General features: G+C 40.6%; 4 protein-coding genes across 5 annotated transcripts; 1 reads left to right on the top strand and 3 right to left on the bottom strand.

Annotated features, from left to right (window-relative positions):
* Positions 1-7,403: 7,403 nt before the first annotated feature.
* Positions 7,404-22,262, bottom strand: txndc15 (thioredoxin domain containing 15). The gene is made up of 7 exons (XM_034177948.1): positions 22,094-22,262; positions 15,674-15,981; positions 13,455-13,601; positions 12,572-12,735; positions 10,837-10,967; positions 8,185-8,473; positions 7,404-7,414 (listed from the first exon to the last, which is right to left on the bottom strand). The coding sequence occupies exons 1-6, from the start codon at positions 22,188-22,190 to the stop codon at positions 8,277-8,279; spliced, it is 1,044 nt and encodes a 347-aa protein (XP_034033839.1). The 5' UTR covers positions 22,191-22,262; the 3' UTR covers positions 7,404-7,414; positions 8,185-8,276.
* Positions 22,263-38,824: 16,562 nt separating this feature from the next.
* LOC117517039 (tripartite motif-containing protein 16-like) lies at positions 38,825-41,734 on the top strand. Its single transcript, XM_034177952.1, has one exon. It carries the CDS (start codon positions 38,842-38,844, stop codon positions 40,573-40,575), a length of 1,734 nt encoding a protein of 577 aa, XP_034033843.1. The 5' UTR covers positions 38,825-38,841; the 3' UTR covers positions 40,576-41,734.
* Positions 41,735-52,177: 10,443 nt separating this feature from the next.
* On the bottom strand, positions 52,178-63,739 carry c9h5orf24 (chromosome 9 C5orf24 homolog). Its single transcript, XM_034177953.1, has 2 exons — positions 63,466-63,739; positions 52,178-53,449 (listed from the first exon to the last, which is right to left on the bottom strand). The coding sequence occupies exon 2, from the start codon at positions 53,441-53,443 to the stop codon at positions 52,820-52,822; it is 624 nt and encodes a 207-aa protein (XP_034033844.1). The 5' UTR covers positions 53,444-53,449; positions 63,466-63,739; the 3' UTR covers positions 52,178-52,819.
* Positions 63,740-64,892: 1,153 nt separating this feature from the next.
* On the bottom strand, positions 64,893-111,728 carry ddx46 (DEAD (Asp-Glu-Ala-Asp) box polypeptide 46). Of its 2 annotated transcripts, none has more exons than XM_034177951.1 (23): positions 111,676-111,728; positions 107,831-107,995; positions 106,346-106,468; positions 106,094-106,181; positions 105,473-105,641; positions 100,831-101,030; positions 95,580-95,690; positions 95,099-95,264; positions 94,499-94,619; positions 93,843-94,018; positions 93,613-93,734; positions 85,783-85,861; positions 81,141-81,223; positions 80,159-80,323; positions 77,923-78,085; positions 77,253-77,446; positions 69,710-69,847; positions 69,311-69,460; positions 68,945-69,172; positions 68,052-68,270; positions 67,557-67,701; positions 65,482-65,555; positions 64,893-65,286 (listed from the first exon to the last, which is right to left on the bottom strand). In XM_034177951.1, exons 1-23 carry the CDS (start codon positions 111,690-111,692, stop codon positions 65,239-65,241), a joined length of 3,144 nt encoding a protein of 1,047 aa, XP_034033842.1. In that variant the 5' UTR covers positions 111,693-111,728; the 3' UTR covers positions 64,893-65,238. The 2 variants fall into 2 exon arrangements, with proteins under 2 accessions (XP_034033842.1, XP_034033841.1); XM_034177950.1 differs by having other exon boundaries at positions 100,831-101,066.
* Between the last annotated feature and the right edge of the window lie 332 nt (positions 111,729-112,060).

The raw sequence follows: 112,060 nt of genomic DNA on the forward strand, positions 1-112,060 counted from the left end.
TGTTGCAAAAGATGTTGGTTGTTCACAGTCAGCTGTGTCTAAACTCTGGACCAAATACAAACAACATGGGAAGGTTGTTAAAGGCAAACATACTGGTAGACCAAGGAAGACATCAAAGCGTCAAGACAGAAAACTTAAAGCAATATGTCTCAAAAATCAAAAAATGTACAACAAAACAAATGAGGAACGAATGGGAGGAAACTGGAGTCAACGTCTGTGACCCAACTGTAAGAAACCGCCTAAAGGAAATGGGATTTACATACAGAAAAGCTAAACGAAAGGCATCATTAACACCTAAACAGAAAAAAACAAGGTTACAATGGGCTAAGGAAAAGCAATTGTGGACTGTGGATGACTGGATGAAAGTCATATTCAGTGATGAATCTCGAATCTGCATTGGGAAAAGTGATGCTGGAACTTCTGTTTGGTGCCTTTCCAATGAGATTTATAAAGATGACTGCCTGAAGAGAACATGTAAATTTCCACAGTCATTGATGATATGGGGCTGCATGTCAGGTAAAGGCACTGGGGAGATGGCTGTCATTACATCATCAATAAATGCACAAGTTTATGTTGATATTTTGGACAATTGAAAGGATGTTTGAGGATGATGAAATCATTTTTCAAGATGATAATGCATCTTGCCATAGAGCAAAAACTGCAAAAACATTCCTTGCAAAAAGACACATAGGGTCAATGTCAATGAGCAGATCTGATTTGATGCAGGTGTTAGTTTTGGGGATGATTCCATATTTTTTTTCCTCAGAATTGAGTGATTCCATATTTTTTTCCTCTGCTTGGTCTAAAAAAGTAACCGTTACTGACTGCCACAATCTTTTTTTTCTTGATTTCTTATAGTGTTTCTTAAAGCCAGAAAGTTGCCATTTGAAATGACTTTAGTTTTGTGTCATGTCTGTGATCTGCTTTTTTTCTACAAAATTAAACAACTGAATGAACATCCTCTGAGGCCGGTGATTCCATAATTTTTGCCAGGGGTTGTAGAGGTGATTAGATGTTGGAGTACTTTAGTCAAAGGTCAAGATCAAGGAAAACATGGTCCAAAAAAATAAGGTTTTTAAAATATATACAACCAAGAAGCCTAGATGGCTCAAACTTGGTGGGCATGTCATTTTGTTGTATATCGCAATAACCAAGATAGTGTACCGGCCAATCCTGAAAAAGGGCTTATTTAAGGAGTAACCCCTCCCCACCATAGAACAAAGTACAACTACGTTTTTCTTGAAGATATATATGTGTAATGATGGAAATGGATGGTTGTGTGATTTGAATTTGGTGTCAAGGGCATTCTACAAGCAGATTTTTATGATGAACCCCCCCGACCGACAGAGGCGATTTAGCGCCCTTTTCTCATTTTTATTTTTACAAACTGGCAAGGCTTGTGTGAGTTAAAAATGATCCAGAAGTATGTATTTTAGGTTTCTATGACTAATTCATGCAATCCTGGCCTTCTAACAGAATTTGACTGATTGGAAATGAAGTAAAAGAAAAAATGTGTGACCTTTTCTTCAAAAAACCCCAATCCTTTTAACCTTTTATTGTTAAATCATTGTTGTGGGTGAAACATAATGAAATAAAATTATTTATGTATCTAGAGTGTCTGAAAGAAAAACAGAAAAAGAAAACATGAAAATAGTGTGTGCAGTCTTAACTTTAAGCATCCTCTGTGTTAAAAATCTAAAGAGAATTAAAATGACATTACTGCATGGCTCTGTTACGTAACTCATGCTCCAGCTGAGTTACTCAAGTTCTGGAACAATGAGCTTCTGTACTGCCAGCAATCTTCAATGATGATGGTACAATGCAAAAAAGGAACACGTTAGACCTGGCAAAGAAACTAGAGTCAGTCTGTGCTGAAGTTCCTGTCCTACCAAAGGTTTCCAACCAAGATGTCAGAACTGGTTATGTCATTGATGGAATGGCCCTGATGCAGGCACTGAATGAATCATTCTTCAAGACATTTGATGATCTGTCACAAGAAGTTCTAAAGAAGATCTTGAAATTGCTTGAGAAGGAAGACCTGGGAATGGATGTTGTTACAGTTGTCTTTGACAGGTATGACAAAGACGACTCCTAAGTAGATGGAGCATCAACGCAGGGGCGCTGGAGAGTCATCAAATTACTGGTGTCCGCGAGGTTTCAAACTACCGACTCTTCCTGAAGGAATCAGCAAATAAGGCTACCCTTCCTGCTTTTGTGTGTGAGTCAATTGTTCCCAGCGCAACAACTCATCTGAAACAGAACAAAGCCATCATACATACTTGGATTTGCCAATGGTGAGACTCATGTCTATCACGAAGTCTGAGGTGACAATAGTACCACATCTGTTTTCAACACAAGAGGAAGCAGATACAAGAATTATCCTACATGCCACTGACCCAGCAAGAAATCACAACAGTCACTGTGCACTGTGATGATGATACAGATGTCCTGGTGCTTCTGCTATATTACTTTGGTAGAGGTCTTCTGGCTGATGAAGTCTACATGCATGGTGGCCACTCTGGGAAGATTGTCACTTGAGAAAGATACATCCTACTTCACACAATCGCTGGAGAGCTTGATAGCAGAGTAGTTGCATATGGCTAATTTTGACTGTTCATCAGCTGTCTGAGTTTGGTGCATCATCCTCACTGAGCGTAGCACTGAATACTGCCCAACGGCTTGTGCTGTTGCTGTATGTTCGACAGAACAAAGACTGCAGCACACTTGATGAAATAAAGTATTCACTGGCTTCAACAACTGACAAAGCAGCAGCCTTACTGCCACCAACAGAAGATGCATTCAAGCAGCATGTCCTCAGGGCACTGTACCAGGCCACAATCTGGCTCCAAAGACATGTAGCTAAGCCAGACTTGGCAGATCCTGTAGGCCATGGATGGACCAGAGGAGAGAATGGGGCACTGGAGCACAAACTCCATGAAAAAGACTGTGGTCCAACTGAAGTCAGAGACATCACTCATCTCTACTGCAATGATAAAGACTGAAAGGTGGTGCAGAAATGCACCTGTCTGGCAGCTGGTCTACCCTGCATAGAGTCATGTGCTTGCTAAGACTGTGCAAATGGATCAACTGTACAGAATGTTGATTCTGGTGAACTCAGCGACACTGATTAATAACAACACGAGCGTACACCATTGTAGAAAAAAAACGCATTGGAACATGAATGGGCCTTTTTCAACTTGGGCATGAGTTACATAACAGAGCCATGCACTGACTTTGTTCTTGTTTAATTCTAGATACATAAATAACTTTATTTCAATAGTACAGAGTAGGCCTATGCTTCACCCACAACAATTTTACAATAAAAGGTTAAAAGGATTGGGGTTTTTGAAGAAAAGGTCACACATTTTCTCTTTTATTTCATTTACAATCAATGAAATGGAACTGTTAGAAGGCCAGGATTCCATAAATTAGTCATAAAAACCTGTAATACATACTTCAGGATCATTTTTAACTCGCACAAGCCTTGCATGTGTGTAAAAAATAAAAATGAGACAAGGGCACTAAATCGCTTCTGTTGGCCGGGGGGGGGGGGGGGGGGGGGGGGGGGGCAATCACAGAAATCTGCTTGTAGAATACCCATGCCACCAAATTCAAATCACACAACCATTCATTTCCATCATCACACATACATATCTTTAAGAAAAAAGTGGTTGAATCAATTTTGGAGGGAATATTACTTGGATCAATAGCTAGAAGTGATTTGATTTTAGAGTAGTTTGATCAAAGCTCAAGGAAAATATGATCTGAACAATTAAGTAGTCTAGATGATTTATAACATATGTTTAGATTGGGGTGTAGTGTAGACAGATGTCTAAACTCAGGGTTAAGCAAAACATGGTCCAAAAAAGAAAATAAGTTTTTTTTTTTTAAATGTCTCACCAAGCAAGGAGCCTAGATGGATCAAACTTGGTGGGCATGTTACTTGCATATATATCTAGAGGTGACTGAATTTTGGAGTAGTTCAGTCAAAGTTCAAAGAAAACATGGTCCAAAAAACACTTTTGTCTATCTCAACAACCAAGAATCCTAGCTAGATGATCTACAGTATATATTTAGCTTATGGAGTAGTTCAGTGAAAGGGCAAAGTCAAGAAAAATATGGTCCAAAAAACAAAACACTTTTTCCTTCCTTTCTTTAATGTTAACAATCACAAAGCCTAGATGGCTCAAACGTGGTGGGAATATTACTTGGATAGATTTCTAAAGGTTATTAGATTTTGAAGTAGCTTGTTCAAAGGTCAAATTCAAGGAAAACACAGTCTGAAAAACACTTTTTTGTTGTTTTATCACTCAACACCCAAGAACCCTAGATGAATAAGGGGTATATTGATCATAAAAATATTTGTAATTGATTTGTATGTATAACTTTAAACTGAAGTCACCCATAAGTCATACAGCCTAATGAAGCGCGTGCGCACACACACGCACTCATACAGTATATATTGACTTGTACAATTATACTGTTTCAGGTGCACAGAATATCAGCCCTCTGATGCCTTTCAATTTTTTTTTTTTGGGCTGCCCCCATTTGCTCAGTGCCACCAAAGTGAATCCAGTAGATATTTGCATTGGGATTTGACATAAGTTTTATAATGGATGCTCTTCCTAAAGTGACTCCAGTAGTACATAGAAAAACACTGCCATCACTAACTAGCAGTACAGACACACACACACACAAAAAAAACCTTTCATTAAAAACATCTGAGCATTTGTAGATCCTGATCCTTCCTGATCATGATCTATACATGACTGTTAGCAGCCCTGCATTCATATGTTTTAAGCCTTGTGGCTGTATGGCTGACATCTGTGTGTACAGTGCATCCAGAAAGTATTCACAGCACTGCATTTTTTTTTCCATATCCTTTTATCTTACAGCCTTATTCCAAAATTGATGAAATTTATTTTTTCCTCAAAATTCTACAAATACCACATAAAGACAATGTGGAAAAAGCTTTTTTGTTCTTTTTGCTAATGTATTTAAAAAGCTAAGAAATCACATGTACATAAGTATTCACAGCCTTTGTTGAGAAGAACAAAACTGAGCTCAGGTGTATCCTGTTTCCACTCATCATCCTTGAGATGTTCCTACAGCTTAATTGGAGTCCACCTGGTGTAAAGTCAGTTGATTGGACATGATTTAGAAAGACACACACCTGTCTACATATAAGGTCCCACAGTTGGCAGTGCATGTCAGAGCACAAACCAAGCATGAAGTCAAAGGAATCATCTGTACACCTCAGACATGATTGTCTCGAGGCACAAATCTGGGGAAGGGTACAGAAACATTTCTGCTGCTTTGAAGGTCCCAATGAGCCCAGTGGCCTCCATCATCTCTAAATGGAAGAAGCTCAAGATATCAAAGGAGTGGCTTCAGGACAACTCTGTGAATGTCCTTGAGTGGCCCAGCCAGAGCCCAGACCTGAAACCAACTGAACATCTCTAGAGATCCAAAAACGGCTGTGCACCGATGCTCCCCACCCAACCTGATGGAGCGTGAGAGGTGCTGCAATGAGGAATGGACAAAACTGCCCAAAGATAGGAGTGCCAAGCTTGCGGCATCAAAACACAAAAACAAAATGTTTTTTGTGTTTTGAGTACAACCCCAATTCCAATGAAGTTGGGACATTGTGTGAAATATAAATAAAAACAGAATACAATGATTTGCAAATCCTCTTCGACCTGTATTCAATTGAATACTCGTACACCACAAAGACAAGATATTTAATGTTCAAACTGATACTTTTTTGTTTTTGTGCAAATATTTGCTCATTTTGAAATGGATGCCTGCAACACATTTCAAAAAAGCTGGGTCAGGGGCAACAAGACTGGAAAGTTATGAATGCTCAAAGAACACCTGTTTGGAACATTCCACAGGTGAACAGATTAACTGAAAACAGGTGAGTGTCATGATTGGGTATAAAATGAGCCTCCCCAAAAGGCTCAGCCGTTCACAAGCAAAGATGGGGCGAGGATCACCACTTTGTAAACAACTGCATGAAAAAATAGTCCAACAGTTTAAGAACAATGTTTCTCAACGTTCAATTGCAAGGAATTTATGGATTCCATCATCTACAGTCTATAATATAATCAGAAGATTCAGAGAATCTGGAGAACTTTCTACACATAAGCGGCAAGGCCGAAAACCAACACTGAATGCCCGTGACCTTCGATCCCTCAGGCGGCACTGCATTAAAAACTGACATCATTGTGTAAAGGATCTTACCGCGTGGGCTCAGGAACACTTCAGAAAACCATTGTCAGTTAACACAGTTTGTTGCTACAAGTGCAAGTTAAAACTACCATGTAAAGCAAAAGCCATACATCAACAACATCCAGAAACGCTGCTGCCTTCTCTGGGCCCACGCTCATTTGAAATGGACAGACTCAAAGTGGAAAAGTGTGCTGTGGTCTGATGAGTCCACATTTCATATTGCTTTTGGAAATCATGGCCATCATGTCCTCCAGACAAAAGAGGAAAAAGACCATCCAGATTGTTACCAGCACAAAGTTCAAAAGCCAGTATCTGTGATGGTATGGGGGTGTGTTAGTGCCAATGGCATGGGCAACTTACACATCTGTGATGGCACCATCAATGCTGAAAGGTACATCCAGGTTTTGGAGCAACACATGCTGCCATCCAAACAACATCTTTTTTCAAGGACGTCCCTGCTTATTTCAGCAAGACAATGCTGGTACTAGACTGGCCTGCCTGCAGTCCAGACCTGTCACCCATTGAAGATGTGTTGCATTATGAAGCGCAAAATATGACAACGGAGATCCCGGACTGTTGAACAACTGAGTCGTACATCAAGCAAGAATGGGAAAGAATTCCACCTGCAAATCTTCAACAATTAGTGTCCTCAGTTCCGAAACACTTATTGAGTGTTGTTAGAAGGAAAGGTGATGTAACACAGTGGTAAACATACCACTGCCCATTTGAAACATGTTGCAGGCATTCATTCCTCTTTTTATTTACATTTTACACAACAGCCCAATTTCACTGGAATTGGGGTTGTAGAATTTTGGAATAAGGCTGCAAAATAAATTGTGGGAAAAGTGAAGTGCTATGAATACTTTCTGGATGCACTGCATGTTCAATGCACGCATGTAACCTCTTCTGATAGTTAAAGAAAAAGTCTCTACAAAATTAAGCATATAGTGTGCTTGTTTCCGGTGCGGAAGGTTCCTAGTTCAAGCCCCACCCCTGCTCATTCTCCATAGACATCTGGCGTAAATCATGTGCCAATTCAACATGCAAATCCACCTCATATTTGCTGTGGCGACCCCGAGTGTAAAAACAAGGGAGAAGCCGAAGGAACTTACTGTACTTACTGGACTCAGCCATCAGAAGTGTATATGGTGAAAATATTGATCTTGTAGAAACATTCATTTATCTCTGCAATGCCATTTTGCCTGACAATGAAGGTCCAGGTTTCAGGGTTCTGGTGCTGCCTGTTTTACTGCATGGTTGGGAGATTTGGGATACTAAGCAGTGACTTGATGCAACAACTGGATGTCTTTGGTACCAGGTCTCTTTGGTGCATTCTTGGGTAGCATTGGAATGACTTCATATCAAATTAGCAAATTACTACGGACTAAGATGAGGAATATTACTTGCATTGTGCAGGAGCTTCAGCTTCATCATTTTGGACATGTGGTTCATTCCAGTTCATGGAAAAGGCGATGGGGAGACACACATTTCACCTGGCTAAGATGTTTAGACAGTTACTTTTGAGAGGTGAGGATGGAACAACTCTCTGCCTGGGTGGTTGCTATCCAGGAAACAAAGCATTTCTGTGGTGTCATGATACAATGAAATGAGACACCAGCGCTTGCTCCCAGACTGGACTCGACTTGAAGGGGGGGGTTGGGATCAGCTGATTGATGGATGTTGCCAATGCTAAATATTACCTCTTCACTTAATTTTTTGTATTTATGCCATATATTTACTATTATTTGAATATGTTTTTGTTGTTAAATCATGAAACTTTTTGTCGGTGGAGTCTTTCGAAGTAACTCTTCATTCGACAAAGTTACTGCAGTACTACCCAATGATTCTCCAGAAATGTCATCCTCAATCCACAGATACGCTCTTTAAAAAGAAACTAAAATAATAAGTATTTAATCTGTGTCTGCTGATAGGACAGACCTATGAACCCCTCACTTATTTATTTTGCTCATCCACAATGTTGTACAGAATTAATGTTCATGAATGAAATAATTATCTACATCCAGTGAGTTTCAGTCCGACTGCTTTCAGTCCTGATGCTCGTGCTCTTGTCCCGGTATGAGCCAGCGGATGCTGTCTGTCCTCAGGATGGCATAAAAAGTGAAAGTCACGATGAAGAGGACAGAGAACACCAGCAGCCAGTCGATGCCTTTAATTGGCACACTGAGCAGGGGGCCCAGGTGGTCTGCGTGCGTCACGTTCCTGTCGGTGCCGGCTTCAAACCCTGGAGTACACAGTTTACAAAAAAATGAGTCTCACTGAAACGAAACCTTTCAGCATCCATGGGCACATTTAAATGGTGTTACGGCATAAAAAAAAATGAATGTCCTCTGATGCTGATTATGTGAGTTAATGTGCATACATAGTAACATACTGTTTGTATTTCTTCATACACTCAACAAAAATATAAATGCAACACTTTTGGTTTTACACCCATTTTGTATGAGATGAACTCAAAGATTTAGAACTTTTTCCACATACACAATATCACCATTTCCCTCAAATATTGTTCACAAACCAGTCTAAATCTGTGACAGTGAGCACTTCTCCTTTGATGAGATAATCCATCCACCTCACAGGTGTGCCATACCAAGATGCTGATTAGACACCATGATTAGTGCACAGGTGTGCCTTAGACTGTCCACAATAAAAGGCCACTCTGAAAGGTGCAGTTTTGTTTTATTGGGGGGGGGGATACCAGTCAGTATCTGGTGTGACCACCATTTGCCTCATGCAGTGCAACACATCTCCTTCACATAGAGTTCATCAGGTTGTCAATTGTGGCCTGTGGAATGTTGGTCGACTCCTCTTCAATGGCTGTGCAAAGTTGCTGGATATTGGCAGGAACTGGTACACGCTGTCGTATACGCCGGTCCAGAGCATCCCAAACATGCTCAATGGGTGACATGTCCGGTGAGTATGCCGGCCATGCAAGAACTGGGACATTTTCAGCTTCCAAGTGCTCACTATCACAGATTTAGACTGGTTTGTGAACCATATTTGAGGGAAATGGTGATATTGTGTATATGGAAAAAGTTTTAGATCTTTGAGTTCATCTCATACAAAATGGGAGAAAAAACAAAAGTGTTGCGTTTATATTTTTGTTGAGTGTAATTCATCTAAATAAAGTCCAGTGTCTTGGGAATGTTCATGTATCCATCCCCTGACTTGTCCAAAGAAAACTGGATGTAAAAGTGATGGTTTACATGTGCTATATACTAAATGGGGCACTGACTTATTCACACCATCATTTTGGCTTTTAGATTTTTATTTCTTTTAATTCATGAAGTAGAGATTACTTTTCACTGTGAGTTTAAAGGGCATAATTTTAGAAATTTTAAAATACAAAGCCTGAATTTTTTGATGACCTAAAAAATTTGTAATGTAAAAGATCAAGGGAGCAAACACTTTTTCACACCACTATAATCAAGGTGTCCCATGTCTTCCATAAGTAAAAAAAATCTGTTTTTTTTTTTTCAGGGTGAAGTTTAGTTAATCTACATGTTACCTATAACCTAAGTGTGGTATCCAGTGCTTCCAAGAAACAGACGGCATGAGGAGCTACCTGACCCTGAACCATACACTTAATGAACTGCACACGATTCTAAAAATGTATCTAACATGTTCACCACCTGGGGGCAATCATGTCACACAAAAGTAGAAATCATCATCTACTAAAGTATATGATTTCAGTGGTTTTATTAAATTATTCTCAACTAGTGTGCATAATCAAGTGGTTCCACATATTCCAGATAAAATAAACGTTCTGATGCCCCTTTGTGGACTGTGATGGTCAATATGAAGGTTTTTCACAGACATACATACGTAGATGAATACATACAGCTGCCTTTTACATGCAAGATAAAGTCCTCGCTTTAGACAAGTCAGGGGATGGATACATGAACATTTCCAAGTTACTGAATATGTCTCCACTGCATTTACATCAATCATTACGAACTATAACAGCTTGGTACTCTATAATACTCATAAATCTGCCTGGACTAGGCAGTTCTCAAAAACGTGAGTGACCGTGCAAGATGCAGACCAGTGAAGGAAGCTAGCAAGACAACCAGACAAATTTGAAGGAGTTACAAGCTTCAAGGGCTGTGATTGGAATAACTGAGCATAGTGCAGCTTTTATATTTTGCACCACCAGTCACAGCTTGGAGTTAAACAGAGAAGGATTTTTTTTTTTTAATTATGTGAAATTTCAGATAGTTTGCTAGAACGTAATCAAAGACTCAAACCTAGAATTCATCGCTTTCGTTTAAGGGGCATGTACTCTTGACTGCTCTTTTATTTTTATTTACCGGTACTTATTTTACATAATAAATTGATTGAATCGTTAGTAATTTTCTTTTTCTGAGAAAAGTTTTGCTTGTGGAATAAAATATTCCATGAATACATATTCCAGTGAGCTTTCATATTTACATGAATGTACAGTATTTATGCATGAATGAGTTTAGATTCAGCTGAATGTTTAATAATTGACTGTCTCAAATCTGGACTGTCTGAATTAATTTTGAATTGATTTTCAGCCGTATGAACCAGCAATAAATGCAAAAATGGTTTCCACTCAGTCTTTACCTGTCTGATTGGCAATGAAGGCTGTGAGCGTCTCCAGCGTTCGATCAGTGTGGTTAAAGCGAGCCACTGGTTTGGCTCCCTGGAACAACAGAATATTTGGCACGGCCACTGTTCCAAACCTTGTGGAAAGGCTGGTAAAAGAAAGACAGACTTCTCAAATACAATAATTTGAGACTTATTTGTTTTTGATTATTGTAAATCACCTATGTTCAGGTTTTGGTTTGTTGGACAGAGAAAACAACTAATGTGAATCTACCACAGTGATTTTCTTTAAATGACAATCAATCAAGAGAACACACAATAGAACAAAGAAAATAATTGTCAGTTGCAGCTGTACTTACAGATACAGTTGTGCATGTGTGTGTTATAATTAGGGATGGGTATCGATAAGATTTTATCAATACCATTATCGAGTCCGCTTATCGATCCAATTCCTTAGCGATTCCCTTATCGATACCTCTTGTGAATTTTTTGTGTACTAAAGTAGGCTTTACAGGTTTTCTATGTCAGTGGGTTAAAGAGCTTTTTCTTATTGTGCACCTGATCTGTGGAACAGTCTTCTTGCAACCGCGAGACAGTCAAAGTCCGTGGACATTTTTAAGTCAAGACTTAAAAACCTATTTTTATTGTCTTTCTTATGAATAGTTTTTATTTTTATTTTTTGTCTGTCTTATTCTTTTACTTCTGTTTTTAATTATGTATTTGATTTTTTTTTATTATTTATTTAAATTTTTTATGTTGAACTCTTCTGTGTGAGGCACCTTGAGATGGATTTTGTTGTGATTTGACACTTTATAAGCTGATTAAATTGAAACTGAACAACACTTTATTGAGTCTTAAAATAAATAAATATGAAACTGGTCACTGGATCCTTAAACTCTGGACATAATAAACTCTACATGGTGGATCTTTGATCTCTGAACATAAACAGAAATAAATAAAATCTGTAGTTTTTGTCAAAAGCATTTCCTTTCAGACATTATTGGCATGAAAGTCTTTCCATACATCTGAGCTGAGCTCTTACAGCTATGCTGCACATCAGGATGAAATTCATGAAGAGTGCAGGACGTCTCATTTTGGGAGGAAAAAACACTTTAGTCAATTGTAGTTTATTGTCTGTATTACAACGTTTGGAAAGAGGTGTCATTTTATTTAAAGCGGCGATTCACTTTGACGTTAGTAATTCCCACCGGACTGTAACTTGACTCGGCAGAGAGCGGTGCAGCATTTGGAGCTGTGCAAAATGAACGGAGGACAATTCTCGTTTCTTGACTGTAACAAGACAAGAGGCCCCGTTAGTGACTTTAAGACACACAAAAGTGACTCACGATATTTTAATGGCTTTGAGAGGGGTTAAGAAGCGGATTTGCCGCTTCTGAAGAGCAGCGAATCAAAGAACCAACAAGCCAGTGGATCAAAGCATTGCTTCATTGGCTCAAGCTTCAAAGTGGAGTCGCGCTGCAGAAACGGCTGATTACAGACACGCTACAGGGTCTGTAATCAATGTAGAGAAATTATCATTTTTCCCGACAAATGCCCTCAAAAACAACGGCCGCTCTGAAGGACCGATAAGGGAATCGTTAAGCACAAAGGCTATTGATGTCGGTGGATCAAATCATTTCTTCACGATACTTGAAAATAACCGGTTCTCGACACCCAACCCTAGTTATAATTCCTTTAATTTGGATTGTGCTTCACTGATCAGAAATTGATAACAGAAAACTTGATCATTCACCTGCTGTGCTGAGAGGCATCAAGTGCCAAGAAGTGCATGCTGGGAAAGACACGTGGCAGGGCATTGAAGTGAGGAGCCAAGCTAGATGAGAACTGGCACCAGGCAGTGAAGAAGAGAACCACAGAGCACTCTGTGCTATTGGCATTCAGGAAATCCATCAAGTCCTGAGAAAATGATGGACAAGGACTCAATACACAGATGCACGTCTACTTATTAAAAGAGATCATCTGCTGTTAAATTTCTAATCTGATATAGAAAAAGAGGACTGCACTTCACTTTGACAATGACACTATTCACTACCAACCCAAATAAAAAAAAAAGATGCTTGGTACCATACAGACTCCATATCTCTGAGGAATAAGGCCATCATAAATACCCCCAAAAATTAAAAAAAAATTCTAAACAGGCCCTAACATTGGCACAAGCAATTAGTATGCTTGCCTCCCAGAGTGAGGTTCCAAAGTTCCAGGCCACCCATGCTCTATTTTTCTTGCATATCTGGCGTTGCATCAGTCAGGGCCAAGTTTAAAAAAAAAAAAAAAAAAAACTTGACCCAAATCAATATAAATCAATGTACATCTGGCAATTGTAGCTACAATTTTTTGTAGCATACATTTTTGCAAGTCAAGTATGTACCATATATTACAAACTATCAGGAGGCAGACAGCACAGCACTAAGGAAGCATGTACCATTACCAGTACAATTATTTTTGACTAAAATCTGCCCTTTCCTGCGCAAATACATGCACGGAAAGTAGAGACAGTCACTATGTTCATGAACGTACTCTGCATGCACATGGACTATTGATCTGACTTCCATTTGTGATACTCCAGGATTACGTGTTTCAGAAACATTCCTGTGATGGCTCCAGTTTAGTTGTACCTGTGAAGCATCAAGGACCTGCACAGTGAAGTTCTCCATTCCTGTGATGTTCCTCTTATCACAGGTGACCTTGTACGTCTTAGTAGCCTCTGTGGTGTTTTGCTCCTCAGCTGCTGTGACATCCAAATTCACCATTTCCAGAATAACCTCAAATGAAACATCCAAAGCACAGATTAAATTATATGTATTTTATTACTACTTGGCCATTTCTCTTTGAAAAGGCTTACTTCAGCAGTGAAAGACAGTCATCCGGGCTAAGAGAGAGAGTGTTCCAGGTGCACACAAACACGCTACTGCGTAATGAATAATCCCACAGCACTGGAGCAGTTACTCCAGAAGTAAGACCCATGGTCTCGTGTGATTTTGTCATTTTCAAAGATGAGGTACTACATGTCTTACCCCCTTTGGGAAATAGCGGCAGATTATCAGAAGTGCCAGATCTGAAGTGCCAGTCCCATTACCAATCCCCCCAAAAAAGGATTATGTGTAGGCTGGAGGACAACCTCCAGTCTGCAGATGCAATTCAAATCAATTCAATTTATTAGTACTATGCCAAATCACAACACAAGTCGGCCCAAAGCTCTTAACGAGAGTAGCTTGAACCTAACCCCGAGCAAGCAGATTGGCAAAACAGTGGTAAGGAAAAAACTTTCCCAGGCATTTTGGATTTCTGGAAGAAACCTCAAGCAGGACAGACTTAGTGGGGTGACCATCTACTTTGGCCAGATGTCCAATAACTAAATAAATAAGCTGTGTTTTGTTTTTTAATAGTCTAGGAGGTCCTGCCACCTATACTCTGATGTGACTTACTATATCCAAAAATGATGTGTCCATTAATAATAGTAATTATAATGACTACTTGTACAGGGCTTTGCCAGTGATCAAAGCACTAAAGCCCAATAAGTGCCAATAATAAAACACACTACAAAAACACACAAAAATCCCAAATTAAAGAGTTGATAACACAGAAACAAGGTGTAACTTATATTCTAATGCTACTTACCGTATTTTTCAGACTATGAGTCGCACTTTTTTTTACATGTTTTGGCCGGGGGTGCGACCTATACTCCAGAGCGACTTATAAATGAAAAATATACCGGTAGATTCTCAATTAATTTACCGCAATAAAACAATTTTACATGACAGAGTCGCTCTATGTTTTTAAATGGCCACCGGAAATGGAAATGCAATGCATCATGGGCACTGTAGTATGGCGGCCGCCCTATAGGTCATGCTGGTCACAATAACCAATCAGAGAACAGAACACTGGACGCGTATTCCTCACCTCACCCAGACCAACCTGACACAGACAATGATTGTGAAACAGCGTGTGAAGCAGACGAACACGGTGCTTGCTGTTATTCCGGGAGGGCTAACAAAACAGCTTCAACCCTTGGATATCATTGTGAGCAGAGTGTTTAAGTTGACGCTGAGAGGTGCATGGGAGCACTGGGTGAGCAACGGCGGAGGATTAGCATTTGCACTTGGAAGAAGCTGGCGCTGACACCACGGGGTGGCACCATTTCTTCCTTTTGCCATCATAATATTATCATCTGAACTTTTCATGTTAACTTAACATACCTGTATGTCCATGCGACTCATAGTCCAGTGCGACTTATGGTTTATTTTTTCTTTATAATGGATATAGTGGCTGGTGCGACTTATACTCCGGTGCATCTTATAGTCCAGAAAATACGGTACATATGTTTTTTTCCTCTTCAAGAGGCATTTTCTGGATAGGTGCAACTTGTACTCTGGAAAATACAATATAGTAATATAGAGACCAGAGACAACCTGATGGCTCAAAAAGCATCCAAACAGTGAAAACTAGAGTCCAGCAGACGGAATACAAGGCGAGTCAGTATACCAGCAGATTCTCAATAAATTATCCCCAAATTGCCTAACACACTCCGGACTGACAATGCAGTACAGTCATAGTAGGAACAGTCTCTCATAGTCCCAGAGTCTTCCAGTTACAGAATAACACAACACCCAGAATAAACACACATAAAGTACAGTACAACATAGCAGAATTTAAAAGAAACAAATATCACATTACATAACAATCAAAGAAAAAAGTCTGATCTGGATTTGTAGAATTAAAGTTCATAATGACTGAACTCAAACAAAAAAATTAACATGATCCATTATTTTTATTTTATTTTTTTAAAGAATAACTGCTGTTCACATCTTGTTGTTATAGTATATCAAGTGAGTACCTGCTGTGATGTATCCTTGTCCTCTAATGATGTGCTTTCAGCAGCTGAAGAAGGTAAACCACACTGGGCGGCATTTTCATCGCAAGGTGGGGAGAAGCCCGACTGGTAGTCTCTCACATTTTTAGGGAAGAGGGCCTCGATGTCAGATGGGTGAATGGGGGCTTCACTACCCATCACTGCATCTGCAATCTCAGCTGTCTTGAACTGCCTCTTTGGCACAGAGTCTATGTCTTCTGATTCCACAAACTTTGGGACATTCTGCAAGTCAGCTTCTGCATCCTCCTTGATATCCAAGAAGTCGTTATTCTCTGTACAAGCAAGACATGTTAAGTTAAATCAACATGGACAAATGACTTTGAAAATATACATAAATTTAGGATTGATGAAGAGCACTCTTGTTTTCTTCTCAGGGGTTCACTTTTGTTTCTCGTGAAGTTTGCTAAATGGCCCAAAACATGTAATTGTAGTAAGTAGGGGTGGAACTATATCTTGGTCCTTGTATCGAATCATGTTTTGGTTTTCTTAAATGAGTACAGTGATACCAGAAGTCAACTACCTCATGAAAAAAATAATGTTCTCTTGTAGAAAAATCATAAATGGTTTAGAAAATCTCAAAATACCAGACAGAAAGCATCAAGGATTACAATTTATACTTCATAATAATTTGTATGTTTACAGTTAACCATTCACCACAGATTCCATTCTACATAATTAGTGTGACGAGTAACATAATAATGTATCATGTTACATAATGAACTGTGATAGGCATATCCTTATGAAAGCTGCAACAATTAATTGATTATTGACTATTAAATTAATCAACAACTCTTAATTAATTAATTAATTAATTAATTAATTAATTAATCAACAAATCAACCAATCAATCAGTCGTTTAGAGTCTTTTAATATTCAAGTTATTTTATTTCAGCTTCTTAAACGTGACTATATTCTGGTTTATTTTATGAGTTGCTTTACTCCTATCTGACAGTAAATAGTGGAATGGATAAAGTATGCTAGAATCATGCAAACTGTGATAAAAGCACCAAAATTTGCATGAGTGTTCCCAAGGGTGTATTTATCAATTCTGATTGATTAGCCACATGAAATTCCATCATGGTGGCCATTTTTCAAGATGGTAGCCAAAGCCACAGCTTGGGAGCTTGTTTTGTGTGATGTTGGCCATTCAAGACAAAATAGTGTACACAACAACAACCTAACAAACCTGTTCTTGTTAGGAGAGATGGCATCCATCCCACTTTGGATGGAGCAGCTCTCATTTCTAGAAATCTGGCCAATTTTCTTAAATCCTCCAAACCGTGACTATCCAGGGTTGGGACGAGGAAGCAGAGTTGTAGTCTTACACACCTCTCTGCAGCTTCTCTCCCCCTGCCATCCCCTCATTACCTTCATTACCCCATCCCCGTAGAGACGGTGCCTGCTCCCAGACCACCAATAACCAGTAAAAATCTATTTAAGCATAAAAATTCAAAAAGAAAAAATAATATAGCACCTTCAACTGCACCACAGACTAAAACAGTTAAATGTGGTCTATTAAACATTAGGTCTCTCTCTTCTAAGTCCCTGTTAGTAAATGATATATAATTGATCAACATATTGATTTATTCTGCCTTACAGAAACCTGGTTACAGCAGGATGAATATGTTAGTTTAAATGATCAACACCCCCGAGTCACACTAACTGCCAGAATGCTCGTAGCACGGGGCCGAGGAGGAGGATTAGCAGCAATCTTCCATTCCAGCTTATTAATTAATCAAAAACCCAGACAGAGCTTTAATTCATTTGAAAGCTTGTCTCTTAGTCTTGTCCATCCAAATTGGAAGTCCCAAAAACCAGTTTTATTTGTTATTATCTATCGTCCACCTGGTCGTTACTGTGAGTTTCTCTGTGAATTTTCAGACCTTTTGTCTGACTTAGTGCTTAGCTCAGATAAGATAATTATAGTGGGTGATTTTAACATCCACACAGATGCTGAGAATGACAGCCTCAACACTGCATTTAATCCATTATTAGACTCAATTGGCTTTGCTCAAAATGTAAATGAGTCCACCCACCACTTTAATCATCTTAGATCTTGTTCTGACTTATGGTATGGAAATTGAAGACTTAACAGTATTCCCTGAAAACTCCCTTCTGTCTGATCATTTCTTAATAACATTTACATTTACTCTGATGGACTAACCATTTACCCTTTATGTTCTCCAATGCCATATACCAACACGGCAGAGTAGCTACCTAAACTCTGTAAGTGAGATAGAGTATCTCGTCAATAGTTTTACATCCTCATTGAAGACAACTTTGGATGCTGTAGCTCCTCTGAAAAAGAGAGCTTTAAATCAGAAGTGCCTGACTCTGTGGTATAACTCACAAACTCGCAGCTTAAAGCAGATAACCCGTAAGTTGGAGAGGAAATGGCGTCTCACTAATTTAGAAGATCTTCACTTGGCCTGGAAAAAGAGTCTGTTGCTCTATAAAAAAGCCCTCCGTAAAGCTAGGACATCTTACTACTCATCACTAATTGAAGAAAATAAGAACCCCAGGTTTATTTTCAGCACTGTAGTCAGGCTGACAAAGAGTCAGAGCTCTATTGAGCCGAGTATTCCTTTAACTTTAACTAGTAATGACTTCATGACTTTCTTTGCTAATAAAATTTTAACTGTTAGAGAAAAAAATTACTCATAACCATCCCAAAGATGTATCGTTATCTTTGGCTGCTTTCAGTGATGCCGGTATTTGGTTAGACTCTTTCTCTCCGATTGTTCTGTCTGAGTTATTTTCATTAGTTACTTCCTCCAAACCATCAACATGTCTATTAGACCTCATTCCTACCAGGCTGCTCAAGGAAGCCCTACCATTAATTAATGCTTCGATCTTAAATATGATCAATCTATCTTTATTAGTTGGCTATGTACCACAGGCTTTTAAGGTGGCAGTAATTAAACCATTACTTAAAAAGCCATCACTTGACCCAGCTATCTTAGCTAATTATAGGCCAATCTCCAACCTTCCTTTTCTCTCAAAAATTCTTGAAAGGGTAGTTGTAAAACAGCTAACTGATCATCTGCAGAGGAATGGTCTGTTTGAAGAGTTTCAGTCAGGTTTTAGAATTCATCATAGCACAGAAACAGCATTAGTGAAGGTTACAAATGATCTTCTTATGGCCTCAGACAGTGGACTCATCTCTGTGCTTGTTCTGTCAGACCTCAGTGCTGCTTTTGATACTGTTGACCATAAAATTTTATTACAGAGATTAAAGCATGCCATAGGTATTAAAGGCACTGCGCTGCAGTGGTTTGAATCATATTTATCTAATAGATTACAATTTGTTCATGTAAATGGGGAATCTTCTTCACAGACTAAGGTTAATTATGTAGTTCCACAAGGTTCTGTGCTAGGACCAATTTTATTCACTTTATACACGTTTCCCTTAGGCAGTATTATTAGACGGCATTGCTTAAATTTTCATTGTTATGCAGATGATACCCAGCTTTATCTATCCATGAAGCCAGAGGACACACACCAATTAGCTAAACTGCAGGATTGTCTTACAGACATAAAGACATGGATGACCTCTAATTTCCTGCTTTTAAACTCCGATAAAACTGAAGTTATTGTACTTGTATTGTACAAATCTTAGAAACATGGTGTCTAACCAGATCCTTACTCTGGATGGCATTACCCTGACCTCTAGTAATACTGTGGGAAATCTTGGAGTCATTTTTGATCAGGATATGTCATTCAATGCGCATATTAAACAAATATGTAGGACTGCTTTTTTGCATTTGCACAATATCTCTAAAATTAGAAAGGTCTTTTCTCAGGGTGATGCTGAAAAACCAATTCATGCATTTATTTCCTCTAGGCTGGACTATTGTAATTCATTATTATTAGGTTGTCCTAAAAGTTCCCTGAAAAGCCTTCAGTTAATTCAAAATGCTGCAGCTAGAGTGCTAACAGGGACTAGAAGGAGAGAGCATATCTCACCCATATTGGCCTCTCTTCATTGGCTTCCTGTTAATTCTAGAATAGAATTTAAAATTATTCTTCTTACTTATAAGGTTTTGAATAATCAGGTCCCATCTTATCTTAGGGACCTCATAGTACCATATCACCCCAATAGAGCGCTTCGCTCTCAGACTGCAGGCTTACATGTAGTTCCTAGGGTTTGTAAGAGTAGAATGGGAGGCAGAGCCTTCAGCGTTCAGGCTCCTCTCCTGTGGAACCAGCTCCCAATTCAGATCAGGGAGACAGACACCCTCTCTACTTTTAAGATTAGGCTTAAAACTTTCCTTTTTGCTAAAGCTTATAGTTAGGGCTGGATCAGGTGACCCTGAACCATCCCTTAGTTATGCTGCTATAGACTTAGCCTGCTGGGGGGTTCCCATGATGCACTGAGTGTTTCTTTCTCTTTTTGCTCTGTATGCACCACTCTGCATTTAATCATTAGTGATTGATCTCTGCTCCCCTCCACAGCATGTCTTTTTCCTGGTTCTCTCCCTCAGCCCCAACCAGTCCCAGCAGAAGACTGCCCCTCCCTGAGCCTGGTTCTGCTGGAGGTTTCTTCCTGTTAAAAGGGAGTTTTTCCTTCCCACTGTTGCCAAGTGCTTGCTCACAGGGGGTTGTTTTGACCGTTGGGGTTTTTATGTAATTATTGTATGGCCTACAATATAAGGCGCCTTGGGGCAACTGTTTGTTGTGATTTGGCGCTATATAAATAAAACTGATTTGATTTGACATAAAGTACTAACATGCTTGTAAAAGTTGAATATTCAATCCTGTGTTTCTTTCCAATTATCCACAGTAAATGTTTGTCATCTTTTACTTCAATTTGTGTATTTTGTAGTGTATCTTTGTCTTATTTTACCCTTTTTTTGTTGGGTTGAATGTTTTTTTTTTAAGGCATGCATGGGGTATAGATGTAAATGTAGTACATCTGTTTCATCAGCAATCAGCCATATTATTCTAATGGACTTCAAGCACTGGTTCTTAACACTCTCCCAACTCTCACCTATGGCTGCAAGATGTCACAAGTATGGCAATAGCCACACCACCTCCAAACCATGTTGGCTCATGGGCAAAAGTAGGTGAGGGTAGTACACATTCTAGGTGTGTGATGAAATGGATCCTATTTTTGGGGAGGTGATGATCTAGTGGTTAAGCGTTGGGCTTGAGATCAGAGGATCCTCGGTTCAAATCCCAACCTGACCGGAAAACCACTAAGGGCCCTTGGGCAAGGTGCTTAATCCCCTAGTTGCTCCCGGTGTGTGGTGAGTACTTTGTATGGCAGCACCCTCACATCGGGGTGAATGTGAGGCATCATTTGTAAAGCACTTTGAGCGTCTGATGCAGATGGAAAAACACTAAATGCAGTCCATTTACCATTATTTTTAGAGATTTAACTGCACCAAAATGAAGCATAAAATAACACATTCCTGACCTGATAAATACTAATCAGAAAAAGAGTGATTGTTGGTTGATTTGCAAAGTATGACATTAAGAATAAATAAGCCTATTTTGGTAAGGTTGCTACCGGGGGAACCCCATAATATGCCATGTCATTTTGGTTACCATCTTGAAAAAAAGGCCCCCATCTTAGAATTTTGAGCGGCTAATCCATCAGATTTGCATAGTATGCCATAAACATCAATTGTGCCAAATTTGATGCATTTTAATCAAGGTTCGCATGATTTTTCTGTTATCTGCTGCAACTAAAACTGAACATCTGCAGGCTTTGGACAAAATAAGACATTTGAATGTGTCATCTTGGGCTCTGGAAGACAGTGATCAACATTTTTCACCTTTTTTTGACATATGATGGACATAAGAAGGAATGGACTAATTAAAAAATAATATCAATAATCAAATATTCACGAGCTGCAGTCCTTAGCTGATTCCACCTTGAGTAGAAAGTGTTCCATTAAAAAAGGATGTCCCATACTGGTGACCAAGCCTGTGCCTATTAAAAACACACCAAAACTGGTGACATGACAACATACAACAGCTGCCAAATTAAACTTTTCTGCCAGGTTTTCTCACAGGCTGAACTGGATCTGTGCAATTTATCATTAGCGCTGTCTCTTCCCATCAAAAAAAAAAAAAAAATCTAAATTCACATATTGCCACTTACTAGTATTTTCACGTTTATTTATTTATTTTATTATTATTCATTTATTTTTATTTTGGTTAACTGGTTGTTTTGTTTTTAAATTAGCTTTTAGCGGTGTACACTACAGCTAGTTAATCTGGAAGGAATGATAAGTTACATTATTATAAACTTATATGTGCCAATTCGTCTAAGCAGGAAAAACTTTAATACCGCATCTGAAGAAAAAAAAAATAACCCGCTTGCTGACATGACTGTTGTTGTTGTGTCGAGCTAGCACCGTTAAGCTAACATCTTACCTTGTGCTGTTACTGCCGAAAACCTCAAAACATCACAAAAACACAGGATAAATAATACCAAAATTAAAAGATTGAGACTGCACAAAAATCTCGCCATCTCTTTTTATGCGTCTTTAACATTTGCTACATGGTGACTGCAGAGATAGTTTCCCTTCTTCTCTTAGTTAACTAATTATTGCAACGGACGTTACGGGCATACCGCCACCTACTGTACTGGAGTGTGTGCAAGATTCTTCCTATCTGTGACAGACTAGCGTCCTGTCCAGGTTGGACCCCACCTCACGCCCTATGACTGCTGGAATAAGCTCCAAAAATATGGATGGTTTGTGTCAAATTAAAATATTCCATTTGATGTATTAAATTTTATAGTTTGAAGTATTTGCAGCCATTCACAACTTCCCTGAAACTCATTTTAAATACAATCACAGCTTTTTTTTTTCTTTTTTTTTTAAGCACACAAATATTTTCACATGGGCTCTTTGTGGGGTTTTTTGTTTTGTTTTTGATTGGTCTTTACAGCCAGATGTTGTTTGTTATAGTGTCTGGAGCTGAGCTCCATGCAGGGCCCTATCTTCCACCCTGTGCAAAGTACAACAAAACATTATCATGCCCAGCACCCTTTCAGTGTAGACAGCGATCACAAATGTGCACATTTCTGTGCCCACACAGAATCATCGCAAGTGCTAAACTTGAGCTGCACCTGAGATGCACATCTCATGCAGCATAATGGTGAATTAAATAAAAAACGGAGACGGCCTGCAGGCATCAAGCAAACACAACATGAACTGTGTGAATGAAAACAAAGCGCAGTTGGAAAACAGCTGGTTTTAAGGATTATCATTATAGACTGCTATCCTGCTGGAACAAGGTGGTGAAGTAAAATTTAAATTTCTGTCATTATTATGTACAGAAACTTGGGTCCAGTACAACTGTGTTCCGAGCATGCATCTTGGAGAGATAATACCAGAACAATAGCTCAAGCATGTTCAGTATTTCTGCAGTGTGGTCCAAGCTGTATTTCCAGTGTTGCATTATAATTACTTTGTGCTGTGTTACACTCACAGAAATATTTAACCCTAACTTTTAAGATTTATCTAATTTTATTACATGACAAATTCCCATTTACTTTTTTTTAGATAATTTTAATACAAACCTACCAAATAAACCTTACATGAATGATGCATATTCATTACTGTAATAAATCATATTAATTTGAAATGCATAATCCTCAGCTTTATGTATTTAGTATTAATAAAATATAATTACTCTAAATCAATAATAATGACAGTATTTATTTAAAATACATGAAGTATATTGTTTGAATTGCATAATAATTATGTTACCTATCCCATTTATCTTGTATAGGTAACATAATTATTATGCAATATCTATAATATATATATTAACCTGTCTGAGTTTGGAGTTTGCTCGAAAGTGCATAAAAAGAACTTCTGCAAAGATTTAGGAAAATTGCTTGATTTTTAGAGGTCCAACCAGATGTGAAATTTGGAGAAAAATGCCAATTTCTGGTATTTTTAAATTCACAACTGGTTTATAAGGCTGACTTAAACATGTGAGAAATTGTTTTGAGAGCATGAGAAATTCCTGTTTGCGTGTCAGCTCTGCTTAACTTTTTGTTCCCTGTGTCTTCTGTGATTCAGCGACCACCATGCCATCGGTGCAGCAACCCACCACTCCAAAATGAACTCTATAGGTGTTACGCTATAGTTCTAGTGGTTAAGCGCTGGGTTTGAGACCAGGGGATCCTTGGTTCAAATCCCAGCCTGACTGCACTGAAAAAAAAAAAATGATACTTTGCATCAACTTAAAAAAAAAAATTGATGTAATTTGTTACAGCTAATTTTTTTTAGTTTCTCACAATGTATATTTATGATTTTGTAAAGTGACTCCAGTAGATTTAAACTGGAAACCACAACTTTCCATTAGACCAATGTAAATAAGTACTTTAAATGAAAAACACTGATGTTTCACTTTATTCAGTGTGGAACATCACTAAGGGTCCTGAATTACAGTGTTATCTTTATTGGGACTATTTTGGGTTTTGTTTTATGATGTCCTTCCTACGTTGTCTTTTATTACTGAGGTCTTTGTGTAATTGCATTTTGCATTTTGATGCGTCCGTCTCGGCCAGCTTGCACTCAGTCGAGACAGACGCATTTTCTCTTCTCTCCCTCCCTCCTTATCTTTCCTGCTTCTGTGGTGTGTTGTCTGTGAGGCTCCAGTTTTTGCTCTTCTGAAAAGTGACAAAAATGGATTTGTTAAAGTGGTCTCTGAACGCAATTGACACTATTTTTCTACAAGACATTCAGGGGCGGAGGACCCGACCTGTCCTGCTGGGACGCATGTGATGGGCTACATGATGGACTCGCGGAGGAGATGGCAGGTCATGTGCCTTTACACGCTGTCTGTGGAGGACGTCGAAGATGTGTATCTATTTGGCTTGGGAGTGACCAGCTTTCTGCTGTGTGGCGCGGGCATAGTGCTGGTTTACTGGAAAATTAAAAAAGTGGAGGCCGTTTTGATTGGGCCGTCCAGATTGCCCCACTTGATTGATTCGATTGGAAGGACAGTGACTGCTCAGTCGGCGGGTGTTAACCGCACGTTGGAAACCATCTCTGGGAGGATTGCAGCGCTGGAAAACCGCCTTGACCATCAGTAAATGACCATATTTCCTTTCTACATTCAGATGCATTGAGAGCCACTTTGTTCTCAGAACTGTGGAATCTTTCAGGCGTCTACTAATCAGACATTCATTTGGCTTCCCCAAGACAGCTGCACTTCAAGGCCGCTGCGATAAAAAACTTCCAAGAAGATTAAACACAAGCCTCGCTTCCCTGGTTTCCCCCTCCCTCAGCTTCTCCAGCTCTGACGTTGACTGTGAACAGTGGACTGCTCAGAGAACCCCCCTCCCTTCCAGGATTCAGTCATGGCCATTGTTTAGCGCCAAAAAGGGCTGCTACCGGAGTGTTCTGATAAACTGGACTTTCAAATCTCGGCTGTTGTCCTGTGTTCTTGTTTGTCTGTGTGTTTACTGTTCTCTGTGCTGATAAGAGTTTTTTCATCATTGTTGTGGCTTCTCGAAGGCAGCGACCTTGAGGTTTTTTTTCTCTTCCTTACCTTGTGTGTGCTTTTTTACATGTGTTTATGTACCAGGCCGGCTTATGTCTGTTACGTGTGTTGTTTGTCTTTGGGTCGGTCATGGTTTGCTCAGCCCTGCTGTGACCTAAAGCAGGGATGTTCATCTAGAGCTGGTCCCCGGGTGCCTTATGGGGACTTCTGCTCCTAACTGGCAATTAGGATGGGTTAAATGCAGTAGACACAATTCATTGTGCAGGGAACATGTTCCTTTGTGCATATGACAATAAAATTCTTTTGAATCCTTGAATCCTTGAATTATTGCTCCCTGTGGCATTAACAGGTCAGTTTTTGTTAATAAATGTCCCTTTACCTTGTCAGTGTTTCTGTGTGTGTGTCGCTCTGTGAAGGGGTCCATTGCCTTAGTGTCTCTGATCCGAGATGAGATATATTTTTGGAGAACATTTGAACATTTCAAAGTCTTCATCCTTTAATGGTTAAATGTTCTTGTTTTTGTTTGTTTGTTTTAACTGGCACAAATTTATGCACATGAAATTGAAGTTACGTTATAAAGAAAACACAGGTGTCGTCTAATAACTAAAAGCAGTCACGGTTAACACAGCCTATCAGTTCAGGAAAAAACTTGTTTATGGAGTGCTACTGGGATCTATCCTGTAAACCCAAATAGATTCTCATTTGAATGGTGTGAAAGTGGAAGTGGGATGTACTGGTTCCTTCAGAACCTGATTAAATTCAGTTTCTATTTACATTAATTCACACATTTGAAAACGTGAATGAATGAAATTTGTTACCCAGGTCAGAACAAATAGCATTAAAAAAATAAAAATATACCCTATAATAAATTTAAATACATTATAAGTTATGTAGGCAGCACAGTGGTTTAGTGGGTAGCACTGTTGCCTCACAGCAAGAAGGGCATGGGTTTGAGTCCCACCTGGGGCCTTCCTGTGTGGAGTTTTCATGTTCTCCCCGTGTTTGCGTAGGTTCTCTCTGGGTGCCCCAGCTTCCTTCCACATCCAAAGACATGCATGTTAGATTAATTGAAAACTTTAAATTGACCATAGGTGTGTGCGGGTGTGCATGTGTTTGTCTGTCTATATGTGGCCTTGCGACAGACTGGCATCCTGTCCAGGGTGTACCCTAACCCTAACTCACACCCCATGACTGCTGAAATAGGCTCCAGCCCCTCTGTAACCCTTAAATGGAGTAAGCAGGTATAGAAAATGGATAGATAAGTTATATATTTAAATATCAAATAGATGATGCAGATGTAGTGGCACAAGTAAAACAGTACAAGTGCAAAGGACAGCCTAAGCCAGAAAGTTCATAAACTGCACTGCCTCCTGCCACCACACATCAGTAAAGAGAGGTCAGAACATCAGGGCTGAAGGCCGGCCTGGTTCAGCCGCCTCAAAAAGTACAGACGTTGGTAGGCCTTCTTTATAATGGCGGCTGTATTAGTGGCCCATGTGAGGTCTCGAAAATGTGCAGGCCCAGGTTATTTGAAGGTGGACACCATCTCCAGAGCTGCTCCTCCAATGAAGGGGGTGGTGGCCTCTTCGTCTGTAATCCTCAATGATCTCATTAATTTGATCTCACAAGCCACATTCTGCACGTGTTACAACAGCGTGGCTTCATAGTAAAAGAGTGCGGGTACTAGACTGGCCTGCCTGCAGTCCAGACCTGTCGCCCATTGAAAATGTGTGGTGCATTATGAAGTGCAAAATAGGACAAAGGAAACCCCGGACTGTTGAACAACTGAAGTCGTACATCAAGCAAGAATGGGAAAGAAATCCACCTACAAAGCTTCAACAATTAGTGTCCTCAGTTCCCAAATGCTTATTGAGTATTGTTAGAAGGAAAGGTGATGTAACACAGTGGTAAACATACCACTGTCCCAGCTTTTTTGAAATGTGTTGCAGGCATCCATTTCAAAATGAGCAAATATTTGCACAAAAACAATAAAGTTTATCAGTTTGAACATTAAGTATCTTGTAAAAAAGAAGGATAACTGGTGCAACACAGGAATGAGTGCCATAAAATTTAATAAGGAGCTGATAGTAAAAAATGTTCAACAGGACTAACGTTTCGATGTGAGAGTCACATCTTCCTCAGAGTCCTGCACAAACAGAGATGGTACAGCTTAAATACTGATAGGAAGCAGGTGCTTTCAAAAGGGCATGACCATCCATCAGACACAACCCTCACTCAATTAGTAATCAATTCATGATTAGAAACAAACTGTCCCAAAACACACAAGACTAAAACCAGACTAAAAAACAATTACTGGAGAAAACAAGTAAATTTTAGATCTTCATTCAAACCAAAAGGTTCCAAAGTGCCTAAAGTATAAATCCAAAATGCTTCTCTACATAACAGTTTTTTGATAATATCACCACCTCTGGGTGGGGCTATGATTCTCTCAATCCCCCAAAATTTTAAGGATGCTGGAGAGCCATGACCAGCTTGTTTATAGTGCCTTGCCATTGCATAAGTTAAATTCTGAGTACGGATTGCCGTTTTATGTTCAGCTATCCGTAATTTAAGTTGACGTTTTGTTTGGCCAATGTATGCCAAGCCACAAGGGCATTTTAAAATATATACTACATGAGTAGTATTACAATTGATAAATGAATCAAATCAAATCAATTTTATTTATATAGCGCCAAATCACAACAAACAGTTGCCCCAAGGCACTTTATATTGTAAGGCAAAGCCATACAATAATTACGGAAAAACTCCAATGGTCAAAACGAACCCCTGTGAGCAAGCACTTGGCGACAGTGGGAAGGAAAAACTCCCTTTTAACAGGAAGAAACCTCCAGCAGAACCAGGCTCAGGGAGGGGCAGTCTTCTGCTGGGACTGGTTGGGGCTGAGGGAGAGAACCAGGAAAAAGACATGCTGTGGAAGAGAGCAGAGATCAATCACTAATGATTAAATGCAGAGTGGTGCATACAGAGCAAAAAGAGAAGTAAACACTCAGTGCATCATGGGAACCCCCCAGCAGGCTAAGTCTATAGCAGCATAACTAAGGGATGGTTCAGGGTCACCTGATCCAGCCCTAACTATAAGCTTTAGCAAAAAGGAAAGTTTTAAGCCTAATCTTAAAAGTAGAGAGGGTGTCTGTCTCCCTGATCCGAATTGGGAGCTGGTTCCAGAGGAGAGGAGCCTGAAAGCTGAAGGCTCTGCCTCCCATTCTACTCTTACAAACCCTAGGAACTACAAATAAGCCTGCAGTCTGAGAGCGAAGCGCTCTATTGGGGTGATATGGTACTATGAGGTCCCTAAGATAAGATGGGACCTGATTATTCAAAACCTTATAAGTAAGAAGAAGAATTTTAAATTCTATTCTAGAATTAACAGGAAGCCAATGAAGAGAGGCCAATATGGGTGAGATATGCTCTCCCCTTCTAGTCCCTGTCAGTACTCTAGCTGCAGCATTTTGAATTAACTGAAGGCTTTTCAGGGAACTTTTAGGACAACCTGATAATAATGAATTACAATAGTCCAGCCTAGAGGAAATAAATGCATGAATTAGTTTTTCAGCATCACTCTGAGACAAGACCTTTCTAATTTTAGAGATATTGCACAAATGCAAAAAAGCAGTCCTACATATTTGTTTAATATGCGCATTGAATGACATATCCTGATCAAAAATGACTCCAAGATTTCTCACAGTATTACTAGAGGTCAGGGTAATGCCATCCAGAGTAAGGATCTGGTTAGACACCATGTTTCTAAGATTTGTGGGGCCAAGTACAACAACTTCGGTTTTATCTGAGTTTAAAAGCAGGAAATTAGAGGTCATCCATGTCTTTATGTCTGTAAGACAATCCTGCAGTTTAGCTAATTGGTGTGTGTCCTCTGGCTTCATGGATAGATAAAGCTGGGTATCATCTGCGTAACAATGAAAATTTAAGCAATGCTGTCTAATAATACTGCCTAAGGGATGCATGTATAAAGTGAATAAAATTGGTCCTAGCACAGAACCTTGTGGAACTCCATAATTAACCTTAGACTGTGAAGAAGATTCCCCATTTACATGAACAAATTGTAATCTATTAGATAAATATGATTCAAACCACTGCAGCGCAGTGCCTTTAATACCTATGGCATGCTCTAATCTCTGTAATAAAATTTTATGATCAACAGTATCAAAAGCAGCACTGAGGTCTAACAGAACAAGCACAGAGAAGAGTCCACTGTCTGAGGCCATAAGAAGATCATTTGTAACCTTCACTAATGCTGTTTCTGTACTATGATGAATTCTAAAACCTGACTGAAACTCTTCAAATAGACCATTCCTCTGCAGATGATCAGTTAGCTGTTTTACAACTACCCTTTCAAGAATTTTTGAGAGAAAAGGAAGGTTGGAGATTGGCCTATAATTAGCTAAGATAGCTGGGTCAAGTGATGGCTTTTTAAGTAATGGTTTAATGCCACCTTAAAAGCCTGTGGTACATAGCCAACTAATAAAGACAGATTGATCATATTTAAGATTGAAGCATTAATTAATGGTAGGGCTTCCTTGAGCAGCCTGGTAGGAATGGGGTCTAATTGACATGTTGATCGTTTGGAGGAAGTAACTAACGAAAATAACTCAGACAGAACAATCGGAGAGAAAGAGTCTAACCAAATACCGGCATCACTGAAAGCAGCCAAAGAGAACAATATGTCTTTGGGATGGTTATGAGTAATTTTTTCTCTAATAGTAAAAATTTTATTAGCAAAGAAAGTCATGAAGTCATTACTAGTTAAAGTTAAAGGAATACTCGGCTCAATAGAGCCCTGACTCTGTCAGCCTGGCTTCTGAAAGACTTCTACTGTAATGAAACTTATTCCCCACTGCTGGGTAGTCCATCAGAGTAAATGTAAATGTTATTAAGAAATGATCAGACAGAAGGTGGTTTTCAGGGAATACTGTTAAGTCTTCAATTTCCATACCATAAGTCAGAACAAGATCTAAGGTATGATTAAAGTGGTGGGTGGGCTCATTTACATTTTGAGCAAAGCCAATCGAGTCTTACAATAGATTAAATGCAGTGTTGAGGCTGTCATTCTCAGCATCTGTGTGGATGTTAAAATCGCCCACTATAATTATCTTATCTGAGCTAAGCACTAATTCAGACAAAAGGTCCGAAAATTCACAGAGAAACTCACAGTAACGACCAGGTGGACGATAGATAACAACAAATAAAATTGGTTTTTGGGACTTCCAATTTGGATGGACAAGACTAAGAGTCAAGCTTTCAAATGAATTAAAGCTCTGTCTGGGTTTTTGATTAATTAATAAGCTGGAGTGGAAGATTGCTGCTAATCCTCCACCTCGGCCCGTGCTATAAGCATTCTGACAGTTAGTGTGACTTCGGGGTGTTGACTCATTTAAACTAACATATTCATCCTGCTGTAACCAGGTTTCTGTAAGGCAGAATAAATCAATATGTTGATCAATTATTATATCATTTACTAACAGGGACTTAGAAGAGAGAGATCTAATGTTTAATAGACCACATTTAACTGTTTTAGTCTGTGGTGCAGTTGAAGGTGCTATATTATTTTTTCTTTTTGAATTTTTATGCTTAAATAGATTTTTGCTGGTTATTGGTGGTCTGGGAGCACGCACCGTCTCTACAGGGATGGGGTAATGAGGGGATGGCAGGGGGAGAGAAGCTGCAGAGAGGTGTGTAAGACTACAACTCTGCTTCCTGGTCCCAACCCTGGTTAGTCACGGTTTGGAGGATTTAAGAAAATTGTCCAGATTTCTAGAAATGAGAGCTGCTCCATCCAAAGTGGGATGGATGCCGTCTCTCCTAACAAGACCAGGTTTTCCCCAGAAGCTTTGCCAATTATCTATGAAGCCCACCTCATTTTTTGGACACCACTCAGACAGCCAGCAATTCAAGGAGAACATGCGGCTAAACATGTCACTCCCGGTCCGATTGGGGAGGGGCCCAGAGAAAACTACAGAGTCCGACATTGTTTTTGCAAAGTTACACACCGATTCAATGTTAATTTTAGTGACCTCCGATTGGCGTAACCGGGTGTCATTACTGCCGACGTGAATTACATTCTTACCAAATTTACGCTTAGCCTTAGCCAGCAGTTTCAAATTTCCTTCAATGTCGCCTGCTCTGGCCCCCGGAAGACAATTGACTATGGTTGCTGGTGTCGCTAACTTCACATTTCTCAAAACAGAGTCGCCAATAACCAGAGCTTGTTCCTCAGCGGGTGTGTCGCCGAGTGGGGAAAAACGGTTAGAAATGTGAACGGGTTGGCGGTGTACACAGGGCTTCTGTTTAGGACTACGCTTCCTCCTCACAGTCACCCAGTTGGCCTGCTTTCCCGGCTGCTCAGGATCTGCCGGAGGGGAACTAACGGCGGCTAAGCTACCTTGGTCCACACCGACTACAGGGGCCTGGCTAGCTGTAGAATTTTCCACGGTGCGGAGCCGAGTCTCCAATTCGCCCAGCCTGGCCTCCAAAGCTACGAATAAGCTACACTTATTACAAGTACCATTACTGCTAAAGGAGGCCGAGGAATAACTAAACATTTCACACCCAGAGCAGAAAAGTGCGGGAGAGACAGGAGAAGCCGCCATGCTAAACCGGCTAAGAGCTAGGGCAGCGGGGGTTCTCTTCAACTTCCCCCTCGAGCCCCACCGCGTCTTACTCCTCGATGAGAGGCGTCAGTTCATCAGAAGAATCTCTTTTGCTCGCCGTAGAAAGGCGTGTCCCTGTGCGTCTGAAGGAGGAGTGGGCGTTTATTCACAAAAAAACTTCCTCTTTTTACCATGCCAGTCATAAACTGATCCATCCACATAATCTTTAGTGTCCCGTTCATACTTCCTTATCTTATATGCCTGTAGGTCTTTTACAAAGGACGACAAGGAAATGGAGGATTTCTCTATCACCTCAGCAAATACATCAGCATTGACCTTGCTCCTCATTTCTTCTTCCACCCGCAGCACATCCATTCTCAGTTTCTCTTGTTCAGATTTAGTCTTCTCAATTATCAAAAGCATCAAGTCAAGGGAGCATTTATTTAAAATTTGCTCCCATTTCAACATGAAGAGTTCATCATTCAACCCAAATGACAGAGTTTTATTGATGCGCAAACCACGCGGAATGCGCTTAACTCTCCAATATTCAGACAAAGTTATAGAATGCCACAAAAATCTGGATTCAGACTTCTTCAGATCTTCTAATTCTTTAGACAAGGACAGTATATTGGACTCTGAAGATTTAAATGTATCCTTAAATAAGGAGTGAGGCCAAACAATTTCAGCACCTTGCTCATCAGTAAAAGACAAAGTTTGTGAACGTGCAGTAGTACTTGCATTAATCAGTTGCGTCTGATGTCAAGATTTCAAGCTTTGAACTGATTAATTTTTTTTTTACCAGTTTCAGGGAGCTATCACAAGATAATTCCACAAGGCTGTCTTGCTCTTTGGATGTAAGTCCAGCGATGGTGTCCGGGTTGTGGGTGACAAACGGGTTCTGAATCCAGTTGTGCTGCTTGTCGAGTGCTGGAACGTGGCGGCGCATCTGACTTCCCCAGGCCCGCAGATGTGCGCTGACAGCAACTGACACAGCGTTGGGGATCTCCTGCTCCTCCGTGCACAATAAGTCACACAAACTCTCGAATGATTCGTAGTTGTTTTGTGTCACTCTTCGGTCCCATAACTCAAACTTTCTTATCGTGGCTTCAATCTTATTCTGGACTTGAAACACATTCACTGCTTTTCCCTGGAGCAAGAGGTTAAGCCCATTTCAATAGCCAAAAATAGCCAAATATGCCAATGAAGAAAGCCACTCAAAGTCACAGAATCGATCTGCTAGCTCAAACTTTGTGTCCACAAAAAACACTCTCACTTCGTCACGCAATTCATAAAGCCGTGTGAGCACTTTTCCTCGTGAAAGCCAGCGGACTTCAGTGTGAAGGAGAAGTTGCCGGTGTTCGCTTCTCATCTCCGTGCACAGGATCCCAAACAGGCGGGACTCCAAGGGGCGGCTTTTGATAAAATTGACTGTCTTTATAGCTTCATCCAAAACTTGTTTTAGGTTTGCCGGCATAGTCGTGGCCAGTGCCTCGCGGTAAGCAGCAGAGCCACATCCTTAATGCGTTTCATAACTCCAGACAGTTTTCCCACCATGGCCCTCACTCCGTCTGTGCTCAGTCCAACACATTTCCCCTGTTCTATGTCGTTTGCAGTCATAAATTCATTCATTGTTTGAAATATGGCCTCCGCTGTAGTGTTTGATTGTAAAGGCTTGCAAAAAAGAAAATTGTGTATTTTTCCACTGTATACGTATCAAACAAACGCAAGCAAATTTGCCAAGGCTGCAATATCAGTGGATTCATCAATTTGAAGACCAAAGAAACGACTTGCTCTGATTCTGGTCACAAGTTGTTTTAACACATCATCAGCAATGTTGTCAATGTGTCGTTTTACTGTATTGTCCGAGAGCGAAATTACATTGTTTTTTTGCAGCTTTTTCACCAATCATCACATTGACCATTTCTTTAGCAGCCGGTAAAATAAGATCCTCTTCAGTTGTATGTGGTTTTCCTGTCTGTGCGATTAACTTCGATACCTTGAAAGATGCCTCCACAGCTCTGGTATATTCACCTCCCATCACACACGTTGTTTCAATTGATTTTTTTCGAATGGTATATTCCCATAATTTATTTCCAAAGGACTCCTTGGACTTGGGCGAATATTGTCCATGTTTGGTTTCCAGATGGCGTTGAAGTTTACAGGGCTTCAGGGCTTCGTTAGCTAGAACTTCTGCACAGATGACACAGACGGGTCGAGGGTTGTCAACTGGTCCCACGCTGGTAAAACCCAGAGACAGGTACTCACTTGAGTACCTTCTTCATTTCCTTGACGTGTGCTCCTCTTGATTTTCATGATCTTGACTTAAATCAACAGGAGACTTGTTTTTGCTGACCAGCCAACAATCCATGACAGCTATTTGGTTTTGTTTAGTCTCTAACTCACTTCTAACAGCCAGCTGACAGCTCTCGCTGCCTGGAACAATGAGATTTATACACCAGAATGAGCTGAAATGAGACTTCTGTGTTTTTCCTTTTCAAGAGGATTTTTGTGTGTGTGTGTGTGGTGACTTTATTATTTTGTTAACTTTGTTTATTTTTCCATGCATATTTACAGAGTTTCAAAAGTGACTGGTTTATTGTCTGAAGACTGTTTGTTAATTTGACTGTAATTCAAGAGGCAAATACTGGAAAAAGAAAAAAAAATCTTAAAAGAAATAATTGGAGGAATTATTCATTATAAAGCTATATGCAAGTCTTTGTTTTATATTTGCTTTCCAGGACTTGCTGAAAGTCACATCTGTCATAGTATCACATGATTTGTTGTAAAATGAACAATGATGAAAAACTGTCAAGACGTCATCTCACCTGCATCTGTGGTAATGTTGAACAAACTCTCACGTCTCTTACTTCGTTCACACGGTTTAGAATGTCACGTGACACTTACTGTACGTCATGTGACTTGTAATAGCTGAAAAAGTTTTTCCATTCCAATTTTTCTAAAACCCTTTTTTTTTTTTTAATTGCCTCCAAAAAACAGTTTTTGTGATATTTGAGAGGTTTTCCCTTTTCTAATAGATGTGTTTCCATGAAGCGGATTTTCAGTTTGGAGGTTGATGTAAACCCGCCTGTGGGTTGCCGCGGAGCCGCGTCACTTCCGGAGAAGTGGCCAATCCGAAGGCGGGGCTCCACGACTGGCCGCCCCATGAAAACAGGCATGGGCTGCATTGATTGTCTATTGAAATCAGCTGGTTTTGTAAATCACTTCTAACAGCCAGCTGATAGCGCTCGCTGCCTGGAACGATGAGATTTATACACCAAGATGAGCTGAAATGAACCACTCTACATTGAATTGACTTTACGCTGCAAACACATCCAGTTGGGGTGAGTTGGGCTTCGGCTGGGCTCAGAGTGGGCTTTTTTTTGTTGGACCCCACTTGGGCAGTAGATGGGCTCAACTACAGCTGGAGCCCACATATTGCCCGCACTCCTAAAAATTGATTATGTCAGAAATGGATGCTATGTTATATTTTATTAGCCACTAGGCCAGGTACACTTTTTGCACAAATTAGCTAAGATAACAATATTTAACTTAACTGAAACCAGAAAGGAAATTTGAAAAGAGGAGAGCTTTATTAATACAAAAAACTTCATCAACTTCAACAAATACTTTTTAAAAAGGCAGGTTAGTAACAATTAAATGAGGAAAAAAATGTTTTGGGGTTACCTTACAAAAAGTTTCAGCATGCTCTGATCTGCAACAAAATTACTGTTTTATAAGAAATTTCATTGATAGGGTAAAACAGCCTACAGATGTAAATTTCAATGTGTTCCACTCAGTGTATCAGCATAAACGTTATGTTCTTTTTGCATGTTTCTAGATACAGGAAATGCAAAAACTGTTGCAATTTGTTTTTTGGTATACCCACAAAGAGAGATGGGCTGTAAATGGGTGATTTTTTTTTTTAACCTTTATTGACCTTTATTGGTATTAGAAGCTACTTGACTTATTTATGCATATTATTTTGTTACTATGGTAGGCTGTTAGGGTTTGGAGCTTATGTCTTGAGTTGGATTTCACATGCGAGAAGCACGATGGCGCTTGTCCACAGTCGAACCCTGTGTAACCACCAGAAGAGTTACTATGCACAACGTTTAAAAAAAAAAAAAGCTGCAAATGTCCAATTCTCCCATTTATGCCGATTAAATTTTAATGTTTGCATTTGTTGTATTAATACATGACTTTCAACAGACAAGTTTGATAACTGTTTCCTTACCAAATGCTCAACATTAAGCAGTGTGCATTCCACACAGGGCACACAAGAAAGCTCCACTCCCATCACAGAGCAGAAGTCTACCAACTTGTTTGAGTGGCTGATTAACAATCAACACGTGCAAGCATCGTCTGGACAAAAGGAAGGTAAGAATCTGCCTCTATGTATAATAAAGAGGGGATATTTTTTTTTCTCTGCATGATGTTAACCAAAGTCTCATTTATTGAGTCAGTATCAATTTTGGGCTTAATTTAAGTGGTCGACTGAAAGGTTTTGTTATGTACTTGGTAGCAAGGCAGTTGAACAGGCATAGTTAGCAAGCTGTTAAAAACTGCAAATGTCTTTGTCCCGTTTATGCCAATGATATTTTAATGTTTACGCTTGTTGCATTTGCAGTTAAAGCAAACATTGAAAATACGTGAATGCCAGCAAAGTTTTATCAGCTAGTGTTTCTATCATTAATGTTCTTACTTCTACAGGGCTGAAGCGCTCTGTATGCCATTTTCCTAATTCTCGCAGTTGGCGTGATGTCACAAGTGATGTAATTTCTAGGCGCCATCTTTGTTTGGGGGAACGTGAACACATCCGCAAAGTTCGTTGTTTCTCTACTTCCACGATTTTTTTATGTATCCGTACGAAGAGAATTTACCACCTGAGGCAGGGAATCAATACAGAAAGAAGCTGGAGCTGGCAGGAATCCGTAAATACCGTATGATTATTGCAGGCGACTGGTTAGACAATCCTAAACAATGGCCAGAGATGGATTACAAAGACATCTACATATACTTCATCAAGAGTCCTCGTGAGTATTCTTTTATATAAAAGAATATATTAATAACTGTATCAGTTAAGCCCCGGTCACACGGTACTAACAATGGACACTGAAGCCAAAACAAGAAATCTGGACTTGCGTTGACTTTCGGAGACATTGTTTAACCATTATCCAGCTTTGTTTCTGTAGCTGCCGCTTTATCAGAATTTTCAAACTGAGAAATGTAAACGGATCCTGACGACAGCCTCAATTCATAAATATTAACACAAAGTACTTACGAGATGAAATGGGCAGGACACGGATAGCAGAACCAGACTTGGGACTCCATCGTTTCTTTGATACTCCATCTGTGTTTACAGCGGCCCTGTTGATTGCGAGACATTTCTCATGCCCACATTTCTCAGATGGTATAGAACTGCTATTCGGGATAACTCTTCATTGGCTGTACAACCTGGAACATTTAGGAATTTTCGTGCTGCTTTCAATGTTACTGAAGCTGCTTAATTCCCCAAACCAAGATGGCGGCTCGCTTCTGTCTAGGAAGTTACCGGATGTCCAACTGCAAGAATGTGCTTTCTGTTGCCTTCCCTCCAGTTTTCTAGTACAGTACTGCTGTATCGTTGTTTGGAAGAGAATGGACTTAAATCTACCTCAATCCACAGCAGAACAACTTTGTGACGGCATGCTTGGTTGGGCTCTGTGCCATGGAGTGGCACAGAGAGGAGGAGGAGGAGACAGAGCCAAATGTGTGGCTCCACGCAGCTCTCGTCTCACGCATTTTCCCACGTATCAGGCACATGCAGCAGGTTCAGCACCTGCAGGAGCGTGCTGAGGAGCATTGGAACGAAACTTTTAGCTGATTTGGCGTCACTGTTGTTCAGCATACTGCAGCAATGAAACTGAATGCGGAGCAGCAGGGTTTAATTGTGCGCACGTCCGAGAAGAAAGCTGTCACGTTCTATTAAGGATCACCACTAATCAAGATGGATCAACATGCTCAGTTGCGACCTTCACAAAAGGAGGGTGGTGCGTGATGTTCGTGGAAGATTTTTTTTTTTTTGACAGCCAAAAACATGCTCCACAAATATCACGCACCAACATGCATGATTAAGAAACTTATTCAGATGTGTTGATGTCAGGAATGTGCCAAGAATGACGCAAATATGACATTCGTAACATGTCCTGACTACGCAGCATTGGAATGTCACGTGACACTTACTGTACATCGTGACTTGTAATAGCGGAAAAAGTTTTTCCATTCCAATTTTTCTAAACTTTTTTTATTGCCTTTAAAGAGTTTGTGATATTTGAGAGGTTTTTCTTTGTTTTCTAATACATGTTTCCATGAAGCAGATTTTCAGTTTGGAGGCTGATGTAAACCCGCCTGTGGGTTGCCGCGGAGCCGTGACACTTCCGACGAAGTGGCCAATCCGAAGGCAAGAATTTGTACCTCTGCAGCTGGCCGCATTGATTGCCGATTGAAATCAGCTGACTTTGTTTCATCTCTAACTTGCTTCTAACAGCTAGCTGACAGCTGTCACTGCCTGGAATGACAAGATTTATACACCAAGCTGAGGTGAAATGAACCACTGTACATTAAATTGACTTTAGTGACAAGTCTGACCCCTTTTGAAATGTGACCAAATTACATGTATTTGTTTTGTGCTCAGCTACATTTTCATCAGCCAGCAATGACCACCAGAGGGTGCTTGGTGTAAAGTCTGTGCAACCTGTAGACATAATAAAACCGTTCTGTACTGCAGACAGGTTACATATATTAGAATTTCAGCTAAATTAGAGATGCTATGTGGAACACAAAAAGGACTAATTCTGATTTTATTCCTGAGCTGAAAGTTATTCAAGTTGCAGCAGGTGAACTTTCATCTCCAAGTTGAAATGAGTGTTCTTGTCCTCTCTGACAGACTCCTCCCCCTTTCACTGATCTAACAGGTTAAACTTTGGCGGAAACCACATGTGCTGGAACTGAGGTCCAAAAGCTGATAAGGAAATGGGAGGAGCTTCATCTTAGATGACATCAGCACTTTCCAAACCGAAAGTGTCTCTTTCAGACATTAGCTGTCGAGAAGAAATGGCGCAGCAAAGTGTTCAGCTGGACCAGGAAAAACTGTGCTGTTCCATCTGTCTGGATGTTCTGAACAATCCGGTGACTATTCCCTGTGGACACAACTACTGCATGAGCTGCATCACAGACTGCTGGGATGAAGACGGTCAGAAAAAAAGGCCCAGCTGCCCTCAGTGCAGGCAGATCTTCACGCCGAGGCCTGTTCTGGTGAAAAACTGTGTGTTAGCCGAGTTAGTGGAGGAACTAAAGACTGCAGGACTCCAAGCTCCTCCAGCTGATCGTTGCTGTGCCGGACCTGGAGATGTGGCCTGTGATTTCTGCACTGGGAGAAAGCTGAAAGCTCTCATGTCCTGCCTGACATGTCAGGCCTCTTACTGTGAGCGCCACCTACAGCCTCACTATGACAAAGCTCCTTTAAAGAAGCACAAGCTCATCAAAGCAACTTTACAGCTTCAGGAGAACATCTGCAGTCGCCATGATGAGGTAATGAAGATTTTCTGCCGCACTGATGGGCAGTGTGTCTGTTACCTCTGCTCCATGGATGAACACAAAGGCCACGACATGGTCTCAGCTGCAGGAGAAAGAGCTGACAGACAGACAGAGCTCGTGGCCAGTCTGCAAGGTGTCCATCAGAGAATCCAGGACAGAGAGAAAGACGTGAAGGTGCTGGAGCAGGAGGTGGAGGCAATCAGGCGCTCTGCTGATGAAGCTGTGGAGGACACTGAGAGGATCTTCGCTGAGCTGATCCATGCTGCTCAGGAACGACGCTGCGAGCTGAAGCAGCAGATCAGATCCCAGCAGGAATGTGAAGAGAGTCGGGTTGAGGAGCTTCAGGAGAAGCTGCAGCAGGAGCTCACTGAGCTGAGGAGGAAATCCATCGAGCTGGACCAGCTCACACACACAGAAGATCACGTCCATTTTCTCAAAAATTACTGCTCTCTGTTGGCTCTGAGGGACTCCACAGTCTCAGTGGACGTTCATGTTCATCCTCTGAAGTACTTTGAGGGCGTGATGGAGGCTGTGTCAGAAGCAGGAAATAAAGTGCTGCGTGTTCTGAGTGAGGAGGGGACAAAGATTTCATCCAGACTGTCTGATGTGGCTGTTTTACTGTCACCAAAAGAGCTGGAGACCAGAGATGAGTTCATGAAATATTCACATCAACTCACACTGGATCCAAACACAGCAAACAGACGGTTACGTTTGTCTGATGGAAACAGAAAAGCAACATTACTGAGAGCAGATCAGTCATATCCTCATCACCCAGAAAGATTCACTGGGTTGTGGGAGGTCCTGAGTAAAGAGGGTCTGACTGGACGTAGTTACTGGGAGGTGGCGTGGAGTGGGACAGCTGTTATAACGGTCACATATAAGAATATTGAGAGAACAGGGGGGAGGAATCAAAGTGGATTTGGATTCAATAACCAGTCTTGGTCATTACAGTGTGACAACAGCGGCTACTCATTCAGACACAACGAAGTGAAAACTTCTCTCTCAGGTCCTCTGTCCCACAGAGTAGGAGTGTATCTGGACCACACAGCAGGGACTCTGTCCTTCTACAGCGTCTCTGAAACCATGACCCTCCTCCACAGAGTCCAGGCCACGTTCACACAGCCCCTTTATCTGGGATTTTGGTTTCAATTTCCTTTAAATAGCTCCGCTGAGTTGTGTGAACTCAAATAAACAGCAGTTAGGAAAGTACATTTTTTTTTATTGATTCACTTTTTATTATTATTGAGGGATTTGATACTTTTTCAGACATGTTTAAATCATTATCATTTTATTTAGTAAACATGTTCATGAGTCATTCCACTTCAGTTCATTAAATATAAGAGAAATTCTCCTGACCATCTCAGAAAAAAAATGTATTTCTTCATAATTACTCATTTTTCAAGGGGCTGTTTAAAAACTTAGATGTAAAGAACTTGACATATTTTCGGCTAAACATTGGGAACTATGAGTGAATGTGAATGCTCAGCTGTTGTAGCTCAAGTTTAACATGGAATTTTGAGAGCTTGAATTTCCCCAAAAATTTGCCTGTGACCCCAGGACCACTTTTAAAGTCCAAGACATAATCTAGCCGGAGAATATTATCTGGGGTCAGATGAATCATTTCAGAGATATTAAAGCTCAAATGAAAACGATTTACACCCAAAAATGAAATAAAAGTAAATTCTGCTGTATTTGCATAAGATTGACCCCAACTGTATCATTTATCAGTTTTCAGAAAGCTTAACTTTAGACCATATAAAATTGTGGCTTGAAAGTTAAAAAAAAAATGAAAATGTACATTTATGAATGTGGTTTGTGGAAAAAATATTTGAAATTGATGGCATAAATGGCATGTAAATAACTCTTGGTGGATATATTCAACCAAGTTCTGGATCACTGGATTTTTTTTTTTTTTTTTTTTTTTTTCCCCCCCCACCACATCATTCTCTGTAGACCTCACACTGTATGAAAATCCCAGTAGATCAGCAGTTTCTGAAATGACTGCCACAAACAAAAGCATGGAAACTATCTTTATTCCACACTGTGATCGTTGGTTTGAACTTCAGCAGATCCTCTTTAACATGTCCACATACAGAAATTGAGTTTTTCTTGCTTGATTTGTCTCTTGATATTTGCTTTAATGAGTTGATCAGGCATACCTAATGAAGTGGCCAGTATGTGTACATTAGCAATGATTTTGTATGTGAATTCAGTTTAAATACACTTAACCTGTGAATTACTTTGACTTTTAGCTGTAGATTTTTAAAAAAGTAACATAGAAATTCAGAATGTATTTCAGATTTATTACACAACTTTCAAACATTCCACAACAAACATGCAGGAATAAAATGGGAATTACACAAAAAGCTTTACAGTATTTTACTGGACTTCACATCTCCTCAGATGTATGTGTAGTTATTAAAAAATACAGATGTGTTAATTGAAATGTGGAAGAGAACCAAAGGTAAATGAGTCTTGTCTTATTCCTGATTCGTTTGCAACATTTTTCTCCCTTTCTTGACATTTGAAGCAAGACGTCATTTCTGTCACTGTTAAATGATCATTATTATTTACAGACTGTGTTCTACACACCTGTGTACTAACTGTAGATGTGGTAGGAATGTATTTTCTACCTCAACATTGCTGGCTGAAGTCCATGTTGTGGAACAGAATAGAAGCATTATTATTAATCCACCTGTGCTTTGTCTGCTGGGACAAGAACAACTTTCTTCAGAGAAATGAACCAAAACACATGCATGAATGTTTGAGTGCAATGGTACAAGAAGTCCTGAAGCATGTTTCAGCTTCTTTCTTGTTTAGAAGCCTGCGATTTCCAGAGTACAAGTCGTTTGTTTTTATTGGGTTGGGAAGTCTTGTGACTTTTCCCTGCTGCAACTTGGAGTGAAAAATCATGCATTCATTAATAATTCTAATAACTATTCATGTCCGGCTTTCTCAGGAATCAAAGCATTAAACAAACAATAATAAAATAAATGCAAATAATATAAATTACATTACAACAGTGCATAAAAAATGAAGAGGTGATAATATATTTTTTTAAAAAGTGCGACTTATATTCCGGTGCAACGTCTAAGTTTTTTTTTTTTTTTTTTTTTTGTCTCCAAGAGGAATTTGTTGACAGGTGCAACTTGCACTCTGGAAAATACGGTAGGACACTTAGTAACTTGTGAAGACTCACACTTCTGAGACTTCTTATTGCAGACAGTCGATAAAAGAGTGTAGAAACTGGCTGTATTGTGTATTACAAGAGTTCAATGCAGCAAACCAAGTCAGTCTAAGTGCCAGGCTGGCAAAGTGGCCAATCCAACCCAGTCTCACTGTAGTTGGAGGAACTGGGTTAGAAAAGTACATTAATCTATGGGTTCGTGACGGGGGTATGAAAATGGGGTGCTTTTCATGAGGGGGGCACAAATTCAATTCATGAGGGGCGCAACAAAATGTGGGGTGAAGGGGGGGGTCATGGTAAAGGGTAGGGGGTTATGCTATGGTTACAGTTAGAGTTAGGAGAATGGGAAGATTATAAATAGCAAAACAAAAAACAGGTGTCACAAAAAAAAAAGAGAGACCGGACTGGGCCAATCACAGTGCTGCAAGAACAAGGAAAAATTAATAATTGTTTGCAAAATGCGATGAAACAGACTAAAGAGGGAGAACATCACACCAGTGCACACTTTGTGGGATGAGTGGAAAGAGCGGAATAAAGTCACACTAATGTGCACGTGCAGTTGGGCACACAGTCAGATAAAACAGTTTTTCCGGAAACCAACAGGAAGCATCTTCAGATCTGGAATTTAGTCGTGATAATACATGCAAGTTGAGAGGCAAGTCAGTGTACATGGTGCCACCTGGTGCCCTTTAACGCTGCAACTTTACAGCCTCGTGACACTGACATCCAAACATCTTCAACACAAACAGTCAAAGGATGCACAACGTCCGGGCACCCCAACAACCACAACCTCAACAAGCAGCTGTAACGGTATATACATAACTACACAAGAGCTACAAAACACAAGAACAAAATTATTTCACAAATGTTTTTTTTTAAATATCTACTGCTGAGAACAACGATAAATGGCATTTTACAATGTATTTTAGAAATGGTCATTTTAAGTGTTTTTCTAACAAAATCTAAAATGTACTCCTGTAATGTCTGAGCACACATGAAAGGATTTGTACAATTTCTTAAAAAACAAAACAAAACACAATACTACATTTAACTGGAGTGCTTTTTCAGTCATATTTTAAACCGTGTGTGTTCTTATAATACTGGTGTTCATCAAATACAAGCGCAGACGTCCGACACCCGGCAGTTGTGAAATGTGCTCTTTGCTAAAGGAGGACTCAGAAAATGATCTGATGTGAAAGTTCACGAACCGGTGTAAACACTAAAAATCCTTCAGCAAAACAAGAGATAGAAAAGAACAAACTGGGAAAAGTAACCACAGTACAGGATATGCAATAAAATAATTACTGCACCAGACTCTACTTTCTAAAATTTTGTGATTCTGCTTTCAATACTTGTGCACATTGAGATTTCACATAAAAGACAATTTGGTGAAAACTGAATTCATGTTTGGTGGGGAGGGGATGGAAGGTTCCGTTTCTGCACAAACTTACAGTATTTTCCAAAAACACGTACTGATCAATCACAACCAGACTTCACGATACAGATCCCTGATCCATACCTCCACCGAGAAGGTTGTGCTTCATTATAATCTGTCGCCTGGATTTGTCACTCAGCAGATTTATGTAAAAACTACGAGGCCGATGTTCATTCAAATTGATGGAGGGATGGAGCATCAACAAATTTGAAAAAAACAAACAAAAACAATCCAGAGCAGGTTACAGTTACAGAATCCCCACTGCCCACTTTCTGAAATACGGCTATTTTTATGATTATTTTCCATTTTCATAATTTTCTCAATTAACATTACATGGCTGTTTGTGAAAAAGGTTCTGGCAAATACATAGTGAAAATACACTCACTGGCCACTTTATTAGGTACACCTGTTCAATTGCTTGTTAACACAAACAGTTAATCAGCCAAACACATGACAGCAACTCACTGCATTTAGGCATCTCTACGTGGTGAAGAAAACTTGAAGTTCAAACCGAGCATCAGAATGGGGAAGAAAAGGGATTTAAGTGACTTTGAATGTTGTTGGTGCCAGACGGGCTGGTCTGAGTATTTCAGAAACTGGTGATCTACTGGGATTTTCACGCACAACCATCTCTAGAGTTTACAGAGAATGGTCCAAAAAAGAGAAGAAATCCAGTGTGGACAAAATGCCTTGTTGATGTCCGAGGAGAATGGGCAGACTGGTTGAATGGGCGACTGTGTGATGCCAACACGTCAATGGGTGATTCTTTAACTACGGGCACTATTGGCCTTGTAAATGTAATTTCCACCACACCATTGCCTTACAATATAAAGCGCCTTGGGGCAACTGTTTGTTGTGATTTGGTGCTATATACATGTGCTCTGATGTCACTGTTTATCTCCATAGAAACTACCCAAACAGTTTTTCATACAAACTATTTAAAGGGACATTACAGTGTTGTGGAAATTACAGCAATAGTGTGGGACAACTACATTTTGTTTAAAAAAATCACAACAGTTGTATGACATTGAATACCCCAATTATGTTTTGATTATTTTACTGATATTTTATTCAGAGATGTTTTAAAACATTAGAAAAAACGTTTCTTTACCATTCATTTTTATCATTGAAGATCAAAAGTCTGGGTGTGGGACAAGCACAAAACGGCAATATTTGCATATGATGATGCTGAAAAAAGGTGAAAAAGTCATCATAGACTACGAGAACAAATTTCTTAACACACATTCATTGTAAAGATAACTATAAAAGTGTGAAATTTCCCCTTTTTTCTGTTTTTCATACAATATGATCAAAGGACATAAGTGCCCGTAGTCTAAGAATCACCCCAATATGGACCAACATCCCTGAGGAATGTTTCCAACACCTTGTTGAATCAATGCCACAAAGAATGAAGGCAATGCTGAAGGCAATGCTGAAGGCAAAGGGGGGGGGGGGGGTGTCTAACCCAGTACTAGCAAGGTGTATCTAATAAAGTGGGCAGTGAATGGAGCTATGAATATGTAGAATTTAGTTCAGAGTGTTTCCACAGCATTTGGATCCAGTGGAACAAAATACGTTTTCATGTCATGAAAACAGTTGTTTGTCCTTCAGTTTTTCTCCTCCATCAGATACATCAGGTTTTTTTGGGCAGATACGCTTTCTAGCACAGCCAACCATCCCTTTAAGTAAGAAATATACTCACATACCAAGCAAGTCCCGCGGCTGCTCACATTGGGCAGTAACCACAAAAAGAAACTTTTAAAAGTATATGATGAAGCTTTTCATGATGGAAAGATTATTTTAAAAAATGACAAGAATTAAAGCTGGAGTACACATAGAGATTTATGTGTGGTGATCAACTTCAAGTCAGAATGTGGAAGTTCTGATTTCCAAACAGGAAAATTCAGAAGCTACTTTCCATTTACTGACAGCCTTTAATCATCTTGCAATATCACATGGGAATGGAAGACTGTATCACCATCATAAATTATATTTTAATTCACATATTCTCCTGTAACAACTGCTCCATTTTTTCCCAATCTATTCTCACACAAGGACACTTTCTTTCCCAAATACCAGGAAAAAGTGGATTTCTGTCATGTTTGAGGTTTCTACATAAAGATTTCCAGTCACCCTGGGACTACTTCTTGACTATCTGCCTTGAGAATTAATGATTCAGTTTTAATTAGATGGACACACAGGTAGCATGAGCAGGAATCAAACCAAAGTATACATATTGTTAGTCAAATTCCTTGTCGCACTGAGCTATCTACTCAAGTGTCACCCAGAAAAACAAACGTTTATGCCAAAGTGGTCAGCATAAAAACCTATTCACAGAATTAGTTAGGAACTGCATAAAAATTACGATTGTGTCCGTAGATTATTTGAATAATAGAACATTTGTTAAGAAAATGCACCACTTTCATGCTAAAAAACACCACTATAATTGGGAACATACCCCGTACCTTATTGATAGTGTGGTCATAAACAGTGAACTTTACTGAGGTAAGAGAAGCCTGCATTTCTTCCTGGATGAGTCTTCACTCTGTTCTTTAAGTACTTTTGGAATTACAAGCACATTATCTCTGATTGTTATTGCTGTTCTGTAAAGTCCCAGAGTATGAGAAAAAGTTTTGTAATCTTTCCCAAAATGATATATTTAAATCACCTCCTCCACCTCTTTTACAGTTTCTTTTGATGTTGGCATAGTGTGCACTGGGTAAGACATTTCAGGCCACAAAACACGGCTGAAGCAGTTTTATATAACGGTTGAGTGGATCCTTGTCATTTGATTGATGGCTTGCATGTCACGTGACATAGATTATTCATACAATTTGCTTATGTTTCATTGACCATTCAATAGTTATTTTTTACTGTGCAATTTTAGTGCTATATGAAATGTGCTATTGCATGCTCCAACCAGTGCGAGCGCTCACACTACCGGGGCAGTATTTAGCTAAACATAGCAGAGTTTGTTTTGCAGTCGGAGGATGATTTGAAGGAGCTAATTGAAGCTGATAATTCTTCTAACACACACAAAAACCACAAATCCACCATGCTGTAAGGCGTCTGGTGGCATGAAGAGCTGTTAGCATGAAGATGAAAAGCTGGTCAAATTTAAGATGCGATTTTTCACAGGAGTGAGGAAAGCAGATGGCAGTGTGTACACATCAAGTGGACGGCATCACGGACGACTGAGAACAATTTTGGACTCCTATTTAAAGTTTGTGTTGGACTGTTAAGCACCAGTGACACACACCAAAATGTAAGTCCCTTTTCTGTTTGTTTATAAATTAATATCAAATGACAAGGATATATTTTCACCATCATATAATACAAATAATGAACGTTTTTCCATTGTTTCAATGGAACAAATATTTAATTCGATGAAAGATGGTACGTACCATTCAATGTTTGCTCAAGTTTCTGTTGTACGTTAAATATTGTTCAGTTTCTCAATAAGTGAATGAGAGGCATTTTATTTACCCTAGGGACTGTCCCTAGGGTGAATAAAATGCCTGCGGGTCACAGAGCTTTCTCTTATCATGCCCATTCTGTGGAATGATCTCCCTGCATCAATAAAACAGTCAGATTCTGTAGAGACTTTCAAGTCCAGACTTAAGACGTACTTCTTTTCCCTTTTGTATGGTTAGCATACTGGCATATTATGTTACTATGCTTTTTACTCTTTTAATTCATTTTATTAGGAAATGGAGCATGCCACAGCCTCAGCTTTATCTAAATTCTGGGTCTTTCAGTGAAGCTTAGGACTAGTGGCCGGCGATCACCTCAGTATTTCTTTTGTTTCTCTTGTTGCTTAATGCTGAGAAATTATACTGTATTTGTAGTTTTTCTGATGCCTGATTGTTTTTTTCTTTTCTCTCTGTCTGAGGTGCAGCTCCATCCAGAGATGGGTGTGGTGTCTGTTCTGGAAACCCTCCTGTCCTGTGGACCGGCAACATTTCCTGTATATTCGTTTTTTGAATCGTTTTGTAATTTGTGTCTGTAGCATAGCCCAAGCAGAGGGTCACCCTTTTGAGTCTTGTCTGCTTGAGCTTTCTTCCTCAGAGGGAGTTTTTCCTTCCAACTGTCGCATGTGTGCTTTCTGTGGGGGTTGGTAAGGTTAAACCGTGCTTGTGTGAAGCACCTTGGGGCAACTTTGTTGTGATTTGGTGCTATATAAATGAAAATAAATTGAAAATTTAAAATCGTTGTAAAGCACTTTGAGCTTCTGTTTCAGATGGAAAACCAATACATTAAATGCATTCAATTTGCCATGACCATAAAAATACAGTTGTATGCAAAAGTTTAGGCACCCCTGATAATTTTCATGATTTTCCTTTATAAATCATTGGTTGTCTGGATCAGAAATTTCAGTTAAATATATATATAATGCAGTTTCTAGTTTTTACAGAAAGTGTGCAATAATTATTTAAACAAAATTAGGCAGGTGTATAAATTTGGGCATTTTACTCATTTGACTACATTTAGCTCTAATTATTGGAACACGAAATTGGTTTGGTAAGCTCATGGACCCTTGACCTCCTTACACAGGTGAATCCACTCATGAGAAAGGGTATGGCCATTTGCAAATGTTTCCCCTCTATGCATCTCTTCTAATGAGTGGTAACATGGGAGCCTCTAAACAACTCTCAAATTACCTGAAAAAGATTATTCAACATCATGATTCAGGGGAAGGATACAACAAGCTATCTCAGAGATTTCCGGTGTCAGTTTCGACTGTGAGGAAACACAGTGAGGAAATACCAGCAGGCACAGTATTAGTTAAGGCCCAAAGTGGCAGGCCAAGAAAAAGCTCAGATAAGCAGAAGCAAAGGATGGTGAGAACAGTCATAGTCGACCTACCACAAGCTTGCTGCAGATAGTGTCTCTGTGCATCATTCAACTATACAGCGCACTTTGCACAAGGAGATGCTGTAATGCAGAGGAAGCCTTTTCTGCATACACACCACAAACTGAGTCTCTTGAGGTATGCTAAAGCACATTTGGGCAAGCCAGCTTCATTTTGGAATAAGGTGCTGTGGACTGATGAAACTTAAATTGAGTTATTTGGACATAACAAGGGGCAGTATGCATGGCTGAAAAAGAACACAGCATTCCAAGAAAAACACTTGCTACCTATAGTAAAATTTGGAGGTGGTTCCATCGTGCTGTGGGGCTATGTAGCCAGTGCAGGTACTGGGAATCTTGTTAAAGTTGAGGGTCACATGGATTCCAGTCAATATCAGCAAATTCTTGAGAACAATGTTCATGAATCAGTGACAAAGTTGAAGTTGCGCTGGGGCTGGATCTTTCAACAAGACAATGACCCTAAACACTGCTCAAAATCTACTAAGGCATTCATGCAGAGGAACAAGTACAACATTCTGGAATGGCCATCTCAGTCCCCAGACCTGAATATTATTGAAAATCTGTGGTGTAATTTTAAGCTGGCTATCCATGCTCACAAACCAACAAACCTGAGATGTTTTGTAAAGAAGAATACCCTCAACCAGAATCCAGACTCTCACTGGAAGCTATACGAAGTGTTTAGAGGCTGTTATTTCTGCAAAAGGAGGATCTACTAAATATTGATTTTTTTTTTCTGTTTATGAACCTGCCTAATTTTGTTTAAAGAATTATTGCACACTTTCTGTAAATCATATAAACTTCATTTCACTTCTAAAATATCAGTGTGTTTGTCTGCTATATGATATACAACACCTGGCAAAAATTATGGAATCACCGGCCTCGGAGAATGTTCATTCAGTTGCTTAATTTTGTAGAAAAAAAACAGATCACAGACATGACACAAAACTAAAGTCATTTCAAATGGCAACTTTCTGGCTTTAAGAAACACTATAAGAAATCAGGAAAAAAAAATTGTGGCAGTCAGTACGGTTACTTTTTAGACCAAGCAGAGGGAAAAAAATATGGACTCACTCAATTCTGAGGAAAAAATTATGGAATCACCCTGTAAATTTTCATCCCCAAAACTAACACCTGCATCAAATCAGATCTGCTCTTTAGTCTGCATCTAAAAAGGAGTGATCACACCTTGGAGAGCTGTTGCACCAAGTGGACTGACATGAATCATGGCTCCAACACGAGAGATGTCAATTGAAACAAAGGAGAGGATTATCAAACTCTTAAAAGAGGGTAAATCATCATGCAATGTTGCAAAAGATGTTGGTTGTTCACAGTCAGCTGTGTCTAAACTCTGGACCAATACAAACAACATGGGAAGGTTGTTAAAGGCAAACATACTGGTAGACCAAGGAAGACATCAAAGTGTCAAGACAGAAAACTTAAAGCAATATGTCTCAAAAATCGAAAATGCACAACAAATGAGGAACGAATGGGAGGAAACTGGAGTCAACGTTTGTGACCGAACTGTAAGAAACCGCCTAAAGGAAATGGGATTTACATACAGAAAAGCTAAATGAAAGCCATCATTAACACCTAAACAGAAAAAAACAAGGTTACAATGGGCTAAGGAAAAGCAATCGTGGACTGTGGATGACTGGATGAAAGTCATATTCAGTGATGAATCTTGAATCTGCATTGGGCAAGGTGATGATGCTGGAACTTTTGTTTGGTGCCATTCCAATGAGATTTATAAAGATGACTGCCTGAAGAGAACATGTAAATTTCCACAGTCATTGATGATATGGGGCTGCATGTCAGGAGGCACTGGGGAGATGGCTGTCATTACATCATCAACAAATGCACAAGTTTACGTTGATATTTTGGACACTTTTCTTATCCCATCAATTGAAAGGATGTTTGGGGATGATGAAATCATTTTTCAAGATGATAATGCATCTTGCCATAGAGCAAAAACTGTGAAAACATTCCTTGCAAAAAGACACATAGGGTCAATGTCATGGCCTGCAAATAGTCCGGATCTTAATCCAATTGAAATTCTTTGGAAGTTGAAGAAAATGGTCCATGACAAGGCTCCAACCTGCAAAGCTGATCTGGCAACAGCAATCAGAGAAAGTTGGAGCCAGATTGATGAAGAGTACTGTTTGTCACTCATTAAGTCCATGCCTCAGAGACTGCAAGCTGTTATAAAAGCCAGAGGTGCAACAAAATACTAGTGATGTGTTGGAGCGTTGTTTTTCATGATTCCATAATTTTTTCCTCAGAATTGAGTTAGTCCATATTTTTTTTCCCTCTGCTTGGTCTAAAAAAGTAACTGTTACTGACTGCCACAATTTTTTTCCCTGATTTCTTATAGTGTTTCTTAAAGCCAGAAAGTTGCCCTTTGAAATGACTTTAGTTTTGTGTCATGTCTGTGATCTGCTTTTTTTCTACAAAATAAAACAACTGAATGAACATCCTCCGAGGCCGGTGATTCCATAATTTTTGCCAGGGGTTGTATTTAACTGAAACTGCTGATCCAAACAACCAGTGATTTATAAAGGAAAATCATGGAAATCATCAGGTGTGCCCAAACTTTTACATACCACTGTATCAACCAATGGGAGGATGTGTTTACTACGAGATTTGCTTTGGACTCGCACATCATTTTGAGGTTGGACTTCTCAAGATTTCTCATTATACTGCCTACATGGTTTCACAGAATGAATCCAAAACATAATGGCAAAAGACTAATATGTGAAGAAAAGTTTACGTGGGAATGCCATACCTCTGCTGTTGCTGTGTAGATTACAGCAAGAGTAAATGAAGGTATACTGGGAGGTGAGAACTGTGAACTTTGTGTGATATCTGTCTCAACATGCTTGACTGTGGTTAACAATAACAGCAGCAACGAACATGTACTAGTTAAATACGAACACGAACAGAAGTCATCCCAGTTGACAAAAGTCACGACAACCAAACAAGGTTTACATTAGCCTATTTTTAGCAGGACATGAGAACACAACTAAGGAGGAGGCAAACAAATGTTTAGCTAGTATGTGCATTATTTTTCCATCTTAGTTAAAACATTGGTTCAGGCTTAACTTCATAAATTCTAATTTTTAACATTTACAGCTGTTTTGATGACATCTACATGCAAACAAGCAATTTGGGGCAATTTTCTGTCAACAGGTGGCCAGCGCTAACCATTAGCATCAAATAGTGTTAGCAAAGCTGCATATGCTAACAAGCGTTCACATTCTGTAAAACAGCCTAACAATACACAAATACTCCATTTCGACTTAATCTCTGGCTGAAACAGTAGTTCATTCCAAACCCTGACATCCAGTCATTTATGGAAAACTTTCACTATGTTCACTTATTACATTTGTGGGCATTATTTGAAGTTGTGGGAAATGTTGGAGTGGACTTATGGCATGTAGAATTTGTATGTTTTCAAAGTGAAAGACCATTATTCCTATAAAACTCGTTGCTTCTCTCTGCAGAGACAATGGTGTTTCCTTCACAGATTTTTTTTTACACTTCATTGTGATTATTTAAAAAGAGAAAACATGAATAATATATACATACAATCAAACATTTGCTAAATGGTGTTAAAATGCTACATATTTAGCACAGTAAAAATTTTAATTATTAACTATGACAACGGTTCAGTGAGTTAAAACCTTGTGTAAAAAAACAAACACCTTGTATTATTTTCTCCAAGAAAACAGTTGAAGCAACATAGTGAGAAACGCTTCGAAGACTTTAGCGATTACATCAGGCAGCAGACACACATATGATACCAACACAAACAATACAAAAATCAATGTCTCGGCCTTGCAACAAATCGGTAAAGACTACAGTTACACCCAGTATTTAGTAGGAATCCTGTGGGCATGTGTCTTTTAATCCACCGATGGAAGAGTAGAAAGAGAGTGCAGCCTTTACTCAGTAGCTGTTTTGTCTTTGCACGAGGGTTCACACAGGAGCTCTTTGTGTGGCAGTGGATAAGGGAACGCCGCTCCACTACAGGTGCTACCATAACCCAGTTTCTTGAGGCGAGAGAAGCCCTTGATGCTGCCTGGAGGCCGTCCAGGGCTGACTTTGTACCCCGCCGCTCTGGTAGTACCCAATGGCCTTCCCGGGCTGGTCTTGAAGCCAGCGGCTCTGGTGGTGCCGAGAGGCCGTCCGGTGCTGGTTCTGTACCCGGCTAGCTTGGTGGTTCCCAGAGGTCTACCACGTCTACCGCTCTTCCCAACGCTTTTGTTCTTCTTTTTGGATCCATCCGGTGGCTGATCTGCGGTTTTAAGGCCTGGTAGCTTTTCAGGTGTGCGGTGGCTACCTCCAAGAATGTCCTGTCTCTGGCACACCATGGATTTATGGCTCTGGGTGGGCAAAGCCATTGGAGCCAGTGTCATCTGAAGAGACGTTGGTGGGGGAGGTGGGTAAAACTTGCTTGCTTGGGTGGTGCACAGGTCAAAGTGTGCGGTGGTGTGGTGGCCGTCCTCTGCGAGGCATGATGGCCTGCTATTAATGCAGAAGTCACTGGTTGACACCTGGCGCATCATCTTCAGCTGGTGGTCAGAAACAAGTAGTTAGTGTGTTGTAGAATGGATAACTATACTACAGACATAACAAATGCTGCACACTGGATCTGTTGAAATACAAGTGCGGCAAATTTCAATTTCAAACTGAGTGTTGGATCAGTTTTTTTTCCTCTCCCTACTGGGTCAATGTTTCTGATGACCAGGTACTTTATTTTCTTTTCCTTCATGTCTTCCTTTATTCTACACAGCAGGTAGCTGAGTGGATAAAGAGCCAACCTACCAATATTTAGACCTGGATTTGAATCCCACCAGTGCTGCCTGTGTACTTGGACACTTAATGTACACGGTACCAGTCTTGGCTGGGAAGTAACTTGTAATGGACTGGTGTCACATCTAGGGAGTAGTCATGGACTCTCATCTGCTTCATGCCACAGAAAACGGAGATAAGCACAGGCCTGATGGACTTACTAATTCCTTTATCCTGTCAATCCACTTCAGCCATCCCACATTGTTTTTCGCTGCATTTCCATTCTCTTGTACAACCCCTGGCAAAAATTATGGAATCACCGGCCTCGGAGGATGTTTATTCAGCAGATCACAGACATGACACAAAACTAAAGTCATTTCAAATGGCAACTTTCTGGCTTTAAGAAACACTATAAGAAATCAGGAAAAAAAATTGTGGCAGTCAGTAATGGTTACTTTTTTAGACCAAGCAGAGGGAAAAAATATGGAATCACTCAATTCTGAGGAAAAAATTATGGAATCATGAAAAACAAAAGAATGCTCCAACACATCACTAGTATTTTGTTGCACCACCTCTGGCTTTTATAACAGCTTGCAGTCTCTGAGGCATGGACTTAATGAGTGACAAACAGTACTCTTCATCAATCTGGCTCCAACTTTCACTGATTGCTGTTGCCAGATCGGCTTTGCAGGTTGGAGCCTTGTCATGGACCATTTTCTTCAACTTCCATCATAGATTTTCAATTGGATTAAGATCCGACTATTGCAGGCCTGACATTGACCCTATGTGTCTTTTATGCAAGGATGTTTTCACAGTTTTTGCTCTATGGCAAGATGCATTATCATCTTGAAAAATGATTCATCATCCCAAACATCCTTTCAATTGATGGGATAAGAAAAGTGTCCAAAATATCACGTAACTTGTGCATTTATTGATGATGTAATGACAGCCATCTCCCCAGTGCCTTTACCTGACATGCAGTCCCATATCATCAATGACTGTGGAAATTTACATATTCTCTTCAGGCAGTCATCTTTATAAATGTCATTGGAATGGCACCAAACAAAAGTTCCAGCATCATCACCTTGCCCAATGCAGATTCGACATTCATCACTGAATATGACTTTCATCCAGTCATCCACAGTCCACGATTGCTTTTCCTTAAACCCATTGTAACCTTGTTTTTTTTTCTGTTTAGGTGTTAATGATGGCTTTCATTTAGCTTTTCTGTATGTAAATCCCATTTCCTTTAGGCGTTTTCTTACAGTTCGGTCACAAACGTTGACTCCAGTTTCCTCCCATTCGTTCCTCAGTTGTGTGCATTTTCGATTTTTGAGACATATTGCTTTAAGTTTTCTGTCTTGACGCTTTGATGTCTTCCTTGGTCTACCAGTATGTTTGCCTTTAACAACCTTCCCATGTTGTTTGTATTTGGTCCAGAGTTTAGACACAGCTGACTGTGAACAACCAACATCTTTTGCAACATTGCGTGATGATTTACCCTCTTTTAAGAGTTTGATAATCCTCTCCTTTGTTTCAATTGACATCTCTCATGTTGGAGCCATGATTCATGTCAGTCCACTTGGTGCAACAGCTCTCCAAGGTGTGATCACTCCTTTTTAGATGCAGACTAACGAGCAGATCTGATATGATGCAGGTGTTAGTTTTGGGGATGAAAATTTACAGGGTGATTCCATAATTTATTCATCAGAATTGAGTGAGTCCATATTTTTTTTCCCTCTGTTTGGTCTAAAAAAGTAACCGTTACTGACTGCCACATTTTTTTTTCTTGATTTCTTATAGTGTTTCTTAAAGCCAGAAAGTTGCCATTTGAAATAACTTTAGTTTTGTGTCATGTCTGTGATCTGCTTTTTTTCTACAAAATTAAACAACTGAATGAACTTCCTCCAAGGCTGGTGATAATTATTGCCAGGGGTTGTACATCACATTCAAACCACCTCAGTCTATTTCCTTGTTCTATTTTCCTTGTTCTTTTTCTGTGCTCTCATTTTTTAATTCCGTGCATCTTCGTAACGCAACACATTTCTTCCCAGTCCAACTTCTTCACCTGCACTCCCCTCAATACCCACGTATGAGGAGGTGTATTTTCAATCCTCTGAATCCACCGTTATTCACATTCCGGATTGGGTCAAGGAGCGCGCACTGCACTTATACATTACATGCACATAGTGTCTGTAACTCTACAGATAGATGCATTAGAACTACCTCAGTCCTCACCCCTCATATACACTCACTGGTCACTTTATTAGGTACACCTTGATAGCACCGGGTTGGACCCCCTTTTGCCTATAGAACTGCCTTAATTCTTCATGGCATAGATTCAACAAGGTGTTGGAAACATTCCTCAGAGACGTTGGTCCATATTGAGATGATAGCATCACGCAGTCGGCCATTCAACCAATAATTTGCATCATTTATTAATGAAACTGGAGCAAACTTTAACTTTTCACCCCTGTACAAACTGAAATTCACCTTCGTCACCATTTTTGCTGTTTTTACCCCATAACTCCAGAACATTCCATCATAGATAGTCCAAACTATACACTTTTGGAATTGTTATGATCAGACAAATAATGTGATATAGTTTTCAACGTGATTGGAGCATTTATAAATTGACCTCTGTGTAATTCTTCATTGACCCCTAACTGGCTACAGCTATCATCCTAGGATGGCTATCATACATTTTTGTGTAGGCCATGGTACATTGAGGCTGGATTCTAAGTGTCGTTTAGTCACCTTCAGTGGTACCGTTTAGGTCAAAATTGATAACTGGCGCATGGACTAAGCATTTTCTGAAATACTCAGACCAGCCCATTTGGCACCAATAACCATACAACATTCACAGTCCCTTAAATCCCCTTTCTTCCTCATTCCGACACTTAGTTAGAACATCAGCAAGTTGTCCACCACTTCTAGATGCCTAAATGCATTGAGTTGTTGCCATGTGATTGGCTAATTAACCATTTGTGTTAGCAATCAATCAATCAATTTTTTTTATAGAGCGCCAAATCACAACAAACAGTTGCCCCAAGGCACTTTATATTGTAAGGCAAGGCCATACAATAATTATGTAAAACCCCAACGGTCAAAACGACCCCCTGTGAGCAAGCACTTGGCTACAGTGGGAAGGAAAAACTCCCTTTTAACAGGAAGAAACCTCCAGCAGAACCAGGCTCAGGGAGGGGCAGTCTTCTGCTGGGACTGGTTGGGGCTGAGGGAGAGAACCAGGAAAAAGACATGCTGTGGAGGGGAGCAGAGATCGATCACTAATGATTAAATGCAGAGTGGTGCATACAGAGCAAAAAGAGAAAGAAACAGTGCATCATGGGAACCCCCCAGCAGTCTATGTCTATAGCAGCATAACTAAGGGATGGTTCAGGGTCACCTGATCCAGCCCTAACTATAAGCTTTAGCAAACAGGAAAGTTTTAAGTCTAATCTTAAAAGTAGAGAGGGTGTCTGTCTCCCTGATCTGAATTGGGAGCTGGTTCCACAGGAGAGGAGCCTGAAAGCTGAAGGCTCTGCCTCCCATTCTACTCTTACAAACCCTAGGAACTACAAGTAAGCCTGCAGTCTGAGAGCGAAGCACTCTATTGGGGTGATATGGTACTACGAGGTCCCTAAGATAAGATGGGACCTGATTATTCAAAACCTTATAAGTAAGAAGAAGAATTTTAAATTCTATTCTAGAATTAACAGGAAGCCAATGAAGAGAGGCCAATATGGGTGAGATATGCTCTCCCCTTCTAGTCCCTGTCAGTACTCTAGCTGCAGCATTTTGAATTAACTGAAGGCTTTTCAGGGAACTTTTAGGACAACCTGATAATAATGAATTACAATAGTCCAGCCTAGAGGAAATAAATGCATGAATTAGTTTTTCAGCATCACTCTGAGACAAGACCTTTCTGATTTTAGAGATATTGCGTAAATGCAAAAAAGCAGTCCTACATATTTGTTCAATATGCGCTTTGAATGACATATCCTGATCAAAAATGACTCCAAGATTTCTCACAGTATTACTAGAGGTCAGGGTAATGCCATCCAGAGTAAGGATCTGGTTAGACACCATGTTTCTAAGATTTGTGGGGCCAAGTACAATAACTTCAGTTTTATCTGAGTTTAAAAGCAGGAAATTAGAGGTCATCCATGTCTTTATGTCTGTAAGACAATCCTGCAGTTTAGCTAATTGGTGTGTGTCCTCTGGCTTCATGGATAGATAAAGCTGGGTATCATCTGCGTAACAATGAAAATTTAAGCAATACCGTCTAATAATACTGCCTAAGGGAAGCATGTATAAAGTGAATAAAATTGGTCCTAGCACAGAACCTTGTGGAACTCCATAATTAACTTTAGTCTGTGAAGAAGATTCCCCATTTACATGAACAAATTGTAATCTATTAGACAAATATGATTCAAACCACCGCAGCGCAGTGCCTTTAATACCTATGGCATGCTCTAATCTCTGTAATAAAATTTTATGGTCAACAGTATCAAAAGCAGCACTGAGGTCTAACAGAACAAGCACAGAGATGAGTCCACTGTCCGAGGCCATAAGAAGATCATTTGTAACCTTCACTAATGCTGTTTCTGTACTATGATGAATTCTAAAACCTGACAAACTCTTCAAATAGACCATTCCTCTGCAGATGATCAGTTAGCTGTTTTACAACTACCCTTTCAAGAATTTTTGAGAGAAAAGGAAGGTTGGAGATTGGCCTATAATTAGCTAAGATAGCTGGGTCAAGTGATGGCTTTTTAAGTAATGGTTTAATTACTGCCACCTTAAAAGCCTGTGGTACATAGCCAACTAACAAAGATAGATTGATCATATTTAAGATCGAAGCATTAAATAATGGTAGGGCTTCCTTGAGCAGCCTGGTAGGAATGGGGTCTAATAAACATGTTGATGGTTTGGATGAAGTAACTAATGAAAATAACTCAGACAGAACAATCGGAGAGAAAGAGTCTAACCAAATACCGGCATCACTGAAAGCAGCCAAAGATAACGATATGTCTTTGGGATGGTTATGAGTAATTTTTTCTCTAATAGTTAAAATTTTGTTAGCAAAGAAAGTCATGAAGTCATTACTAGTTAAAGTTAATGGAATACTCAGCTCAACAGAGCTCTGACTCTTTGTCAGCCTGGCTACAGTGCTGAAAAGAAACCTGGGGTTGTTCTTATTTTCTTCAATTAGTGATGAGTAGAAAGATGTCCTAGCTTTACGGAGGGCTTTTTTATAGAGCAACAGACTCTTTTTCCAGGCTAAGTGAAGATCTTCTAAATTAGTGAGACGCCATTTCCTCTCCAACTTACGGGTTATCTGCTTTAAGCTACGAGTTTGTGAGTTATACCACGGAGTCAGACACTTCTGATTTAAAGCTCTCTTTTTCAGAGGAGCTACAGCATCCAAAGTTGTCTTCAATGAGGATGTAAAACTATTGACGAGATACTCTATCTCACTTACAGAGTTTAGGTAGCTACTCTGCACTGTGTTGGTATATGGCATTAGAGAACATAAAGGAATCATATCCTTAAACCTAGTTACAGCGCTTTCTGAAAGACTTCTAGTGTAATGAAACTTATTCCCCACTGCTGGGTAGTCCATCAGAGTAAATGTAAATGTTATTAAGAAATGATCAGACAGAAGGGAGTTTTCAGGGAATACTGTTAAGTCTTCTATTTCCATACCATAAGTCAGAACAAGATCTAAGATATGATTAAAGTGGTGGGTGGACTCATTTACTTTTTGAGCAAAGCCAATAGAGTCTAATAATAGATTAAATGCAGTGTTGAGGCTGTCATTCTCAGCATCTGTGTGGATGTTAAAATCGCCCACTATAATTATCTTATCTGAGCTAAGCACTAAGTCAGACAAAAGGTCTGAAAATTCACAGAGAAACTCACAGTAACGACCAGGTGGACGATAGATAATAACAAATAAAATTGTTTTTTGGGACTTCCAATTTGGATGGACAAGACTAAGAGTCAAGCTTTCAAATGAATTAAAGCTCTGTCTGGGTTTTTGATTAATTAATAAGATGGAATGGAAGATTGCTGCTAATCCTCCGCCCCGGCCCGTGCTACGAGCATTCTGACAGTTAGTGTGACTCGGGGGTGTTGACTCATTTAAACTAACATATTCATCCTGCTGTAACCAGGTTTCTGTTAGGCAGAATAAATCAATATGTTGATCAATTATTATATCATTTACCAACAGGGACTTAGAAGAGAGAGACCTAATGTTTAATAGACCACATTTAACTGTTTTAGTCTGTGGTGCAGTTGAAGGTGCTATATTATTTTTTCTTTTTGAATTTTATGCTTAAATAGATTTTTGCTGGTTATTGGTAGTCTGGGAGCAGGCACCGTCTCTACGGGGATGGGGTAATGAGGGGATGGCAGGGGGAGAGAAGCTGCAGAGAGGTGTGTAAGACTACAACTCTGCTTCCTGGTCCCAACCCTGGATAGTCACGGTTTGGAGGATTTAAGAAAATTGGCCAGATTTCTAGAAATGAGAGCTGCTCCATCCAAAGTGGGATGGATGCCGTCTCTCCTAACAAGACCAGGTTTTCCCCAGAAGCTTTGCCAATTATCTATGAAGCCCACCTCATTTTTTGGACACCACTCAGACAGACAGCAATTCAAGGAGAACATGCGGCTAAACATGTCACTCCCGGTCCGATTGGGGAGGGGCCCAGAGAAAACTACAGAGTCCGACATTGTTTTTGCAAAGTTACACACCGATTTAATGTTAATTTTAGTGACCTCCGATTGGCGTAACCGGGTGTCATTACTGCCGACGTGAATTACAATCTTACCAAATTTACGCTTAGCCTTAGCCAGCAGTTTCAAATTTCCTTCAATGTCGCCTGCTCTGGCCCAATTGACAATTGACTATGGTTGCTGGTGTCGCTAACTTCACATTTCTCAAAACAGAGTCGCCAATAACCAGAGTTTGATCCTCGGCGGGTGTGTCGTCGAGTGGGGAAAAACGGTTAGAGATGTGAACAGGTTGGCGGCGTACACGGGGCTTCTGTTTAGGGCTACGCTTCCTCCTCACAGTCACCCAGTCAGCCTGCTTTCCCGGCTGCTCGGGATCTGCCAGGGGGTAACTAACGGCGGCTAAGCTAACTTGGTCCGCACCGACTACAGGGGCCTGGCTAGCTGTAGAATTTTCCACGGTGCGGAGCCGTGTCTCCAATTCGCCCAGCCTGGCCTCCAAAGCTACGAATAAGCTACACTTATTACAAGTACCGTTACTGCTAAAGGAGGCCGAGGAATAACTAAACATTTCACACCCAGAGCAGAAAAGTGCGGGAGAGACAGGAGAAGCCGCCATGCTAAATCGGCTAAGAGCTAGTAGCTACGCTAAGCTAGCGGATTCCTAAAAACACGCAAAGTGAATAATGTGTAAATAATTTAGAGGTGATTCAGCAGGAGTGCTTTAGTTAAGGCACGTAAAGATTACACTGGGAAACAAATCGTAATCTAGATAACTAGATCAATCTAACTGCGCAGATTAAACAGCTAACAGATACAGAAAAACACCGCTGTGCTCCGGAACAGGAAGTGATACAATACCACAGTGAGAGCCAACCACCAGTAGAGGCCAAGCAGGTGTACCTAATAAAATGGCTGATGAGGGTAGTTTCAGGATGGGTAAAGTTGTAATCCCATTACCAGATTAGATGACAGAGTTCTTCAGACCTGGGAACACCTGCAGACCAGTGTGCATGTTTCATGTCACGCTCACAATGTCACAACTTGGGGTTCAGTGTCTTGCTTAACGGCATTTCCGACACAACCTGCAGTTTGATTCCGTTGCCCGTCAGTGGGTAGCCAATATTAATGTTCTTGGGAGTCCTTGAAATTGATTTGCATTCTCAAAGGCTTCTTCAAACATCTTATATATTCTCAGAGGACTAATGAGGTGGACACAAAGACACATCTTCTTTCATAGTCTTAATATCCCAGCACACTCATTTACTGCAAATCTATCAGTGTTTGGATGTTGCAGCTGATACCACAGTTAGTCAGCGGAGATACATGTTTACCAGAATCCAAAGGGTGTCAAAGTGTGAAATAAGGGGTTACCCCCCTTTTTAATAGGGCCATACACAGATGCAAAAGGAGAAAGCAGGTTTAACTGACAACCACTGCAGTGGTACCAATGAGCTGTGATCACAACAGTGCTGTCAAATCAGGTCACAGAAAGAAAGCCTGGGTATGTAGATCTCATCACGTTGTACAGCCCCTCTGGAATGCTTTTCTGATGCACATTCTGAAATACTGGATTGATTGTGATCAAGACCATTTGCCCATAAAGGTTACATTTCTATTTTCAGTGTTTACCCTACAGTATTATAGGCCTGGCAAACTGCCAGGCCAGAAATACTTTATTTAGGTATAAGACGAACAAAAATTACCACCAAATATCCATTAATTTGCATGTCACATCAATCATTTCAGCATACTGAACGCTTTGATTCTGGTATTCTCTCACACAAACAATCTTCTGTGGTTTAAATTATTTATAGTTATTTGACACTGCACTAACAAGTTCATTATTTTCTGATCTTTCCGGCAGTCATCTGACAGCCACGCAAAGTTTAAAACACCCGCTGCTGTTAGACATCAGGAACCCCCCCATAACAAACTACATTTATACCGGCTATACTAAAATATGAAATGGAGCGAAATGAAGCCTGATAATCGCTGTAAAATGTAACGAAATGGAGCAGACTCACCCAGACTAACTCCAAATATGATTCAATTAAGTACTTTTATTTAAAAAAAAAAATACAAAACTGGGACTGATAACAAAATGGAGCAGACTGACCCATTGGCTGAAGTTTAATCTCTTGAACACCACATGGCGTATCTGCCCCTAGTACAGAGCGCATCTCACAAAAAAAAAAAAAAAGCCAAACAATTAAATAAGTACTTATTTGGAGTCAGTCTGCTCCATTTCGGGTTTTTTTTTTTTTTAACCCCTATTTTGTGATGATCAGTCACCATTTTATATTTTAGTATGTCCCCATTTATACAGGTGAAAATATGCCAAATATAGATTTCATGGTGGCCATCTTGGATTTAGCGCTCTGGTGGAGTTAGCCAAAACCTTTGAGAGCTATACAGGGCTTATTTTCTTTATCATTCAATCATCTGAAAACCACCTTCAAATCTCGCTCAGGAAACAATGGTCAATAGGAAGGGCCTCTTTTATTTTTGGTGGATTTTGTCATTTCTGACATACAGTGCCCTCTGGTGGCTGATATATTTCTAGTCTGCAGGAGCTGGGCTTTGGTAAACCTGAGTATATTTTTAGGTGCAGCTTGGGGAAAAAAAACAGCAGCTGTGTCTGGGAACTGAAGTTACTTTTCTCCCTCCCAGCAAAACACGTTTAAACTTATAGCGAAGCTTATGACACGACCAATCCATGAGATGTGAAATGTTGCTGTTTTGCACTTAAAGGCCACCTTACTGTCTCCTGCAGAGAACACAGGCTACAAAGATGAGGAGTGCGGTCACTGCGCGTAGTCGTTCATTCACAAATTAATTATTAATTAGTTAAATAAACAGCCTGTGGGTTTTTTTCTTTAAGCTCAGACGACAAAAAGCCAGTCTGTGTTGGGGGAGGGGGTTCGTTTTCGTTTTGATCTGAATAACGGTAAATCAGGAATAAGGGCCTCACCTACAGGCACCTTTACGGCTGTGTGTGTGTAAAATATGAAACGAGTGTGCGTGCAGGACGTTGGCACGACGGTTACTGTACCTCAATTGTTCGCAGATCCCCGAGCAGAAAGGGTTAAGGAGAAAAACCAGCTTTCATCCCTGAAAGCGCCACTCGATCCATTCTCCAAAACATTTGTTTAAAAACACCAAACGACATCAAAACATCGACATGCTGAATATTTTCTGTGTGAAGGTCGAACAAAACGCTCGGCGCACAAACGGCTTTTATTTGCAGACTCCAGAGGTTTGGATGAGAATCGCAGCCATTTTCCATTAAAAATTAATAAGACAGGAGCGCAGTCTGCGCATGCGCACACGTTCTCCTCCCAAAGCAGACTGTTTACACACAATCCCACTTTTTTTTATATATATATATATTTTTTTAAAACACGTCCTAAAATAAACAGCAAGAAAGCTGCTCCAACTCTGACGCCATCAGACAAACGGAACCACGTATTTAAGTCCATGAGCCTGAAACCAATTTTGACCAAATCGGTACAATTTAAAGGGGACAATCCAGCCCCTGACCTACGCAATGTATGGTGGCCATCACAGGGTGGCGGCTCCAGCCAGGGGCCAACATTTACAAATGCTGCAGTCATATTTAAAAGTACACCACATTGTTTGTTTGACAAAGATTCTGAAAAGGGTATAGTCTGGACTATCTGTAAATAAATGTTCCAGAGTTATGGGTAAAAAACTGCAAAAATGGTGACAATATCTATTTGTTTATACAGGGGCCAAAAGTTAAATTGCTTCAATTTTATTAAAAAAGTGATGCAAATTACTGGTTGTGCAGATAGGGTTATTAAATGGAATCGTTTTGACTGAGTTGAATGTTTGGTCTCCAAAGAAAAGGTCAAACAAGGTGGACACTCATTGGATTCTGACATACGACATGTGACCCCATAACGTGATAAAAGCATGACAGGTTAGTAGTACAAATGCCAATTATTCCTTTTTAAACAAACCCCAATTAGTGCAACCAATAATTTGCATCACTTGTCAAAATTGAAGCAACTTTAATTTTGACCCCATACAAACTGAAACTGCCCTTTGTAAACCATTTTTTGCCGTTTCCATAACGCCGTAGCATTCAGTCACATAGTCCAACTATACCTTTACTGAATCTTTATGATTAGACAAATAATGTGGCATATATTTCAATATGACTGGAGTATTTTTACATTTTGACCCTGTTCGGCTATAGCTACCACCCTAGGATGGCAGTCTCTCCTGACTACCAGGAAGATAGTCAGGAGGATATACCTGGTAGTCAGGAGGTTGCATTTTTGTGTAGGTCATGGTATACTGAGATTTAGTCTACTTAACCGGTACCAACAATTTGCTTGGTGCATGGACTAACAGAAAATGATAAATATATGAATCAAAGACAACTACAGAATTTAAAGGCTCATATTTTTGGTCTTTTAATGATTCTACTAAAAAACAGTTGGCAATTTTTCCCCACTTAGCAATACAATAGTTTATTGCAAAGAAAAAGTAAAAACATCTTGTGACTTCTATATAAAGACAGTATGCAGATTTTTAAAGACCTGCCAAAAACTGCCTTATTTGTTATTAATAAAGAAAACCAGTTGGTACACTGTGGAAATAAGTAACGGCACAGACATCTGGGCATTGTATGTACAAAATCATTGTAGCACTTGAAATTAAATGAGGGAAATTTAAAAAATAATAATCCACTCACTAACTCAGGTAAATTAAAGGAAAATGTATGGACAAACATTCTTCAGACATTTTAATAAAACTGCAGAAAGGAGTGGAGAGTGCTGACTGCGTTTCGCTTCCTCTACAACACTTTGTAGCGACCTTTGCTCGTCGGTTGGTAGGAATTTTGCTGCAATAATGAAACAAAGAACAAAAAAATATATAGTGAGCAACACCTGACATTGTTATTTACACTACATCAGCTTCACAAGCTTCAGACTGTGTGCTGTTAATTAACAGCAAACACGTGCCAAAATAACAGGCTTCTACGTATTTAACACTGACATCAGAGTGACACATAGCACTAGCGCTTACTGACACTCACCAATCTGATGAGCTCTTCTTTGATAAGCCGAGTAATCTCTGTTTTAGCCTTCTGCACAGCAAGTTCATTTGCACCTAGAAAAAGCAAGTATCAGGGATTAAAGCAAAAATAAAGTAAGGTAAAACAAGGTGGAGACAGCTACAAAAAAAAAAAAAGCAAATTATTCTGCTGCTGAATAAGATTCAATTTCACTCTAACTATTGCTACTCTTTTCTAATGGTGCATCATAATATAGAGAGACTTTAACCTACACATTAATACTTCAGGATAAACACATCTTAAATTAACAGCTCTTCTACAGCTTTTACTTCATTCAATACCAATTAAAATCTCAGGCCTGTAGCCCAGGATCTGAATGGGGGGGGGGGGGGGGGGGGGTAGTCAAGATGCAGATCATGACTGGACTTGGTGGGGGGGGGGGGGGGGGGGGGGTGATGATAATAATAACAACAACAATACCGCAGCACGTTTTCCCCGTGTGTGACGTGCCCAATTAATGCACATTCAATACCTCGCTCTGGGATTTGTGCATCACTGTTACTGACCTTGTCACAAAGGTTCATTAAAATCGGTTGTATTATCATGATCATGATCAAATGTGCATTTTTTTTTTCATAAAAATGTTTCATATTTTTCCCTTTTGTGGACTGACTGAAAATCTGTTCCAAATCAGACAACTTGCTCAGCAAGTTCTGCTAAAACAGACTGGGGTAATTTTTCCAGATGCAGATGAAACTGTTTGAAAATCGACTCGGGGGGGGGGGGGGGGGGGGGGGGCATAATAATAATAATAATAATAATATGAGCACAGCGGCGCGAAGCTCACGCTATGGTACTTGTAGATGAAGGCACAAAAATTCAGCCCCCGTGGAGAAAAAGCCACAAACCAGACAACACTGTCGTAAAAAGCCATAAAAATCCACAATGTTTTGTTTGGGCAGGGGCGGTGGCCAAGTGGTTAATGGGTGATTCTTAGACTACGGGCACTTATTATGTCCTTTGATCATATTGTATGAAAAACAGAAAAAAGGGGAAATTTCACACTTTTATAGTCATCTTTACAATGAAAGTGTGTTAAGAAATTTGTTCTAGTAGTCTATGATGACTTTTTCACCTTTTTTCAGCATCATTATATGCAAATATTGCCGTTTTGTGCTTGTCCCACACCCAGACTTTTGCTCTTCAATGATAAAAGTGAATGGTAAAGAAACGTTTTTTGTAATGTTTTAAAATATCTCTGAATAAAATATCAGTAAAATAATCAAATCATAATTGGGGTATTCAATGTCATACAACTGTTGTGATTTTTTTAAACAAAATGTAGTTGTCTCACACTATTGCCGTAATTTCCACCACAACACTGTAATGTCCCTTTAAACAGTTTGTATGAAAGATTGTTTGGGTAGTTCCTATGGAGATAAACAGTGACATCATATATATCATGTATCATGTATATGTATATACATCATGTATATAGCGCCAAATCACAAACAGTTGCCCCAAGGCGCTTTATATTGTAAGGCAATGGTGTGGTGGAAATTACATTTACAAGGCCAATAGTGCCCGTAGTTAAAGAATCACCCTAATGCGCTTGGTTTCACTGCAGAAGGTTCCGGGTTCAAATCCCACCCCTACCACATTTCTCCATGTAATGTGGAGTTGCGTCAGGAAGGGCATCCGGCGTAAAACTTGTGCCAATTCAACATGCAGATCCACCTTGGATTTGCTGTGGCGACCCCGAGTGCAAACAAGGGAGCAGCCGCAGGGACTTACTATTACTGTTTTGTTTAAGAATGTTGCTCGCTGTTGCGGCACTTTGTGTGAAATCATAGTCCTATCGTATATCATATTGATATGACAATATTGCCATATGATGATCTGGCCAAATTGAAGGCAAAAAAAGAAATGCTTAAAAAGGCTGAAAGGTTTTAGCCATGCTCATGCTCCACTGAAGCATTTACTCAAAAAAAAGTCTGAAGGACCTAAATGACATGGTGAGATGCTGAAGAACTTCACGCATCATGTCCGCGACATGTACATATTAATAATAATAATCATATTTTCTTCAAGCATACTTTCTATAGCAAGGTAGATCTTGCGTTCTCCTTCCTTGGGCTCTTTTCCAGGAGGGAAGTAAGTTCCTCTGATGGTGATTGCGGCTTCAGAATATTCACCGATCCTCTGCAGAGCTTCCTTGGATGTCACCTTCCACCTGGCCGTCTGCAGGAAAGCAGCACATTACAGGTATATTTTTTCCCCAGTTACAATAAAGTTAGTATGCAAAACAGCAGGACAACAACTTCTCTGAAATAAAAACAAACAGCTGTGAAAATGTACAACCTATTTAAGGGCTGCGAGTATTTTTGTGCAAAATCAACCTACATGATAGACCAAAAAGTAAAGGCTTATTACTCTTTTATATATGATAAAAGATCCATTTACCGAATCATTTCAAGAAAATGAGCTGGCTTCAAATTTAGAAAATTTTAAGCTCAGGATAAAAGTTAATGTAGGAATATATTAAAACATTTGTTAAAAAACAAAAAAAAGCTTTGCTGCGTGTTGCTGACTTGAGGGAAGTCGTTGATTTCCAGCTCCTCTTCATATCTTTTGACGGTTTCTGCCTGTTCCGCCGCTTGCCGCTCCTCCTCCAGTTTCTCCACGGGCGTGTAGTTTAGTTTGGCGTTAATCTTCTCTGCCAGCTGCTCTGCGATGGTTTTGGCTGACACAGATGGTGTCATGATGGTGCCGCCACGCAGAATGGCGTTGGTGGCCTGTTGCATCACATCCTGTCCATGAACACAAAGCAAATTTGACTCTATGGGCTTCATATGCGCACACATCTCAGGTGCAGAAACAAAAAAGCCAAACAAATTTCTAATGCGCAGGGACGTCCCACATATTGAAAAAGTTATCTTCATTTTGTTTGTTTCTCCTCACTCCGGTCAGCAAGTCGCTGCTTCTCTCCCTCTCTCCTGCTCTCAGGAGGCGGGGTCAGCCTGCTCTGTGTGTGAGCATAGATGTGGAAGAGGGGCTTAGAGTGGATGCCAAACAACAGCGAACCAGCCTGCATCACTCCATCCAGAAAGTTTGGGAGAATAAATGGAACTGGTTAACTTACTTTTTACTTTCAAACTAGGAACCTAAAATCCAAAGTGTACTGAGCCACATTTATGTTGAATCACCATCCCAACCAAGGCTGACCTCTATCAAATTCCACTGAAAGCCATTTTTGTCCTCCTGAGACATCATGCTGAATAACGAACAGATAACAAAACACAGCCTCCTCAACTGAGATCATGATACCAAAACCATCTTAGGACTATCTAAAGGGCAACCATTGACCACAGATAACATGGCTGAAGACCAGGTGTTTGTTCTTTTTATATTTTTCCTGTATGTCAAACAACATCAACACGAAGAAACAGTCTTTGTACTGCCTCGAGCCATCATCTGAACATACCTGTGCCTCAGCACCCAGGTTCTTCTGTGCATTGATCTTGAGTGCCAGCCTCTTGGCCATCTCCAGTTTTTGGATGTTGCCGGCGGAGGTGGGGCCGAGGCCTGGCAACCCTCCGGAGGAGGCGGCTGTTGTGGAAACTGCACCTGTGAGACCACCAGCTGCTCCGGCGGCAGAGAGATCCTTCACTCTCTTCTTGGAGTTGAACATACTCTCAATTTGCTCCTCAATCTACATATGCAGCAAGAAGATTACAGGTACAGATTATCTGAATGTACACTTAAAATAGCTTTCATTATCCCAGCAAGTATTTGTAGTATTTATCACTATGTGTTCCTGACTTTTAAGTATTATAATAATGTTACTCACATCCAGTGCTCCGTCCTCGTCATCAGAGTCCTGCAGTCCCAGAGCAGCTTTCTGCAGCTTCTTTCTCTCATTGGCCAAAGCATGTTCCGTCTCATCAAACTTGAATCCTTTTCCTGAGAAGCCGCTGCTACTCTTGATAGTCTTACCCTCCTGTAAAAAAAGAAAAGAGGGGAAAATAAATTGAAATGGTCAACACAGAAACAGTCTATACATCTACCTCCAAGCCAGATGGCTCAATGTTTGTTTTCTCCTAAACATACACTGCACAGCTGATTGGTCAAATCAGAAACATGTCTCATACTCGTCAAATAAGACAGCACAATTTGAGCCAATTAGAAAGTTTCGTTGAATAATATCAAGTGTGAATCCAGTTTGGGATTCCCCTCTGGATCTGCTTACCGCTTTCTGTTGGTCTCTGAAGGAGCCCCAAAGCTGCTCCAGGTCAGGGGGAACCGGAGAGCCAGACAGCTCCAGGGCCTTGATGATATCTCCAGCATAGCGAACCTGCTCCTCTGTGATGAAGGTGTAGGCGTAGCCCTAAGAGAAGGATCAACATGGCAGCAACAGCACACACATCAAGACTTGCACTCATTTTTAAAATGAGAAGTGCCAACATTTCTATTCATCTGAGCCTGACCTTTGACCCAAGAATATTAGCTAAACCTTTAGAGGACAATTACTGTCCATTAAAGTAGTGTTGTGGTGACACAAAGTACATTCACCATCTAGAAAAATTGGACAACAAAGTTATGGCCTCAGGTTGTGAGCTCAAGCCCAAACTGTGTTCCAGGTTTAGTGACTTGATCTTAACCTGGTGTTGTTCTACAGAGCCACCATCGAGAGCATCCTGACCTACTGCATCACAGCGTGGTACGGGGGGTGCTCAGCAGCAGACAGGAGAGCACTGCAGATGGTGATCAAAATGGCCCAGAGGATCACTGGTTGCTCTCTGCCCAGCCTGGAGGACATTGTCAGCTGTCGCTACCTCAGCAGAGCTGCCAGCATCATCAAAGACACATCCCACCCCAGAAACCACCTGTCTGACCTACTACCCTCGGGCCGACGGTATAGGTCAATCAAAACTAGGACAAACAGACTCAGGGACAGCTTTCTCCCCAGAGCGATCACTGCACTGAACAATAACAAACCACTTTAATCTGCACTTGTCAAAGTTCTTGTGCAATATCTGTACCCATGTGCAGCATCATTCCACAGTTGTACATAATTCTCATTTTACTTTTGTCCACATTTAATTTTAGTTGTACATATATTTAAATAATTTATTTTGTTGAATTTCATTATCTTTTATTTGGCTAACAATTACTCGCACCTCGGAAAAGTACCTTTTGGAGTTGCACTCAAATCTCGTTGCAATGTAAATTACAATGACAGTACAGGCGATTCTGATTCTAATTTGCTCAAAAGTAAGAGTCATGAGAAATGCATATGTGAACAAAGAGAGCGATATGCCACACCTGCACGCTGATGTCTGTCAAACTGGGTACCTACAGTGGGTCTTATCTATGCGGTAAACTTCAATGGTCTCAGATGAAGTACTACTGGAAGTAGAAAAACTGCAGTTCCTTGTCTGGCCACTTAAGGATGGCTCCAAAAACAGAGAACATTCCCATAGGAGTCCATGTTAAAATGTCCAACTTTAGAGCAGAAATATATATATATGTCCTGGGTATGACAAACTGCATCCAGGCAGAGTGGGGAGGTCGTGCGTGGGATCAGTAAAATCCAACCTGAAACCTATAAAAAAGCGCACAGGTGACCGTTATTACCTACTCCATGACTGGCGAGTGCAGTCGCCGCACAAAACTGAGCGGGCCCTTGGGTTACTAGGGGTTGGAACTTTCAAGTCTCCAATGGCAGTTGTATCGCAACTGGCGGATAAGAGCAGTGCCAGGCGGGCTGGCACGGTTTAAAGGCAGACCTTGACTGTAATCAAGTCTCCGGCAGCCCGCTGCAAGTATCCCATTCAGAACCAGCACGTCTCCACCCTCTATGGTGCCGCTGGAGAAGGTGGGTGCTCAAAGTGTGTGGGTCCCAGGGACGCAACCTGCTATCCAACTTAAACAAATTCACGCGAAGGCGATTCATGTCAGAATCACATCCTCAATTCAAAAGTCCCGTGGCGATGGTACGGGATGGATGACGGGGACAGGCTTGGTCAGCTGGGAGTCTCTAGTCCGGAGCCACACACGGGGCACTTGTAAGAAGGTCGTTCTGTCTAAAAAGTTGTGGTGATGTGATAGTTCGGCAGCTACAGGCGTGACTGGGCTGGCCTATTTAGGAGTACCGCAGCACACTCCAATTGGAGAGGCCCCTAGAAAAGGTGGGGTAAACATCGGTCACCACAACTCCCCCTGACTGGCAGACGGCGGCCAGTGGGGACCTACTTATGCAGTCAAAACACGAGAAGAAAATGGAAACTGAACCCTTTTACGGTGGGAGCATGGAATGTGAGGACCCTCATAGACCATGATGACACAGATAGACCACACCGACGCACTGCCCTCGTGAGTCGGGAGCTTGACCGCTTCAACATTGATATCGCTGCCCTCTCCGAAACAAGACTTGCCGGAGAGGGAAGTCTGTCTGAAGTTGGAGCCAACTACACTTTCTTCTGGAAGGGGAAAGATCTTAAAGAGCCACGGATCCATGGCATTGGCTTTGCCATCAAGATATCATTGGTGAATCGCTATAACCTGGCCCCAACCGCCATAAATGAACGTCTTATGACTCTTCGCGTGCCGCTCCCCAACAGCAACCACATGACTCTGATCTCAGTCTACGTCCTAACCCTTGACTCCGAGGATGACGTCAAGGGGTCATTCTATGCTGCCCTGAACAGTGCCATCCAAGCTGTTCCCAGCAGAGACAAGCTCCTCGTGCTCGGAGACTTCAATGCTAGAGTCAGTCGTGACCATAGACTTTGGGAGGGCATTCTGGGCAAGCAGGGGCTTGGATCCTGCAACTCCAACGGGCTTCTCCTTCTTGGCATACGAGGTCTGTCAATAAAGTAACGTACCTTTTTATTTTTTCAAAAAACTATATGGATTTGAATCACGTGCGATTACATCAGCCAACCTTGAACCCTCGTGCGCATGCGTGAGTTTTTTCACGCTTGTCGGTCATTCGCCTGTGGGCTGGCTTTGAGTGAGGAGTGGTCTACCCCTCCCGTCGCAATCTCTTTGTCTGAGAACTTCCTGAAAGACTGGCACTTTGCTTGATCAAATTTTTTTCAAAAACAGAGGCACATCGAAGTGGACACCATTCGAGAAATTCAACTGGTTTTCGGTGAAAATTTTAACGGCTGATGAGAGATTATGGCGTGATGCTGTCGCTTTAAGGACTGCCCACGGAGCAGGACGTCGCAACGCGCTCTGAGCCGCCACTGTCTGCCTGTTTCGAGCTGAAAACTTCCAAATTTAAGCCTCTGTTGACCCAGGACATCGTGAGACAACAGAGAACTTTCAGGAGAGCTCGGGATCAGTAGTTTATCTGGACATTCCACTGTTAAAGGAGATTTTGTAATGAAAGACCATCCGCGCGTCAGCACCCAGCAGGCGCCGCGCGGCGGCACAAGGAAAAACACCTCCGTGTTGATAACCATTTGTAAAAACCAGGCGGCTTTTGATGGCTTTCAGTTGAGTGAGTATCTGAGAAATTGTTTAACAGCTGGACATGTTCCAACTTGTCCTTAAGGCTTCCAACGGAGGTGTTTTTCCTGTGCTACCGCGCTGCGCCGGCTGTGTCCCGACACACGGACCCGTCAGCACTTTCTTTCATTACAAAATCACCTTTAACAGTGGAATGTCCGGATAAACTGCTGATCCCGACCTCTCCTGAAAATTCTCTGTTCTCTCACGACGTCCTGGGTCAACAGAGGCTTAAATTTGGAGGTTTTCAGCTCGAAACAGGCAGACAGCGGCGGCTCAGAGCGCGTCGCGACGTCCCGCTCCATGGGCAGTCCTTAAAGCGACAGCATCACGCCATAATCTCTCAGCCGTTAAAATTTTCACCGAAAACCAGATGAATTTCTCGAATGGTGTCCACTTCGATGTGCCACACAGTTTTTGAAAAAAATTTGATCAAGCAAAGCGCCAGTCTTTCAGGAAGTTCTCAGACAAAGAGATTGCGACGGGAGGGGTGGACCACTCCTCACTCAAAGCCAGCCCACAGGCGAATGACGTAACCGACAGGCGTGAAAAAACTCATGCATGCCCACGAGGGTTCAAGCTTGTCTGATGTAATCGCACGTGATTCAAATCCATATAGTTTTTGAAAAAAATAAAAAGGTCCGATACTTTATTGACAGACCTCGTATGTGCTGAAAATGAGTTGACTATCACTAATACTCTTTTCCGGCTTCCAAGTCGTCACAAAACCACCTGGAAACACCCGCAGTCAAAGCACTGGACCATCCTTGACTATATCCTTACTCGATTATGTGACCGGAGCGATGTCCTTGTGACCTGCAGCATGCCCGGTGCAGACGATTTTTGGACAGACCATCGGCTCCTGATAGCTCGTCTCAGACTCTGTCTGCGGAACCTCCCCCTCTACAACAGGGTAAAGAGGGCACGTCGCTTTAACGTCATGAGGCTGAAGATCCCTGCAAAATGCAAAGCAGAAGTGCCAGCGAAGGGTCAGAGAAATGCAGAACCTGTGGTGGCAAGAAAAATCAAAGGAGATCCAGTCATATGGTGACAGCAGAGACCTCCGGTGCTTCTACGCTGCAACAAAGGAAATCTTTGGTCCCGTCGCGGTGGTACCAACATCCTCCAGTCTGCTGACGGGGCAACTACCCTTACGGATGATCAAGCCATCCTTCAAAGGTGGAAGGAACACTTTCAGATGCTTCTGAATCGTCCATCTACCGCAGCTGAGGACTTGCTCCGTAAGGTACCCCAACACCCTGTCAGGCATTGGATGTCACTCCCTCCCTCCTACACAGAGTTTCAGAAGGCACTGAAGTGCATGAAGGCATTGAAGTCCCCCGGGCCTGACAACATCCCCTTGGAACTCATTTCTCATGGGGGCATAGCCGTGAAGACCAGGCTTTTCATGTTGATCCTGCGCATATGGGAGACAAAAGCCATACCCGCAGACCTGAAGGACACTACCATCATTACCATCTTCAAGAAGGGGGATCGCTCCATCTGCGGAAATTACCGTGGCATCTCCCTCCTCAGTAGTGCCGGAAAGGTCTTTGCACGGATTCTGCTTAACAGGCTCCTGACCGTCGCTGAAGAGGTCCTTCCAGAGTCACAGTGCGGCTTCCGGCCATCTCGTGGCACCACTGACATGATCTTTTGTGCCCGCCTGCTACAGGAGAAGTCCCGTGAACAGCGAAGACCTCTCCTTTTCCTCTTCTGGGACTTGGAGAAGGCTTCTGATAGTGTCCCAAGACCAGCTATGTGGGCAACCTTGAGACGTTTCAGCTGCTCTGACCACTTCACGGACCTTGTACAGGCCCTTCACGATGGGATGACTGGCCGCGTCGTGGACAAGAACAGCATCTCTGACTCCTTTCCTATCACCACTGGTTTGAAGCAGGGCTGTGTTCTGGCCCCTACCCTCTTTTCTCTCTACCTTGGGGCCATGATCCACAAACTTCCCGACACGGCCCCTGGCATCCGACTTCGCTGCAGAATGGATGGAGGTCTCTTCAACACTGGGCACTTTCGTGCCCGCCAACTCACCACCTTAGTTACAGTACGGGAGCTACAGTACGCTGATGACAATGCGACCCCTGAGGACACAGTCGCCGCGCTCCAGGCCACTGTAGATCTCTTTGATTCTTTAATGGTGCCTACTCTCACTTTGGGCTTACCTCCAATACTGGAAAGACCAAAATCCTTGTGCAGGGAGTCCCAGGCCATCCCCCTCCAGACACCAGCAACGTACGACTCCATGGTGAAGTCCTTGAGACCGTGGAAGCCTTCCCCTACCTAGGAAGCTACCTCTCTAATGACTGCACTATGCACAAAGACATTGATAACAGGATTCGTGCCGCACATGCAGCATTTGGGAAGCTCTCCAAAAGGGTATTTCTGAACCATAATCTCAGTCTCCAGCTGAAAATCATGGTGTTCCGAGCCATCGTTCTTTCCACCCTCCTCTATGGTTCTGAGTTGTGGGTCCTGTATACGAGTGATATAAAAAAGCTGGAGTGTTTCCAACAGCAAAAAATTTGTGCAATCTTGAAGATCAAATGGCAAGACCACGTCTCCAATGAATCTGTGCTTCTCCGAGCCAATCTCTCTAGCATCGAGACCACGATGGCCCAAAATCGACTCCGCTGGGCAGGGCACGTCAGAAGAATGACCGCAACCCGACTCCCCCTCCAGATCCTCTTCTCACAGCTCAAATCAGGCACAAGAGCCACAGGTGCGCTCAAACATCGATTTTGCGAACAACTAAGGGCGACGCTTCATCGCTGTAACATCGACTATGCCAACTGGGAGACCCTTGCCGAAAACTGCACTGAGTGGAAGCGCACCATCATTAAGGGAACAGCCCACATGGAGAAACAACGATGCTGTGTAGTAGAGTACAAGAGACAGCAACGTAAAGAGCAGCTTCTCCTTCCTCGCTCACCACCCACTGTTCCCTGCACAAAGTGTTCCCCACTCTTCCATTCTGCTCTGGGTCTGAGCAGCCACATACGACATCGTCACCCCTTGAACAACTGAGGTTGATCTGACATGGTCCTTTAATGCTCGAAAATGAGATTATGCCAATGTCATATGAGTGGCCTTTTACTGTGGGCAGTCTAAGGCACACCTGTGCACTAATCATGGTGTCTAATCAGCATCTTGATATGGCACACCTGTGAGGTGGGATGGATTATCTCAGCAAAGGAGAAGTGCTCACTATCACAGATTTAGCCTGGTTTGTGAACAATATTTGAGGGAAATGGTGATATTGTGTATGTGGAAAAGTTTTAGATCTTTGAGTTCATCTCATACAAAATGGGAGCAAAACCAAAAGTGTTGTGTTTATATTTTTGTTGAGTGTATATACACACATACACATATACATACATACATACATATACATACATACACACACACACACACACGTGTGTTTAGAGTTAAAGTACACAAAACAGTTATAGACTCTAGTTTCCTCCTTCATGACAACTATGGGGGTGGGGGGGAAATAAAAAAAAAAAACTTCTTAGTTTAAGACATTTTAAGTCATAAAGTTCTGTAAAATTAAGCGCATAGTCACTTTGAGTGACAGTGGCTCAGTAGAATGTCTCAGCCTCTTGTGCCATCACACCATAACTCTACTCGATGCATCCACTAGCTGTTGTGGAGCCTGTGTAATTTTTTTTTTTTTTTTTTTACAAACATCTGGAATAATCTGGTTTGTTGTGTGGTGAAAGGCCCTAACGGACCTTCTAAGACATCCTCGCTGCAATACCATGAGTGAAATTCTCATGGTATTTAATGTTGCGTGCTAACGGCGTTAGCACTCTTAGCAGTTGTGGGTAGCCTGATCCGTTCTGTCCCATTTATGAATCATTACTCAGAAGCAGCTCAGCAGCTCATAACTTTTAATGTCCAAACCAACGTAAATCTTTAGGAGCACCACTGTGCAGTCCCCTGAAATGTGATTAAGTAAACCCATGAATCGAAGTTAGCCTGTTAGATTAGGTGGTTTGGACTTCACAGGTGTGTTCAGGCTTCTACTGTCACACACTGAGCCACCTGCGCTCCAAGCACTGACCTCATCATGAATCAGAGCAGCTGCTGCTGCCAACATGGTGATGCCCAGACATGAGTTTCATATCGGCTGTTCCGGGTCTCTATAAAAATCCTACGGGTGGCGTACTAAAGGCTTTGTCCAATAAATATACACAGTTTATGGTCTTATCTCAGTCTCTACAGGCACAACCTCACTGAATTTTGTTTTAACTGACCTTGTTGCCAGCTCTTCCTGTGCGTCCAGCCCTGTGGACGTAGTCCTCATAGTGGTTAGGACAGCTGTAGTTGACCACCAGGATGAGCTGTTTGACATCCAGCCCTCTGGCTGCCACAGAAGTGGCCACCATCAGACGACAGGCTCCGCTCTTAAAGTCACTGATGATGCTGTCTCTGTCATACTGATCAATTCCTAGTAGGACGACAAGAGAGAAAAGTTTGAAATGCCAGACAGACAGATACAACATGCTACTGGACATCACATAGCGCTTTTCATTACTGACACAATTCATGTTAAAGAGTTTTGTTTTGACCTTTTGAAAAAAAAGGATAGGTACATCATGCAAACACTTTAGGAATTATGGGACTTTTTCCACACCTGTGGTTTCTACAGACATAATGTCAATGAAACAGACACAGAAACCCCACCTAAACTGTCTCATGCTGTTGAGTCTTTTTGTCTGTCCACTGAACACAAACCTCATCCTGAGTCAGCGAGCCACCTTCTCAACTGCATAATTTATTTAAATTGGAAAATATATGAAGAAAAGCAGAGACACATGTACTTTCACTTTATTACTATTGTTGTTCCCCAATTATGAAATGTTAACTAACGCAGAGACACTTTTCCAAAGTAAGGGAATGGTCAAAACGTGTTGCTCTGAGTACCTCCGTGCAGGGACATGCAGGGGTAGGAGGCTTTCAGCAAGTCTTTGAGCAGACCGTCTGCGTGCTCCTGCTTGTCTACAAAGATGATGACGGAACCCTTCTCCTGATAGTGTCCCAGAATCTCTAGGAGCTTCAAGAATTTCTTGTCCTCCTCAATCACCAGCTACAAAAACAAACAAAAAGAAAAGCAGACACACATTGGAGTGCTTCATTAGGTGCAGCAAGATGAGTGCAGGACAGGAGGCAAATTTATTTATTTTATTCCAGTTCATAACTAAATATTTTTTCTTTTCCTACAGAAAGAGATAAACATTTAATAACCCCTCCACCCCCAAATTAATGAGACAGTGCCAGGCCACACACCAGACGTTACTGAAATCAAACAGTCAAATTGCCAATTACTGTATGGACTGGTTTAGCAACATGAAACTTAAGAGTCAAAATTAAAATATCAGTACTACTATGGCCATATTCAGGCCTGCAGTGATGATCGACATCATTGGCACCCATGAATTTTAAGTACAGAATTTAGAACAGATTCAAAAATAAATATAAATGATACAATTTCATATAATCAAAATACTTGCATAAAGCATGTGTGCGTAAAATGGTCAATCATTAATTACAGACAGTTTTCCTGAGACAAATCAGAGGATGGATACATGAACATTTCCAAGTCACTGAACTGAGGGAAGGAGGTTGTTTGCCAAAATCTCGCAATACATGACCCTATCCATCCTCTCTTCAATACGGTGCAGTCGTCCTGTCCCCTTTGCAGAAGAGCACCCACAGAGTATGATGTTTCCAGTCCCATGCTTCACGGCTGGGATGGTTTTCTTGGGGTTGTTCCCATCCTCTAAACATGGTAAGTGGAGTTGATTCCAGAAAGCTCTATTCTGGTCTCATCTGACCACACGACCTTCTCCCATGCCTCCTCTGAATCATCCACATGGTCACTGGTGAACTTCAAACGGGCCTGGACATGTGCTGGCTTGAGCAGGGGGACCTTGCTGCCCTGCAGGATTTTAAACCATGACAGCATCATGTGTTACTAATGTAATATTTGTGACTGTGGTCCCAGCTCTCTTCAGGTCATTGACCAGGTCCTCCTGTGTAGTTCTGAGCTTTCTCAGAATCATCCTTACCCCACAAAGTGAGATCTTGCATGGAATCCCAGACCGAGGGAGACTGACAGTCATCTTATAGTAGAGAAGCTTGAATCTTCGACTGGACTGGGTTGCTTGACGCGAGGACGTTTCGCTTCAAATTGCAGAAGCTGAAGCGAAACGTCGAAAGCGAAATCGCTGAAGCGAAACGTCCTCGCGTCAAGCAACCCAGTCCAGTCGAAGATTCAAGCTTCTCTACTATGGAAACCACCTGGACAACTGAGATCTTATGTTTCTTCCACTTTCTAATAAATAATCCTAACAGTTGTTGTCTTCTACCAAGCTGCTTGCTTGTTGTCCTGTAGTCCATCCCAGCCTTGTGCAGGTCTACAGTTTTGTCCCTGGTGTCCTTAGACAGCTCTTTGGTCTTGGCTATGGTGGACAGGTTGGAGTGTGATTGATTGAGTGTGTGAACAGGTGTCTTTTATACAGGTAACAAGTTCAAACAGGTGCAATTAATACAGGTAGAGTGCAGAATAAGAGGGCTTCTTAAAGAAAAAGTAACAGGTCTGTGTGAGCCAGAATTCTTGCTGGTTGGTAGGTGTTCAAATACTTATTTGCAGCAGTAACATACAAACTAATTATTAAAAAAAATCATAGATTGTGATTTCCGGATTTTTTTTTTTTTTTTTTTTTTTTTAGATTATGTCTCTCACAGTGGACGTGCACCTAAGATGAAAAGTTCAGACCCCTCCATGATTTCTAAGTGGGAGAAAATTTTGTATAAAAATCCTAATTTTATTTTGGATATTTACATTATTTTACTGTGCACAAAGAAACAAAATTATTTCACAAAAGCAAAAAAGAAAAAAAAAAAAAAGAAAGAAAAAAAAAAACCTACCAGGGTCAAAATTAGTGCTCAAAGGAGTTATACACATCTACAGCTGTGACTGCAGAGACAGCACATAGTGCAACTTTTATTTGCTGCATGATGCTGTGTAATTAATGAAGCAACAAATTTCTGAGAATACTTTAAATTCTGTGTTTAAAATTGACAGGTGCTCACTCTTACTGTACAACCTCCACAAATCTTTTTCAGTGAGAGAAAGAGAGAAAAACAGTTGATTTACCACATGTTGTTCCACATCAGAGCAAACCACGCTGCGACCTCCCACCTGGACCTCAATGGGTTTGGACAGTATCCTACGAGCCAGCGCCTCCATGGCTCTGGGAAACGTAGCCGAGAACATGACGGTCTGCCGATCTGGACGCACATTGTCCACAATTCGCATCACCTATTGGAGGGACCAAGCACTTGGGGATGAGTGGATTTTGCCCATGCTTTCAAATTTTGCGATCACATTTTGCTCAGTTATAATACAGTTTTATATTTTTCCAGAAAAATAAATTTTTCCTTTCTTACATGATTTGTAGTAGTGCACATCATGTTGTTGCTATGTGTTAAAGATACAAGTCTACGACAAATATGAAATGGAAATTAATCATGATCTACAGCTCTCTATCTTATTTATAAAAGAGCATTAAAAGTAAGTCACTGCAGCTTCTCCTTATTTCACTCTGGGTCTCCACAGCAAATCCGAGGTGGATCTGCATGTTGACTTGGCACAGATTTTACACCAGATGCCCTTCCTGACGCAACTCCACATTACTTGGAGAATGGGCAGGGGTGGTTTTGAACCTGGAACCTTCTGCACTGAAAACAAGCGAACCTAACCGCTTGGCCTAGCAAAAAATCCAAGACAGCTGCTATTGATGAGATAGCTGCAATTTCTGAAATGTCATGAGTTTTCATACAACACAATAATATGGAGCAATTTTTTGATGATTTTCATCTCAATAAGTGTATTTTAATGTGTAGATTGAAAATTATCTACGTGGGGTGGAGAGATGTAGTAGCAGAGGTAGCACTTTTGTTTCAGCAGTCAGCCACATCCTCTAAATTAGTGGCCTATCAGGTAAACACATGCAAAATTTGAAACTTGTATGACAATCTGAACAATTTCTTTAGTTATTTGGCCTACTACTTGCAAGAAAGCATAACAAAGAAATGAGAATTCCCAAACTGTACTGTATAATGAAAGTGACACTCACCTGTGGCTCAAAGCCCATGTCGAACATTCTGTCTGCTTCGTCCAATACCACGTATGTAACTCGTCGCAGGTTGGTAACGCGACCTACACAGCAAAAAAGAGGAGCAGAAAGAAAACAGTTACCTTCAAGGAAGGATGGGTCATCTATCTGCATCCAAACATCAAACTAATCTAAGACAGAAAAGCTTTTTCCAGGATAAGACTATATGAAGTAATAATGACAAAAAAGTAGGGATCCTAACATCAGAAAATTCTTCTACGGACTATTCTTTAGTGTCCAGGGCTTTATGTATTTGCATTTTATTTCCTTGTCTTTGGTCTTGCGTACCATCTCATGGGTAAGAGGAACCTGTAAAAGTCAGAAAACAGCCTCAAGATACAATACAAGAGATGGACCCACATCAAGCATTATGTGACCAAGCGCCTTTTCACCTACAAGGGAAACATATTACAGATTACCTCGCATGTGTGGAAAGAACATTACCCTGTATTTTTATTCTAACAACATGCTGTACTCAAAAGTGAAAGCAGAAACAGGTAATACTTCTAAAATACATTTCCAGTCTTTATTCAGGCACAAGGATCTACACAGATATTTATAGTCAGATGCCACATTAGCTCACAATTAAAAGTAGCTACAACTACACAAGAGGCATTAAAGAACGTCTGATCTGAAAATATAACTGGACAGCCTGTATTCTTTTAATCTCAAATTTAACATGCTCAGGGTTTGATATTAATGCAACCCCAATTCCAATGAAATTGGGACATTGTATAAAATGTAAATAAAACGGAATACAATGATTTGTAAATCCTCTTCAACCTATATTCAATTGAATACACCACAAAGACAAGATATTTAATGTTCAAACTGACAAACTTTGTTTTTGTGCAAATATTTGCTCATTTTGAAATGGATGCCTGCAACACGTTTCAAAAAAGCTGGGACAGTGGTATGATTACCACTGTGTATCACCTTTCCTTCTAACAACACTCAATAAGCATTTGGGAACTGAGGACACTAATTGTTGAAGCTTTGTAGGTGGAATTCTTTCCCATTCTTGCTTGATGTACAACTTCAGTTGTTCAACAGTCCGGGGTCTCCGTTGTCCTATTTTGCGCTTCATAATGCGCCACACATTTTCAATGGGCGACAGACTGCAGGCAGGCCAGTCTAGTACCCGCACTCTTTTACTACGACACCACGCTGTTGTAACACGTGCAGAATGTGGCTTGCCATTGTCTTGCTGAAATAAGCAGGGACGTCACTGAAAAAGACGTTGCTTGGATGGCAGCATGTGTTGCTCCAAAACCTGGATGTACCTTTCAGCATTGATGGTGCCATTACAGATGTGTAAGTTGCCCATGCCATGGGTGCTAACACACACCCATACCATTACACATGCTGGCTTTTGAACTTTGCGCTGTTAACAATCTGGATGGTCTTTTTCCTCTTTTGTCCAGAGGACACGACGTCCATGATTTCCAAAAGCAATTTGAAATGTGGACTCGTCAGATCACAGCACACTTTTCCACTTTGAGTCTGTCCATTTCAAATGAGCTCAGGCCCAGAGAAGGCAGCAGTGGTTCTGGATGTTCTTGATGTATGGCTTTCACTTTGCATGGTAGAGTTTTAACTTGCAGTTGTAGATGTAGCGACGAACTGTGTTAACTGACAATGGTTTTCTGAAGCATTCCTGAGCCCACGCAGTAAGATCCTTTACACAATGATGTCGGTTTTTAATGCAGTGCCACCTGAGGGATCGAAGGTCACGGGCATTCAATGTTGGTTTTCGGCCTTGCCGTTTATGTGTAGAAAGTTCTCCAGATTGTCTGAATCTTCTGATTATATTATGGATTGTAGATGATGGAATCCCTAAATTCCTTGCAAATAAACATTGTTCTTAAACTGTTGGACTATTTTTTCACGCAGTTGTTCACAAAGTGGTGATCCTCGCCCTATCTTTGCTTGTGAACGGCTGATCCTTTTGGGGATGCTCCTTTTATACCCAATCATGACACTCACCTGTTTCCAATTAACCTGTTCACCTGTGGAATGTTCCAAACAAGTGTTTTTGAGCATTCATCAATTTTCACAGTCTTTTGTTGCCACTGTCCCAGCTTTTTTGAAATGTGTTGCAGGCATCCATTTCAAAATGAGCAAATATTTGCACAAAAACAATAAAGTCTATCAGTGTGAACATTGAATATCTCATCATTGAGGTGTATTCAATTGAATATAGGTTGAAGAGGATTTGCAAATCATTGTATTCTGTTTTTATTTACATTTCACACAACATCCCAACTTCATTGGAATTGGGGTTGTATTTGTCTAAATGCCTGGGACAAGATGAAAAGCTGTGCTCTCTATTACTGAATAGCACAATTCTTTATTTTCCACTACATCATTGCCATGAAGCTTAACTACACAGACTGTGCCATTTTACTTTTCATGTTTACATCTTGCAACAATGTAACTTTTTGCTTGCCTTTTACAGAAGCATTCAAGATAGTCCTTTAATGGACTAAGGAAGAAGAAGAGAAAAAACAACGTTGGGTACTTATGAAACCTCGATGGAGTGTACGCTCAAAAGACAGATTTTCAGCGTCTGAAAAAATTCCATATTAAACATTATGCAACAAAGAACACAAAGAAAAAAGACAGGATCCTTTCTACAGCCACCCAAACCTGGATAGACCCACAGGAAAGTCTGGGCCAAACAAAAGGTTTCTCTCCCAATTAGTCAGGAAAAAAGCCAAAAAACAGTAGAGACAGAAAGTTTGCTAGAAGGTGGAAAGACATGTCCTGCTGGACAACATGCGATAAAAATTATATCATGTTCTGCCAAGACTGCTTCTGTTTTCCTTTCACTGTAGTCCGCTAAATATTTTCATATCAACTGTGGATTTGATTTGAATTATTCTACAATGTTACTAATGACATATTTCTTGTATGCAGTATTGAAAATGGACGCACTGTGGCTTCTTGGTTAGCACTGTTGCCTCGCTGCAAGAAGGTCATGGGATTGATTCCGACCTGTCGCCTTTATGTGTTTGTTTGGGTTCCCTCCGGGTGCTCTGGCTTCCACCCACAGTCAAAAACATGCAGGTTAGGTGGACTGGAAACTTTAAACTGTCCTTAGGTGTGTGTGCAGGTGTGAATGTTTTTTTTGTCTATATGTGGCCCTCCGACAGACTGGCATCCTATATGGGGTGTACACTGCTTCACACCCTCTAACTGCTGGGATAGGCTCCAGTCCCTCCATGACCCTTAATTGGAGTAAGCGTTTGAACATTAGCCATCCAAAATGAAGATGCACAGAAGGAAAAAGTTGCAGTTCCTTGAATGGCCACTTGAGGCTGACTCTAGAGAGTACATTTGCATAGAAGCCTTAAAATGTCCAATTTATGACAGCATAAGCCATAAAGTTATGCAAAATTGGTGTCGTTGTCACTTTAAGTGACAGCTAGTCTTTGGCACTGACTGGAGTGCTGCGGCTCAGGCCTCCACTAACAGAAGGCCATTTGTCATGACCATTAACTGTTGTTGAACACCGTATTTGTCTTTTCTGAATTTTTTTTTTTAAATCATGAATAGCTGCAATATTAAGGCTGCCTGTGTGATTAATTCTCCTGATGGATAAAGACCTCTGCGTGCCAGGATTTCCCTTGAGAGAAAACAACCAACTTTGGCTTTTAGCAGGTATCAGGAGTTTGATTACATTAAGTCTAGTTTATTCACGATTACTGAGGAAATAAGTGGGTCTTAATTTTCACATCAAAGCATACCATTACCGGAACCACTGGCCAGTTCTCCCCCAAAACAAGATAAAATAAAGATAATTAATAAACACCTGAAACAAGGTCAGCCTGTTAGACTAGCTTGTTCGGCACCTCAAACATGGGGATGTGTTCAGGCTTCATTTGTCTCATCCAAGTCACACAGTCGCGCCCACTGCCTGCACCGTTTTGCCAAATATGGGTTGGCTGCAACAGAGGCAGAGTAAGTGCAACACCCATAGCAGAAATTTGTGGGCTTCAAAATAGCTCTTCCAAGTGTCTATAAAGAAAAAACGTGAAACAGGTGACGTGAAACTATAGGTGAGTTTGTCCAGTATATTTACAGTCTATGTGTTTAACCCACTTGTGTAGGACAGGTCTTTTTGTCTTGACAGAGTAAGTTGGAAAAAATTGTCCAAAATTCATAATATCAAACCCTGATGCTGCAGTTTATCATAAAACAGACACACTGCAGAATCCTGATTCAGCACACAGAATACTGTTTCTTAATTAAATAAGATAGAGACGCGAGCAAACTGTAATTCATGCGACAACCCACTTGTGAAACATTATCACTGTCTCTGGCAAAGAGGAACCACAGAGGCAGCAGCACCAGTTCCACCTACCTGCACTTGCCCTGATCTTCAGGAAACACACCGCTGTCTTGAGGATATGATTCATCCCAGCGGTGGTCAAATAATGTCAACAGTTTAGTAAGTGTGACTGATTTGGTTCAGGATGTACATTCATTTCATGCAGGGTAGTTTAACAATAGGATCACATAATTTTAAAAATGCATATTGGCATCGATACCTAATCATAGTCAAGTGAGAGGAGTCAGGTGGTTCTGCGGACTCACTCACCGCTGTTGGCACCCAACATGTCAATCATCCTTCCAGGTGTGCACACAATGATCTCTGCTCCTCGCTTCAGCTCAGCAATCTGGAAACCAAAACACAGCAGACAGTCTTAACAGAACAATTATACAGTGCATCTGGAAAGTGTTCACGGCATTGCATTTTCACATGGAGTTTTCCAAAAGGCACCAAAAGGACTAAGTCCATGAGAAACAAAATTCTCTGATCTGATGAGACAAAGACTGAAGTCTTTGGTGTGAATGCCAGGCATCATGTTTGGAGGAAACCAGGCACCATCCCTACAGTGAAGCATGGTGGTGGCAGCATCATGCTATGGGGATGTTTTTCAGCGGCAGGAACTGGGAGACTAGTCGGGATTGAGGGAAAAATGAATGCAGTAATGTACAGAGACATCCTGAATGAAAACCTGCTCCAGAGCGTTCTTAACCTCACACTGGGGCAAAGGTTTGTCTTTCAGCAGCAGTGGTGGGCACAGCTAACTAAAAAAGGTTTGCTTTGATTACAGCTAATCAGCTAACACTGCAGAAAAGTTTTCTTTTATAAAGCTAAACTGACAAACCACCCAAAAATTTATCAGAAGCTACAGCTAATCGATAACTTTCAGCATTGCTTCCAATACACTTGCAACTACTAACAAGCTGATTTTGAGTTTTAACACCACGATCGCTTCTGGTAGCATCAAACGCGACCACAGACCCAAACAATGAGTCTTCTGTCTTTGTGTGTCCTGTAGAGGTGGGCGGATTGATCCTAATATCGATACGAACGCTGGTATTGATATTGAATGAGCCTCGTGTAAAAAGATCGATACTCAAGCTTTGTTCTCTCCCGCACGCACTGACTGCTACACAGGCAGATTCATCAAAGTCTACCCTCTGTCTGTAAGAGCAGCGCTGCGCTGTGTCACACAACACGGAGCAGCGCACCATCCCCCCCTCTGGTCTTTTGTTGTTGCACCATCACGTGGCTCAGCGGTGCCAGCCAACAGCCATGCAGGTAGGCTCAGCCTGGCCCGCCCACTCAGCGCTCTTCTCGAGTCAGCTCTCTACCTCGTGAGATTTTGTTTTAAGTTGTGTTGAGTGATATTTTTTTAAACAAAAATATTGATTGTGATAATAAAGTATTTTGTTGTCACGTACAATGTTTGGCGAAATTCTATCCTAGATCTTTTGGATCCATTGAATCTATGAAGCTTAAATATGAAAAAGTATCGGTATCGATATCAGTGATACTGGGCCTGTATTTACTTAGTATCGGATCAATACCAAAATTCCCGGTATCGCCCACGTCCAGCGTCCTGCCCACTGCTGGAAGCTCCTCATATTCAAGAAGATGTGATTGCTGCCAAAGGTGCATCAACAAAGTATTGAGCAAAGGGTGCAAATACTTATGTACATGTGATTTCTTAGTTTGCTTGTTTGTTTGTTTTAATAAATTTGCACAAAAATAATGTTTTTCTTGTTGTCATTATGAGGTGTTGAGAGTAGAATTTTGAGGGGAAGAAAAAAGAATTTACTCATTTTGGAATAAGGTTGTAACAAAATGTAGAAAAAGTGAAGCGTGGTGAATACTTTCCGGATGCACCATACATACCTTATCTGATAATGTCCACATTTTCTGATGTTTTTATCTTACAAAAAAATTTTGCAGTTTTGAGACCCAACAGTAGAAATGAATTTCCTAACCAATAAAATTCCTTTAAAAGAAAGGTAAAACTAATCTGGGACCAAATGTGAGTCCATAGATGTTGTCGGATTAAAATGTACATGTGCATGCACATACACATGCACAAACTAAAAGGCCCCAGTAAGAGAATATGTTTATGCCAGCATTAGAACTTTGAGAGTTACCTACACTCAACAAAAATATAAACGCAACACTTTTGGTTTTGCTCCCATTTTGTATGAGATGAACTCAAAGATCTAAAACTTTTCCCACATACACAACATCACCATTTCCCTCAAATATTGTTCACAAACCAGTCTAAATCTGTGATAGTGAGCACTTCTCCTTTGCTGAGATAATCCATCCCACCTCACAGGTGTGCCATATCAAGATGCTGATTAGACACCATGATTAGTGCACAGGTGTGCCTTAGACTGTCCACAATAAAACGCCACTCTGAAAGGTGCAGTTTTGTTTTATTGGGGGGGATACCAGTCAGTACCTGGTGTGACCACCATTTGCCTCATGCAGTGCAACACATCTCCTTCGCATAGAGTTGATCAGGTTGTCAACTGTGGCCTGTGGAATGTTGGTCCACTCCTCTTCAATGGCTGTGCGAAGTTGCTCGATATTGGCAGGAACTGGTACACGCTGTCGTATACGCCGGTCCAGAGCATCCCAAACATGCTCAATGGGTGACATGTCCGGTGAGTATGCCGGCCATGCAAGAACTGGGACATTTTCAGCATCCAAGAATTGTGTACAGATCCTTGCAACATGGGGCCGTGCATTATCCTGCTGCAACATGAGGTGATGTTCTTGGATGTATGGCACAACAATGGGCCTCAGGATCTCATCACGGTATCTCTGTGCATTCAAAATGCCATCAATAAAATGCACCTGTGTTCTTCGTCCATAACAGACGCCTGCCCATACCATAACCCCACCGCCACCATGGGCCACTCGATCCACAACATTGACATCAGAAAACCGCTCACCCACACGATGCCACACACGCTGTCTGCCATCTGCCCTAAACAGTGTGAACCGGGATTCATCCGTGAAGAGAACACCTCTCCAACGTGCCAAACACCAGCGAATGTGAGCATTTGCCCACTCAAGTCGGTTACGACGACGAACTGGAGTCAGGTCGAGACCCCGATGAGGACGACAAGCATGCAGATGAGATTCCCTGAGACGGTTTCTGACAGTTTGTGCAGAAATTCTTTGGTTATGCAAACCGATTGTTTCAGCAGCTGTCCGAGTGGCTGGTCTCAGGCGATCTTGGAGGTGAACATGCTGGATGTGGAGGTCCTGGGCTGGTGTGGTTACATGTGGTCTGCGGTTGTGAGGCTGGTTGGATGTACTGCCAAATTCTCTGAAACGCCTTTGGAGACGGCTTATGGTAGAGAAATGAACATTCAATACACGAGCAACAGCTCTGGTTGACATTCCTGCTGTCAGCATGCCAATTGCACGCTCCCTCAAATCTTGCAACATCTGTGGCATTGTGCTGTGTGATAAAACTGCACCTTTCAGAGTGGCCTTTTATTGTGGGCAGTCTAAGGCACACCTGTGCACTAATCATGGTGTCTAATCAGCATCTTGATATGGCACACCTGTGAGGTGGGATGGATTATCTCAGCAAAGGAGAAGTGCTCACTATCACAGATTTAGACTGGTTTGTGAATAATATTTGAGGGAAATGGTGATATTGTGTATGTGGAAAAAGTTTTAGATCTTTGAGTTCATCTCATACAAAATGGGAGCAAAACCAAAAGTGTTGCGTTTATATTTTTGAGTGTAATTAAGGGCTGGGTTGTAGAATTGCTTCTGTGCGCATCTTGTATCATAACTCATAGCAGTTTTTTGTTTTGTTTTTAGTACACCATGAAACCTTCTGCTATGGCTGTCTGTTACACATGTTGTTGATCACAGCCTCAAATCAAAAAGTAATAATCCATGAGTGATATTTCAGTGTTTTATCCCCACACAGAGGCATGTGAATAAATGGTGCTTCATACGTATATAAATGAGCTCTACTTCCACAATGTGAGTGGACTGTTAATAGCTGATCTATTCAGGCACAAATAAAGCAGAGACGGTCAGAGTCCATTCGATCATGTGAAAATTCTGTGGAGTTCATGTTGGCATACCTGTGCATTCATCTACTGGACAACAGTGAAATTAAAAACATTTATTTTACCTCTACTAAGAAAAAAAATTACAAGAAGGCACACTTGTGTGCAGAACATCCCCTGCTGGTAATTTGTACCTGATCACTTTGGTAGATATATTAGGAGATATTCACTGAAGCATGTCTTTTGTCTCCTGATACTGTACTTAGAAAGAAAAACAAACAGCTGTGCTGCTGACCTAGCCATGCCAACACATTCAGGATTTGAGTAAAATCTCTAAAATACACCTGTTACTATTGAATATCTATTCAAATTTACAATCTTTGTACAGCACTAGTGAGTGCTGGACCACAGTTTTGGTCATCTAATGTGCAAATTATTTCTGCTGATGGAAGCTATGAACAAGCCAGCTCTGTGCCCAACCATGCTTCATTATTAGACCAACCCATCCATGACTGATACTGATAGTTAATTAGAGGATGCAAGTGCTGGGTGTTTGGTGGAAATAAGCATACTCACTGAATACTCACTGAATGAAAACGCAAACGTCAGCAGTGCGTCTACAGCTTACACTAATTTTGGAAAAGCCTTTGAGTTGGGAGAATGGTCTGCTCTCTGGGCCATCCTGAAGATTCAGCAGGGAGCAGATTCTGATTTCTTCATCATGAATTCTGGTGTTCATAAAGGAGGTGTACTGACTCCTACTGTGTTCAGTGCTTGCATGGACTGATTGTTAGGTAGGGTTGTACAGAACTTTGGTTCAGGTGCCTTTGCCAGAGAGGAAAGGTTTACAGACATTGACAGCATGGACAATGCTATATTCTTTTCAAAAGCAAGGGATGCTCTGATTGCAACACTTGAGAACCAGTGTGAAGAGTAAGGCTGAATCTCAATTCTACCCCTCGGCCCTTCCCCTTACCCCTTCCCCTCCGTTTTGCGCGGGCACGAGAGACAGAGGGGTGTCTCAATTCTCTTTTTGGAGCGAGGCGGAGGAGTAGGTGGAGGGCTACAAACCCCTTCAAACAGAGTGAATCTGGATGCACACTCTGTTTGGAGGGGTAGGAGGAGCTTACCACTATCTCCAAAGAAACAAACATGGCGCTGAAAGAGTCGCACAAATGTAAGTGGCTTTCATTACAAATTACACTGTTTAGAAAGTTATAACTTGCCAAAAGACTTTACAGGCAATTGCCTATGACAGCAACGTGTATACTGCTGGATGCAGGTTGCATATAATGTCGTTCTGAAGAATATCATAACTTCGCTCGTGTGCTGAGGCATTATAATGCATATACACACGAACACTATAATAAGACACTTTTATATCTCAAAATGGAGAAAATTATGATAAAGGATAAGCACATTCATAAATCTTTGGATAATAGTGATCCCTGCTGTTTGACTACAAAGTCTGTAACGTGTGTATTTTGTAAACAAACAGGGAGACCTGAGCACACTCATCTCCTAATAACCTTTCGGGCAGAAAATGAGGAGAAGATTCTGCGTTCTATGCACTCTAAAGACCAATGGGAGTAAGTTGGAAAATACACATACACACACATGTATATGTGTAACACATAACCTGACGTCCTAATAGACTGCTATTATTTTTGTCAAGGAAATTTCTAAAGGAAATAGGGCTGGGTGCAACAAATGGGAGAATTTGAAAAATAAATATAAGGTTAACAGAACTCGATGCAACTCATAACATACATACAGGTGCTGATCATATAATTAGAATATCATGAAAAAGTTGATTTATTTCAGTAATTCCATTCAAAAAGTGAAACCTGTATAATGTATACATTCATTTCACACAGACTGATATATTTCAAGTTTTTACTTATTAATTACTAATCAATCAATTAATTATTAATTAACATTATTACTATTGTTTATTATTAGTATTAATATAAATTAATGAATTAATACTTAATTAAATTAATTATTAATACCACAAAATTCTCCGACATGATTGCGATGCGTCGAAGAAATCTGCGTCTCTTATTTCTTCGCATTGATGCAGAAAGGCAAGAAAATAAAAAGAGCAAACAGGCTACTACAACAAGTTGCACTTCGGTTGCCATGTTGACAAACAGTGAAGACGGCACTTTAAGCGACGCAACATGACGCCAAACTCATGAGACGGGCAGTTTTTTTCCCCCCTAAGGCGGAAGGGTGTCTCAATTCACAGTGCTAGAGGCATACCCCTTCACCTTACCCCTTGTTTTAAAGGGGTAGGCGCAGAAGTAGGGGTAGGGCCAAGGGGAACAAAAGAGAATTGAGATTGGGCCTAAGTATGTCTGGGGTTGTGATTGTCCTGAAGTAATATTAAGATCCAGGATTTCAGTGACTTCTTTAACTTGGCCATCAGAAGTATATTTTCGTGCCATGAAACTGTCAAACTTGCTGAGATTCACCTATCTCTGCAATGACATTAATGTCTCTGGAACCTCAGTGTCTGAGGTTGAAACACCTGGAAATAACTTGTGGAGTCATGAGGTCTCTGAACAGTGGTATTTGGCAAAGCCAATATCTATGCAGGAGAATGAAGGGTGCTGGTGCTTCCTGCATTACTGTATGGTTGTAAGATTTGGATGCTAACCAGTACAGCAAAGACTAGATGTCTAGTGCTGGAATGACACTGTACCATACAAATGGTTCCTTTGTGAGACTCAGGTGAAGCTCATCACTTGTTGAGAGACCATTACCAGATGTATCAGCCATGTCGTGTGCTTCTCTGGGTTGTGATCCAGCATGCAAGTGCATCAGTGTTCCAGACCCAAGCAACTAAAAAGGTCAAAGGGAGGCTCATGCTTTGTCTAGCTGTGACACATAGATGGTGACTTCTGAGAGGTGAGGATGGACCGGTTGTTTGCTTGGGGGACTACTATTCTATCCGGGACCTGGGGTGGTTCGGTGGTTGATGAGCCAATGCATGGCAATGCATGCTCCTGGACCGGATCTCAAACCCTCCAATAAGAAATCTTTACAATTATTGATCATGGCAATTTCTAACCATGCTATATGGTGAAAACAGTCATAGCCTTTCCTAGTTTAAATTCTATGAAACAATGCAGCAACTATGCTGTACTGGTAGCTATAAGACTCAAGAGGATGGTCAGTGCACTTAGGCTGACCACAGCACAACATGCAGCACAGATGTTAAAAGAAAGATTATACTTTTTTTTTTTTTCTTTCAGTTATGGCAATTAGAAGTCCAGGGCTAACTTTAGCTGAGGTTAGACTATTTTTTCCTGGATTTAGTATGCAGGTGAAATAATAAAAAAATACAGTCAGGTCCATAAGCAGTTAGAGAGTCACAAATTTTTGGAATGGTAATTTTGTCTCTGTTCATCACCACAATGAAGGTGAAATGAAGTGATCAAGCTGTGGCAGGTGTCGCTGTGCATATGTAGTTAGTAAACCTCACTCCAACAGCTCAAAAGAATGCTCTGGTCACAAGGCCAGAGCCCTGGGTTTTAGCCTTCTGGTTAGACAGTCCAACTTCCATGCCAGAGATCATAAGTTCGCATCCCAAGGGGAGCGAATGGGCAGAGTCATAAAAACGCAATGCAGAGTCAACAAGTAAACCAAAGAATGCATCAAAAAAATCTAATCCAAAATGTAATGCAAATTTTTTTTAGGCAGAAATGTATATCACTTTTTTATTGAAAAACATAAACTAGATTTACATAAATTGAATTAACTACAAGGGCAAACTCAAATGGTTTAAGGCAATAAGTTTCCTCAAATGGTTTGAGTTCAACTAACTCATTGAGTTTTACAGTGTGCAGCATCATTTGCCAGAACATGTTTCTGCCCTGCCGGTAGTTAATGACAACCCTTTTCATCAAGTACTACAAGTACATTTCAGACATGTAGGAAGCAATAACCTCCGCACCAAATTCCACTGGAATCTCTTCGTGCCCTTTAAAATATCCTGCTGACCATCAAAGGCCAAGGAAAGCATAACTTCCCTGGAGGAAGTAATAAAGCCATGTCTGTTTACCTGTTCACTGATTCCCGTGCCTCCATAAACACACACAACCCGGAGTCCCAGCGCTTTAGAGAACTTCTTACACTCTTTGGTGATTTGTAGAGCCAGCTCTCTGGTCGGAGTCATGATTACAGCTGTGGGCACAGGAAAATAAATTATACAATTAATCTTTCTTTCAATGACAAGAGTTTGCCAACTGTTTCATGATACTAAGAGGAAGTATAACATGAACGGGTCCTTACAAATGGGTCCCTCAGACTCCTCCAACTCCCTCTGGTCCTTGATGTGTCGGAACATGGGCAGGAGGAATGCTATCGTCTTCCCGCTGCCGGTCTTTGCGATGCCAATGAGGTCTCGACCAGACATGATAGCAGGAATGGCTTGAGCTTGGATGGGGGTTGGCTTCTCATAATTTTGCCTGGGTACATACATACAGGGAACAAAAAAGTTGACACTAAAATGATCTGTTGCTTAGTGGACAATAACGCTTATGATTTCACAAAACGGTTAAAGGTTACGCCTTTTTACCATTAAGCCTAAGATACCATAAAACTTGGAGGTGGAACCGGATAAAAGAATGATGCTAGGAAGCATTAAGGTCATATTATACAGACAAGTCTATAAGTATTTGAACAGTGAAAATGTTGTGGGTTTGCCTCTGTACATCACCACAATGGAGTTCAAATGAAACAATCCAATGTGGTTATAACATAGACTTCCAGCTTTTATTCAAGAGGTTTAAAAACATGTGTTTTAGGTATTTAGGAATTAGACATTTTATGCTCAACAAGCAGCCAATCTGCTCTGTGTATGCCTGATTCCATCAGATCTATGAAGCTAAGCAGAGTAGGTCCATTAATAAAAATGTCAGGATCACACTGACGTTACTCAAACTCACTTTTTCAGGACGCTGAGGATCTTTCGAGACACTCCACACTGCACCCAAGTCTTGATGGGTTTGGGACAGCCTTTACCTTTGACAGTAATGCCTTCCAGTTCCAAACGGTATGTATTCACTTCTGCATTGATTTTTTTTTTTAGGGGGGGGGGGGGATTTGAATACAGAAAGCTGTTACATGGGTACAACATATTTACAACTATATTCTGAATGAGCACAGTATACACAATACTACAGCTGCTGCAACAATACACTCATGTTCAAAATCTTCCTGGTAGCCTTATTGTTTAATGGAGTTGTACCACCATCACCACACCTGAAGATCGCCTGTCACACAATATTTTCCTCATCACCACTAAGTAACTCAGATGTGTTCAGTCAATCAAGAGCTGGTAGATCTGGCTAATAAGTAGTTGGTGTAGTAAAAATAAATTTAGTGGTCTCCAGGAGCAGTGTTGGAACTATGAGTCTAAGACATTCTGTCTGTGGTTCAGCTCTGGATAGAGATATGACAGTTTCTGTCTACCTCTATCTCATTAGCAGTAGAAAAGCCTTTGACTCAACCAAGTCATCATCTTCATTGTCATGTTGACCACTGACCTTCTTGAGTCATCTTGGCTAGCTCTGGTACCTCCACATAGAAGTTTTTACGGTAAGGCTCATACTGGATCTTCTGGTGGTCAACTGGTTCCAGGACTTTCCTCTGTTTGGTTTGGAAGCCTGTCAGAGCTGTTTGCAGATCTACCTCTTCCTCCTCTGATGAGTACTGCCAAACATATTAACCAGGTGTTAGACATACAAACACTGGTAGGTTCAATGTCTGACCAGATGAGAAAAAAAAAATTGGGTGGAAGAAGGCAAAAGAACATTACTTGCCCCACCCTCAATACTACTACTAAAGTGTCTTTAGTTGAGCTGCTCACAGGACAGCTTCCAGGTGTAAGGACACAGCATGTCTTAAAAAGAGGTCAACACTCTCATTACAATTATCATATTTAAATAACGGTACATAAATACATAAATAAACCCCGGGGCAGGAGAACGCTAGTTAGCATGTTGGAGTATTATGTGAAAATCTCACCTCCATAGCATCCTGATCATTCTCCATCAGCTCACCCTTCTTCTTGTGAGTGTGAGGCCCTTTCTTGGTTTTAACGACTGTCACCACTTTGGTTACTGTCATTGCTCCCTTCTGAACAGGGGTGAAACGTAAATAAAATGGATGCTGATAAAAGACATGCGAAATAAACATGAAAACATATGATAAACACCAACAAATAGGACTGCAATTCCTTTACAGATTCTAGCAGAGTGGGGTTTTAAATGAATGATGTGTTGATAATGTGGCTCATAAGGACAACACAATGAATCAAAAACATCCATTGGGTAACAGGTGGGCTTTCACTGCCTCTATTAATCTGATATAGGTCCTACTGGTGCTCATCTCCATATAAGCATCTATGACGACTCCTGGACAGGATGCCAGTCTGATGCCAGTTACTTCCCCAGCAGAGGTTGCTACAGATTTATAGCTGAGTGGACTGAGACAATGTAGTTTAGGTGTCTTGTCCAAGGACACAGACAGGAAGCATGAGCAGGAGCTGGCCTGCCAATATGCAGACCTGGGTTCAAATCCCACTCACACTCTATTAATAATTTGCAGAAATTGTCATTTGACACTTTCACAATGTTGTAATTAATGTTGAAGACATTACAGCCACTTCAGAAGGTTTTGCTTCAAAGTGACGTGATTTATTAATTCATTCATTTTCTATACCCACTTATTCCAATTAAGCATCATGGGGGGGTTAGCCGGAGCCTATCCCAGGCCTCCAATCTATCGCAGGGCCAACAACACGCAGAGAAAAGCACATTCACATCAATGGCCAGTAGACCGCTGTTACATTGTTTGGCGCATGCTCGCTGAGTACTCCACAAGTCGCTCATGTGGAATGCCGTGGGGAGCAAAGCATTTTAATGCGGATGCATGCTCCACATAACTACACAGACTTGACTGAATCTATGGATAACACTGAGGCAAATATCTCTAACTTGCCCAAAGAAAAATGGACAAAGTCTCTTAAACGTGTCTCAGATGTGACAATCGGAACAATAAGACAATACTTATTAGAGAACATTGACACCAGCAACTGTAATCCTGTATGCACATTTTTCATGGTTTTATTCTTGAAAATCATTCAACATTACAACAATATAAATAGGTTATGTGAAAACTACATTTAAATGTCTTGATCAAATGTCTTGAATTTTCCCATCACGGAGTGTTCTCAGGCAGACTGTAAGGGCAATTCCATATGTGTCGTACGGGACATTCAGAGATTCATTTCCAGCCTGGTCAGACAGTGTTAGAGCAAGTACCTACATTTTAGTGCAAATAGGTTGTGATACCACTGGGCAATATTGCCTTTCTGCATACTTTTGATCAGAAATGTTTTCGGAAGGGGAAAACAGGCAAAAAATAAATAAATAAAATAAAATATCAAACGTCGTACAGGACGCAGAAAATTGGTAAAATTCTTTCCAGTAAATCCAACACAAAAAGTCTGAGCTGAATGGAGACAGATTCATGTAACCATGCTGGAAATGTTCCCTAGAGTCTTAAAAGAAGCCTAATGAAACCTTTTCTCATATGACTATTTTTTATTAAATGCAGAGACTTTACAAAAGTACAGGGCAGTGTGTCGTACGGGACATCGTAAATGTGTTGTACGGGATGCTCTGAAAAATGATAAGGTTTATCCCAAAACAGTTGTATAATCTGTCATTTCAGTTAAGGTTATTACAACATATGCTGTAGAATATCTAAACGACTAATTTTGTGCTTGATAAATTATCTTATTACCATGTGTGGAGGACAACTGGGGTTGTATGTCATACGGGACATAAGAATATGTCACACGGGACAAACAACTTAACATGGATGTTACAAGCCTACAAATACCTCAATCCTATGAGGTTTCCAAGCAACGTACATTTTTAATACAATGGTCTTGAACTTAGAATAGAAAATACTTTATTTTTGTTAAGAAGAGAGATAATTATAACTTGAATTCTTAGACAAAATGTGAACATGAGAACAAAAACAAGATTTTAAAAATCTATGAAAAACTCAACTTTCATTGTCTACCGGTATTGTGGTATGTCAAAGCTACACATAGGCCTACCTTGCTTGGCCTACTCATCATCCATAGTTATCTGTTAGCTTTTGCAAGTGTATTTCAACTTTAGTTTAACCTGTTCAGTGTTCTGCAGTAAACACTGTCCTTTCACCAGTCGATTCACTCATAATCCACAAATCATCACTGAATATGACTTTCATCCAGTCATCCACAGTCCACAATTGCTTTTCCTTAGCCCCTTGTAACCTTGTTTTTTTTCTGTTTAAGTGTTAATGATGGCTTTTGTTTAGCTTTTCTGTATGTAAATCCAATTTCCTTTAGGCGGTTTCTTACAGTTCGGTCACAGACGTTGACTCCAGTTTCCTCCCATTCGTTCCTCATTTGTTTTGTTGTGCATTTTCGATTTTTGAGACATATTGCTTTAAGTTTTCTGTCTTGACGCTTTGATGTCTTCCTTGGTCTACCAGTATGTTTGTCTTTAACAACCTTCCCATGTTGTTTGTATTTGGTCCAGAGTTTAGACACAGCTGACTGTGAACAACCAACATCTTTTGCAACACTGCGTGATAATTTACCCTCTTTTAAGAGTTTGATAATCCTCTCGTGTTGGAGCCATGATTCATGTCAGTCCACTTGGTGCAACAGCTCTCCAAGGTGTGATCACTCCTTTTTAGATGCAGACTAACGAGCAGATCTGATTTGATGCAGGTGTTAGTTTTGGGGATGAAAATTTACAGGGTGATTCCATAATTTATTCCTCAGAATTGAGTGAGTCCATATTTATTTCCCTCTGCTTGGTCTAAAAAAGTAACTGTTACTGACTGCCACAATTTTTTTTTCTTGATTTCTTATAGTGTTTCTTAAAGCCAGAAAGTTGCCATTTGAAATGACTTTAGTTTTGTGTCATGTCTGTGATCTATTTTTTTCTACAAAATTAAACAACTGAATGAACATCCTCTGAGGCCGGTGATTCCATAATTTTTGCCAGGGGTTGTATGCTGTAACTTCTGGGTATTTGTATTCTTAACAATTTCAATCATGTTCAAGCATCTTTAAACGGCATATTCCTAGTTTGTACAGCTTGAATGTTGTTTGATCGTGCTCTATCAAGGTAAAAATTTGAAGATGAAGCAGAGTTGGTTGTGGATCTGGCCAAGGACGCAGTTCCTTACTTTTGTTTCTGCATGGGTTGCCAAGTCTGCACATTATAAGACAGCCTGTTAGGAGGCAAGCCAGTTTAAGAAGCTTTATCCTAATTTTGCACCATGGGCGATCGTAGTAGAATGGCACCCTGTGGAATAGGCTGCGAGAGCATTTGCGTTTTGAACGAAAATGCACTTAACATTATGCCCCCCCCCCCCCAAGTTGACAGCTGAGCTGGGAATTACGCTTAGTTGAGGGAGATTTACGCACCACTGAGCATCCACATTCAGAATGTAACAATGGTGGATTGAGAGTCATCAATTCACCAAACTAGCATGTCTGTCAATCAATCAATCAATAAAGTTATTTATACCACTCTTTACAACAACCAAAAGGTGGCCACAGTGCTTTACAGTAAAATCAAGAAATAAAATTCACAGGAATACAAGCAAGCATACAATAAAATCAAAAAGGTACATAAAAATGCTAAACGTCACATTGCCACATGGTATTAAAAGACATTTTAAATAATTAAGTCTTGAGCTTTGATTTATGCGTAAATTAGGGGGTAACTTGTTCACTTGTTTGTGGCCAGCTATCGCAACAACCCCATCCCACCAAAGCTTGCATTTTGACCTTGGGACTTCAAAATAAAGTTGAGCAGATGACCACAATGCCCTGTTGTAACTGCAGAAAGTTAAAATGTCAAACAGATAAAACATGGCAAAATAATTAATGGCTTCAAAAATAAACATTAAAGTAGACCTGCATTGAAATAAATGTGGTCAGATTTCAGAAAGAAATAGCTGATATGTATTTATAAGACCCCTGTGAATGCAGTAAAGTAAATCTGTAAGCCCAAATTTGCAATTCAGTGGAGAAATCTTCGTTTAAAAATGACAAATTTGCAGCTAAAATTTAGCCCTCTGTGAAAACAGTTTGTACAGCCGTATCATTTCCATGACGTCAGGGACAAGACGACGCGCTCCCACCTTCAGTCCGATCCCGTATTGAAATTGATTTTATCTGTTAGTAATGTTACTTATACACGTCCTGGTTTCAACATCCAAAAGTAAGCTGCAATGAATGTGAGATACAGATCTGTGTGCTCAGATCAGTAACAACATCGACAGTGGGCGCCGTTCTTCCTCTCCCGCTCTCTGCCTCCGCTACGCTCGCTGTTTTAATGCGAAGCGGCCGGTACACCTGTTGCTGCAAGGACAGACTTCTTGCGGCAAAATCCACAGCACCGCACGTCTCGGCAATCGGAGCCCCAGAGCTCCATGGACACAGAGAGGTTTATATATTTTTAATGACTGCTATTCTTTGCGGGTCTCGCCTCCATATCCCGCGATGGTACCGGAGGCGAACGACAGTAGATTTTCATTGCAACACCACTCAATCAAACGGGCATATGAAAAAGTCCCCCAAAATAATTTTCAAGCACAAATAAAAGAAATGTGTACTCACCAAACATGCCGCAAGACAATATGAAGTTTTAAAAAAAGTAGATCCTTCCGTATAAGACAAGAAAAAGGTGCAGATGCAAACTGACGTAAATACACAAATTACAAATGGCGCAATGCATGCTGGGAGAGGGTCTTGTCCGTGACGTCTCGGCAGCGTCCAAGATGAGAGGGAGAATTTGCGGAGGGCTAAATGTTAGCTGTAAATTTGTCATTTTCAAATGAAGATTTCTCCGTTGAATGACAGATCTGGGCTTGCAGATTTACTTTACTACATTCAGAAGGATCTCATGTGTAAATGTAAGTCATTTTTTGTTCAAAAAATCTGACTGCATTTTTTTCAATGCAGGTCTCCTTTAAAACCTTAAAATCGATTCTAAAAGGAACTGGGAGCCAGTGGAGTGAGTAAAGTACACAGGTAATATGATAACATCTAGAAGTGTTCATTAAAAAGATGAGCAGCAGCATTCTGCACAAGCTGGAGGCGTGCAAAGGGAAAGAAGGACCAGGTTAGAAGCAATCCTGGAACGTGCTAACCACAAAGTCACTGTGCCACCCTGTTGTCAGATATAATCAAGCTCACCTTATCATTTCCTTTCATGGCTCCCATGTTAAACTTCTTCACTTCCTCTTTGACCTCCTCCATGTAGGCATCCAGGGGATCTACATCATCCTCCTCAGCCTGCTGCTCCATGGGTGTCTCCATCTCACCTTCTTCCTTCTCCTCCTCTTTTATTCCCTTATTTTTGCCCTCCTCTTTACCTTCTCCATCTTCATCATCATCTGCCTCCATCGGAGCAGATCCTTCATCGTCGTCATCTGTAACAGAGCCAACAATACAGCTTTACAGCACTACAACTGGCCAACTTATCAGACAAGTTTGAATTTGTTTATTCACACAGTTACAACTTTAAAAAGCCAAGTTCAATGTCATTAATTTAATCAAATTTATCAAACACTGACATCTCTTCACTGCTTATCAAGTTAAAACAGCAAAACTAAGACATTACAACAGCTTGAAGGGAAATAGTGCATAATACATGGAAGAGCTGATATTTAAAAAGTTTAGGGAAACGGATTATTTTGTCCAGTGTGTGTATACATATTATATATACACACACACACACACACACACACACACACACACACACACACACACACACACACACACACACACACACACACACACACACACACACACACACACACACACACACACACACACAGAGTGGTGGGCACAGCTAACCAAAAGTTACCTTCCATAACAGATAATCAGTTAACTGAAAAGTTATCTTTTATAAAGCTAAACCAATGAACCACCCAAAAAATTAGCAGAAGCTACAGCTAACGATAACTTTCAGTATTGTCTGTGGTACACTGGCAAATACTAACAAGTTGATACTGAGTTTTAACTCCACAATCATGGGAAATACTAACAAGCTGATATTGAGTTTTAACTCCACAATCACTGCTGGTAGCATCAAAGGCAACCACAGACGCAAACAATGAGTCAGCACTTGTGTCTTTGAGCACCCTACCCACTACTGGAAGCTCCTGTTTATGACATAGCTTGCAGCAGTGAAGCAGTTGAGAGGAGCAGCAAAGCTCAACTCTCTACTCAATAGCAGTGTCGCTGTGAGGCGGAGGTCTTGGAAAATAAAGCAATGCTGACTTATGGTTTTGAAGTGTAAATAAAATGAATACAGATAACTCCATTAATGCCAATTCAGTCATTTGTACAAAGTTAAAACATAACATATCTTTTAATTTTAAATAATGCACTAATTCTGAAGTTTTGTAACAAACGCAGACAGATGCCAAAGGGATTATGGGTAAATGAGCCTCCACTAACACTGATTGGTTGACTCATTCATTCTATGTAAAAACCAATATGTTAATGTGACGTGACGCGACGCGTGTGTTGGTATTTAAATGTGCTTTTGTAAAATATGCCATTTTATTTATATGATAAAAAAAGCCGTTTGCTAAAGCCAAAACTAAGTCAAGTTGTGATTTGGCAATCGTCTGATGTAACCGGGGTCAAAATCCATAGAACACTGCAATCTACTGGCGCCCAGACCCGTACCCATAATCCTTTGTGTAGAGGTTTTTTGGTTTTTTTTTAATTTGTTCCAGAGAGTTCTGCGGTTTAAACAACAGAATCCATGACAATTGTAAATGAACATTATATAACCAAAATGTATCTTTTTATTTCTTTAGCTGCAGCAAGAGGTTGCAACAACTATCAGACGCGCAAAGAATTATAATTTATGCGATATCTCAATACTTAGGGCAAATACTGCCACGAACACTACTGGCTAGTAGATGGCAATAAAGACCGTAGAGCAAAAAAGAAAATATTGGAGAAGCAATCTGAGCTTCTTCTGACATTTAAAACAAACACAATAACAAGTAACAACTTCTATGAACCCAGGGAATATATTCATGAGAATTTTAGGCACAATATACAAAGAGTTTAATGCTGTTGTCCATTTGGAGCCTGATCAGAGCATCTCAAATGCATTTCTCCTGTCGTAACTGTACTGCAATTACCCATAATGCACCAGCATATCGACACTAAAACCTTCAAAATTAGTGCAGTACTTTAAAACCAGTGTTGCCAGTTACTTTGAAAAAGTAATCCAATTACTGATTACTCCTTGAAAAAGTAACTTAGTTACTTTACTGATTAATCAATTGTAAAAGTAACTAAGTTAGATTACTAGTTACTTTTTTAGTTACTTTCCCCAGCTGCCGACAACAACCCTTCAATGACTTCAATAAAAATAAATACTTGTTTTCTAAAACGTAAAATAAAGACCTCTTTCTTGACCACATATTTAACTGTTGACAGCACTGTAACAGTAAAACTTGCCATTTCTAACCAACATTGTTTATAAATGTAACTATTAAATTCTTTCTAACATTTTTCTACCATTTAAATTCTCTCTAAACATTTTACTTGTCGAAATTATTATTATTATAAGTGGTATTAGTAGTTGTAGTAAACAAAGGCTTCAAAACTGGACCTTTAATCTAGGGGTGTTGTGGAGGGGCACATCCCTGCCCCATGCCCCCATTCCATCTGGATTCGCCCCTGCTTTGGCGTTTGAGCACAAAGAATGGATAACATTTATTTATGCAGAAAACATGACCAGATTTACAAGTAAGAAAGTTTTATTGCGTTTTCACATCATGTGGTCCTCAGAAAAAGAGTTTAGGTGCATTTGAGTGGAAAATAGTGTTAGTTGTTGACGCGTCGCGGAGGATCAGCTGTTTTTAACGAGCAGATACAAAGCGGCTCAGCTCAGAATTCTAAATAAAGGAGAAAAAAAGCATAAAAATGTCTTTGTAAAGCTCAGTGCAGGGGTGCTGTTGTCACCGCACTTTAAGAGGTGAGGACGAGTCGTAGCTGTTACAGAAAACCGCGGATGAAAAGCTCACAGTTTCCTTAAAGTGGGCAGTTCAGTCGAACCCCGACATCCTGCCCACAGACCAAGTTTAATGCTGCTATCGACCCACAATGCAAAAATAATAGTAACGCACACTGACTTGGAGAAGTAACTTTAATCTGATTACTGATTTGGAAAGATTAACGCGTTAGATTACTCGTTACTAAAAAAAGTGGTCAGATTAGAGTAACGCGTTACCGGCATCACTGTTTAAAACTAAAACATATAGCCGATATTTACGCTTCATAAAACTTCAGAAGTGATGTTAATTTAAATAACATGTCCAAAATTAGTTTGTTAAAATTTCAACCATAAGTTAAAACTGTATGCCTCTGGATGACTTGGGTGATATTGCCGGTGAGTCAGTATGGTGTCAGGAGCAATTATCTTGTGACCAGATCTCCTCTAACTGCAGAGGATAGAGTGGTTTTTCTGCTACAAAACTTTTAACAGGTAAGCACTAAAATCTTTGGTATCAGACTTCAAACGTTTTTAATTGTTCATGTTTTATTCACCTAACATATTAGTGATCTAAAAATTATCGGACCAAAATTTATCGGAAGATAATTGGTCCGATGATGCTTTTCAAAGTTATATGAAAAGCTAATCCGATCTGAAAACATTAGCTTCAATAATTAGCAGTTAGCGGATTTGTGCCCACCACTGTGTGTATATATATATATATATATATATATATATATATATATATATATATATATATATATATACACACAGTTTTTTACATTTATTCTTCCTTCCCAGCCTTTAAATAAAAACACATGACCAACAAATGACCAAGAATTATATCAACAGCAAACAGCCATACAACTTTAGTGCATAAACATCCAAAATAAAACTCTAATAATTACTGTCATAATAAAGTAAATATAGTGTTTGTCCAAACAGTTGCAGATCAAAGGTTCTTCTCAAATTGTGCACTCCATAGCTTCACAGTTCTCAAACCACTGACCTCTGAGCTCTCTAGGAGTCAGAGTTGCTGCACAGAGCAGCCAGCTCAGTTCTGATACAGAACCCTAATGATCTGACTGGAGAAACTGGGTGCTGTAATAGCAATTACCGCTTTGTGGTGGAGTGGTACAAAAAATCATTTTCTTAAATATAAGAGATAAAATCTTTTTTCTATGAAAATCCTTATCTGTTTCACTCCACCATGATGCTGTGACTCATGATACAACAAAAAAGTTCAACGATCCCCAGTTTCTCCAATATCACCTACAGAAGCCTACATCTCCTTTAAAGTTGTCATGGGTGTCTTGGTGGTTTTTTCAGTCTCCATCTTGCACACTCACACTGTTTTTGAGAACTGCCTACACTAAAAAGATTTACCATACAGTATTATATTGCTTTGTGTTTCTAAATGACTGATGGAAATTAAGTCCAAGACATAATCAATAAAAAAAATAATATTACTTATCTATTGAACAGATAGGTAATTTTTTTTTTTTTTTTTTTTTTAAGCTGAGGTGAGGTAGTTCGGGCATCTGGTAAGGATGCCTCCTGGGTGCCTCCCAAGGGAGATGTTCCAGGCACATCCATCTGGGAGGAGACCCCGGAAAGACCCAGGACTAGGTGGAGAGATTATATCTCCACACTGGCCTGGGAACGCCTCAGGATCCCCCAGTCAGAGGTGGTCAATGTGGCACAAGAAAGGGAAGTTTGGGGTCCCCTGCTGGAGCTGTTGCCCCCACAACCCGAACCCGGAAAAGCGGTTGAAGATGAGATGAAACCTATTTAACAACAGTGTTTCCTCACCATCATCATCCTCCAGGCTCCACTTCTTGCCCTGCTTCATCTCCTCCAATTCTTTCTTGATCTCACCAATGTTTTCAATGGCCTTCTTCCTCTGCTCTTCTCTCCACTTTTCCACACGCTCCTTCCTCTTCCTCATTTCCTCTTCCAACTTGTTCTGGTCAAAGTCTTGCTGCAGGGTCATAAAGAAAAGGTCAAACATATTTTATTTAAATACATAATATAACCATCGGGGGAAGGAACAGTTGTCAGGGTAATTTAACAATGAAGCGAATGAATGAATGAATGATTAGGCACAGCTGAAATTTTTCACAGAATCTCTAATGGTTTCGTCCATTAATATATGGATGAAACACTATATGAGAAAATGTGACCAATCATATCTGGGAGAGAGATCACATGTAGTTCTATTCGCCTGCACAAATGACAATGAATGAACATGAATAAATGTAAGTGGAACAACAACGATATTTGGTTCAGAAAATCAGACTTCCTATGAAGAATGTTAGAGCCATTCAAGTCAGCTATACTGAAGAATGACTGTTTGTGGTGCAAGACAGTATGTCTGAGAAAGAGAGAGAAAAAAATTCTTGTCTGTCATTATCCTGTGGTTCCAAAACTTACATCCTCAACTTTCTCATCATCTTTCTCCTCTTTAGGCTTTTTCTTCTCCAATAAGGTGTCAAGGCCTTCTTTCTCCTTGCTCCTTGACCTGTGAAAGATTGAAAAAGAAACAAGAAAACAAAGACTAGAGCATCTTTTTTGGGAGGTGGGTGGAACAAACATTTTTATGTTTTTGTTGACCAAAAAGAACAAACCTTTTCCCTACAACCATTACCTACAGTCATACACTATGTAGCTATAGCTAAAGCATACTTTTCATCTCCTTTCTTATTCTTGGAGGGGCTGCTGGACCGGGACCTCCGGCCTCGGCTCCTGCTCTTTGACCGCCTCCTGTCTCTGCTCCTAGATCTCCTCTTGTCCCTGCTCCTGGAGCGCCTGCACAGCCAAAGCAAACATACAAATTTAACTAAAACACACAGTTATCATTAGATATTTCAAGACACCATATCAAGACAAGTACAAAGATGTGACTACTGGAGGCATTGTGGCTCAACCATCACTACCATATCTTCTGGGACTGCCCCAGTTAAGGGCTTTCTGGAAGAGTATCTAGGCCTCATTAAAATACCTATAAGTTTCGATGTTCTGTATTTGGGTCATGTTCGTTTTTCGGAACGAAGGAGAGAGACAAAGCTGCTGCAAAAATTCTTGGTGGCTAGCAAGAAAGCAATTACAAGAAGATGGTTAAGTCCAGTCCAACCCACCCTTGATGACTGGATTGGAATCACTCTGCAGATATTTAGAATGGAAAAAACTGGCCTATCAAATAAGGATGCAAAAGAACAAATTTGATAAAGTTTGGAATAACTGGATTGCATTTATAGCCCCCACGAGAGCAAACTTTATCTGATCTCACTGGTGATATTGCTCTGTAACCAACCCATTTAATTTTTGACTGGTTATTGATGATCTCTGTAACGGCAGCAGAGCCCCCCAGTTTATGTACATAGTTGTGTGTGCAAATTGTTCTAGCTTTCACTAAGCTGTACCAGAGCTCCCTTGGAGTGAACTGTGAGCCTCATATGGCTTCGGTTTATCTGGACAAATTGATGGTGCATGCCAGTGGAGGACAGTCGTGTTTCTGCAGGTGCCGCCCTATCCCGAGTTCGATGAAGTCTGGGTTATTAGAGGATAGTGGGTGTTATAAGGGACAGGCAAAGTCTGATTTGTGATCTGTGAATGTACATTCAGCGGCCTCATATGTCCTGGAGGATGGTGTCACTTATTTTATGGACTCAAAATACACAAAAATGGAAAGCCAATTGTTTTTATCTTTTGTAATGATGCCTTGTTGACTTTTTTCATGTCCATTCCAAATAAAGATACAATTATAAAATAATAATAATAATAATAAGACACACAGGTTTGGAGAAACCTGAGACAGTCACTCTGTCATTGACAATGCTTGCGTCATAACTATTTAAACAGGAATGCACATTGTGATAATGGTGAAACTTTGTTGCACTGCTGATTTGCTGACACTCTAAATTGTAGAAATCATGGCACACCACATCTGTTCTCATTTTGTGCATGCAGATTTTCCCTTTAATTGCTGTACTTTAGTACCAGCAGATAAAAATTTGCTGGAGAAAAAAAAAAAAGCATTATTTAATGTAACCCACTTCATGTTGTAATTTACTAAAAGTATTGGTTCAGGCACTGGCATGGTTTTAAAGTCTTGGTTTTGCACCAGTATTGCAACCTAAAAACTCAAACAATACCCAACTCTACACCCACCTGGTTCGCTTTCTTTCTCGGGAGCGAGACCTGCGGCGGTCCCGGCTGCGAGATCGATCCCTTCTGCTTCGATCCCGGTCATCTTTCTTGGACCGTTTGTCCGGAGAGCGACTCTTTGAGCGAGTTCCTGACCGTCCCCGAGAAGACGAGCGCTTCCTGTAGTGTCTGAGGGGGATAAAAACAAAAAACCCAAATTATGTGGGAAAAAGACGACTTGCATGTGGAAACTGAATAGATTAAACAGTTTTCAAGTAAACTGGAAACTACCATGCCTTCTTGGTGGATATTTAACCCTGAGAACAGAGGTGGGTGTGTGTATATATATATATATATATATATATATATATATATATATATATATATATATATATATATATATATATATATATATATATATATATATACATACACACACACACACACACACACACACACACACACACACACACACACACACCACACACACACACACACACACACACACACACACACACACACACACAGGCTTGCAAAAGTATTCAGCCCCTTGGTATTTCATGCATTTTAATTTGTTTATGGCATTTCAAATACAAAAAGTAAATGAGGCTTCTCAATATAAACATTTCTAAAATTATCTTTCTTAGACTCAAAGTGAAATCAAATCTGTACAACTTGACATAAATTAATTAAAAATCTAAAATCCAAGATGATGGGTTGCACAAGTTATCAGCCCCATTTGGTATAATACCTGTAAATAATAAGTTGAATTGCCAGTTTTCTTCAGACAAGTCAGGGGATGGATACATGAACATTTCCAAGTCACTGAATATGTCTTGGGCTTTATTTACATCAGTTATGAAGAAATACAAACAGTATGGCACTCTATGGTAAATCTGTGTGGAGTACACAGTTCTCAAAAACTGAGTGACTGTGCAAGAAGGAGAAGAGTGAGGAAAGCCACCAAGACACCCAGACAACCCAGAAGTTACAGGCTTCTGTGGCTGTCATTGGAGAAATTGTGCCCAGTGCATATTTTGCATTTTGTATCCCCAGTTATACAGCTTCATGATAAAATGGCACAGAGGAGGATTTTATTAAAAAGAAGACCTGAAAGTTCAGCTAGAATTTTCCAGAAGGTACATCTGATATGCAAGCCTAGATTTAATGTTTTGGTGAAAGAAAATCCTCCTCTGTACCACTTCATCATGAAGCTGTATAACTGGTGATACAAAATATGCACTATGCACAATTTCTCCAATCACAGCCACAGAAGCCTGTAACTTATTCTGGGTTGTCTGGGTGTCTTGGTGGCTTTCCTCACTCTTCTCCTTCTTGCACAGTCACTCAGTTTTTGAGAACCGTCTTGCAGAGATTTACTTTCACTTTGAGTCTAAGGAAGATAATTTTACAAATTTTTATATTGAGAAGCCTGATTTACTTTTTATATGTGAAATGCCATAAACAAATTAAAATGTGCGAAATACCAAGGGGCTGAATACTTTTTCAAGCCACTGTGTATATATATATATATATATATATGCCCTGACAGTCCTAGTGTGCACTGTACAGGATGTCTCAAAAAGCTGTGGATGTTTTTTTTGTGCAAACTCATTGGGTTACAGAAAACATCTGTCTCTCTTTTCATTCAACATTTTCTTTAAAGTCACGTAATTCCCCGTTTCAACATTTTATTCAAGCAGGTGTGTGGAACATGAAATGAACTACAGTCACTTGCCCAGTTCTGGATCATTGCCAGTTCCGGATCACTGCTGTAGTATTTGCGCCGCCGTTTTTAGTAATCAGCACAAATAAGCTAATACTTGGTACCAATGGAAAGACTGATGTTTTGTCTAAAAATGACCACAAGCTCGACCAGACCCAGCCATCTTTGTGATCAGCAGAGGAATCAAAACATCTGGTGTTGGTGGTGTGCGCGCTTTTTCTGACTCACTCATTCCTGCAAGTGTGAAAATGACAATCTCTATTAAGTAGCAAAGGTGAGTTAGCCATTCAGTGTTTTTGGTTCTAGAGTGGGAAAATACTTACTTACTTGAGCAGAAAATGTCAGTGTGTTATATCTTGCTGTTTAACTGCTGCACGCATTTATCTCTGACGTGAAAATTTGCCTGTTGTGGATCACTGAAGCAGCAGCCTCGTGTCAGTACTTATGAGCCATGTGGACTTTGGGGGTCATCTCAACATGACGAATGGGCATGAATCTGGGGGCTTTTACTTTTTAAATTCTGGAGAAATCTCACCTCCACACATTTAAAAACCTCCTTTGCTCTCCATCTCTAACATTATAAGGTGTGAAATGATAGCAAGTTGGGGCATCTTGTGACACCCTCTCTACTTTTAAGATTAGGCTTAAAACTTTCCTTTTTGCTAAAGCTTATAGTTAGGGCTGGATCAGGTGACCCTGAACCATCCCTTAGTTATGCTGCTATAGATGTAGACTGCTGGGGGGTTCCCATGATGCACTGTTTCTTTTTCTTTTTGCTCTGTATGCACCACTCTGCATTTAATCATTAGTGATCGATCTCTGCTCCCCTCCACAGCATGTCTTTTTCCTGGTTCTCTCCCTCAGCCCCAACCAGTCCCAGCAGAAGACTGCCCCTCCCTGAGCCTGGTTCTGCTGGAGGTTTCTTCCTGTTAAAAGGGAGTTTTTCCTTCCCACTGTAGCCAAGTGCTTGCTCACAGGGGGTCGTTTTGACCGTTGGGGTTTTACATAATTATTGTATGGCCTTGCCTTACAATATAAAGCGCCTTGGGGCAACTGTTTGTTGTGATTTGGCGCTATATAAAAAAAATTGATTGATTGATCTTGTGCTATCCTGACCCACTTCATTGAGTTAAAAGCTTAGGGGGAGATGTGAAAATCCAAGAATGTTTATTACCACAGATTTTATTTTATCTCCGTTAAGGAATGCCACCCAATTTGAGTAATCACTTCATTTTTTGCTCGTAAAAACGTATAACATTGCCTTTCGAAACTAAGTAAATTCTCATTTAGTAAGTATAATTTATATCATTTTGTGTTCAAAACACATTCTCGGGCACAGTGTGTACCATTTTGCATTAGAAGGGCTCCAGCCAGATGCCAGGAATGCCCCCAAAGTGACACAGAGTGTCGTGATCCAGAACCGGTGTCATGTACAATTCTTTTCGCCTCACTTAGAAAACAGTGCTTGGAACTTGAGGTAGATGGATGAAAGAAGCAAAGCACCTTCCCAATTTATGTTGATATTTTGATGAATTTCTTCATTTACAGCTACTGTCAGTTATTTAATGGATGTTATTATTATAAGCAGTAATATTACGAATAAATAAATCTACGCATGCGTAACATTCTGCGCTGTATTCTAAGCGAAGCGGAAAGAATTGTACGTGACACCGGGCAAAGTGATCCATTTCCGGCAAATATTTGCACCACACATAATGTGGCTTCACACTTTAAGTAGAAGCGCTACCCCATCCTGACTTCTTCAGCAAGATAACATCCAAATACCCAATAAAGGATATTCAGTTGCATTATGGCTCCGTATAGCGGGACTTTAAAAAAGGTGATCCGGAACTGGGCAACTGACTGTACTTCAACGATAAACATATGAGAAACCCATCAAAACGTAGCACAAACGTAAGTTATAAATACAGCGCATGACTTCATGTGCTTTGGCCAATGGATTTCGTTTCTGTATTTCTTAAAATCATATAATAAGTTATAGATGTGCTAGTCAGTGTTGACGGACATGGACTAGCATTTGGGCATCCGCGCTACAGGCTAAATATTAGCCATCAGCCAAATAACTCTGCGACAAAATAGTTATATAAAAAACAAAACCACAAACCTAAAAACTATGACGTACCTCGACTCGCGTCCCATCTTTGTCGGTCAAATGCAGAAGTAAAGTTGACAGATAACTTAAAGTGTTATTGTTGCTACGTTGTCCTGCCTAATGAACTCACGACGTGAACAGTTCTGTGCCCAACCAAACTCGTTGAGCAAACCAGGAAGTGCGCCACCTAGTGTAGGGAGGTCCGGGTAACCGCTGTAGAAGTACAAAGAAAAGTGGACGATGGAGTTGTATTTTGTCCATCCACCTCCACTTCGTCTTTTCCCTTTCTTTTTCCGTGTGCTTCCATTCTCGTCACTCTTGCCAATATCTTCTTGTCTTATTAATGTTGTAGTACTCAAGATTGGTCTCCAAACCACAATGGAAATAAGTGGTTTTCACTTTCCTGTGTTATACG

Source organism: Thalassophryne amazonica, chromosome 9 (genome assembly GCF_902500255.1).
Source record: "Thalassophryne amazonica chromosome 9, fThaAma1.1, whole genome shotgun sequence".
NCBI classification, from domain to species: domain Eukaryota; kingdom Metazoa; phylum Chordata; class Actinopteri; order Batrachoidiformes; family Batrachoididae; genus Thalassophryne; species Thalassophryne amazonica.

Bases quoted from the DNA above. Each gene is read 5' to 3' on its own strand.
- txndc15 (XM_034177948.1), bottom strand. From the start codon at position 22,190: ATGGCGAGATTTTTGTGCAGTCTCAATCTTTTAATTTTGGTATTATTT. The intron at 12,736-13,454 runs GTACAACTAAAC...TCATTTTCTCAG, and splicing joins AGGTCCTTGATGCTTCACAG to GACTTGATGGATTTCCTGAA. The intron at 8,474-10,836 runs GTAAAGACTGAG...TGTGTACTCCAG, and splicing joins CTTCATTGCCAATCAGACAG to GGTTTGAAGCCGGCACCGAC.
- LOC117517039 (XM_034177952.1), top strand. From the start codon at position 38,842: ATGACATCAGCACTTTCCAAACCGAAAGTGTCTCTTTCAGACATTAGC.
- c9h5orf24 (XM_034177953.1), bottom strand. From the start codon at position 53,443: ATGATGCGCCAGGTGTCAACCAGTGACTTCTGCATTAATAGCAGGCCA.
- ddx46 (XM_034177950.1), bottom strand. The intron at 95,265-95,579 runs GTGAGATTTTCA...TATGTTTGGCAG, and splicing joins ATGATCAGGATGCTATGGAG to TACTCATCAGAGGAGGAAGA. The intron at 94,019-94,498 runs GTGAGTTTGAGT...GTATGTACCCAG, and splicing joins ATCCTCAGCGTCCTGAAAAA to GCAAAATTATGAGAAGCCAA.